The 144,179-nt window shown below is 39.1% G+C and overlaps 3 protein-coding genes across 3 annotated transcripts; 1 reads left to right on the forward strand and 2 right to left on the reverse strand.

Moving 5' to 3' along the window:
- Positions 1 to 25,732: 25,732 nt before the first annotated feature.
- Positions 25,733 to 81,429, reverse strand: ALDH16A1 (aldehyde dehydrogenase 16 family member A1). The gene is made up of 17 exons (XM_075190381.1): positions 81,093 to 81,429; positions 73,985 to 74,087; positions 72,732 to 72,858; positions 71,366 to 71,544; positions 71,182 to 71,259; positions 68,355 to 68,539; positions 67,201 to 67,353; positions 62,919 to 63,116; positions 61,826 to 61,924; positions 60,362 to 60,498; positions 55,337 to 55,442; positions 53,064 to 53,233; positions 43,628 to 43,795; positions 41,310 to 41,514; positions 40,713 to 40,898; positions 29,954 to 30,079; positions 25,733 to 26,252 (listed from the first exon to the last, which is right to left on the reverse strand). Exons 1-17 carry the CDS (start codon positions 81,186 to 81,188, stop codon positions 26,079 to 26,081), a joined length of 2,490 nt encoding a protein of 829 aa, XP_075046482.1. The 5' UTR covers positions 81,189 to 81,429; the 3' UTR covers positions 25,733 to 26,078.
- Positions 81,430 to 81,494: 65 nt separating this feature from the next.
- PIH1D1 (PIH1 domain containing 1) lies at positions 81,495 to 92,544 on the forward strand. The gene is made up of 11 exons (XM_075190382.1): positions 81,495 to 81,581; positions 83,351 to 83,498; positions 84,656 to 84,722; positions 84,910 to 85,095; positions 86,090 to 86,151; positions 86,261 to 86,342; positions 87,154 to 87,250; positions 88,984 to 89,028; positions 89,130 to 89,220; positions 90,480 to 90,623; positions 92,252 to 92,544. Exons 2-11 carry the CDS (start codon positions 83,418 to 83,420, stop codon positions 92,285 to 92,287), a joined length of 891 nt encoding a protein of 296 aa, XP_075046483.1. The 5' UTR covers positions 81,495 to 81,581; positions 83,351 to 83,417; the 3' UTR covers positions 92,288 to 92,544.
- A 2,293-nt stretch (positions 92,545 to 94,837) lies between these two features.
- LOC142107512 (prolactin-like) lies at positions 94,838 to 100,620 on the reverse strand. Its single transcript, XM_075190976.1, has 5 exons — positions 100,437 to 100,620; positions 99,690 to 99,871; positions 96,923 to 97,030; positions 96,237 to 96,398; positions 94,838 to 95,023 (listed from the first exon to the last, which is right to left on the reverse strand). Exons 1-5 carry the CDS (start codon positions 100,618 to 100,620, stop codon positions 94,838 to 94,840), a joined length of 822 nt encoding a protein of 273 aa, XP_075047077.1.
- Between the last annotated feature and the right edge of the window lie 43,559 nt (positions 100,621 to 144,179).

The raw sequence follows: 144,179 nt of genomic DNA on the forward strand, positions 1-144,179 counted from the left end.
GTGTAACTGAGGAAAAGTTAACTGCCGATAAAAAAATAATAAAAAAAAATGCCAACATGTCATTCTACACACGAAGTGGCAAAGAAAGAATGAGGCCTTCGCCTTTCTCTATTAGTGGCAGATCAAAAAATGTTACTGAGCCTCCTTCTTGTAAGGTCACTCGTAACCAAGCAAGACCAAGTAATATGCCGTCTAAAAGTGGTGCACAACTACTGTTACGCGTGAAAGCCGAGCTGCAAGAAAACAGTAAGGCATTAGAGGATAATGTATGCTCAGAACCAGAAATGACACCAATCCCTGTGGAGAGTCCATCCAACAGTGGTATGTCTAATCGTGAGCATTCTGTTAGTGTACCCATAAAGAGGGGCCCTTTCAGCAGTTCTGCTGATGTGTGCCTGAACAGCCTGAGTGTAGCCACTGATACACCAATTGAGGATGCCACTTTGGAATTAGAAGAGGAAGAGGGGGAGATTTGTGTAGGCGACGAGGGCGCTAATGATGATGTTGATGAGGATGATGCAGACAGATACCAAATTGCCTTTCTCAATTTCTATTTATATTCTACAGTCTATAACGGCTGAATAGTTTTCTATTTTACTCCTAGTGGAGAGGGGGTTTGATGCAGACAGATACCAAACTGCTTTTGTCCATTTCGTTTTATATTGTTCAGTCTATGCAGGCTGCTTTATTTCTATTTAACTACAAGTGGAGGGGGGAAGGGTCATAGATATCCACCAAACTACCTTTGTCCATTTCGTTTTATATTGTACAGTCTATGCAGGCCGTCTTCTTTTCTATTTAAGTACAAGTGGAGGGGGGGGGGGGGTGGACTGATGCAGACTGACACCAAACTGCCTTTGTCCATTTCTATTTATATTCTACAGTCTATAACGGCTGAATAGTTTTCTATTTTACTACTAGTGGAGAGGGGGTCTGATGCAGACAGAAACCAAACTGCCTTTGTCCATTTCTATTTAACGTACAGTCAATGCAGGCTGATTTTTTTCTATTTAGTTACAAGTGGAGGGTGTAATATACACCCAAAGACGATGGCTACATTGCCAATAGTCAAAGATGGAGGGGGAAGACAACCAGGTTTGTCTGTATAATTTGCAAGCAAGTGTAAGAATTAAGGACGGCCTACCAGGGATTAAACTGTTTTTTTCATAATTTATTAGCTTTAGAATTACCTCACTTATCCAAGAAACTGGTGGAGCACTAAATTAGGTTATTTTAGACCAAAAAAATTGTATTTATTTCAAAAATAGCAAAACAAAACCAAACAAAACCAAAACCAAAACACGCAAGGGCGGTTTTGCCAAAACCAAAACACGAAGGTAATCTAGATCCAAAACCAAAACCAAAAACAAAACACAGGGGTCAGTGACAATCTCTAGTTTAATCATTTATATAAATATATATTTTTTTCAAATATAAAATACATATTTTTTAAATATTTTATATATTCATTACATAAATAGATTTAAATACATTCTGTATTGCGTTGTTATAGTATCTCTTAGTTGCATACAGTGGTTATGTGATAGCTACTGGCATGCATACATGCACTTTTTAATAAGACTATGCCATGTCAGTCATCACTATCAGTTGGCATTTACACCTGACCTGTAGTGGGTACGAAAGAAAAAAAAGTGTACTTACAACAAACACAGGACTCAACTTGGCCACATTTGTGTTAGTTCACCATTACTGTACATGGCCTATGGTAGCCCCCCCATCCCTCCCCCATTCCACCTCTGAAGTCGTAGACAGTCGTAGGTGTCAGTTTAGTGTGGATATGAATTGTCTGCAATTGCTTTCATTGGCGTAATCTCCTTCTATGGCCATGCACAATGCAGAATCACGCAAGATTCACTACGCAAACCAAATGTACATCCCAACATGAATCAGAACCTTTGGGGTATATTTACTAAACTGCAGGTTTGAAAAAATGGAGATGTTGCCTATAGCAACCAATCAGATTCTACTGATCATTTATTCAGTACATGCTTCAAAATAACAGCTAGAATCTGGTTGGTTGCTATAGGCAACATCTCCACTTTTTCAAACCCACAGTTTAGTAAATATATCCCCTTGTCTTCAAACAGGGACTGTTTCTATTTTAACCCCCTGTACGTGAGTGCAGCATTATTTTTCATGTGGGTGTACCTGTATTACTATACATGAGGGGACATTCACCTGTTCATACAATAACACTGTGGGGACCTCAGTCGTATTGGGGACACCAAATGAGGTCCCCATGAAAGTGACTATGCTAGTCAATGCAGGAGACTTTCCTAATATACACAGAATCAAAATATGGTATATCCTAATAAGTCAATTTTGGAGAAAAAGTGTGTGCTAATGCCGTGGAGGGGAATGTGTATGCGCTCCATCACTGTCCGTCAGTGGAACTGCAGGCTCATACACACGTTCAATGACGTGAATTCCTCATCACAGAATAACCAGGGTCCACAGTGCACCGGAAGAAAAGGAGACCTTAGCTTCCCCCCCTGATTACACATTACAGGAATCAGAAAAAGAGACTGTTAAAGCCTTCTTCTGCCGAAAGGAAGGCAGGGACAGTGGGGTATGATACAGCCCTGGGGGTAAATGTATGAAGCTCTGGGTTCTTCAACACCCGCGAGTTCGGCGTCTGCAGCGCTTAAATTTAAAGCGGCGCTGCCTTGTAAAGGGAAACTTCCCTTTACAAGGCAGCGTCGCTTTAAATTTAAGCGCTGAAGACGCCAAACTCGCGGGTGTTGAAGAACCCGGAGCTTCATACATTTACCCCCTGATGTCTAAATATCCTAAGTGGCGTTAATGGTCGCTCTAATTATAGCTTGGCAGGGGCATACGCAGGATTTGTAGAGGGGGTATTTAATATACGTGCAAAACAGAATACTAATTTGCACCCCTTGCATTGTAACATAGTTTTATCCAGGAGACTGAAATAAGAAGTTTCTCAAGTTAAGATCCTTAATGAATCAGGCCCTAGGTTCTCAAGTCAACAAGTTTTATATACAGTGGAGTTTTATATACAGAGCAGACAGTGCACCCCACTGACACTGCTTCCCCTGCAGCTCTCTTGTACAAATGTGTACCTCCCCCTGGAGTAGGCTTTTTACTTGGCCCTGACTGTACCTTCTGAGTATATCCCCTGGAATGTTCCCTTTCCTTTTCCACAGTTGAAGTCCATGCCATTTGTCATTTCTCTCTGTTCCACATCTGAGTCTCTGCCATGTATCACCACCCTAGGCTCAATCCCCCAACTTCACAACATGGTTGCCTTACTTCACATCCACTGACCTACACCCTTTCATTCTAGGGGCTCTCAACACCCCCATCGACAACTCTACTGACACTGCTGCTTCTTAAATCCTCACTTCCTTCTCTGGTGTCTCCCCGTGGATCTCATATCCCACCAGTTGTAATAGATACTCCATGGACCTCATCCTCTCCCATCTCTGCTTTTGTTTGGTTTGTTTTTTTAATTTGAATATTTTCATACATAAGCCGTAACTATTAATTATTTTTTGGACTAAACGTGTTCGGAAAATAAATAAAATCTCAGCTGTGTCATGTTGTTGAAAGAACGTTTTAAAGGAATCTGAATGGGTTCCTTTAAAATACTGAATGGGTTAACAAATGCAATCTCATTCTACAACACATCTCTTACAGCAGCTTCAGGAAAAAGATTCCTTCACTCTCGGGAAAATATCCTGGCTGCAGCTCATGTTACAGTAACCTGCACAAGATCATAGTCTGCATGTGGATGCTTTTGTGCAGAATGTAAACGTATAATTCCCATGCTGCCTCAGAACTCATCATCACTGTTGTCTCCCGATGAGTTCTGGCACAGCTGTACACATTATTTTAAAGCAGTGAAACGATTATAGATTAGAATAGAGTGCAGAATGACCGTGTGAAACAGTGAAGGAAAAGTGAAACTGGAACATTGTATGGCCAGAACTTCATACCTCTACATAACAACATGTTCCACAGCAAAACTTGATTCTCACAAAATATTTCAGCAATTTTATTCCTCTCTACTTTCCCAGAAGAGGTCTCTCTACCATCAGTCTCATGTCTGAGCCCAGGGGACAAACGCTAGATTTGAAGAGGGGGGTTTCTACGCCACGCTGCCAATGGGCGTGGCCAGCAAGTGTGGGGGTGTGGCTATAATTTTACAACATTCCATTGGTCCATCAAAATGCGTACGCATTGCTATGTCTAGTGCACAGCTAAATACATGACACTGAGTAAACATGCTTAACCTGTTGTTCACTGTTATTTTCGGTGTTTAAAACGGAAAGTGAAAATGCATTTTCCATAGCATTTGGAGGGATTACCTAATACGTTTACCCACTGTAACAGAACAATAAAACACAATGTGTTCCTGGAAATCAACATTAGCAGTAAAAGTGCTATGGGAATGGCGACACTAGAAACAATAGTTTCTAATGTCAGACCCATTACATGCCTTTTACTAGCATTAAAAATGCTAATACAATGCATACCAAAAAATTCCAGTGGGTCCAAGGCCTATGTGTATTCACTCTTACTTGTTTATCAAACAGAAAATACAAGTAATTATCTACAATACATTACAAAATAGTCAAGTCAAGTTTTGTGCGCTTTTCGCTCTAAAGTTTAGACGACTATGTTTTAGCATACTTAACGGAATGATTATGCTACAAGTATTGAAAATATTATGCATTATGCAAAGTATTGATTAATAAAAGGTGGTGGTACTTGTACGAGTGACTATACAACAAACAAAAGTTTGCATGAAAACGGTTTACGTTGTTACTATGCATGGATTTTCTTGAGTGAGCATGTGATCATTTTTCGAGTTTCAGATACATATTTATAAATGGATATACTTTGTTGATGTTCCTTTTGTTTCTGCATGCTGAATATTTAAAGCTGCACTAACATCTAAAGTGGTAAACATTTCGATCACAGCTTTAAAATGGCTGCAGTTGGGTGGGGAAGTCGGAGTGAGTGAGAGGACCAGAATCTATCGATCAAAAGCCGCAATGTTCACAATTGCAGATTATCGTTGGTTCTCCCCCTCTTACACACTTCATCGCGTCACACAGCCCAGTTTTCATTAAAAAAACAACTCATTAGCTCTGGGAAATATATTCTGCACTAACCAGTCCCCAGAACTGTGATGAAGGGGGGTGGTCCTACAATGGTCTTGGTGGAAGTGCAGCTTTAAAGCTACATAACTTAAAGATCTGGGGCTTCCTTGACACAAAATTTATTTCAGGCAACCGATGTACTACATAAAATCCATACCAAAGAGATTATTGCTGGCACAAGCGCCAGAAGTGTTAGATGAGACGGAAGAGGATTCAGAAGCCAATGTCAGTGATTTGGAGAGTTTCCCTCTCAACTACAGCCACACAGTCATTCCCAGGAAGAACCTAGGAGCTTTCCTGAGATCGAGTATATCATAGTAGAAGAGAGTCATGATTTGGACGTTATTGTAAAATCTACAAGTCTGTCATATGTGCTTTCTCCAACAAGCTCTATTGCAGAAAACATTGCATTTGTTGAGCAGCACCCTTATCAGCCAACTACCATGGATTGTGACAACGTTCCATTTAAAGAGGCAGATTTCTATTAACGGAAACAACAAGATGGAGAACATGTTAGGCGCTCTTGGCTAACATTTCGGGTACTAAATCGAAAAGTAGAAGCATTTTTCTGCAGCATATGCATCGCTTTTTCAGATGCCCTGTCACCGTTTGTTAGTGGCTGTACAAATTTCAGACACCGCCATCAAGCTGTAAATAAGCATGAATCTTCAAAAAGTCATTGTGATGCTGCTAATGCATACTTTATTGTAAGGAAGAGCATTGCATTGACACATTAATAAACAGGGATCAAGCTTCAAGATGAAAGAAAGAGATACTTCAAAACATTGAAGTCATGAAACGTATATTTGATGTGGTAAAACTTATTGGGAAACAAGGCTTGCCATTTTGTGCCCATGGAACTAATGATTCACTCTACAATCTTAATAACAGCCAGATTAATCATGGTCATTTTATAGAAATTATTTTGCTGTTATCCCATTATGATGTCCCATTAAAACATCACCTTGAAAAATGTATTCAAGAGAGTGAAAAAAGAAAAAGAAAACACATTTGCAGGAAAGAGGAAAAGCAGGAGCAGTTGGTCGTGGAAGTCTAGTGACATTTTTATCATACAAGACGGTAGTTAAAGTGATTATGGCAATTAATAATTGTATTAAGCAATTAATCTTTTCAGAAATTGGTGCAAAGAGATTTAGCATTCAAGTTGATTCCACACAAGATGCAGGAATTGTAGATCAAGCAACAGTCCATCAGGCCGAAGATTCAATTAACTATTGTTGGCTAATTTTGAAGTGCTTTGGACTTGACTACCATAAAATTTCTAAAGTAGGACCTGATTCCATTTACATTTGGTGCTATAGCCACATCCTCAATCTATGCATTTCTGAATGTTATGAATTCCTTGAAGCAAAAAATTTCCTTGGCCTGTTAAATTGCATGGCATCTTTTATTGGAGATTCCCACAAACGTATGAACATATGGGCCGAACAACTTCATAAAAGACAAGGACAAGAAAGCTTTTAAGATTGCAGAAAATTGAAGAGACAAGATGGTGGGCAAAGAAGGCCCTTAATTGGGTATTTGGAGAGAGGCAGTCCCTGTATTTGGATGCTATTGAAGTTTTATTTTCAATCTCACATTTGGGAAATTGTGATTCAAGGGCCACCTCTGAAGCTACAACTTTATATGAAAAACTGTGCGAGTTCAAGACCATTTTAACAGCAAATGTATTCCTTGACATTTTGATGTGATTGGACCAGTTTCAAAATGCTTACAAACCAGTGGTCTTGACTTTCTGGTGGCATGAAAAATGGTTGAGAATGCCAAGGACCAGCTAAAGAAAATTGATTTTGATAATATTACAGAAAAGGCTACACATTTTGCATCAAAAATGAATGACCTTATAGCCAATTGTGAAACCATCTCGTTCCTTGAGATTGAAACTGAGATCCCAGTGAGAAGGGATGGCAGAAAGAAACGAATGGCAGGTGAGATCTCAGTTGATGAACATCCAACCGATGAACTGAAACGTTTTCGTGTGTCAACACTTCTTGAAGAGGGCACTCTAAAAAGGATTTATGAATTGGCTAAAATTAATGAAGAGTCTCTTATTAGTGAACTTATAAGTTTTGTTAACCTCTTTCCTAAGCGGATAGGACACTTGGATGAAACAAGAAGACAAGATATAATTCCAGAAGAAGGTGGAGGGGATGAAGCTGAATGGGGTATATCTGCTGATATAGAGGATGACAAAACGAAGTGCAAATTGTGGAAAAATTGCTTCCTCTGCTATCACAGATTACTTCTAAAGTACAATCTTTATTCAGCTGCTTATGAGAATCTCTCTGTGGTATATGAGTACCTGCTGACTCTGTCTGTCACACAAGTGGCATGTGAAAGAGCATTCAGCAAACTGAAAATCATAAAAAGAGGACTGCGATTTACAATGGGACAGAACCTGCTTGAAGCATTTATGATCATGTCTGTAAAGCGGGACCTTTTGGAACTATTTCCCTTTCCCCTACGGAATCCTTTTCAAACTCCTTACCACCACGTACAAGGTTCTCTCTCAATCTACGGCCCCTTATATCTCTAACCTCCTCTCCATTCACACTCCTGCCCGCTCCCTACACTCAGCTAATGACCGCCGCCTCTCCTCCACTCTTATCACCACTTCCCACTCCAGAATCCAAGACTTCTCCCGTGCTGCCCCCCTTCACTGGAACGACCTCCCTCGCTCCATCCGTCTCTCTCCTAATCTGTGCTCCTTCAAACGAGCACTCAAAACTCACCTGTTCCTCAAAGCGTACTAACCTTCTACCTAACCCCGCATCTCCTCCGAACGTTCTATCCTCTCTCCTCCCAGTCCTTCTCCCCACACTTCAACTTCCTTCAATTGTGTCTGTTTAGTTTCACCTTAGGATGTAAGCTCAAATGAGCAGGGCCTTCTTCCCTCTTGTCTCCACACCTGTTCTTCTACTCCGCCTCTACTGCATTAACCTGCCTGAAGTTTCTGAAGCATTGGTATTTTTGTTTATTGTTCTGTACTGTCTCACCCTGTATAGTCTACTGTTTGCTTTGTGTACGGCGCTGCGGAAATCTTGTGGCGCCTAACAAATAAATGATAATAATTTCAATTTCAAGATGTGCAGGAAATTGTCTGTTAAAGTTCACCACTGATGAGATCTTTGTTAACTGTGTGAGCAATCTTCATTGTTTTAAGACATTTAATTTGGCAGCAGTTTTTTTCTCTTTTCTAGTGCGAATATGTTTAATTTCTGGTCAATCTGACTCAAGTTTGCATATGTCGTATGTGTACATAACATTTTTCATTATGTACATTTTTGTAAAGGTTATTTATGCATATATATGTTCTTGGTTACATTATTTATTTTCATAATTTATAATAATAAAGTACCGCTGGTTAAGTAACACTAAAATAGCCTCTTTTTATCTTATGAAATATATATTGTACCGAAAAACACCCTTTAAGACTGCGCCCCCCCCCCCCCCGGCTAAAGTCTGTCAGTTCTCCCCTGGGAATAAACATATCCACTTAGCAGACACATTCCCATGTCCTCTGAGTGCATGTATTTCCCTGGAGAATAGGATATGTTGCTTTGAAATGCCCCAGGTTACTACGATGTAGACACAAAGCAGGTTCCCTTCACAAAATCTCTCAGCCTCAGTTGATCTTACCGATTGACGTAGAAGGGTAATTAATGTTGTTTTCACTCTCACTATTTGTTATGCTCATCCTAGATTACCTTGTTAATTCTGACACCCTTTTCCTTGCTATGTATAGTATGTACTATACTGTAAACACCTATACTTGTTAGAGAAAACCTACAATTACAGTGGAAATATAGATGACAAAATGAACATAGAAAGCCTTACATGCAGCAAACATAATAAAATACAGTTCAACTGTGAAGATACTATATAATACTAATACAGACGAGAGGTTCTAGATCACCAAGTTCATTGAACATGTGTCTACATGTGCACCTGGGTCCCTTTGAACTATATCATGGGGCATAGACTCCCACACAATAAGGGTGTTTGTCTAGTGGGGGAAAGGGAGCGGTCACGGTATTTTAAGGGATTCTTTGTGATGCACTGACCGAGAAACATGGAAAAGAGTCTAAAAGGCTGAAGCCAACAAAAACATTCCTTGTCCATTATTTTTCAGTTCATCAATTCATCCTTTAATGTCTAATTCAACCCTATCTTTCTGATGCAAAGATAAAAAACAAAAAAAAAAAAATGAGTAAGAAACTTTTGCTTCTTTACCCAGTTTTTTGGAAATTAATGTTAATGTAGCCAAAAAAAATCCTCAAAGCAAAGAGGACACCTGACATAGCCAAATTCAGTGCTTTTCCTGAGAGCAGGAAGACTATAGAACTAATTTTGCCTGGCGTCGTGTACACTGGAAAATAATTCACCAGAAAGTTGTTGTGTGGCAGGTATTCTAGGTTTATACCTTGCTGTGAGAGAGACTTGGGGCTAGATTTACTAAGCTGCGGGTTTGAAAAAGTGGGGATGTTGCCTATGGCAACCAATCAGATTCTAGCTTTCATTTATTTAGTACCTTCTACAAAATGACAGCTAGAATCCTTGTGGTGATACTACTCCCTTCTCCCAATAGGAGACTGTACATTTGTTTCAACCCCCTTCTAAATAAGCCAACACTTAAAATATAGATATCATACAATTGTCCCTCTATTCCAATTTCTATTGATGGGCACTTAATAATCTACCTTGGAGGCTACTCCTGAAACCCTCTCTGTAGTGACCAGCACTGGGTCTAGTATAATGTAATGCAGATCCTACCTGTACAGCAGTAGTACTGAAGTCTGGCACAGTGACCTGACCCAGATGAGGGCCCGGGTCTTTGGAAGGATGATTCAGATGCAATGGAACGGTGCTTGAAATGGTATCAGAAAATCCATGGCTGCAAACTGAGTATAAATCCACAGGTACAAACTGAGCAGCAACATTCAGATGAAAGCTGAGCAGGAACAATAAAAGCAGTGATCGTATAGTAAAATATGCTGAAAGGACTGCAGCTCACAATTAGTTTATGTAAATCAGTTGCAAACCTTTAAGGAGATTGTGCCAAGAAACTGCAGTTATGTAGTACTGAGAGACTTCCATACTGGAAAGGTGTGCAAAGATGCAATGCTGGAATGAGTTTGTGATTAAAAAAAAAAAACAAAACAACAAAAAACAAAACAAAAAAAAACCCTTCCTTATTTGAAACTTTTAACATAGGAATTGTTCTTGAAGAAATTTGTGCAGTGAGGAATTTGCACAGGGAACCGAGCAAGTAAGGTAGAAGTCCAGGCATTGGAAGGATACTACATATTTGAGATCAAACTATCCAAAAGTTATACCACACAGGGTAAGCTGAGACTCTGAAACTGCACCCTATAATAGAGTAAGTGAAGAAGGTGTGCCACAGACACATAGAGAATCTAAAGCATGCGGAAACCTGATACATACAAGCAATTTATCATGACATTCACTATATCTCCTCTAAACACATGACTATGCGAAAGATCATCCTGACTACTACCAATGAATGTGCTGAAAAAAATGAATGCCGTCCTTCTACATAACTTAGACTGGCCATAAACCTCATGTCATTCAATAGAACAATTAGGAATGAGAAGTTAATAGAATATTCTGTAGAATTCCTTAACTTTCAGAACCCGCAACCTAAAATTTGAAGCACCTGTTATGCATTTATGAAAAACCTCAAACCTCAAGCTTTGTACACTACTGCTACAAATGCCACATCTGTAACCTAACATCATACATGCAGACCTAAAGCTCATCTGCATAGAGAGGCTTGTGAAAGTGAGTACAGTGAAGGGAAGTGCTGTGAAGCGAGGCAAAGACAAAGAGGGTAACACCATTATAAAGAGACTATAAGCAATAAGAAGGACTGCCATTCCCTTAGAGAGAGATGCATGTCTTATAGAGAAAGCTGCATGTTTGACAGGAAGAGCTGCCAATCTTATAGAAAAAGAGCTGCCACTTTACTATACATAGCTGCTAGGCTCACAAAGGAAATTGTCAATTCCAGAAGGGAGTCTGCCATTGCCAGAGAGTAAACTGCCAGAGATCCAGAGGGAGTCCAAGTTCAGTGTAAAGGACCATACGGAGTCCAGGTCCTGTCTGGAGGTCCAGAGAGAGTGCAGATCCATTCCAAAGGTTCAAAGAGAGTCTGGAATCATTCCAGTAGACCTTGCCAAGATCTGCAACCCAAAAGTGAGAACATTGCTGTGCACTGCATTTGAGAAAGTGAGAAAGTAGTGCAAATACCCTAACCATGACATTTACCACCCCTCCAGATATGTTTGGATACCTGGCAGCTCAGGGGCTACACATCAATTCTAGGAGGCCACGAACATGCAGAAACCATCTTCACACCACTCATATGACTTATACATCAAATTCTCATAACTACAATGTCCAATAAAATTATTCCTGAGTATGACAATAAACAAATGACAAGGCCAAACTATTACAGCAGCTGGTACTGACCTTCAAAGCCCCTTTTTCTCACATGGGCAGTTCTCTCTATTATGTAATGATAACTACACCAAATATTGTCTACACTGACAAAAACTTTATATATATATATATATATATATATATATATATATATATATATATATATATAGTACAATGGGTAAAGAAGGACGGCGCCTTCAGGTGTATACAGAATATAAATGACAAATAGGTGTACAATGCACAATAAGCACAGAACAGTCCAGACAATATATCCAAAAAATGTCTATATAGAACACCGCAAAGGTCTTCATATACCAATAGGCCGAAAATCGGTACTTAATCAGCGTGTACCAACTGAAACATCATGCAGTAAGTATTAAGATGGTGTGCGTACCAGATAGAAATATAAAAACCGCTTATCTGTATCCTGGCTCCTAGGTCATCCCGACATATGATGCTCCATCATGTCTCCCTCAGCCGCAGTAATATGGAAATATATATAGTATGTTCTAATAATAAACACAGCCGCAACACCAATCTCATCCGCTCGTCATTAGGAGAGAATATATGAAAAAGCCATATGGTGTAGTATTTTATAGAAAATTTAATAAACAGATAAATTTATAAAATGCAAACTCACAATGCAGATAAAATATAAATGCTTATCTGTAATATATAGGCAGGATTGCTGGTAAATTGTCACATCTCCTGGTGGTACTTATAGACGTCCCTCCATAGGCTCCATACAAAAGCTCAGTGTAGGATAGAATCTATAGCTCCCAGAGTGTGGCGGTGTACACCAGGATAGTGTAGCAATAAAGGCCTCAACGCGTTTCGTTCAAACAGAGAACTTCATTAGGAGTATATATATAAAACGAAGATATCATTTCAGAATCATATCTCACATATGTTTAGGGCCTTGTTTTATTAGGTACACCTCCACGGGGTAAACAAGGTACCTATATTTGCCATAAGTTTGCCTTATAATTACACCTCACTCTCCCCATTTTTTTTAACCTTTATTCAATACGGATATTTTTGCTACTTCTTCCTTAATTATGACCATTTCTGCTGTCCAGCACAATCCATTCAGTTTACTAAACATTTGAACATATAATTTGTTGGCAATTTTATAAAACATTTAGACAGCTAGCATTGTTTACGGACTTTTTTATTTTATCAAAGAACTGAGAGAAGAAGCAACATCAAGTTATAGCAAAAAGGGGGTTAGGGGAGTTTAAAAAAGAGGGTTCACAACCATGCCCAAACTCATTGATGTAACACTTATGTGTATTATTGCGGAGTTAGAAGGGCTCTGACAACTTACGATACTTTTGCTCACATCAAGACAAAATCAATCTAGAATATATTTTTTCACCACTATGATGTTCGATACACTCAGACCCAAGCGCAACGGCTGTTGGGGCAACATAAGAGGCCTTACTTTAATGTGCTCTCTTTCCAAGTGTCTGTTGCAACAGGGATTTAAATGAAATATGTGTTTCTATCTCTGGAAACAGATGTTGGTGATTGTGAGTAATGTTTTAACATTAAAAAAATATTGTGACAGGTTGTCATATTTATGTTTGCATTTGTAGATATTCTGTATTACTGCTAAAATAGTGGAACATTATGTATTCACCAGCTGTGTTAAATGAATTTAATATTGAAGCATATTGTAAGCAGTTTTAAAAAGATGCTTCAAATTAGACTTTGAAATTGTTCTAGGGACTGCCAGATGTTTGTTTCCAAGATTTGGCCTGATCAGTTACATTTCTAATGCATCAGTAATATATCGTTTATACAAATACATGATACAAAAAATAACATATAAGAAGCAGAAGACAATGGCTCCACACAAATGAGCTTACAATCTGAAGGGGGCACAATCGATACATAATAATTAATAGCTGGTTGGGGAGGGGGGGGGGGTGTGCATGGCTACTATAAAGCAGAAGTACTCTGAAAGCAGCAATGTTTGGGGGATCCATTAGCACAGGATAAGACAGAACAGGCAAGTTCAACAATTCAATTCTTGGGTATAGAAGTTGATTCCATTCTGAAGGAATGTAGATTTCATCAGAATAAGCAGTTGGCTTTGAGTACATTGGTACACAGTGTACATACAGTGCAGAAGATCACATTGAGCCAGATACAATGTCTTCTGGCAATGCTACATTTTCGCAGCAAAAATCATCCTTATATAACAGATATTTAACTTCAGGTTGGCAAAGAGGACAGTCGGGGTTTAGCCCACAATGACTTTATTAGGGTAATAGAGGAAATGAGGGACAATATGACTTAATGGGAGGTTAGTCTAACAAGCTGAGATGGAGGCTAATAGCAAACTGCCAATGTCCTAGGATCGGTAGCCCCATGACACGCTAGAAGGGGTTATGAGTGTTTACGTCCTTTAAAAGAGGCTCCCACTGCTTAAGCAGGTCAATGGGTTTTTTTTCTGCCTTGGTTGCAAAAAAGTGTTGACCAGAGAAGGATCAAAATTAATCGTCTGATGCCAAAGTTTGTTTCTTGCAATGGACATATACAATTGAAAGAAGGACATGCATGCCTTTTTAGGAGCTACATGGTGAACCTTACAGATTGGTCTGGAGGCATGGTTTATGGGCATTCAGGAGGGCATCGAATAAATAGATAGAATTAGGCAGGGTGCACTGTTGTGAAGAGTCAAACTTCTTTGCTTGCTATGTTGGGATCCCAGAGGGTATTGATTTATGTGGGTTACTACTTTGGCGGTAACGGAACTCAGTGTTATGGTAAACGTATCTCCAAGGTCATAGTCCCAAAGGGATGGTGGTGTTTGGTGTGGCTAACCTCTTTAGCAGGTATCTAGCAGCTGAGGAGAAGCAGATCTTGATTGTTAGGGGCCTAACATACTTGGAGCAGTAAGATCATGATGGAGTAAATTATTTGGAATTATGACATCAGGTAATATGGGGAGTTCTATAATAAATAAATATTTATATAATATATATATTTATAGAATCAATAAATGTGTCATGTGTTGGCGATAGTTTTTGATGGGTTACAGCTATGTTCAGTGTGAAAGATGGGAAGTGAGCGTAGTTGATGTTGCACACTCATGACATACTGAACATGCTTGATATGCAAAATAAAGACAAATTATAATCACTTTCTTTATGTAATCACAAACACACTAAAAAGAAACAAAACAATGAATAAAAAACATAGATCACAATATAAATGGCCAATATATACCACAACAAAGTCCCAATATATTATCACAAAGTACTTAATTTTCATGAAACAATCTTTAATACAACTGTAAGAATCTCACTTTTATGATGTGATCAGCTCCCATTCAGATATAAACATACACAGAAAGAAAAAAGAAAAATAAAGTAAAAAAAAAAACAAAACCTTTTTAAACATAAATACAACTTTAAACAAACAAGTGAATAAAGTGCTGATTGTGTCTCACATCAACACACCACTCCCTGTTGTGAATGCACTCACATTACGGTTACATAAACATAGCATGTAAAGAGCTTTTGATGATTGTGTCTCTGGAACACAGCACGCAACATGAATCTTGAATAGCTCAAATGATTCCTCCTCAGTAAATCAATTCACCTCACATGTACCAAGGAAAATAAAGAAACAATCTAATGTAACATGCTTTTTTTGTTAGAAAAACATCAAAAAAGGAATTGTTTCCCATGCACTCACATTGATAAACCATATATCATACATTAAATAAACATTTAGGTATCCTTTTCTTTACAAGAGAGCCTCCTGGTTGGTTGGGGATTTCAGAGCTCTGTCCTATACAATGACATGGTCAAGCTTCTTTTACTACAGTTCACACTATCTCGGGTTTCATCGTAGCTGCGGTGGACATTATGGGGTATATTTACTAAACTGTGGGTTTGAAAAAGTGGAGGTTGCCTAAAGCAACCAATCAGATTCTAGCTATCATTTATATAGTACATTCTACAAAATGACAGCTAGAATCTGATTGGTTGCTATAGGCAACATCTCCACTTTTTCAACCACGCAGTTTAGTAAATATACAAGCTGCCCTTAAGATACCACACAAAGTGCTCCGTAGCTTTTAATAAGGAACGAAATCCACACAGGTACAGATCAGTCTTACTTATTACTAGCACAGCTGGTAATCCAATTGGTAGAAGTCCAAAAAAATATTACGGAATCCAGTAATTAATTGTCAGGATGCATCCGTTTTTTTTTTTAAATCAAAAGTAAATATCTTTATTCTCCATTGACTCTGGCAGCTGTTAGTCACACCAAGACAGAGCAATACTTGTCCGCTCATCCTTGCTAAATTGGTCAAGCTGGGTCGTTAGTTGAGGAGCAGAGATGGACAGCACATGCCACAGATTTTTAAGGGGAACATAAATTTTCTTTATTTAAATTACATTCAGCATGCTATGGATCATTGTCTTGTAGAAATAAACTTTCTCCTCCAGTGTGAGGGTTGTTGGCAAATGGTGGCAGTTTTTCTCCAGGATTTGTCTGTAATGTGCACCATTTATCTTCCATCAATCCTGCCAATATTGCCACTGAATAGCATGCCCATGACATGATGCAATGCCATACCTCTCGCTGGGGATGGTGCTACTTGGCTGGTGTGCAGTGTTTGACTAGCGCCAGATCTTTGCAGTATATTTTAGCTGGGGGTATGTATACTCTTTGCGCGCAGTCATGTGTTTTCTTTTCAATCAGGGTTTAGCAACCCTCTCATAAAGACCCCTTTTGTATACTATCTTGGAGATTGTTACATTAACTTCCATCACATCCAGGGGTAAATGTATCAATGGCCGGATGCTTCAACTCCGGCAAGATCGGCGTCTTCAGCGCTTAAATTTAAAGCGCCGCTGCCTTGTAAAGGGAAGTTTCCCTTTACAAGGTAGCGCCGCTTTAAATTTAAGCGCTGAAGACGCCGATCTCGCCGGAGTTGAAGCATCCGGCCATTGATACATTTACCCCCCACTCTCTTCTGTAGCTGGTTACAGTAGATTCTCTCATGAGTGCCCTTCCTGTCCAACAATAAGGTTCGGGGAGGGATGGATATAGGCAGTTTGGCTGTTTTATGCTTCTCTCACTTTTGTAAAGCTGACTGCCCTGAGCGCCCAGGGATGCATTTGCAATGGTTTTGTATAATGCTCCTGATCTAATATAGCTCTCTATAATTACTTCTCACTTTGGAATACTCTTTCGTCTTCTTTTTATGTGTTTATTTAAAGTCTCTACTCTGCTGCAGGATCTGACATAGAGAGAAACACATATATGTATGAAGTAATTGCCTAGAGGCAATCCCTTTTTTTTTCACTCACACATTTTAGATGTCCTAGGGCCCGATTCATTAATGATCTTAACTTGAGAAACTTGATATTTGTATGCTACATGAAAAAACAGTCAGTATTTAACTTATGTGCAAAACAGAATACTAATTAGCACCCCTTGCATTGTAACATGGTTTTGTCCAGGAGACTGAAATAAGAAGTTTCTCAAGTTAAGATTCTTAATGAATCAGGCCCCTAATGTTCAGGAACAAAAATTTACATGTAGCAGTGGCTAAAAGTGGCAGTATAGAAAATGTAAATGATTGGAATGTGATTGTTTTACAATAAAGGTAGTAGAAGTGGCAGTATGGAATACCGCAACAACCACACAATACCAGACAACTTTGACCACTGATTATATATATATATATATATATATATATATATATATATATATATATATATATGCTGTAATACAAGAACAGGCAGGGTGCCTCTAAGTGGAATATTAGATATATAAGGTGGAAATGTGTAATAGTATGCGTATCGTAAGGTAAGCAGCAATGGGTCTCCAGGAAAAAAATGGAGCAGTCTCTGCTGTACTTGTAGTCCTCCAAATCTCCACCAATCAGTCACACAATATGGAAAGAGCAAACATAGTGTAACACTGAAATGTAATTAGTAAGGGCCAGTCACCAAATACCCCACAATCCTATGGAGTGTCTGAGATTTTAGTCTCCGATTATCATGTACAGGACACCCAGATGAGTGCAGCAAATATGTAATAAAAATCTGCGTACCAAAAATCATGTAGATCTCACGTCTAGGTACTTAAGACATATGCAACATCAATAGCTTCATAATTCCAGCCTGATACACGTGGCGAAAATGCACAAGATTGGAAAAAAAGGATCATTCAATATGTATACAGAACTTTTTAATAAAAAGTAATAAAAGCACTCACATGAGGTAGTGGAAATAACGCTGGATATCGCTCAACGCGTTTCGTCTTGTAACACCCAAGACTCTGTTACATAGGTGAACAGCAATCTTGGTCCACAGGCAGAAGTATCCAGCCTACCAACCTGTCCAGGAAGGATAATGTAAATCTGAGACAGTGAAGCTGTGTTTAGTAGCACAGAGCCCCAGTATTACTCAGTGGGGTTTTTCTTCGCCAGGGAAGAAATTCTTCTGTCATCCACCACAGTTGTTTTCCGTGGTCTTCCGGTTCTTTTGGTGTTGCTGAGCTCTCCGGTGCGTTCTTTCTTTTTAAGAGTGTTCCAAACAGTTGATTTGGCCACACTAATGTTTTTGCTATCTCTCTGATGGGTTCGTTTTGATTTTACAGCCTAATGAGTGCTTGCTTCACTGATAGTGACAGCTCTTTGGATCTCATATTGAGAGTCGACAGCAACAGATTCCAAATGCAAATGTCACACCTAGAATCAACTCCAGACCTTTTACCTGCTTAATTGATGATGAAATAACGGAGGGAATAGCCCACACATGTCCATGAAATAGGTTTTGAGACGATTGTCCCATTACTTTTGGTCCCTTAAAAAGTGGGAGGCACATATAGAAACCGTTGTAATTCCTACATCGTTCACCTGATTTGGATGCAAATTCACTCAAATTTAAGCTGAAAGTCTGCAGTTAAAGCACATCTTGTTTATTTCATTTCAAATCCATTGTGGTAGTGTAGAGAGGCCAAAATATGAGAATTGTGTTGATGTCCCAATATTTATGGACTTGACTGTATATTATCATTAAGGGAGTATGTGTTACTACAGAGGTGATGGGGAGGATGCGTTACTGCAGAGGTGATGGGGGAGGCTGCGTTACTGCAGAGGTGATGGGGGAGGCTGCGTTACTGCAGAGGTGATGGGGGAGGCTGCGTTACTGCAGAGGTGATGGGGGAGGCTGCGTTACTGCAGAGGTGATGGGGAGGCTGCGTTACTGCAGAGGTGATGGGGAGGCTGCGTTACTGCAGAGGTGATGGGGAGGCTGCGTTACTGCAGAGGTGATGGGGAGGCTGCGTTACTGCAGAGGTGATGGGGGAGGCTGCGTTACTGCAGAGGTGATGGGGGAGGCTGCGTTACTGCAGAGGTGATGAGGAGGCTGCGTTACTGCAGAGGTGATGGGGAGGCTGCGTTACTGCAGAGGTGATGGGGAGGCTGCGTTACTGCAGAGGTGATGGGGAGGCTGCGTTACTGCAGAGGTGATGGGGAGGCTGCGTTACTGCAGAGGTGATGGGGAGGCTGCGTTACTGCAGAGGTGATGGGGAGGCTGCGTTACTGCAGAGGTGATGGGGAGGCTGCGTTACTGCAGAGGTGATGGGGGAGGCTGCGTTACTGCAGAGGTGATGGGGGAGGCTGCGTTACTGCAGAGGTGATGGGGGAGGCTGCGTTACTGCAGAGGTGATGGGGAGGCTGCGTTACTGCAGAGGTGATGGGGAGGCTGCGTTACTGCAGAGGTGATGGGGAGGCTGCGTTACTGCAGAGGTGATGGGGAGGCTGCGTTACTGCAGAGGTGATGGGGAGGCTGCGTTACTGCAGAGGTGATGGGGAGGCTGCGTTACTGCAGAGGTGATGGGGGAGGCTGCGTTACTGCAGAGGTGATGAGGAGGCTGCGTTACTGCAGAGGTGATGGGGAGGCTGCGTTACTGCAGAGGTGATGGGGAGGCTGCGTTACTACATCTATACACTGAGCTGAACAAATCCTTGATCTATGAAAACACATTAAAATCATTAACTTCAATAAGTTGATGACTGGCGTCTAAATACTGCATTATATTCTTAAAGTTTAACAAAAGCTTTATGTGTCTTCCTCCAACATAAGTATTTTAAGTAGTATGTTGAGTTGCAAGTAACTGAATATACGTGTATTTCAGCATATCCCTGTATGAGTTTTATAGATACATTTTACTAATGTGTTTTTGACATAAAACATTGTTCCAACTCTACCTTAGGCCCTGTATGGGGGTATAAAGGGAATACCCTCAACTGATTCTTAGTCCTATGGATGAGTTTAATAAATTGTAATCCCTCCATAGCTATTTTAAGCTTTCAATGCACTATTTTGATATTATGCATATTGTAAAGTCATCCCATTCAGTTTAATCTATTTTTGCATATACGTTCACCTTTGTATTGTTTTAAAAATAAGCACTGTGAGCGTGGAGGTTGTTTCCTGTGTTAGAGGTTTTACTAAGAACAGTTGATAGAATGTTCTATATGTAAAGGAAAATTTGTTGAACTTTCAGTGAATCTTTGATTCTAAGAGCTTGAAACCTGCAGAGTGCAAGTTACTATTTGTAGAACTTTTTATACTGTGGTGGAAGCTGGGTTTTTACTTTCCTGTTCAGAATGTTAAAGAGTTTGTAATTACTTATAATATAGTATTTTTAGAACTGACCATAAAGCGTTGTATTGGCAAACAATGACCTTTACACACTTAAGCCCACTCTGATATGAGATGTTACCAGTAAATTGTTTATTTTGTTGCTTGATTGCTATAGATAGAAGTCTGAAATGCCTTTTTAAAGGAAACATTTACAAACATTGCCCAAAAATAATTACAATCTCCAGGTCTATCAAATCGACCATTAATAAATTATTTTTGTTGATTCAGAGGAAGGCAAAATAAACCCCCCAGTATACCAGTTTACAATTCTAATCCAAAAACAACAAATAAACTTACCTTCATCAATCACCCCAAAATGTTATTTAATTGATTATAGCTACCGATACCAATTTTTGTAAAGGCGTTCAATCCATATTTCAATTTTGTTAGTGAATTTGCCATCACCCCTGACTCCCATATGGTAGGGAAGCCTGCAGCTTAAGCACCCTTATAAAAAATAATCAATCATGATGAAACAGTCTTCTTCCATTAGCAACAGATGATCCTTTGTTCTCTGTATGGTTGTGGTATGAGGTTGGTTAGCCCAGTCCTTTTTGTTTTTCGATTTATACCTCATGTATATTTATACTTATTTATTAGGTCACCTCTAAGGCATCCCCCCCCCCCCCCCCAAAAAAAAACAACAACCCCAAAACAAGTTGAGCCTTCTATTCCCTAAATTAATGAGGTTGCAAGCCTCTGAACCCTCTCTACTTCAACTATCTACTTCTTACAGCGAGGTATCCAAAACTGTACCCCATTCAAAAGGTTGTCTAACTAGTGACTTATACATAGTCCTATGTTTGCATCATGTTCATTTATGCCCATTTAATGCATCCCGGGATTTTATTTTCCTTTGTAGCCAGTGCCTGGCACTTTCTGCTACTATTCAGCTTTCTGTCAATTAGTATTACTAAGTCCCTACTTTATGTGAATTTTCTCCAATGGTATTTCATGTGCAAGGAGAATGGTTATTGCTTTGCATCAATATCTTTTATTGAGCTAAAAGATAAGGGATACAGGAAGAAAAACAGGAAGGTGGAATGGTGTATAGGTAGAATGTCTACACATCTATCTAGTGAGAAAAAGCCTATCCAGCAGGGTCAAACTAAAAAAAAAAATCCCTCTACTAAGCGATTGACTCTTTTTAAGTGGCGATGGAGGAGGATGTAAGCAGGAGGACCGATCATAAGTCAACAACTCTTTTGATTGGTCTTTCCACTCAACTCCTACATCCCTACAGCATCACATAGCTCCAGTAAAAGGGGCTCAACAAAGAGTCTAATTGGTGAGAAAAATGGTATTGTTATTACCATTTATTTATATAGCTCCACTAATTCCGCAGCGCTGTACAGAGAACTCACTCACATCAGTCCCTGCACCATTGGGGCTTACAGTCTAAATTCCCTAACATACACACACAGACAGACAGACAGACAGACAGAGAGAGACTAGGGTCAATTTGTTAGCAGCCAATTAACCTACTAGTGTGTTTTTGGAGTGTGGGAGGAAACCAGAGTACCTGGAGGAAACCCACGTAAACACGGGGAGAACATACAAACTCCTCACAGATAAGGCCATGGTCGGGAATTGAACTCATGACCCCAGTGCTGTAAGGCAGAAGTGCTAACCACTGAGCCACCATGCTGGTAAAATTGACAAGCATGTTTCCCACTAAGCAGTCCAGACTAGAGATGGGTGAATCGAAGCATATGGTTATATAATTTGGCCAAATGCCATTGCCAATTTTTTGGCAACCCAGTAACGCTAGTGTAAAGAAGGCAATCAGCAAGCATCATCAAATGTCACGTGTGTATACCCTTGTAAAAAGTGCTTACAGATCCTCAGACACCAATTCTCCTTGAACTGAATCGGAGGAGAACATCTGTGGATGTTCTCTGTGATTGTCACTAGTAGTAGCCCAGAGAACTGTTCACTCATGTACAGGCTGCATTTGCTATATAGCAGCAGTTCCTACAAGTTTTAATTTTTCTCCTTACATATTTTACAACCCCTCTATAAAAACATTGACCGCTGCAAAATACAATTGTTTTCTCTCTATTTTGATGGGATTGATGCAGAAGTTTTTTTTTGTAAAAGCCTCTTTGGTGGTGGCATCATGTGCCTTGATGTGCCCATGCATTAGCTGGCAGGGCAAAATGGCAGCATTTGCAGCAGCTGGTGGGCAGAGTTGTGGGCTTCTTCCTAGGTGCAGGCTGGGCCCACATGCAAGGACAAAAAAAAAAAAGAAATTTCGGGATGTGGTGAGAGATTACAAAACGTGATAAAAAGATGGATAGTGTACATCTTTTGAGGTGTGCTCTTTGCTTTGCACAAGGATGTACAGCCATTCCTACTACAAAATAAAATTTAATTTTGAGGACTGGTCGATGCGAACAGCGATTCAGAATCAGATAAATGCTGGTAAAACCCACAATTTATGAAATTCGGCACAATTTTCAAATTTTGTGTTTGAATTCGATAATATTGACACAAATTAAATATCAAGGGTTTCATATATCTCTCCTCCTAATGTATTGGCTTATTCCCATGCATGTGTGGTCCAAGTTGTGTCCTGTGTTCCTAATATACTGGACTGTGCAGTGCATACAGACATGAACAAAAAGAGTATGCTGTACAGAACAATTATTACCATGACTTCTCCATTTCTCGGTTTAAATGGTTTTCATTGCTGATTCATCAAGTCAGTGGAAAACCCCTATAGATAAGGGAGAGGTTGATTTTAGCAGTTTACATAACTGAATGGAGAAATTAAAGTGTTCTGTCAAAGGGTGTCAATTTATGAAGCAGGAGAATGAGGCTTTTAGTGCAAATGTTTATATGGGAAGCGTATTCAATAGCACGTCAAGACGGTATTGTCTGTGGGCTGCAGGTGTTTGCTTCTTCTAATGGTATTGCAGTCACCTTAAAAAATCTGGTTTTGTGATGCAGATCAAGAAATTTAAGAGATTCCAGGGGTGAAATGCTTTGCAAACCATTATTTCTACAACTGTGCTTCACACTGAACAATGATAGGGTTATTTTGTTTTGTAAAATAAATATTGATTTCTACCAAGTATTACCCAAGATTACATAATTATGGGAATTCTCAAAAGAATTACTCAGTTCATTTTTAACATTTATATTGGATTTTTCATTTTTCAGAAAAATTACTGACAAATAATAAAGTGTTGCAGAGCTGCCTCAGGCTTAACGAAAAAGTCAATTGGCCTCAAGCATCAGGTGCACATCTGTTTTCAGTTGTACCAGCTACAGGTCAGGTATAAGTACCGAGTGGTACGGATGACGGTCCCGTATGCCTGCTAGAACATGTGTTTGCAATCAAGAGCAACTGTAATGTACAAGAGACATTAATAACATCTTGATAAATGTATTTAATAGAAAAAAAAAAAAAACTTTTTTTTTCCTTAATGATTATATTATTAACAGGTGATAATATGTTTAATGAATGAATCTTTTTTTCCTGTGTGTTCTGCTGTGGCTTTATATTCTACATATGTATTGTATTATGTATTAGTTACCTTCACAAAGGAATTGACAGGAAGTGTAAGCCGACATCATTGGAGGAAACATGACAGCACTCGTTATTGGATCTTTCACATACAGAGTGGGACATACGTTTGATAATGAATATATTGTTAGTACATCAGGAGATGACTACTATATCAGGAGTAATAGATGACAGGAAGAGTAATTTTGACTTTGGCTATATTTAACTTGAGTTGGCAGCAGGATAAACAACAATACGTTAAATATCAAAAAAATAGATAGCAGACAGGTGAAGAGGTGGAAGAATGGGGAATTGAGACAGTGATTTGTTTATCATTGTCATATCACTGCCACACATTGGGGCATATTCAATTGTCCGTGTTATTTGCAAAAGTAACACAACGTTAAGAATATTACCGGTATTACGGTAATTCTAAGTCGGATTTTAGCTCGCAGCTCCCTGAAAGCCGGCGTTAAAGGTGCCATAATAACGGTAATTATGCGCACTATTACCGTAATAACGGTAATAGTGCACAAGCCGCGTTACTTTTGCACGTAACGCAGACAATTGAATATGCCCCATATTTTTCAAACTGGATAGTACATAATAGATAAACATGAACATGGAGATTGGCCATGGATATATTTCGGAAGGTTATATAACAAAACACTACAACTGATCAACAGTAATGAAAAGAGTTTTGCTAGTTCTAGGTCATCACTTACCTGGGTTGTTATTCTCAGAACAATGCTGCTGTATAGGACTTGGTTAACGCAGTCAACTGTTGTTCTTACGGGTGGGGTACGAAATTTTTGAGCTGGTGTCACTGACAGGGACTACCACAAGGGGAAAAAAACGAAAATGACTTCCCCGACTTAGAAGAAATGATGACTGACCTTAACAATGACAGAAGTAGTTCCCGGCAGTGTGAGAACCAATCACGATCCCTAGTAAGAACAGCATGTTGTTTTCTATGTCCTTTTCAATTGTGACCTTTGTATCACTATTTTTAAAGGACATAGAAAACAACATGCTGTTCTTACTAGGGATCGTGATTGGTTCTCACACTGCCGGGAACTACTTCTGTCATTGTTAAGGTCAGTCATCATTTCTTCTAAGTCGGGGAAGTCATTTTCGGTTTTTTTTTTTCCCTTTGTGGTAGTCCCCGTCGGTGTTATCAGCACCGTTAAAGTGACTACCACCGGTTCTTACATTGGTATTCACAAATAAAAAATACTAAGAGAGGAACTAAGCTATAGGTTTTAGGTGTTAATAGGATGCATTTATGGAACCTCCAATGGTAGCCATAGTCCCTTAGGGGCTGCCAATTTTGGTACCAGATCAACAATTGCTGAGTTGTTATGACCCCAAATAAATGATGCTTAGATGATGGCAGACCCTTGTTTCTTATGGTAGAATGGTGTAACCTGAGATACCTGCTCTTTTAGGGAGTTTGTATCTATAATATTGAGACCACAGGTCTATTTAAGATTGCTTGATCATTCTTGTCACAGGATAAGAACACAGAAGGGCAGTACATGATACTCATGAAGGCTATATGCATAGCCACCCATGACATTTGTTGTCTACCACTTCTTTAGCTTCCACACAATGAACAGTAATTTAAAGGGAGGGTGTGGACCAAAAAGGAACCCTCAAAAGTTAGAAGAAAACTTTTGCTTGCTTTAGGTCCCAATTTCTCCCTCTTGCCGTAAAGTTGTTGTCAGATTGCACCCTCCATTCCTTCCTAATGTCATAATCTGTGCAACTCCTCCTCTGTACACACTGATAGACATAGAAGTTACTTTATTCACTACATTCTTAAATTCAAAATAGATTTATATGTTGTTTAGGCAACAAGTTTATATTAGAGCAGTATATAAAAATATGACACACAAACCTTTGCTGAAATGTATTGGTTTATTGAAAATGCAATACACTCTCTTAAAATCCTTCAAAATTTGCTAAATCCTCATTGTTACCCCACTTCAACAAGAGTAATCGCTTAGCTGACCAGGCTGGAATGTTGTTCTACTTTAAGGGGGAAGCTGGGATCATAACCGTTATATTGCTGGACGATAGTTATCCAGTGTCTGCATGCTGAATATTATATGATTAGTATGGGGGGGGGGGGGGGGAAGAGGGGGGTTACTGGACCTTTAACAATGAACTCCCTGAGGTATAAACCGAACGATGCATAAAAGTGTACCCTAATTAGAATAAAAAATATTACACGGCCGTAAATGGTTAGTTGGCAAAAATTTCCCCCATTGGTATCCAGACGTTTTTACACTGTGTAGCTTGATACAGGAACTCTTCCCCTGCTCCTTGTTGGGGTTCCTCCCAGTCTCTGGTAAGCCCATAGTTCACCCATGTCCGCTTACAGTTCTCAGCAGACGACCACTCCACAAACTTAGATCCCTGTTGGAAGGTAAGAGATGGGTTACAAAATTTAGGTGGGGTATGTTTGAAAGTGTCCCTGTCTCCTACACACTGTGGAGAAAACCATTTTGCAGGATGATCCAAAATTCAACTCACTAGGAACCACGGAGGCACTTTATGTCCAAAAGACACCAAGCACTGTTTCCTAGTAAGGCTGCAGTCACATGGGTATTTGTTCAGCTAACAAAATGACGTCAGGTGCACGTCAAACACAGGCAGTTCAGTAACCATCACAATGTTTTTCACCTTACATGCCCCTGTCCTGCTCATCAACTATAACCTATTCAATACTTATTTAGAAGAGTTCGTGCACACAGGAATTATTGTTCCCTATAACCTGTGCAGTTTCATCTGCAGGAACACTGGTTATTGTACATTGAAGGTCTGTGTCTCTTTTGTACAAGTATTACAGAAAAGAGTGGTTAGTGTGGAGAACAGGGGGGTAAATGTATCAAGTTGAGAGTTTTCCGGCGGGTTTGAAATACCAATCAGATTCTAGCTATCTTTTATTTAGTACATTCTACAAATTGATAGCTAGAATCTGATTGGTTCATATAGTTAACATCTACACTTTTCAAACCCGCCGGAAAACTCTCGGCTTGATACATTTACCCCCAGGAGTGGAGTCAACGGCAGCTTTGTTAGTCCCAACGTAGGAACTGTAAACACAATACAGAAACAAGAATGAGGAAGTGAGGAGGGTAAAGGATGGGGGTGAAGGAGCGATACAATAGCAGTATTTACACTAGCAGAGTGAGACAACAGATTACACTCCTTCCTCTTACTAAGCTCCTCCATCCATACTGGGCCTGCTGAGCCTTACACAGGGCATAGGCCCGCACAGTGGTTTCAACTGTATTATTTGCACCAGCTACATGGAAAGTGTAAGAGCCGACTGATAGCGATGACCGACACATCATAGTCTTTGTTTTAAAAACGACATGTATGCATTGCAACAACTAGCACAGAACATCTGTATGCAGGTAAGATAGACTTGATTTATGTATTGAATACAAAAACAATAAAAAAAAAAAAAAGTGTGTGAAAATCCATATTAAACTATTAATGATTATACTGTTAATAGTTGTTCATTTATTTTATAATATAATATTTTTTGTAGGTTTTCTAATGTGACCTTATATTGCACATATGTTTGTGCGTATACGCAGTCTGTTCTGTCCGTCTACAAAAGGCGAGTACTGTTTAGGCAGAGCGTACTTACTCCCAGATTCAAATCTTAACGCAAGTTGAGACCCGCTTGGATTTGAATACAGTGGAAACTACGCTCAAACGAAGTGCTCTTTATAAAAACGCAACTTGCGTGCGCGCGAACATAAAACAGGCCCAGTGTGAGGAAGGAGAGGAGCTCTTGTGAAACTTATGATGCAGTATAGACTAGATTAAATGCACACATCTCTTTACCACGCTTTACTAATGTAGCGCAATGGTTGGAAAATGCACTCACAGTAACAGAGAGCAAATCAAGTATTCTTAGTGAAATCTGGTACCTTTCAAATACAGCAATTGAATGCAAACATTTTAGTACATGACAGTCCTATTTATTTATTTTTATGACCACATGGGCAAATATTAAACTTGTTCCATATCCATACTCTCAAAGAAAAGGAGTTAAACACTATAGTGCAACTATAATGAATGATTAAACAGAATCACAAACATGAGAAGTGCAGGAACATACAGAGATGCTGCACAGAACACGTCTCATCAACTTCTATTAATGAATTTTCACCTGGACAATCTATATGCTCCATTTGTCCCAGTCTGTGAGTATAGTTTAAATGCTGCAGCGTGCACTGTAGGGTTTCTCTCCTTTTCTTTGGGCGCTAATGAAGCGGCATATAGTTCTGATCTGTCATAGGCGTCTTGAATTACAGATGGCTGTACAGAGACACTAGCAGATTACTCTGTGTATTTGTGACAAAAGACCTTTCTACAGTGAGTCTTTACATTTTTTTTTCTTTGTTGTTTGTTTCTATTTATCTATTAATAAAAACTTTACAGATTTCAGTGCTTTACAGGAGATGGTCTGATTCATCAATAGGCAAGTATCTCGCAATTTTGAGCCTATTGTATGCAAAATCACTCTGCGCATAACCAGTAAACACAGCAATGTCCGCTCCGTCTTCCTATGCAAAGGACACTTACTATAGTCTATGATTTCGGGGAGTGAACTGGGCGGAGAAGGTGCGTTTGGCCGGAGTCAATTTACAGGAAGGTCATGCCAAATCTAAAGTTTACACAGTCACATCCAAATCAAACTCTGGGCATCTCAAAATTACTTGTTTTTCTGCCATATCTCTTGCTCCAGCTACCAGGTTAGTCTAAGGCTGGGTGTACACTACAGAAGATTTCTCCCAATGCGATGCTGTTAAAGATTTTACCAATGACAAAAAAAAAGTCCCAATCAGCAGCTGATTCATGTGTACACACTGAACACATTTTACACAATTTACCTTCAGATCTGTGTTCTTCATGTATCATAACCAACGGCTGAAAAGATTGCGACTCTGCACACTCCATAGAGGTCTACGGACGCTGCCGGTCGTTAGTGCATCCACACTGCAGGATTGGCACTACATCGTTCCGAGATTTTTAGCTCAGTTTAAAAATCAAATGGAACATTACCATGTGCTTGGGAACGATGATAGTTCATCATTGGAGCGTACACACTAATGCGATATCAGGCCGAATGGTCGTTTATTGTGTGACTGGCCCAATAATCGGCTGAAAACCCTGTAGTGTGTACCCAGCCTAAGTCCTGATCACCAGTGATGATCCTCTGCATGCTATGACATGTGTTTGCAATCAGGAGCAGCTGTAAAAGTGTACTTAATGTTCCGCAGACATTAAGAACATCCTAATAAATGTATTTACGGGGGGGAAAAAAATTGCTTGTCTTCAGCCGTTTTGTCATTAATGCTCATATTATTTATGGGTAACATTAATTCAACAGTTTTTTTTTTTTTCCTATTCTTTTCCGAATGTATATTTCACATAGGCATTGGACGTATCCTGCAGTGTCTTGTGTAGCAGAGCAGACCTGCACCCTAATTAATCAGCGCACGTATCTTCACATCTGTTCCTTGTTGAATTTGGGAGTGCGCAGAGCCGATTTACGCGCGGTTTTAAACAAACGCACGTTGCGTTCAGAATGCGCGCCTTGATTGAGCAGGCCCAGTGTGTTTTGTCCCACACCGAGGGTACCAATCAGACTTTTTTTTCTAGTACAGCTGAATTTTACCTTTTTGTTAGACTCTTGTAATAGCATATACATAATATATTATTCCTTGCATAAAACAGGTTTGCTGCTATAAAAAAAAAAAATACTTTACTATGAAGCACATGCAACATGACTGATGATGCAAATATTTGTATGCTCCCAGCCATATCAGCTGCTGGGAATTCCAAATTGACATATGCATGTCTGTCCTAGTACACAAAGTATGTGGTTACATGAAGCCAATGACGTTTAGGATACCGTAACTGAGATGCATAGTGTCAACTCATTTTATAATTTTAGATGATATATTCTTGTGACTCATCCAGCCCACTGTTGTGACAAACAAATGTGCCCTAACACACTGTTTGGGAATCGCCGCTGTAAACTGTTCACATATTTATATAGGGAAAGGTTTGAGGGAAGTGGAAAACTACTTTACCTGTTCGGATCCAAAGTACCACATGGCTTGTACATCTTGGTGTTCCACTAGATATTTGGCTAAGTGGTCTCGCCCCCCAGTAAGGATGTTCACGACTCCTCCTGGGAGGTCAGATGTGTCAAATACCTTTACAAAATATAAAAAGGGGAGTCGATTTCAGAAAACAGAATACACCTTTATACAGTAGTTTCACAGAAGTAGTTGTAGATAGGAGACGATCAGGTGTCAGATTTCAGACCGTCAGTGGAGAATAATATTAGAATGATTAAAGTTGGGAGAAAAGATGTACATGCAAGTGTCCTGATAAGTAGTGTGCCATCATGCCTCTGATATTGTTACACTTACTCACCTTCATTATATTCTGATTGTGCTATTGTTTTATTAGCTATTCATCGGATTATATTTATAAAAATAAAAAAAAAGTTTTAAACAGCATTATCAACAGCATTTCACACAATTATACCAGCACTGCATCCACACCATATCAGCAGTGTGCAAACATACCAGCAGTGACCCATATTATACCAACATTGTACTTATTTTACATCAGCATTGCTTCTCCCCCATATTATAGAAGCATTGCACTCATTTCACTCCAGCATTGCCTCTCCGCTATATTATACCACCATAAGTCACTAAAAGTTTCTGCGTGTGATCTAAGAGGAAGTAGCGCAAACCAATGATTCTATAGAGCGGTTTCCAATGCAGGTGACACTACACATGTGTGGAACAGCCTGTGACATCTCCACAACTACATCTTCCACTGCACAGCCAGCCCAGTCTTCTGTAAAACAGTAGGAGAATAGGCAATCTTGCTGCATGAAACCTACACCTGAGGTCACAACAGCTTTTGCACTGTCATGTCAGTGAATGGAGCAAATAATCAGATATTACAAATCAGTAGAGGAGTTTTTTTCTTATTTTTTTAAAGTATTTTCCATTTATTTGAATACTCCATATTTAGAAATATAAAAGGTCACTATTTAAGAGCTAAATAATTAATATGTAGTAAAGAGTGTTTATTCAACTGTTCATTTCTAGGGAAAGCTGGGAGCTGCCATCAGCAATTTGCAGACAGTTTCTGATGTGTTAATGGGTTACTAGCTTGTACACGGCTGCTTGTAAAGTGGACTCTGACAGGCTTATTGGAGTCCGAGGTAGAGGCAGGTTCCATCAGCCAATTAAGATTCCGGGAACTGTACACTGTTTGCCAATGACAGCTCCCAGCACTTTTTCTACAAATGAACAGGCTGGTGGTAGTAAATGCTAATGGAGTCTGCTGCACAGAGAGGATGTCTAGTTGCTGTGGAACTATCAGCCCCAGCATCCCTAGTCTTTGTTTGACAAGGCATGCTGGGACTTATAGTTCCACAGATTTGTAGATTTGTATACTGGCCACAAAAGTTGTGGTCTGCATTGTATACTTGCCACCACAATGCAGTCTGCGAAGTGCTCTTGCCACCAGAATGGGATCTGCTTTGTATATTCGTCAACAGAATGGTCCTAATTCTCCCATATTGACAACAGGACACAATACCACTTATTTTGTTTTGCATTTTGGGTTTATTTCTGGATACCCGTTTATACGGACATGATGTTTCTTATATACAGTGCTGTCAATAGGGGGTCAATCTTGCCCTGACCACCCCTGTACTTATTACACCATTTATTCATTTTATTTACTTGAATGTTACAGTATCTTTGAGAAAGCCAGTCCCACTTAAAAGTCCCGAAGAGTCATTACTTCCTGATCCTTGGACCTACCGCCTTAAATGGCCTGTCTGTGAGCGTGTGTTTATATTAGGGAATTTAGACTGTAAGCTCCAATAGAGCAGGGACTGATGTGAGTGAGTTCTCTGTACAGCGCTTCGGAATTAGTGGCGCTATATAAATAAATGATGATGATGATAACTGGTAATAAAATAAATGAAATAATATAGCAGGCAGAAGTGATCAGGACAGAAGAGATTTAATACAGTAAACGGGAAGTGTGGGAGAAGAGATGAAGATGAAACAAACAGGGAACTAAAGCAGAGTACAGAGGCTACTAATAAGGGGCCCTAAAGAGGGGGAGCAAGTGAAAAAGGATAAGTGTACCACACCATTTAATTAAGAAATTACAAAGAGTACAGTGAGGAGTGAAAGATAATAGTTAAACAGAGAAAAGGATAATACAGAATAAAGAAAAAGTACAGGGGAGAGGGAGATATAGAACAATTAGATAGTTGTCTGTCAGTAGTTGAAATACAGTTTGTAATATTAGCCAGTAAATAAGTGAAAAGTTGTCAGTAAGACTGGGTACACACTACAGGTTATTCACCTAATTATTTTGCCAATCACAAGATAAATGACCATTAGGTGCGATATTGCATTAGTGTGAATGCTCCCGCGCTCAAGTTTTATCGTACCAAAGCAAATCGCATCATTACATTTGATTTTATAACCGGGCTAAAAATCTCTATAAACGATGTAACGATGTCGGGCAAATTCTGCAGTGTGTACGCACTCACGACCAGCAGTGTAGGCAGATCTCCATAGAGTATACAGAGCCACGGTCTTTTCAGCAGATAGTAAATGACGAATGAAGAGCACAGATCTGAAGGCTTAGCGTGTACGAATGAATCGGCATGCTGATTGGTAAAATCATAAACCATACCGCATCAGGAGAGATTTTCTGTAGTGTGTACCCAGCTTTAGTGAAAAGTTGTCTGTCTTGTAGTTAGTAAATTAGTAGTTAATCTATGAACTGTCAGTAAGTGATGTATTGTGTGCCATTGTATCCAGTAAATTAGTAGATAAGCATTAGTTTATAATAGTGTAAAGTATTGTTAGTCAATTAGGTAGTAAATCAATAGACGTCACTGGTCAAGTCCAAGATCAATAAAAATGGTCAGCAAGTCTATAAATTCGTCAAACAGAGTGTCAGTGATGTGCTGTAGTTACATACCAGATATTCATTTATTGGGCAAGTCACAATAGATAGGAAGGAGGACCAATAGAATTTAGAGCAAGGAAGGACAGGACAGGCCAGGATAGGGAGGAGAAATAAACCACGATCTCAGTCGCACCCAAGTAAAAGAACCCCAGGTGGCTTTTGACAAGTGCTGATGCAGAACCACTTGGTCTGAGCAGCTGGCAACAAGACCTGGCCAAATAAAAAAAACAAAAACGTGTGTGTGTGTGTGTGTGTGTATGTTGGGGAATTTAGACTAAGCTCCAATGGGACTGATGCGAGCGAGTTCTCTGTACAGCGCTGCGGAATTAGTGGCGCTATATAATATAACGGCGATGATGATGTAATTGCCGTAGACTTACTACATGGAAAGCAAATAATTTCTCTAGACTTGACTAGGCATAATTGACGAAGTTGTTCACTGGAATAAAGTCTCATATCTCTGTGTGTTTTGTTTGCATTCCTTTTGTTGTACATGGGAATTCGTAGGATCTGTTTCCAGATCGTGGATAAACCCATGCTGGTAAGTCATGCATAATGGTTGTTTATGAATTCTTTTTATGTTTTGCTTTTCTCTTGCATAGTTTAAAAGTACTTCGATGTAAAAAGACAAAAAAAGAAAAAAAAAAAAGTCTCAACACCCCCTTGTTTTCATTTGTATCACTTGAACAGCTTATGTCGCACATCAGCGCTGCCAGAGAGACTCTTTTCTTGTACTTCAAAAAGAGAATGTGAATTCATTCCCTCTGCAGCTTCCTGCACAGACAGGCAGCACATTTCAATAATCTTCATCATGGATCTGAAGTGCTCTATTGGAGAGTGTATCTGTAGATTTGTTATGTCTGTAACTGTGTGTAATTATTTCCATGATAAACATCATTTTTATTATGCAGCTCTGTACAGAAGATATGTAGTCGTTCACATCAGTTCCTGCCCCATTGGAGCTTGCAATCTAAATTCCCCACCACATACACCACATTTTTTTTTGATTGGGGGAGGAAACCTGAGCACCCGGAGGAAAGCCATATAAACACAGACAAAAGATACAAACTCCACACATTCAAGGCCCTGGTGGACTCAAACCTAATGACCACAGTGCCACAGAGCTGTCCATTGCTAATTAGAGAAGGCTGTACATTAGATGAGCTCTCTTCCCACATAATCACCTTCTCAAAAACATATAACAGCAGCAATCTGTTAAGGCAGCGAGAAATTACAAGTTAGTCAGAATTATCAGCACACCTAGGACAGGGTTGTTTGGCAGCCCTACTAGAATACCACCTCAATTCAGCTGTTCAGCCCGGAAACTCCAAATGTCATTGCTATAGCCACCTCTGTTCATCTTCTGGAGGTCTATGCAGCCTCCTTGTCGACAACAGCCGTTGCTACAACTTGTTACTGTGAGCTGGCGTATGAGTACAGGAGTGCCCATGCTTCTTGCTTTTAATTACTGTATTTTATTTATTTAATCGGCTGTTTTAAGATTGGATATTAATTAAGAAATATTTTTAAGCTAAATGGGACGTGTGGTAAGTTACATTTTGGCGAGTTGAGCTGCACTTCCTTTTTTGGTATTCATTTATGGTTAATTAGTACACAATAATTTACAGTTGAAGCGGCAGCTTCCCTTCCTAAACATTTATATAGATATATAATTAATATCAATAGAAGGTTAATTAACATACTTGTTGTAAGGTGATATTGTCTACGGAAGTATTGTACCAATCATTTTTAGAGGTTGACGCAGCAGTTGGAAATAAGGTCTTAAGTCAGCGCCCTATCAATATCCCTTTTTTGGGGATATTACTTTATGGACATGTCAGCTGCTAGCATTCATAATTAGTGTCTGGTTTTTATTATTATCATCATCATCATTTATTTATATAGCGCCACTAATTGCGCAGCGCTGTACAGAGAACTCATTCACATCAGTCCCTGCCTCATTGGAGCTTACAGTCTAAATTCCCTAACACACACACACAGATAATTTGTTAGCAGCTAATTAACCTACCAGTATGTTTTTGAGTGTGGGAGGAAACCAGAGCACCCAGAGGAAACCCACGCAAAAACGGGGAGAACATACAAACTCCACACAGATAAGGCCACGGTCGAGAATTGAACTCATGACCCCAGTGCTGTAAGGCAGAAGTGCTAACCACTGAGCCACCGTGCCGCCCCATCAGCGCTGTGGAATTAGTGGCGCTGCTGCTATCTCCACCTTCCGCAGTCTCTCCTCATTCTAGCTGTACCACACCACCAGTATCGGCACGGAAATGCCAGTCACCAGTAGGTGTTTTAATACTGGTTGGTTATAATGCTTCTGCTTTACAGTAACCAAAACACCCCCTCTCTCCCAGCCATCTACTATTGTTAGTCCATTACATTATGTATCAATTGTTCCACATACCCCTTAGATTGTAAGCTCATTTGGGCAGGGCCAACTGTATCTTCTGTTTTCAGGTCATTGTAGGTTATTTATTTTTACCCTAATCCACTCAATGTACAGTGCTGCGCAATATGTTATTGCTTTATAAAAAGATAACAATCATAATTCAAGTTAGTCCTTAACTCCTATCAAAATCCAAATATTTTTTCTCTGCACCTATTAACAGTGAATGCAAACTTTAAATTGAAATCATTCTTATGGAAGTTGGACAAACGTGACAATTTACTGCATGCAGTAAAGTTAAAAGCAATGCACCTCAGGATTAAACCTTGACGGGCACTGTAGCAAGTTCAATTACATTACATTGTACATAGGTTCATCCGCATATATAACCATGTATCTTCTAGAGAACTTTAATCATACATACATATTTATTCATTTCCATTATACAAAATCTAGTTATATATACACACACCAATACAACCAAACAGTTGTGCGGCAACTTTATAAATAGAAATAACAGCAACACAATATCAATATATATGTTTATAAAATTCAATGAAATAAGTAGCAATGCTGAAAGGTGTTTAGTGAACTGTTAATCTGGAAAAAAGTGTCACAGAAGGATTACAGGTAATACTGATAAATGTATCTTCATATAAATTAAACATATATTGTAGTCATTCTCTAGCACTAAATGGAGCTGTGAATAGGATTTATCATAGTGTTGTTCTCGATTTGTACAAAATATTAACAAAGTATATATATTTTTTCAAAATAGCAATGAACATTGCATGTGGAGCAGTTTCCTCTGGCACGATCCTCAGGTCTCTTTGGGGGAACAGTAACTCTCTGCTTGGGCTAGAGTGTGCGTACGGTCATTTAACCAGGTACAGCAGTACAGCATTCAGCTTCTGGATGTGTCCCGTCCCTAAATCTACTTCCCCTCTTCTCTTCAGCTTCCTTTACTTGTCGGACCTGGCAGAAGGCAACGTGAGTGCCTTCTTCGCTATGCACAGTAAAATGACACCTGCTCCAAGTAAGTTGGCTCTCCCAGCTGCATTCCACCTATGCCTTTTCCTGTCTCCATTTTTCCCTGCCTGTGTGTGCCCAAGCTGTGCGTCTGCTTTCACTAAACATTTAGTCTGGGGGGAGACGTATGTGGGGGGGCAGATATGTGTTTTCTACACTAAGGGATATATTTACTAAACTGTGGGTTAGAAGAAGTGGAGATGTTGCCCATAGCAACCAGATTCTAGCTTTCATTTATTTATTGCACTCTACAAAATGACAGCTAGAATCTGATTGGTTGCTATAGGCAACATCTCTACTTTTTCAAACCCACAGTTTAGTAAATATACCCCTAAGTGTTTTGATCACAAAGTGTTTAGAAAATACAGTTGAACAAACATTGAACAATTGAAGACATCTAGAAATAATCTACATCCACTGCAGCTTCCTTAAACCCTAATTTCAGTGTATAATTCTCAACAAATGGTAAAAAATTTTTTTGTTTTTTAATGGTTACATGATGCATTTTTTTAAATGTAGGCTTTACTCTACTACTACTGATTGCACAGGACATTACAACTAGATAATTTAATCCCTGCATTTGTTGCCATTTTCCTTCTAAATCCCAATGTTGCCAAAATATTTTTCTTGCTCTTCTTTCATGGCACTATCTTTTGGGACTATATCACCCTTCCTGCAACACACACACCTCTGTCCACATTACTTCGCTCACCTCTAGTTAACACTCATGAACTGTTGTCCAATTTAAATTCAATAGTTATAACAGGCTTACCCGTTTGCCAGAAACAAAAAGGACACACTTCTTACAATTTCTTTCCTATCTTTCTTCCTCTCTGCTTCTATTAGCTGGTGATATATCACCTAATCCAGTTCCCCCACACACATATCTGAACGCTACCGAAATCCAGCAAACCTCAAACGAATCACCTGTCTCCCCTCTCTTCCAAAGTCTTTTAAATGTGCCCTTTGGAATGCACGCTCTGTTTGTAACAAACTTGCCTCCATACAACCTCAACCTTCTTGCAATAACAGAAACATAGCTCACGCAATCAGACACTGGCTCACCTGCAGCCCTTTCACATGGCGGTCTCCATTTCCCCCACACTCCCAAACCTGGAGGCAGACAAGGAGGTGGGGTTGGACTACTTCACATCTTTTGAAGTACATGCTGTTAGGATTTTTAACCCATTCTCTATGCGTATTGCTGTGATATATAACCGACTGGGAACACATCAACAATTTCTTGAACATTTCTCTACATGGCTCCCTCACTTCTTATCTTCTGACATCCCCACCATCATCATGGGCGACTTCAACATCCCTATTGCTAAACCACGTTCCAATGCCGCTTCAAAACTGCTCTCTAACCTCCTCATTTGACCTCTCCCAGTGGACCGAATACGCTACTCATAAAGGGATGACCACTGTCTTGATCTTGTTTTTTCTAGACTATGCTCACTTTCAAATTTCCTTAACACTGCTATCTACCATTCCTATCAAAATGCTCTGGACACTGCTAAACAAACATACTTCCAATCTCTATGCTCAGGCTTTTAACCCCAAACGCCTTTTTAACACATTTAAATCTCTTCTCAATCATCCCCACCCCAGACCCTCCGACTACCATCAGTGCCCAGGATCTTGCTTCCTATTTCAAGAACAAGATTGATAAGATCCAACTTGAAATGGTATCATCTCCCTTAACTAGCAATCAGCTCAATTCCTTCCCAGCATCCTCTGACATACTCTCTTCATTTGATCCCACAAATGAAGAGGAACTTTCTACTCTCTTCTCACCTTCCAACTCTACCTCCTGTCCTCTTGATCCCATACCCTCACAAATTAGATGTGGAATGAGCTCACGAGACATGGACCTACTAACTAAAATCTGTGATCTCTCTCTACTGGTATCTTTCAATCACTATTCAAGCACGCAGTGATTACTCCTATTCTGAAAAAAACAAAATTCTGACCCAAACTCTCTCTGAAATTACAGCCTCATCTGTCAGCTCCCATGCCCCTCCAAACACATTCGCCTCTCATGTTTCCTTTCTGCAAACAACCTCTTGGATCCTCTTCAATCAGGCTTTCACTTTCAACACTCCACAGAGACTGCGCTGACCAAGGTTGTCAATGATCTGATCCCAGCCAAAACTAAAGGTGATTACTCTCCTCTAATTTTCATGGATCTCTCTGCTGTATTTGACACTGTTGACCACTCTCTACTCATACAGACGCTACAATCCTGAGGTCTTCAAGACACTGTCCTATCCTGGTTCTCATCCTACCTATCCAATCGCTCTGTCAGTGTTAATTTCTCTGGAACAACCTCCACTTTGCTTCCTTTATCAGTTTGAGTACCACAAGGCTCAGTCCTAGGTATTCTGCTATTCTCTATCTACACCACTTCTCTTGGAAAACTAAACTGTATGTATTACCCAACTCTTCAGGCAAGCTTATGATATTCCTCAACCAGCATCTTAATCTCCCTAGGTTACCCTATTTACACCCTCTACACAGCCAACACAAGACAACAACCCTCAGACCAACATAGTTGAGTGACCGAGCATACAGCCGACTAAATACTTTTTATCTTTGCATTCTAGCTGAAAAATATGCAATATGATGTAGCACTTACCATTGTGTATCAAACTCCCGTTGTCCCATATATTGTAAGATTGTGAGCAGGGCCCTCTAACTTCTATGTCTGTATGTATTGCCCAGTATTGTTTTATTACTGTTTGTTCCCAATTGTAAAGCGCTACGAAATCTGCTGACGCTATATAAATAAATGTTGATTATAAATGATGATGTGTCTCTGCCTCCATATTATGGGTACCTGTCCCTTTCTCTCTCCCCCTTTGGGTGCATGTCTCCCTTGCCCACATCCCATCTGTTCCCCCCCCTCCTTTGTCTCCCATCTGCCTCCACAACCCACTGTCGTATTGTACCACACTTTCTCTCCCATTGTCTTCCACTTCTCGTTCTTTCACATCTTTCCTTCCTCCACTTCGATCAAAAAAGATATCCAATCTACGGTACGTTCTTAGAACAGAAATACTGATAGAATGATATGTAATCATAGATGTTACCCTTGATGCAGTTAGGCTCACATCATGTAATGTACATGCACCCAACCTTTACAATAAAGCTTTTTTTTTTTTTTTTTGTAAAAAAAACTATTATATATAAACGCTACCCATTTTTTAGACTCTAATATGATTGTAGGTGGGGACTTCAATATAGTCACCTCCACCAAGATGGACAGAGGGTGAGCGTCCAACATAGCAATCAAATACGTCTCGACACATCAGGCAGGTTGCTGAATTATTTAGGTTACTTACCACTGAGGTCTCCACTGTCCTACGGGATTCGAGACTGCCATGGAGGATTAGAATATTCTACTAACTTTTTGCTGAAAACGATCACTATATTGGATTGGTTCCGTACCTTTGAACTCTTTTTTACTCCCATCTGTTTACCTAATAGCTACACATCAAGCGGTGTTCAACGGACGCTATAAGACGGGAGTACCATTATTGGAGAAGAAAACATCAGAGTGGAAACAATTCCGAGAGTCTCGATATCGAGAGGAGGTTGTTCGTTACTCTACGCGCCTATATGATCAGGATTTCTGGTAGGAACCCATTGTTTCACTATTCTCCACGGAAGGTGATGGGAAGATGGTAACGATTTGGAAAGATAATATCTACATCACGGACACAGCTACTCCCCTTTTATGAAATGAAATTGTGAACTATCCATAATATCATTTATATACTGTTTGCATTCTATGAGAATCTATATGCGCTGATTGTCCTATATTCTATTGTTATTCTGTTTTTATCAGACATATACCCTGTTAATAGGATTTTGGCTGCATTTAGGACTGTAGAGCGCCTTATTGGTGGTTATTTATTAGCATCATGAATATACCTGCTTATCAGCTGCACATGGCACATTGTCGGCATCAATTACCTTTTGGAATCTTCCTTGTTGTTACATAAGCTCTGAGACACAGCAATAGACACCATAGTATTGTCCCACCACGGTTTGATTTCAATAGACATTAATAGTCCACGAAAATGGGGATCTCGCAAACAATGACGTTTCCAAGCTTCTTATGTAATTCTTTAAACTTCATGAACACGTTCATTGCAGCCTGGTAGGATATTTTGTACAATAACAAGGGCCATCTAGACGACCCTGTCTTAGCAAAACCTGCATTCTAAGGCTAGCGCTAAACTGTATTTAGACATCTGAATGAGGTCATACAAACCAAGGTACAAGTCACATTTGTGTGACTGATGGGAATTCACAACTTAACCAATATGCACACTATCTTTGCGCCTCATATTGTTCACTTCAACAAAAACATTGCATCTTACCTGGTAAAAGTCCAGGGCTGGCAGAGGGAACTTTTCACTTGGAATCATTACCACAACGTTTCCACGCACAATTGCTGGAGCAAAAAGGCTGACGAAGCTTAAGAGAGGGTTTTCATCTGGACAAGCGATTCCCACTACACCAACTGGTTCTCGAATTAGCACAGTGGCTCCATAAAGCAAAGTTTCCTTTAAAGACACAAACAATAAAACCAGTTATTTACAATATAAGCTGCTGGTGAAAATTCCAGTGGAAAACTAAGTTCCAGAGCAATATCTGGGGCCTTGTTTCAGCAATGGATCTATAACAAGGGTCAATGTTCTAGAAATGCGATCTTCTATGATGCCAACTACGTTGCAGCTGGTTCATGAACATTATCTTACATGCTCACAGCTTCTAAACTCTCTAGGCAACGTCCAGGTGGATATTGCATATTTGAACCCCTTTCTGCTCCAGATATGCTCTTTAGACGCTTTAAAAAAAAAAAAAAAAAAAAAAAAACTAAAAACTTCTCTTCATTTTATTCTAAAAAACTCACAAAAATAAAATAAAAGCGCAGACAGTTAAATATGTAGCGCATGGCAGAACAAACAGCTTACCTGTACATTGCCGCCAAATTTGTCACAGTACGCTCCCCAATAGAAGAGGCGTTGTATGCTGAGGTCCACTTCTTGCAGGCACTTCTCTTTGGACTGCCCAGTCATAGTGTTCAACCTTTGGGCCACTTCATCTCTCCTCAGCTCGAGGTTCTCTGCCATGTAGTACACAATTTGTGCTCTATTATGTGCTGCCCTCTTGCCCCATCTGCCAATATTAAAGACACAAAATCAATACATGTAAAATACGGTTTTCAAAAAAAAACAAAAAAAACATACTCATATACAGACTGACGCGCGTTTCACCAAAGGCTTTTATAAAAGGCAAAAAACGTTGCGAATTTGCACAATATATTAGAAGATCACGGATAGATTTGATTTTCATTGAGCATATACATGGCTGTATTTCAGGGTCTGATATTTAAAAGCGATTGGCTACTAAATTTAAATGAGGGAACAAGCAGGTAAAGCTGATATCAGTGCGAATTACACAGATTCTGCACTGCGATTAATTCATTGTAAACTAGACAGAGCATAAACTGTTGCTCATTATATCAACAGAATTATTTTTTACAGACAATTGCCATAACGTTATACAACATACTAGAGTCGAAAAGTAACTATATATGGGACGGATTCTATTCGACCATGTTATTCACGGAATAACGTGGCGTTTATAGTATTACTGTATTAACGGTAATTGTAGCAAAGATTTTTGCTTGTGGCCCTGAGGGCGGCTAGTAAAAATCTGCGTTATAATTACCGCCCCAAAAGCAACACCGCGGACTACTGCCGCCCCACACAGGCCACGATATTACTAGAATAACGTAGCCAAATTGAATTGGCTCCTGTCACCGGTTAAAATGCTTCCAGCAAAAGGGAGGTGGGTACAACTAGTCAGCATTTCCTGAATATTTATAGCCTTTTAAGATTTTGCAACTTATTCAGATTGCAGTAATATACAGGCAGTACATGAATCTGAAGTCTATAATAAGAAATCTCTCTCTGAAGGGACAATACTGTTAATAAGTGTCAATAGACTAATGGACAGGTGACTGATAAATAAATGCAAGTGAAGGAGTAATCATATAAATCTGGCCCCAGTGTAAACTACATCAGGACTCTGTACTGAGGTCAATTCACTACAAACCAGACTGAGTAGAATTTGTTGCTTAATATATAGATATAATCATCTTTCAACACAATTGTCATAACATAATGCAATATACTCAAGCCTTTAAATAAGCAACTACTTTGCAGACTACATTCCCTTAGCATAACCGCAAAAGAATTAGACATTTTTTTTTAACTCAATTTACCATAAAAATGTAAATTCCATGATGGTATTAGCCTACTAATCTAAAATAATTTTTTATATTAACATTAATTGAAAGTCTGCGCATATAATTATACTTATTGGTAAATCTGATAGACAATCTTAAAAGAACTAGTCATTTAAATGATAAAAATAGGAGGTGTAGATAATAATAGAAATCAATTACTAATAATAATATACAATAACAGGTTATATATTACAGTTATATGTATTGTACGCACTTTCTTTCACTCTATACACTTTTTCTACTTTTTTTAAATATCCAATATTCTCACAATTAATTGCTTTTAGTGGATACCAATAAACATTATTACGATTTGATGTAATTCCCTAGTGCATCGCATTAGAATAACCACCACTCTTTTACTCTTCACTAGGGGTGCAAAGGGAGTTATCGCTTTTTTCTTTTGGCCTGAACCAATAAGAAATCAGCTCATCAATTTTCTAGGAACATGTGCCTCAGGATAATGGCTCATGCCTCAGTCTCGTCATTAGTTTTTAGCGTTAGGGACTTTAAGGGGGCAGGGACTGAAATGAGTGACAAATATTCTCTGTACAGCGCTGCAGAATTGGTGGCGCTATATAAAAAGATGAAGATGATGATCTGTTTACATACAGGCCATAGATACATTTGATATCTGTATTCATAATATAATTGGCAGTCACATTATTGCTTGTTCCACTGTATATGGAACATTACCACATACTGGTTAAAGGTTTAAAGACATTTCCAGTAACGGTTAACTCTATAATTGTCTTAAGGGCAAGGGAAATTACATTTCTACATGTGTATGACGTTTAAATGAGCAGAGGAGATGGTCAGTTCAGAGGTGCAGTAACTCTGCTAGCTACAATACAGTAAACACTAGTGCTACATCCAAGTGACAGCATTTTTGGAATGAAACAAAATACCAGATTTAAATCACCCTTTTGCTTCTCTGCATGATTAACAGTTGCGGAAACATAAACCACACACAATGCTTACCCAGGAGCCGCCTTGTGAGCGGCTTCTACTGCATTGCGCACATCCTTTCTGTTGCTGTCCGCGACATATGCTACGACGGTTCCATCAGATCCACAGACAGGGCGAGAGTACATGCCATCTGGACGTTTTTGGGCCCCTGCATAATACAGTTTGTAGGTCCTGTCAACACTGAAAAGAACCATGAAGACAAATATTAATAAATATTTATAGAACCATAGTTTCCTGCAAGACATAGTTTAGCTTATTTCATTGACCACTAGATGAACAGGAATAGTTTGTTGAGAAAGTGTGGACATGGCAATAACATTGCTAGTTTGCTCATTTAAAAGAATACAGTTAGGAAACACAAAGATGGAAAATAACTTAAGAATACTAACAAAAAAATAAGCCGAGTAGCAACAAACAAGTCAGCATCTGCACAGGTGACTTGTCACACCAAATCTGGAGTATGCGGTACAAGTTTATTCACCTCACTGTAAGAAGGACATAGGAGAACTCAAGAGGGTTCCGATACAGGCAACCCTCATTATTATGATGGCTGGCTTACATTATGAAGAGAGTATAGAGAAACTACTGTTTACCATAGAAAAAAAAGCTACCTTGGCATTAATGATGCATACGTATAAAAAAAATGTATCCAATATATAAATGTCTAGTGGCGTGTGTTAGTCTGTCTGTCTGTGGAAAAAATAAAACCGAGCTGCAGCGCCACCTGCTGGGCAGAGTTATACACTGACCTACTAAATTCTTAGTGTGTGTGTAAAAAAAAATTCAGAAAGCGCTGAAATTTGGTATACGAAGATGTTTTTAATTTGTTAATTTAATTTGTTAATTGTTAAAAGTGTTTATAAAGATTTTAAAAAAATATATATATATATTTCTTGAAGGAGAAGTCAACAGTTGGGAGTGGTTGGTGGTTGCCGGGGGTGACAGTGGGGAGTGGTTGGTGGTTGAGGCCTGGGCTATGGCCCAAATGCATGACAAGAACCTTTTTAACGCCTTAAGTAGCTTGATTTGACTAGAATGCATGAGTATCATGCACGGGTTAACTTGTTAAAATATATATATTTTAATGGCCAATATAAAATGTTGGTTCAATTAACCTTTTAGAAACGAAAAATGGAAGAATAAGGTATTTACTGTTATTTATTGTCAATTTCTACGAGACATTAAAAGGAGGGGCGACGGGTTACTTTTCACCCCTCGGAGGCACATCACACAATTATTCTTCAATATACCCTCCCTGCTCCCCCAGTTTATAACTAGCCCAACAAGAAGACAAGATAAAGAGCAGGGTAGAAGAGAGACAAGGCAATCTTTAGTGCCGCAGAGATGGCGATATGTTTAAATTCTATGTTTATCTACATTTTCTTCAACTATATAGCAGCAAAAAAAAACAAAAACAAAACACAATTTAAAAATTATCTTATTAACAATATGGGATAAGAGTCAAAAATGAGTAGACAACTTGTTAAATGAAGCTCTCTTTCTGCAAATAACTTTGTCCAAGAACCTCATTCCCTCTTGAGTGCGTTTGCCGGCTATGTGCGTCAGTCTATGTGAATGCATAACCTCTGCTCGAGAGACTTGTGATTGGATGATCATGTGCACGTCCAGCATTGGCAAAAACACCTTATCTCGATAATGCAGGCATGTGATCTATTATCCAAAATGCTTGGTACTTAGGGTTTACAGGATAAGGGAATTTTCCATAATTTGGAGCACAATGACCCAGGCATTCCCCTTCTCGTTAAACTGTGTTTAGCAGAGCTACTCATATAAACTGCAAGGACAATGTTGGAATCATGTCTGTGCATATAAGAAAATCAGCAATGATTTGTTTTTCTTTCGGTTTTGTGAAGCCATCTGTTAACCTCTCGCTGCTCGATCTGGATTACAGATGCCAAACCTGTGAAATAACTCATGTGGACTGTGAAATACTATTAGATCAGTATGTGCAAACACTGATTTATTATTGTTATAGTTAGCTAAATAGTAAGTTGAAAAATATAGGACCATCCAGTTCTACCTTTCATAACTTCTATTTGCACTAAGCTGACTTTTACCTTGCATCTATAGCTATAGTACTGGTTAAATATAAAAAAATTGCACCATGAAAAGGAAAGCAATATGGAACTTTTTGCCACTTTCTAGTTGGACATCTGCATTTCCATATGCCACAAACATTAATATAGTGCTTGTGTTGTTGTCCTTTCAATGTACGTCTACAGATTTATAAAAAAAAATCAACCCACTACTTGATAGGTTTGACAACTAAAAAAACATTTCCGAAATATCGAATACCTCCTTAGTACCGACATAAGGAAAAGTAAGAGGGATGGGCACAGTGTTTTAGAATATAAAAAAAGTTTACTTTCTTTCTAATTAATTTGTATTAAATTAAATATGTCAAAGCCATTCCACAAGTGATTGAATTTTTAAGCTCTAATGATTGTTCCCCTTTAAAAACAAACTGACACAGGAGTGAGTGTTGGATGGACTGCAGAGGTTGAAGGTAAACTATAGTTATTTGTCATATACTAAATATAATCTACCAATGTAGGTAGTCATTTGTCAAAAATAACTCATAGTGAAAGGTAAAACGGACAGATCTGTATGAAAGGTTGGCTGAATGAAAGATTAACCATTTTCCACTCTGACACACTAAGCCCACAAACCAGGGACTGTGTGGGCACATTAAACAAGACAGCCGTCTGTATTAATATGTACATTAAAACAATTACCATTTTGTTATTTTAAGAATATATATATGATATGATAAAAGGTTATAACTTTCTCATTTACAGTCAGTCGTACATTGAGACAACTTTCTGAGAAGGAAAAAATGTATCACTTTTATGATGAATCAAACTATGGCAGAAAAAAGTGTGGTTCAAATTATTGTTGATGGAACATCCTGCTTCTTTAGTCAGTCACCCCATTTAGCTCTTTGATACCTAAACCTAGCTGTGCCGTTACTTTTGCCAGCATGAAGAGATTGGTCACTACTTGCAGAAATGAGCAGTCTATAGAGTCTGCTAAGTTGGGAGGTAGAAGTGACTGCAAAGCCTGATTGGACAGGAGCTACAGCCATCCAACCAGGTACTACATTAACCACACACCTTCAGCCCCAGCAGAATGAATATTTTGGGCAACACGGTGGCTTAATGGTTAGCACTTCTGCCTCACAGCACTGGGGTCATGAGTTCGATTCCAGACCATGGCTTTATCTGTGTGGAGTTTGTATGTTCCACCCGTATTTGCGTGGGGTTTCCTCCCACAATCCAAAAACATAATAGTAGGTTGATTACTATCAAAATTTACCCTAGTCTGCATGTGTGTTAGGGAATTTAGACTGTAAGCTCCAATGGGGCAGGGACTGATGTGAATGAGTTCTCTGTACAGGGCTGCAGCATTAGTGATGTTCCATAAATAAATAAATGATGATGATGATCTTCTACCAGTCGTCTATGCCACTCTGACATGTACTCGTTTCTATGTAATGTTGAATCAATGTGGGTACACATTTGCACAATTATCGCGCAGATAACATGATAAACGACTGTTTGGTCAGATATTTCAAGAGTGTACGCTCCCACGATCGGGTTTTATCGTATCAAATTCCATTGTAGTTTAAATTTGTTTTTTTAAATTTCCTAAAAATTGCTATTAACAATGGAACGATGTCGAGCAAATGTGGAAGGCAGGCATCTATAGTGTACAGAGTCACAATCTTTTCATCAGCTGGTTATGAGAGATGAAAACCACAGATCTGAAGGTAAACTGTGTAGTTGGGTAGACATGAATCGGCAAAGCTCATCAGAACTTTCAATCTTTGGTGAAATTGTATCTGAAGATTACATAGGTGTTTACCCAGCTTTAAATTTACTGCCCACTCATCTGAGGTTAGCGAAGGTCACAGCGGAAAGAGGAGAAGATCTTTGTGGAGTATTCGGATTCAAAATTTTCAAAAGTAGATAAACCCCTTTAAATGGTATTGACCACACAAGTTCACAGAACAGGATCAACGAGTGCTGAAGCAAGCAACACATTAAAAACAGTCTGTTCTCAGTCATGACGCTCAGTACAGAGTTCCAAACTGCATCTGGAAACAGCGTCAGCACAAGAACTCTTTGTCGGGAGCTTCATAGATTGCATTTTCATGGTAGAGCAGCCGCACACAAGTCTCAGATAAGCATGAGCATTGCCAACAGCCGACTGGAGTGTTGAAAAGCACACGCCATTGCACCATTTCAGTGGAAATGCAATCTCTGGATAGACTAATCATGCTTCCTCTTCAGGCAGTCTGATTGACGAATCTGGGTTGGTGGATGCCAAGAGAATGCTTCCTTCCTGAATGCATACGGTCAACTGTAAAGTCTGGTGGAGTAGGAATAATGGTCTTATTCTGTTTTCACAGTTTGGCTTAATTCTTAATGCTACAGAATACAATGACATTCTAGGGAATTGTGCGTTTCCAAGATTGTGTCAACAGTTTGGGGAAGGCCCTTTCCTGTTTCAGCATGACAATGCCCCCCTGTGAAAAAAGGGAGTTCCATCAAAAATTGGTTCAAAAGTTGATATACAGTCATGGGCAAAAGTTTTGAGAATGACACAAAAAATTACTTTTCACAAAGTCTGCTGCCTCAGTTTTTATGATGGCAATTTGCCTATACTCCAGAATGTCATGAAGAGTGATCAGAAGAATTGCAATTAATTTCAAAAGTCCCTCTTTGCCATGACAATTAACTTTATACCAAAAACATTTCCACTGCATTTCAGCCCTGCCTCAAAATGACCAGCTGACATCAGGTCAGTGATTCTCTCGTTAACACAGGTGAGAGTGTTGACGAGGACAAGGCTGGAGATTTGACTGCTGAGGACTGGGGTAAAGTCATTTTCTCTGATGAATCCCCTTTCAGATTGTTTGGGGCACCTGTAAAAACACTTGTCCGGAGAAGGAAAGGCGAGCGCTACCAACAGTCCTGTGTCATGTCAACAGTAAAGCATCCTGAGACCATTCATCTGTGTTATTTCTCAGCCAAGTTAGTGGGCTCACTCACAATTTTGCCTAAGAACACAGCCATGAATAAAGAATGGTACCAAAAGATCCTTCAAGAGCAATTTCTCCCAACCATCCAAGAACAGATTGGTGACAAACATTGCCTTTTCCAGCATGATGGATAGTGATAACTAAGTGGCTCTGGGATCAAAACATCGAAAATTTTGGGTCCTTGGCAGGAAACTCCCCAGACCTTAATTCCATTGAGAACTTGTGGTCAATCTCCAAGAGGCGGGTGTACAAACAAAAACCCACAAATTCTAACAAACTCCAAGCACTGATTAAGCAAGAATGGGCGGCCATCAGTCAGTATGTAGTCCGGAAGTTGACAGCATGCCAGGGCGAATTGCAGAGGTCTTCAAAAAGAAGGGTCAACACTGCAAATATTGACTCTTTGCATAAACTTAATGTAATTGTCAATAAAAACCTCTGACACTTATGAAATGCTTGTAATTTTACTTCAGTATACCATAGCAACATCTGACAAAAAGGGTCTAAAAACACTGAAGCAGCAAACTTTGTGAAAACCAATACTTGTCATTCTCAAAACTTTTGGCCATGACTGTAGAGAGCCCCATCAAACACCTTAGGGATGAATTAGAATGCAGACTGCGAGCCAGGCCTAATCACTCAACATCAATGTCCGAGCTCACTACTGCTCTTGTGGCTGAATGGATGCAAATCCTTTAAGTCACATTCCAAAATCTAGTGGAAAGCATTCCCAGAATAGTTGAAGCTATAGTAGCAGCGAAGCAGGTTACTAACCCCATATTAATGTCCATGGCTTTGGAATAAGATCTTCAACAAGCACACATGGATGTGTCCACATACTTTCGGCCGTGTAGTATATCAGACCACATTATGGGGTTTTAGGTGGAAGACATGAATGCAGGGAGAAAGCTTTAAACTTTATGGACACTAACCAAATCCTTAATTTAATCAATCAGTGGCATTATAGGGATATTGCTGATTTACAGTATACAACTGATTTCTTTGATTTAGACACAGAACATTTTATTATTCACTTGCTGATCATCACTGAGCACTGGACACTTTAATTATCTTGTTTACAATCATTTGCTGGAAAATCTAAAACTAATATTTCATGGACATGTAGGTGTATATATTATTGACTAACCCACAATTACATATAGACAGATATTGGACCGTCATTATAAATGTTTTCAATCACTTTTTTTTCAGTCTTTTGGGTGAACTGAAAGACATCACTTTACGTTACACGAACTAAGTTATTCTTAAGAGGAGGTATTACAAGATGTGTAGAAACTCAATGGGTGCAATTACTGTTGGGCAGATTATTTCCATATTACTGTGCATATTAGAGAGATTGGGCATGTTATTACCGTTAGCCATTATCCTGGTTTCTGAGGCTGTTAAATATAGTATGTTGGACAGTTAAGATTGCATTACATGCTAGACAACTGGAACTTCTTGGACAATTGGGAGATATTTTATGCATAGCAGTCGAGAGTTTGAAGACCCATTGGGAAATACAAATGGTAGAAATAGTATAAAATATCACTTCAAAAGTCCATGTCACTGTAACTTTAAGATGCCCCCCTAAATTAACCTCAACCTTTACATGTTTCTTCTAAAATGGTGTCTCATTTAGTTCTCAAAGTATTTACAAGTTAACAGACATCATGACTTTCTGATAGCATGAATCACTGACTGTGTATGTTGTCCTTACTTCTTCAGCAGTGGCGAGCATGACTCATTGCACACCTGTCTTGTTAATGTAAGGTGTGTTTCTCTCCTTACATGATAAGACCTCTGTAGTTTAAACCCTACTGCTGTTCTATGCAATCTTTGTCAGTGATAGAATTTACTTTGGACTCCTGAACAGTCTTATCTCAAAAATTCTTCAGATACCAGTTTCCATTTAAACTCAACTCTGGCTCTGTAACTTGGCAAAACAGCAACATCACTCCTAGTCTGCTTTTTGGCATCTCGCTTGCTTTAAAATCTTCTGAGGAGTACTGCAGCTTGAGCATAGAACTGACAAAATCAAACAATTGTCTGCTTGGAAAAATAAATAAATCTTTATACATTACTCTGGCTGATGATACTGCACAGAGGGGCTCTGGGCTCGTCTCATTTGAGCTTGAACTTTTGCCGCATTCAGGAGATCAGGAACATTGGATAATCTTCATTACCAGGATTGCATCTGTGAGTACTATTGTCTATTATCAGAACTGTTATTACACTGTTTAAGTACTACAGACTGCAAGTGTCTCTGACCATCTTTAATTACTACAGCTGTTTGAGACTACCATTACTAGAGACTTTGTTATGTGCTCATTAATCAGTTGCAAGCTGTTTTTCCTCTGTATTTAATCATCGACTACTTTGAATTTATTTCGAATATGTTGAAAATATCCAGTTATTTGAACTTCTCTCCTGACACTTTCTTGCCATGAATTACCTAACAATATCACACATTTTTTTTTACCATGGTGGCACAGTAGCTTGTACTGCTGCCTCACAACTCTGGGGTCATAGGTTTGATTCAAACCAAGGACTTATCTGTGTACTTTATATGTTCTCCCCGTGTTAGCATGAGTTTCCTCTGGGGTCCCCAGTTTCCTCCCACACTCCAAAGATATACTGATAGGTTATTTGATTCCAAATTAACCTTAGTGCATGTGTCAAAATTAACCTTGGTGCATGTGTGTCTAGTAGGGAATATAGATTATAAGCTCCATTGGGTCAGTGACAGATCAGAATGCTTACATTTTTTCTGTACAAGCGTTTTAATATATAAACCGATAATAATTAAGACAGACGGTATAGGAAACAAAATATATATTTATTAGTGTGTGTGTGTGTGTGTGTGTGTATATATATATATAATATATATATATTCCTATTTGTTTCCAATACCGTTCCCTTAGTTATATGATCTCCCCTTCGTTACTGTCACAAAATTAATGGAAACCTACAAATTTAATCAGATCGTTGTTCATAAAACAGGGATACCAAACATGACTAATACACTCAAATCTGATACAGTTAAAGGAACTTACATTTTAGTTTTAACAATTTTAACTTAATGGTACACTACCACCACATATGGAATTAAGAGTTTTCCACATAAATAGTTCATATATTTTTGTGCAAGTGTAAAACTCCTGAACAAATCAGTGTCACTCAAATAGGTGAAAATCTTGTTGGCTTGAGGTTGGGGAAAGACGTGTACCATTTTCATACATCTGAATTAACACTATGGGCCTGACTCATTAAGGAGAGCAAACAAAACAAAACAAAAAAAAAAAAGGAGTAAATTTGATCCTGAATAAACCATGTTACAGTGACAGAGGTACAAATTAGTTTATTATTTTGCACTGGCTTTTTTTCATGCAGCACACAAATACTTGATAGCTTTATTTTTACACTGAAATTTAAAGTTGATCTAGGACATGCCCTACCTAAACTATAAATCTGTCCCCACATTTAAAATTTACCTCCCACTTCAATGCAACATGGTTTTGCCAAAGTGCAAAGTTACTCTTTTTTTATCTTTTGCTTTGCTCTCCTTAGTGACTCAGGCCCTATACGTGTAAAAATGTACACAAGACTGGGGTTTTAATGGCAACGGCAGGCAGGAAACCCTAATGATCACATCACTGTGCTTCCTGCATGTCACTAGGATGGCCTTGAAGGAAAAGGCAATCTTGCAAAGCTGGCACCAACAGCCTCAGCATTACCCACTCACAACAAGGGAAATATAACCATAGACTTATTTGCTTTAAATTATAACAATACTTCTGTATTTACGTTTAGGGTATAGATGTGCAAGATGAATTGTCTGTTTTGCAAACATTTACTTTTCCTAGGGTTAATAATTTGCTAAAAATACATGTTTGATCAGAGTGTATCTAGTATTTACCTTTCCAGATTCTTCATATTCAGTAGTCCAGGGGGTAAATGTATGAACCTCCGGATTCTTCAACTCCGGCGAGTTCAGCGTCTTCAGCGCTTAAATTTAAAGCGGCGCTGCCTTGTAAAGGGAAGTTTCCCTTTACAAGGCAGCGCCGCTTTAAATTTAAGCGCTGAAGACGCTGAACTCGCCGGAGTTGAAGAACCCGGAGGTTCATACATTTACCCCCAGGTGTATGCAGCCCCAACACAGTGTCATCTGGCCAATGTCAAGTTTGAACAGAGTAGCGTGAAAACATATTTGCACTACTCTACTCAAGCCAGATGAGGTTGGGTTTGTGACGTGCTAATCGGTCTGTAGACAGAGGGCTCAGTATGTCTGGCACACAGAAGATGTGAGTTGAATAATTTCATCTTTGCATGTCAAGATCCACTTGAAATACAAGATGACTAATGGAGAATATAAAATGTTACCTGGGAATTTCAGTATCCTGAATTTGAATGACAGATGGATTGACGTTTTTCTGTCCAGGAATAGGTGGTAGGTCGGCTCCATAAGTAACAGCAAACGTTTTGTAGTTCACATCTCCTGGGTTAGGCTGTGGTCTGTTCTCCCAGGAGGGTCTTATGTATTCATAAAGCCCCTGTAGAAGGAAACAATTGATGTATGTAGGTCACTATGTATTATCTTACCTCTACATGCCTGAATCCTACATGTTTATGGACATTAAAGAAAACATGACCTAGTTTATCCAACTATTATTTTGGTCTAGAATTACTGTTATGGTTTATTAACATTGCATACTACATATCAAATTGAATTCTATTACATGTCTATAATGGAGTAATGTCTCCCTCTAAAGGATATACACATTATTGCAGTTAGTGACTAAACAATGTTACTGATAATTTAAGATGTACAAGCACAAAGCAGAAGATGGTTCTCTGTGTTTGTACATACGATGGTATTAGATTTGCAAATGCATATACATTTTCAGCCAGACAATGGGGTAACTGGTAAGCACAGTAGGAAAGCACTTAGCCTAGGCTGTACAAAAAAGTTTGTTAAATATCAGAGTGACTGAACTCCCTAATCGCACATAAGACAACAGGATTGTGTACACAAGCAGACAGGGACAGGAAAATAGGAATTCCCTGAGAGTTAAACAGTAACTTGTATAATAAATAAACTACCTGTGTATTTCTCTTATAAAGATTGCGGCTATATCTTAACGTAAATATTAGTGGGTTGTGTATTATATATTTACACAATTGCAATCTATTAACCGTCAATTTGATCAATGTTGCCTGTCTATACTGTCAATTATACATAATAAAAATGTAATACACAGACCTGTGTAACTCAAACATGTTTATATTTATTTATCACCCCCACCCCCTAAATAATCTGCTGGGAGTTGTTCCAAGAACCTAAACTTTCACAAACATATTGCACTTTTACACTAATTTACAAGTATTTCCCCTCCTGATCTTCATTGAAATGCTTGCTGAAATATTGTATAAATATTCCAGTCATGTTTCCCATTTCTTTTACTTCCTCCAACCTGTACATATCAACTTTCACAGTGTTTTCAGGTTGTTATTTTATCAATTATCTTTAGGTGAGGCATACTCATACTCTAAATAAGGCCTAACTAAGTTCTGTACAGTGGATTCACGATTGACTTTCTTCTACTGGAAAGAACTACCTACAATGTTCACTCGTTTTAAAATGATCTGAAATAGGCCACATCAAAGTCCTCTAAAGAATGCAGGTGTTGACCCAAATATTTCTAATCCTGAAAGATATCTAAATTGGCATCATTTAGACATCAAGGAGAATGGCTGACAAATCTGGCTGAACTACTGAATTCTTCCCGTATCCATACACATCATATGTGCTTTGTGTAATATGGGAATTAGACCAGAGTTCCGAATGTTCGGATCAGCTAGTGTATGGTGGCCTTTATTAACTAACTATTCTCAGGACAGACCTTCACTTGACCCAATCACATTTGAATCCATTTGGTGTTTTTTTTTACCAAACGCATATCGAATAAAAGCCTCTTCCAAGAGCCATCTACTTTTAGTAGAAGAACTTTATCTCTGTGCTGCACGGTGGCGAGTAAAGTTTCCCCCCAGTGAATGGGAAATTCACAGAGGAAGGGAATTGACCCCAGCTTGGCTCATTTTCAAACCGATTGGGAAGAATGGAGAGCAGTGCTGGAAATGTGACCCCAGTGGATGCAGTGAGCGAAGCACAGCAGGAAAGTAAACGTTTGCGTTTAAACTCTTGCGATCCACCCAAAAATAATTGTCACTTTCCATTACGTTATCATTAAAGCCTGGTGCTCCAATTGAAAAAAGGTACTTATCAAATGAGTCTAGAAAGATTTGACTGCATCGTCCAAAGAAAGAAGTGTCAATGTTTCTCCGACAATTGAAGTTTCCTATTTATTCTTTGCCAGATGAATTTAATATATTCTCTGTGCAGAATAATTATGCAAACGATATATATATATATATATATATATATATATATATATATATGCTTTACAATCTTTTCCTTTTTTTATTATGTAGTCATATTATAACTTAACCTGTGAAATATAAGGGTTTACAGAGTAGGTGTCATTTAATATAGATAGAATCTTATTTTTGTTTTACCATTAGAGCCCTTTGAACCAATGTCAGCAGACTAACGAGAGCCTGTATACACTAGTGTAAATATCACATCCTCCTCTCACCTCTTTCCCACCATCACGACCGAATCCGCTCTCTTTATATCCCCCAAAGCCAGCGGCTGCGTCGAACATGTTGTGTCCATTTATCCATACGGTGCCAGCTTTAATACTGAAAGCACAAATAATGTGAGTCGGTAAATTAAAGGAAGAACAGTTATGCTTGGCCATGCATGTGTGAAACAATTACAATGGGTTTGCTATCTTGCCAGATCGGTCAGGATGACTGGTACGTACAGCTGACAAATATCAGCTTGCTTGTGCATTTACCATAAACAGAGAGCTTCCTAAGCAGCCATTATTATCAGAATACCTTAGGCAAGCAGCGAGTTGGGGGTGCACTCACCACCCCCAGAAACCAGACATTATATATATATATATATATATATATATATATATATATATATATATATATATATATATATATATATATATGATATAAAACAGAATGTGTGCACACCAAAGTACTTCCTTCTAAATGAAAAAACAACAATATATATTTGAAAGCGTTTTCTATACATAAAGGGACTGTAAAAAACAAGATGTGGATGTGAAAAGTGTCAGATTAAATGAAATGTGTTGAAAAAAATTCTATTAATACTATAAATAATCAATAGTGATAAATCAATTAACAGAGTGATTAAAATACAGGAAGCAATAAAATAATAGAATTCAGCAGTAAAAACATGAAATACATTAATACTATGAAATGCAATATATTATCAATAACAAACAGCTATATTGTCAGAGGTATATATGTGTAGAAAGTGTATTTAGTATACACAGTAAAAAAAATATAATACAAGTGGAGGCTTACAATTATGTACAAGAATACCAGCTTAAATAAATAACCAAGACCTGAAATGTGATGTCAGCATTCAATGATGCGCTAATAAGATCCACTGGGATGCTGGAGTCTTACTACAGATGTACAGGTACTAGAGCTCACTTCTGCAAGGTGCTAGGAGGCTGGAGTCTTACTACAGATGTACAGGTACTAGAGCTCACTTCTGCAAGGTGCTAGGAGGCTGGAGTCTTGCTACAGATGTACAGGTACTAGAGCTCACTTCTGCAAGGTGCTAGGAGGCTGGAGTCTTACTACAGATGTACAGGAACTGGAGCGCACTTATGCAAGGTGCTAGGAGGCTGGAGTCTTACTACAGATGTACAGGTACTAGAGCTCACTTCTGCAAGATGATGGGAGGCTGGAGTCTTACTACAGATGTACAGGTACTAGAGCTCACTTCTGCTAGGAGGCTGGAGTCTTACTACAGATGTACAGGTACTAGAGCTCACTTCTGCTAGGAGGCTGGAGTCTTACTACAGATGTACAGGTACTAGAGCTCACTTCTGCAAGGTGCTAGGAGGCTGGAGTCTTACTACAGATGTACAGGAACTGGAGCGCACTTCTGCAAGGTGCTAGGAGGCTGGAGTCTTACTACAGATGTACAGGTACTAGAGCTCACTTCTGCTAGGAGGCTGGAGGCTTACTACAGATGTACAGGTACTAGAGCTCACTTCTGCAAGGTGCTAGGAGGCTGGAGTCTTACTACAGATGTACAGGTACTAGAGCTCACTTCTGCAAGGTGCTAGGAGGCTGGAGTCTTACTACAGATGTACAGGTACTAGAGCTCACTTCTGCAAGGTGCTAGGAGGCTGGAGTCTTACTAGAGATGTACAGGTATTAGAGCTCACTTCTGCAAGGTGCTAGGAGGCTGGAGTCTTACTAAAGTTGTCCAGGAATTGGAGCCCACTTCTGCAAGGTGCCGGGAGGCTGGAACCAAATAAGAAGTCTGTATCCTCGTGGAAACCTCGAAAGGGGGGGGGGGGGGGGCAACTCGTAATGGACAGTTCAGTTCAAACAGCAAGAAATGTTTCAGACCACTTCAGCTCTTTCAGGGATAGTCACAACGTACAAGAGCAATCATTAAATACCTTGCCAGTCCAATTAATCAAATTAGAGTAAAATAAATTAATTGCAGATAACTATAAAGTTACATAATCAACTGATAATGTTAAACATGTATAATGGCACGTCTAAAGAATAAAAATATGTATAAATCAAACAGATGGTATCAGTATAGTCAATTAAAAGGAAAATAAACTATTTTAGGCTATTTTCCAATTTTATCACAAAGCAATATCTTAAAACATATTCTCAAAGAGAACATTGTATTTAATATAGTCGTCTGGTTCCTGTGCTCTCGCAAGAGCATTAGAAAGCAAAATACTCTGATATTCTGCTTGGTACATTTGAGGACAGAGCTTATCTGATTGGATGTGAAAATCCAAAATAGAGGTAGAATTCTTTTTTTTATTCTCCCTAATTGGCCAAGATGTATATTCTTGCACCGAGCTAAACTATATCATTTTATTGCAAATTAATATATTACATTGTTTTGTTAAGAATATTTGTCTAGACCCTAAAATGTTTTCTTTAAACTAAAAAACAAACAATTTTTGCACCTAAAAATTGGCAACATTTACATCTACTATTAATGATTAAATATATCGGATCAAACACCATAGAAAATTGCAATACACAATTTGTTATCTATGTACTGAATTGCAGCCTCCAGTGGTCGCACTACTAGATGCCATAAGTAACATTTTTGGAACACTGTAGGAACCTCCTTACGGGATATGAGTTACATACTGTGTCTAGACACTGTAGCATTAAACACTCCAAAGATCCTAGTTCTCTTGCTATTCCTTTAGAATACTGATGCTCACTTCCTATTGTAGACTATGTCCCTTGAGGGTTTAAATTCAATGGCACATCTGATGTTTTTTTTATCGTCTTCATGCCTCTATTCCCCTTCTCTCTTTTGTCAATCCATTGCCAATTATTATTTGAGTTATGTTTTTATTATGTATATTTTTCTTACAGATTTTTATGATCACCCACTTAACAATTGTTTAATTACTATACCATACGGATATAACCTCTGATTGTGTTTAGACATGCTGTCATACAACGTTAAATTATTACTTCATTTAATCCATTTGGAAAAATTATCTTTATCTCTGCAATCGTGTTATTTTGCTTCTAATTAATATGTTCACAGGCTAATTTATGATGGCAGATAGGACACTGTCTAATGAAAGAGCTGAAGTCCTCGGAAACGCATTGCATGGTGTGAATCTGATTGTCCATTATGAGTTGCCATCCTTTTCTGAAGTTTCCACAAGGATGCTGTTGCTTGGTTCAAGCCTTCCGGTTGACTCCGTTTGAGGGATCCGAATGTAAGCCTGCTGACATCCCATTCATCTCTTACTTACCAGCGAGTCATTTATGCTGGTAATCTTTTACATAACTGTAAGCAACCACGTGTATTACTTTTTAGCCGACATTAAACATAAGGAATATTGTACTAGGCTGTGTTAATGATTCTTCCCGGTTTAAAATAAGAGCATCAGAAACCTGTATGACTCTGTTAAGTTTCTAGAGCAAGCACTTATGAAAGGACAGAACCCACATGCCCCTGAACAATGATAAATATATAGGGCAAAATCAATTATTAAAAATAAAAAAAAAATGCATCAGAAATCCTTATGATTATTTGCATGTTGCCAAGGATAAGTGCAGATGGTTAATGGGTATCTTGATAATTACATAACCCATTACTGCAGCGTAATAAACCCCTAAATTAATGATTTCTATATTCATTTTATAAAGAGCAGCCGGCCTGTTTTCATTATTCTACCAGTAACAGTTCTCTGTGCAGGGTCTCCTAAGAAACTAGTCTGTTAAGACTACACCTATAATGCACTGCAGGCTCTTGTACGGTCATGCATGGAGCAATGGGTCTGGGCAAATTATGTCATGTATAGAGGGGTTGCTAAGATTGCCTAAAACAGCAATCAATCAATCGTGTTGCGAGAACAGGACAGAATAAGGAGGTAGGGGTGTACATTTTAAGTAAACTGTACTCTCAAACTTTCCATTGGCAATAATCAGGTGTTTTATTTATATACCCTGTGACGAACTGTAGTATATCTAATGACCGATTGTTATTTTCTGTTGAATCTATGTATAACACTGTGAATATTTTATGTAACTTTTCAAAGTGTACTTTGTTAACTGACCTGAGTCAGACCTAGGCAAGTGTCAATTGGCTTTTGAACGTAGCCAGGCCTAGAGACAGATCTCTGAGTAGTTTGTGTATGCAGAGGAGCTAGGCTTAGCCAGGTAGGAAGATCAGAGGCGAGAGACTCTCTGAGGTGCCCAAACATATACCTTAGTGATAGATAATTTACCTTGGGGGGGGGCGGAAGAGTCTTTCATTTTAGGAATCAATCTGAATTAAGTGAATGTGTACATTCCTATAGTGGGGGTTGAAGAGCCAACAAGAAATGGTTTAAAATCCCTTGCATCAATAGTACAGTGTCCATTTCTTTGAGGAGAGTCTACTACGACTGAAATGTGCCATTCTTCTCAGCATGTATTTCTCACATGCCAATTCCTGAACTTGTAAGTAGGGATTCTGGTTTCATTTCCTATTTTACTTTTTGAAACATATATGCAACCTATCGTATGTCTGTTTATTATCTTTTTGTTAATAAGCCTTGGAAATATGTTTCAGATTAAACATATTCAATCCAGCGTATTTCTCCGTGATTCTTTGTGACTATACGAAGCCCTGGGAGGCACATGCTACATGTGTATGTGATTTAAGTGTGAAACATTAATAAGTGGTTCTGGTGAACATAAGGACACCATAATAAATCCTTTGTGGCGGCAGAAAAGGTGTATTCATTGTTAATTAACCAAGGTGACGCCAGTCACGGCCAGATTGCTGTATCTGGGACAGGCTGGGCGTTCGTGACATACCCTTAAAATGCCAGCTTGCTCTATAGACAGAAGCTTGCAAGTGAGTGAACAGGTAATACTAACACCAATAATATATAACTTTAATGCTGGCAAAGCTTCTTCTCAAAAGACATTTAAATCTACTGTATAACTCTCTTGACTCACAGCCCCCCACCACCGCCCATGCTAATCCATTGTGCAAAACACCCTAAATGTACCTCATTGCTACCTCCAGAGCTAAAGGTAGATTTTCTGTCCAGACACTTGCCGCCAAGCCATATGGTGTGTTGTTCCCCAGAGCGATGGCTTCTTTAGCAGTGCGGAAAGTCATTGCAACCAAGACAGGTCCAAAAATCTGGTAACACAGAACCAACAAATAAGGTTTCCATATAGATCAGCAAATCATAATTCACAAAGACAAGAGGAATTGGAATTTATGTACAGAATTTTGAAAACATTCTTATAAGCTCATAGGAAAAACCATACACCCATCAGTCCAATCTTCACAGGACTGGTGAGGGATCATGACTTAGCGAGATGGGGTGGTGGATCTAAAGATTGGAAATGTGGTCTATAGTCTCAGTTTTTGAACTGGGTGTGTTGGGAGATACAGAAATGTTTTTTAAGGGTCATCCTAATCCAAATCATCATCATTTATTTATATAGCGCCACTAATTCAAGCAGCGCTGTACAGAGAACTCACTCACATCAGTCCCTGCCCCATTGGAGCTTACAGTCTAAATTCCCTAACACACACACACACACACGTCAGTTTGATAGCAGCCAATTAACCTACTAGTATGTTTTTGGTGAGGGGGAGAAAACTTGAGTGCCCGGAGGAAAACCCAAGCAGACACTGTGAGAACATACAAACTCCACACAGATAAGGCCATAAGTCCAGAATCAAACTCATGACCCCAGTGCTGTGAGGCACAAGTGCTAACCACTGAGCCACCTTGCTGCCCAACTCTTGTACTTATAACCTAAAAATATCAATTCACCTAGGTTCCCATTTTACAGGTACAGAATTAAGGGTTTTCTAATACTAGAATGAATTTAGACACTGGCCGTTCACATTGAGATGTGGACATCACATCATCATCTCTGGGACCTGAAGTTCAGCTCTCCCGTAGACTAGAGAGAACACATATTACACCGGTCAGGAAGCAGGAAACTACACGTGCCCTGCTGAAGCATCGCCAACCACATCAGTGTGCATTATCCTCTATAGTATAACATGAGTGCACCGGGGCAACACGCTCCTGTAAAACAAGTGAGCACCTGAATCCATCAGCTAATCATTGGATATTATAATTACAGGACTAAAGACACTGGTGTCAAATCATGGACTAGCTACGAGCATTGGGAATGCACCATACTGGCCCCTTGCTATCAGAATCACAATGTTAAAGGGTAAAGGAAGCAAATGACTCCTGTCAAAAGGTCACACATAAAGCACATGACGTCCACTGTTCCCAACAGCCCTTCAGTACTAACTGTGCAGCTTGATCCCTTGAAAGAAACCAGCGATAAAGTAACCACCAAATTTAAACTCAAGTTTTACATTAAAATGAGAAACAGAAAGACCCAAATATAAAAACACCACGTAGACAGATATGTCTGAACATCAGCAGATATACAGCATGTTATTCAGCAGCAGACACTAGCATTAATATTCCTACCTCCTCTCTCACACAGCGAGATGTGGTGTCCACACCAGTAATCAGGGTTGGTGGGTAGAATAATCCTTTTTTAGGAAGTGGACCAGGAGCTTGGAAAACCTAATGAAAACATAAAAGACAATAGATCATTGGATGAAACTTGGTAGAAAAACCATGCTTAAATTGAAAAGTTATATGTTATAAGAAATCTCCCTGTACATATTTCTATAAAATAATGTCACACCAGATTAAAAACCTGTGTACTGGGATCAGTCACACGGCTATACACAGCAGGAATAGATAGATGAAATGGTGAAGAAGTACAGACCTTGTATGGAATGAGCAAACTGGGCCACAGATATTAAAATACATTTCAGCCATTGACCTTCAATTCCAAATGATCAATTTGCTAACTGTTTAATCACACATTTAGGGATTTTGTGTATCGTTGTCTTGAGTCCCCTTACGCCTGGAGAGGTGTAGGTGTCTGGGCAGCACGGTGGCTTAGTAGTTAGCACTTCTGCCTCACAGTACTGGGGTCATGAGTTCAATACCCAACCATGGCCTTATTTGTGTGGAGTTTGAATGTTATAATATGTTTAAATATGTGTGTTTATGTGTATAACTAGCACCTGTTAATACTGTATTAATAGGAAATAAGTTTTCGTGAAACTGGTGGGTCTTAAACGAGGACAATGGAAATTGCAAATAAGGCTTTAGCAAGCTACTTAGGATCAGAACACTTGTGTGACACACTCAGAAGTGTCAGTAGAATGGCATATGGTTACCGACAGGTAACTATTCGTAAATGTATTGATAGGTGTCAATAATGTACAAGTATAATTTTTCAAGTTTAATCAGCACTTTAAGGAATAAAACAACACAAATGGATCAGAGTCCATTTTGTGGGTTGAACCAATACTTAAAATAATGCAACCTATCATTTCCCTAGAAATCAGTGACATCACTGATGCACTAGATCCTAGTGAACCGATTGGCTGCATTCTCCAAGTTTTCAAATTCCTATCAAAAGTCATCCTAGGGTTTCTAAAAATAAATGTGGCGTACTGGCAACAATTGTAAAAAGACCTGCTCTTTCCAATCTGACGCTTACCTCTGCACCCTCTGAACGCGCGTCCTCCACAAACTCAGAGATCGTTTTCTTTTGACTTTCATCCACCAGGGCTCCCATGTCAATGGTTTTGTCCAGGCTGTCTCCAACCCTCAGATGGGTCATCCTCTGCTTGAGTCTGAAGATCAAATCTTCAGCGATGTTCTCCTGCATGAGGAGCCGGGATCCTGCACTGCAAACCTGCATTTAAAATGAGCAGATTATTATACAGCAGTGGGAGTGGTCTTAAAAATACAATGCTCACTAACAAAACCTGTATAACGTAGCAATACAGCAATGCTGCCTGTATTGGATATTAGTGCATTCATAAGAATAATCTGACAACTCATGTCTGACAAAATCATTCTTGCACCTTTTCCAATGTATTTCTGATGTTCAACACCTCTATACAGAACACATTAATAATAATTTATGCCTGCTCAGTACCAGTGCTTTCCTTCTCCATGTCACTCTTGTGACTTGTGAATGTTCAGTGTGACTTTTGCAGGATACTAGTAGGTCAAATGATTTTGAAGGTTCTTGGTTTGGTAACAAGACATTTAATGAACAAGCCTTTTATTAGAATGTTAATGAATTAGCCTGGTATGATGGCTCTTATCTGTCTACCAATAGCTGCATGACACAAGAGTGAGAGGGGGTTATTTACCAACCTAGGTGTGAACCTGCATGGAGGAGTCAAGAGCAAGTTTAACTTATGAAAGCAAATATATGAAAGGTTGGATCCGGTTACTGCAATGTGCTTGTTTGCATATATGTTAGCAGATAACTAGTAGTTGTAGTAAGAGTAGTAAAGTGTAAATCTTCTCTTATGAATGATCAAAGGGAAAGCATTTTTTTTTTTTTAAAAAAAAAATTAGGTAAAAAACTGCACCTAATCATAGATCTGTACTTTCTTATCTTCAAAAAAAACAAACCACAACAATAGTGTGTGTGTATATATCTCTATCTTCTATATCTATCTATATCTATATATCTACACACACAGCCCACAATAAAGATTAGGAACCATATAAAAAGGGGAAAAAAAAAAAACACCATGACTTGGTCGGCCATCAATCTCTTACGATCCACTGGTAACGTATGACCTATAATCTACGATTGGTCCCACCACTGCCTGGGTTCTCAAAAGTGGGAACCCAAAGTCACGGTGAGCAAAGTGGGGCCCCTCTGCTACTGTCTGGATAACTGCGCTCACTAATGTAAAAGTAATTTGGCAGGGGGTGGAAAGACACATTTTCACAGTAGCTGGATACACTAAACTGGGTGAGAGGTCATTTTATCTCCTCCAAACTCTTCCAGTACAGGTTCCCCTTTCCACCCTGGGGACCCTTCTAGATTTCCAGGTATCCTCCATGCTTTCAGATTTACACATTATGGGTGAATTCACCCATTTCAATTGTGGATATACAGGAAAAATACCATTTCCCTCTGTCACTTCATTTTCAATATCTGCAAATCCATAGCTTTATCCAATCTCAAACAAGTTCCAAATTAATCTGAAAACTCTACACTTTTGAAAGAAATTGCATTTTCTTGGTTGGTCGTCGGGACGCTGTCTCCCTGATCTACCATCCCATACTTATCAAGGAAGCTCCTTTGTTGGGACCTCATGAGGCAGCTTGGGAGAGGGATCTTGAAATATCCTTATAGAGGGATGGTCCCCATCAGAGAACGCATGGCAAAGGCATCTATATACGCGAGTGTTAAAGAAAATTCTAATAAGATATACACACGCTGGTACATGGTTCCCGAAAAACTAGGCCGCATCTATCCACTTACCTCTAACAAGTGCTAGAGAGATTGGACGGATGCCGCCTCATACAGCAATTTTGGTATATTACTATAAACCTGATAGAACAGATCACAGAGACCTGGATACCTAGGGAACCCCTAGTGGTGTTGCTTAATGGGCCTCTCCAGTCTTTGAGCAAATCCACATATAAACTGATCCAACACATCTGCCAGACGTCCAATCTTCTGATTGCTAGACATTGGAAAAAGTCCCTTCCCACCACAAGAACAGCTTTGCTAAACAGAATTGGTCATATGACCACTAAATATAATAAGATTTGGGAGCTGTGGTTCAGTTTTTCTAACTCTAGCACGCCTGGAATGGAGTGAATTGTTGAAGAACGGACTGACCGTGTTATTTAGTGATTATAGTTTTTCTCTATCTTCCCCTCTTTTTCCAACTCCCTGGTTTTCTCTTAGACCCCGTACCATTCACGAAAATAAATAAATGACAAAACCAAAAACTGCAGCATGACCTCATGGTGCTTGATATTTTCCACTACACAGCACATTGTGTATTATCTTTGCTATTCTAAATTTTTATCTATGTATTGTGGAATTGCTATGTTGCACTATAATTGTATTACGTTGGTTTTTTTTTTACTTAATGCAGTTCAAAATAAACAGTTTAAAAAAAAACAATGATTGCTCCACTTTAGTGAGTATATCTTATATGTAATTTTTATTTATATCAGATTTTGATTACAAAAAAAACACAAAAGAAAAAACAAAAAAACAAAAAGGACACACATTCCCTTTAGAACTCAGTGTATTGCAAGTGGTTCCTTTAGTTGCTGCAGGAAAGTTTACCAACATCATATGCATATACTTACCCTACATCTAAATCTGCAATAATGTTGTACTTCTATTAATATATAGTTCTCCCTTTAGTCTCTCCTTATTTGTGGACAAATATGTTGCTGATGTAAATCCATCTATCAGCCCTTGACATCATGCAAACATGACAATTACCCTCACATACACATTGCAGCCTAAGCATGCAGACAGTCATGAGAGTCTCTGCTTGGAACGTGCATAATATGTAACTAGAATGAGGTTTGTCATCATAGATTATCACCAGAACTTAAAATGGCAACATACATATACACGTGCAAACTGGCACAAATGTGGAGGTTTCATAGCTGAATGAATTCGGAGCGCCGAAAGACAAGACCACCCAAAGATCAAATGCTGTTTACTCTTTATTAATATATACGGATGGATTAAAAGCATGTAGCATAACAAAATCAGCACTGTGAGTGATCTTATCTTTCTCCCAAGTCATTGCACATGCGAGACACTACAAAGGGATACTCAACAAAAAAAAACAAAAAAACAAAGCATTTCTAATATACAATGTTGTTGCAATTAATTAAAGAAACTACAGTTACAGTCATCCACAAAGCAGCCAGACAATAATAATAATATCCTGTAAGACACTGTCTCTTACTTCAGTCTGCTAAGTGCAGCATCTGGGCATTTAGTAGACTGAAACCACAGGGAAATTATCACTGGGAGGTTCCTATGTGTGAGACCATAGGGTAAATATATCAAGCTGAGAGTTTTTCGGTGGGTTTGAAAAACCAATCAGATTCTAGCTATCATTTATATAGTACATTCTACAAAATGATAGCTAGAATTTGATTGGTTGCTATAGGCAACATCTTCAATTTTCAAACCCACCGGAAAACTTTCAGCTTGACACATTGACCCCCATGTTTCCTGCAGGTGATTTTAAAACAATATATTTGCTGTCACAACGTAGGATAAAAAAAAATAAAGTTATTCTTCTTTAGAATGATGCAGCACAAAAACATTAAGCATCGTGTGGCAACCTGAGCTGTAAAATGTGCGCATACTTCTGCTAGAAAGGGTTAAATTGGGCGACCATAAATCACCTATTTCTGCAGCAGGATTTCTGTGAACATACAAGATATTGTTATTTGCTTTGATACTATATTGGAATAGATGAGGCAACAGATGCTTTTCAGGAACACTTGTGATGCAGGATGATTCAGAGAAGGCCTGATGGCAGACACCTCCAACCAGCTGCATAGCTACCAGCCCCGTCTTACTCATCATAATAGCTGGTCGCCAGGTCTCCAAAAACAGGGCAGATGGTGCTCGACACCCAGAGTGTGTTAGCCTGACAAATAGGGCTGTTTGTCTAAGCATATTGCTGGATATTGTGCTCTGCTACATGACATAACTACCCCCCCTCCACTTTTAAACAAGTGACTATAACCACCCCCACCTCCACATAGCAAGTGGGAAGAACTCTGTTATCTGAAGCCGTCCAGAGAATTGGACACAGTGTTATGTTATGACTCGCGTCATCACCGCAATGTTAATGAGAAGTGTAAAACGCAGTCCAGCTCCTGGCTACAGGCAACGTGGGGAGGGGAAGGAGATGTCTAAGTTGACAAGCCTTTTAAAAAGCAGACCGCTTTCTTCCCGCAGTATATTTACGTACCTGACCTTGATTAAACCAAATGGCATCCACCAGTCCTTCTACCGCACTGTCTAGGTCAGATGTATCGAACACAATGAATGGAGATTTGCCACCCAGCTCCAGGGATAACTTCTTGCCGGTGCCGGCTGTGGCTTTACGAAGAATGCGTCCAACCTGCCGTAAGAGTAGCGCAACAATACAGCAGTGACTCACTGAAGAATACAATCGGAGAAGAACCCTGAAGATTTGTAATCAATGTTAAACAAGATAAACACTCACAGTCTATTGATCACTGCAAATTGACACTTCTTTTCTGTAACTAAAGTTTTTCATATTCATAAGTGTCAGGTTAAGATTGTGGTCACACCGCCATCACTAAAATATAGTTGTAAGTAATAACCTGAGAATACGGTATTGGAGCATTCTGGGTAACTCATCCATAGAGTGATTCTATGGCAGAAGAATCACTCTATGGTAGGGCTCAGGAATTGCCCTACCTGGACCAGGCCTCTACACACTCCAGCAGCAAAATATCTGGTATATGTGAGATCTAGCAGTCGTTGTAATGTCAGCTACTATTAGATCCAGTTTACAATGAAGGCATTAATACTTATGCTACATACTTTTAACCATAGTTGCCAACTCCGGAAACTTGTTTCCGGGAGAGGGGGCGAGACTGGAGGGCGGGACGATGCCAATCGCGTCATTTTGCCCCCCCCCCCCCGCGAAAACGTAATTTGCGTTGCGGGGGGGGCAAAATGATGCGATTGGCCTCGTCCCGCCCCCTCCCGCCCTCCAAAATGGCGTGATTCACCGAGAATCGCGTCAAATGACGCGATTCTCGGTGAAATCTGGGATGCGGGAGAAATGCCATCTCCCCCGGGAGCCCGGGAGACTGACCCGAATTTCGGGAGTCTCCCGGACTTTCCGGGAGAGTTGGCAAGTATGCTTTTAACTGGAGTTGAACAGTTGAAATAACCAACTGCTCTTATATTAATATGACTTCAAAGTAGTACTGGATCGGTCAGTCAATAAAGGGCAAGAGATAACAGTCATTGACAACAGGATCTGATCACATAATCCTATAGACACATCCAGGACGGTTTGGGCATTACATTGGCACAGAACTTGCTTCATCTACATGCAAGAGCAATGTATCCAGCCTTGGCCATTACCTCGGTAGAGCCAGTAAACGCTACTTTATCCACATCAGGATGGACAGCCAGTTTCTCACCAAAGGCTCCATTACCAGTAACCACATTGAAGACACCTGGAGGAAGGCCAGCTTCAGCACAGATCTCTGCCAGGAGCAGCGCTGTCAACCGTGTATATGTGGCAGGTTTCAACACTACAGTATTTCCTGGAACAGAGTAAAGAACAGATGGAATTAGTTCAGAACGCACGTCTATATTAATCACATCATCTACACAAGTTATACGCCTAAAACCACACAATAGGCTTATTTAATGAAACAGTGTTACGTGCAGAAATGAACTGTAACCCGAAGCAAACAAATTCTAATTGTGATTTTTTAAAGGCAGTTTTAAAAAATAATTATAAATGGAATATGAGGTTTAACATAGATGAATGTAAGGGATCAAAAACAAGCACACGATCTATAAATTAAATGGAATTAATTTAGAGGACTCTATAAAGGATTTGGGAGTGCTCGTAGACAGTAGACTTAGCAATAGTGCTCAATGTCAAGCAGCAGCTGCAAGGGCAAATAAAGTATTGGCATGCATAAAAAGGGGCATAGATGCAAAAGGAAGACGGTGTAATTTTTCCACTGTATAAATCGTTGGTAAGACCTCATCCTGAATAAGCAGTACAGTTCTGTGCACCACTCTATAAAAAAATAATAATATATATATATATATATATATATATATAAAAAAAACCTGATATTTTGGAACTAGAAAGGGTTCAGGGAAGAATGACAAAATTGATAAAGGGTATGGAGTCATTAAGTTATGAGGAAAGGTTAGCCAGTTTAGGCATGTTTACTTTAGAAAAGAGGTGTTTAAATGGGGAAATGATTACTATATACAAATACATTAGGGGTGAATACAGAGAACTTTCTTGGTAACTTTTTACCCCAAGGACTATACACAGGACACGCGGTCACCCCCTAAGGTTAGAGGAGAGGAAATTTTGCAACCAGCAAAGGAAGGGGCTCTTTACAGTAAGGGCAGGCAAGATATGGAATTCACTGTCAGGGAAGGTTGTGATGGCTGGTTCAATAGATATGTTTAAGAATAGGTTAGACAAGTGTTTAGCGGAAAATTGTATCCAGGGATACGACCGTTAATTAAAATGAAGGATAGTAGTGGATATAGGGTAAAAATAGGACTTCAATATTGGGTCTGGAGGAATTTTTCCCGATTGAAACAGATTGGCAGTAAATCTCTGGTCGGTTGCTAGGAGTTACTGTGCTGAAGACCATTTTATAGAAGAAATCACATAATGTAGAAAGGGGAAATCCTTTTAAGAGGAAACCAAACAAATAAGGACTAAATAACTCACTTACCACTACAAATTGTATGTCAGCAATAGCTTATACTGGTGGATAACAATCAGCGTCCCATCTTTCACAGCACCTCCCTCTAGCCCAGGCCTGTCCAACCTGCGGCCCTTCAGATGTTGTGAAACTACAAGCCCCAGCATGCCCTTCCAGCTATTAACAGGTTGTCTACTGGCAAAGCATGCTTGGGCTTGTAGTTTCAAAACAACACCTGGAGGGCTGCAGGTTGGACAGGCCTGCTCTAGCCCTTTGCTCTGCCACTTACTGCAACTACAGCAAAGCAATCACATACTATAAGGAAAACCGGTTTCAAGATGGTTTATTAAAAACTCATTTGGTTACATGCAGCCTCCCCACCAGTGTGTTCCCTCTACCTTAACTGTGGCAATTCCTCACTTGGCACCTGCATCCTCTGTGCTGTAGGGGTCCCTAAAGACATCAGGGGGTAAATGTATGATGCTTCGATTTTTTTCAACTCGCTGGAAATCGGCGACTTTGCATTGAAAAATTTTTATTTATTTTTTTTAAAAGCAAGTTTGCCTTTACAAGCCATCGCCGCTTTAAATTTTCAATGCAAAGTCACCGATTTCCGGCAAGTTGAAAAAAATCGGAGCATCCTACATTTACCCCCAGGTCCCCAAAAAGTAGCGCTTATTTACAGTAGGCCACAAGCAGACCCGTTTCAGCCAACATGTCGTAGCGCCAATTATCAATAAGCTGGGACCAATGCATCAATGACCCAAAACAAAGCAATTATGGGAGAAGAAGGTTGGGCCAACTCCTACAATGCAGATGGAGGTTTCAAAGAAGCGACCCCCCTCAAACAACGTGAGGGGGAACAAGAGGATGTGGGGGTTACTTTTCATAATCTTCCATCCAAAAGGTGGAATAATCTTTTGATTGAGGCCTTGAGAACAGACCATAGGTTTATCTAATCTACATAAAAGCCCCCTCCCTCCCTACCTGTTAAGAACTGCTGTGCCACACTGTTTCCAAGCATGGAGAGCAGATCTTTCAGCACTGGAGGTCTGGAGCCATCCAGGGTACTGAACCGTTTGTGGACAGTAAGCATGCAGTGAAGGCAGTATCTGGTTTTGATGGCCACAATCCCCTTCCAATCAAGGGACACCTTCACTTCTTCATTTACTTCTGCAGACCATTTGAATATACTGTTCCCTCTTGATCTTCGACTCTTCATGCTGAGAAACAATAGATTTCAGCAGCTCTCTTCAGATGAGCAGAGGAGGTTCAAACCGAGGGACCCCCTCCAAAGTGTTATGAGGAAGTTATAGAAGCAGTCACTGAACAGGGCGTAAACTCCTTAAATGTGAGATAAATTGAAAATGCAGCAAAATAAAAAACCTACAGATCTGTGTGTGGAACCTAGATTACAAGCCTTAAAAGTGTATACACTAAATCTAACCCAAATGCACACTACTTGATATAAAGAAACAAATACAGACGTTAATACATCATACCCATGGCGAGCGCAGGACATATTTTCCAGGTGAGTAACATCAGTGGAAAATTCCAGGGAACAATGGCAGCAACAACACCTACAGCAAAGATTGGGGTGAAAATATAAATATGCATTTCCACATAAAAAGAGGAATCAAATGTAAATAGGTCACAAGCCAATGTAAAGTTAAAGCTCTTACTCACCAAGAGGCTTCCATCCATTCATTTCTGTGTCCCGGAGCTGGGCCCAACCAGCATGATGGTAAAAATGGCGAACCACGAGAGGGACGTCACAGTCACGAGACTCGCGGATGGGCTTCCCGTTGTCCATGCTTTCCAGCACGCTCAGCAACCGCTGGTGTTTCTGTACAGTGCGGGCAATGCTTTGGGACCAATCACAGATAACATTTAGTCAAGTCACATTTAACATAAATTCTGCTTTAAATAAACATCCTCAATACTCATATTACTGTACTCATAGGACCTTTACATAAAATGTAGCAAATAGTTATTGGTCGATTGTGGAGTTGCAACATAGTGCAATCAGTACATAGTGAAGAAAGCCATTCTGGGCTCCGAGTTAATATTCTGTCAAAGTCGTATAATTGGATGAACGAAAGTATATTGGTCAATATTGCTTTATCGGGCGATTGCACTCAGTATGCCAGGCGGTAACATACGCACACACACGCACTACAACATTTAGTTATTTATATATTTCATATTCAAATTGATTCCAATCTACAGCGATTTATGAGCAGATAGTATTTAGCTTATTATTAGCTCATATATTATGATTATATGTACACTTTAGTGTTATTTAAGGTTCAGGTTATAGGAAATGTGTCATGTCTGGTATCATTTTAAACCCTTATTCATCAGCAGTTGTCCGGTTCTTTCGCCGAAGAGATCGCACATTGCATACTCTAGTTAGTGATGTTTGGGAATTAATACTTAAAGTTATACTGACTGTAATGTGTAAATAGACTAGCTTAAACTGGTTTCTGGGCGGGAGTATCATCTGGAATGTTGACCCTCAGCCTTAGAGGGGGTTGTTTGAACTAGCCTATGACCTGATAACACTGGACCCACTTGAAGTCTGGACCTATAGAAGCAAGCCACGTCATCTGCATTGTTCTCTCTGTAACACTGAGTGTATATAATATAGCTGTACTCCCACTGGCTTCAGTCTTGTCTGACCACAGTATTCTGGAGTGAAATACTGTCCTCTGGTACCAGTGGAAGCGCAGCTTGCGCAAGCGAGCGCAGCAGTATGTATTTATCTTTTGGTATTGGCTGTACTGTATTATAATCATGTATTGAACTGTTAAATTTTACATCTGCTAAAATAAATTACTTTGTGCTTTGGAAACACAATACAATCGCTTGGGCAATGCTTATTTGAAAACGATAAAATTACTTTAATAATTCATAATAATGGAGATGGAAATAAATGGAATATTACCCCCTTTACTGCACAATTGCTTTAAAGTCTTTGGCAAGTTTATTTCTGTATTTTAGACTAGCTGAGATTCACACCCTCGGACAATAGCTGAAAAACACCTCTGACCTGTACAGGTGTCGGGCTCGAACATGACAAGGCAGCTTGCTCCAACTATCAAAGGCTTTCCGTGCAGTAGTGACTGCCATTTCCACATCTTCCTCATTTCCCTGGATGGTGGTGGCCAAAGTCTCACCTGAAGATTAATTGGGAAAGCGGCTCAGAGATGGAAGATACTGGTGTTTCAGACATAGTAACATTAATAATAGAGTTTTACTGACTCTAGAGATTAGTTCATGGTATAACCTGGATATCACAGTCTAGCTCTGTCACCATACATATTAGTGCAGTTACTACTATCTAATAAAAAAAAGGTATATCTGATGAAAACCCATTCAGCCTACAGACAAAATTGCATATCACATATGACAGGATCTATGGTCACACACAGTGCACCAACCTGCAGATCACTGGCTAGAGGAGTTGACCAATGCCCTCACACATGCCAATGTGATCATCAGATGATCAGATTAATGCACATGTCCATACTTTATCTGGTTGTTGTTTTTTTTTGCAGATAATCTGATCAAAACCCGATTTTATGAAAATTGTTAGACAGAAAAATAAAAAAAGGCGTACTCTGCGTATACTCTCTCAACAACATACCCTCCATTAATAGTGAATGAAATTTCTGTTGAGACGGACAAGGTGTGATTCAATATAAGATTATCCTGCGAACAAAATATATCTGCAGTTGATCAATCCACAGTCATAACGGATCAGTCACTGCAAAAAGCCTATATCCAGACAGCTTCCCTTTAAACTGCAGTGATGTGTGCTATGGAATAAACCGACAGTAGATACGCTTCATACAGTACAGTCATTGGATACAGGATGTAAAATATTAAAATCTCACTTTACCCCAAAATATTTGGAACATGTCATGGTCATACAAGTAAAAGTAGCCATTACTAGGTATGACCTGTATACAGTTTACCTAGATAGTGTAGTGTTTCCTCTGCAGAGACCTGTCTATGAAGTCTGCTCATTATCTGTTGAGTTGCAATCATCAGGAAGCAATAGCACCAGGTGCAGTTCTAATAGAAAACTGCCATAAGGTAATGGCTAAAAGAGCCAGCGGCTAAATTATTCTATAGTCACCTCCAGGCAACCAACTGTAGTTGAAGCTAGCAGCTAGTAACCACTTTGGGTATGAACACGTCATGATCATCAATGCCACAGATCATAATATAGTGATATAGCAATATATGTAGGTAATGAGCCTGAAAGCTTTTGACAGGAAAACACTGAAAACTACTCACCGGTTGCTGGGTTCTTAGTAGCATATGTCTGTCTACATTCCGGCTTTATCCACTTGCCGCCTACAAAATGTCCAAAGCTGCGTTCGTGAGAGTCAAGCCAAGCCTACAAGAAAGAAAAAAGAAAAGAAAAAAAAAAAAGGTATTGCATGATGTATTTATTGTTTTTAAATTACAGTAGCCAGTTTGTATCAAATTGGTAATAAGCAGAAATGACAGCGTGCCTGTCTCCTACACACAATGGATGCCACCATTTGTCAGGATGAACCAATTCATGAGAATGCAGCTTTCTCACTCACTATCATCATCACCACCATTTATTTATATAGCGCCACTAATTCCGCAGCGCTGTACAGAGAACTCACTCACATCGGTCCATTGGGGCTTACAGTCTACATTCCCTAACACCCACACATACTCACTTACATACGCAGAGAGACAGACACACAGACTAGGGTCAATTTTGTTATCAGCCAATTAACCTACCAGTATGTTTTTGGAGTGTGGGAGGAAACCGGAGCATCCGGAGGAAACCCACGCAAACACGGGGAGAACATACAAACGCCACACAGATAAGGCCATGTTCGGGAATTTAAATCATTTCCCCAGTGCTGTAAGGCAGAAGTGCTAACCACCTTGCCACCGTGCTGCCCAGTGCTTTGTATCTGAGGAATGTGCCTAGTGATTTGTTAGACTGCATTCTCATACATTGGTTCAGCTCACAAAATTGCAACCTCCACTGTATGCAGGCAACATAAGGATATGCTTAAAGATAGTACATTCGTTCCCCTGGCACCATCAGGTCATCTCCTGATGGTCAAACACACTGAATATATCAGGGATACATTGGTTTGTTACTATATATGGGACATGATTAGGTCAATGTACAGATACTTTTTTTTTTTTTTTTAAACAAATTAAGCTTCAAGTCCTATCTTACTGGCTGCGCTGGAGGGCAATGAACTATTGGTTTGTACCAATATCAAAAAGGAACTGGACACAAAAAGTTAAACCACAAATTTAAAGTAAAGCTAAATAAAGTGAAGTGAGATTTACACTGTCACCAGTTCTAACAATGTTGATGTATGTTCTTTATCTCAAGGTAGCTAACGTTTATCAGAAACTTATTTACCATATTAGGAAACTGTAAATTAGTGTATAGATGATTACATCGTGTTAGATGCTGTTAAAGGGGCATATTCAATTAGCTTTTGGATTCGCGGTAACGCGCCGGAACAGCCGCAAAACGTAATACACGGTACCGCAATAACGTGGATTTTCGTTCGCAGCCCATAGGGTTGCGAACGAAAATCCGCGTTAATGCGGTACCGTAATACCCGCAAGAACACGCACTTTTCGCGACAACGCGCGTTACCGCGAATCCAAAAGCTAATTGAATATGCCCCAAAATGTCTAAAAACTTGTATTTGTCAGCACAAGGACACAATTCTCTCTGATTGAGAGGTGCCCACATCTGATGTGAAAGGAATAGAGACTTCATATTTACTACAGGAGACTTTGAAAATACTTTTTACCTTATTATATAATAGCAGCTTCCATTAAGCAAGTGCTGAGATTGTAAAACTGTTGGTATATATACACACTAAACTGCGGGTTTGAAAAAGTGGAGATGTTATCTATAGTAACCAGATTCTAGCTGTCATTTTATAGAATGCACTAAATAATAATTAGAATCTGATTGGTTGCTATAGGCAACATCTCCACTTTTTCAAACCCGCGGTTTGATAAATCTAGCCCCAAGACTGATGTCCTTGTCTACCTTGAATGTATCGTCTATGGGCTAGATTTACTAAACTGCGAGTTTGAAAAAGTGGAGCTGTTGCCTATAGCAACCAATCAGAATCTAGCTATCATTTATTTAGTACATTCTACAAAATGATAGCTTAAATCTGATTGGTTGCTATAGGCAACATCTCCACTTTTTCAAACCCGCAGTTTAGTAAATATACCCCTATGTCTTTATTTTCTATATGTGCAAATGTTAGGTGTCTCCATTTATCTTATACTTGTTTATTTGCATTTATACTTCTCTCACATATTTTGTGTTTATTTGTTAACTTGTTTATTCCTATCCACATGATTTGTATGTCACCTGATTCTGACCTTGCTGTTGTAATAATGGTCGACCAATCAAACATAAACTTGCAGAAAGTTCGTCCTGAGAGCACACACTGAAAACTATCTTAGGCCACAAAGGATGGGTTTGTTCAGGTCTTTTAAAGGCAGCAGTGACTTCAGCCAGGACAATGGTTTGGTCTGTAATATATGTATTTGATAGAAACGCATATTGTGCAGTAAATACATCTTAAAATGACTTTAATTTTTGTTTACTACATACCTGCACCTTTTACTCAATACATCCTTCATAACTCTGGATTTCTTTTGTGCTACTAAGCCATGTCTTTATATTCTATGAACTGTAAGCAGGACCATGTTAGTGTATTTATTAAAACCCAGTTGTGTTTTATTACAGTGTTTTTTCCCACTTGTACAGTGCTGTGTAGTGTGGCACTGTATAAATTATTAATAACAAAATAATTAAACAGATTGCGAACATCCTGCGATAACACAGCTTTGCAGTGCTCTCTGCATTGCATACAATTGTTCCTAGGACATTGTGAGTAATTAACGCTGTCTGATGATATTAAAAAGACAAAGTAATAAAAAAAAAGCTAGAGGATAACTATAATGTTAAGATTACAGGGTGGTAATACAGTTAACACACCCAAAAGGTAGAAAAGCACTATCCCTAGTTTCTTGCAAATCTTCCAATTGTGGTCTAAAATTGATTTTATTAAGGGTAAATATACACATCTCACTGCAGATTTGTGTACAGTATTTGCACTGTTAATACAGCCTTAACATTACATGTGAATGAAGGCAAAAGGTTCCAATCAGTTACTAAATACTTGAGGAGGGATCCTGTTAAAATGTACCATGCATTGGTAAACAAGAAATAAACCTTTGTACAGTCAATACAGTGTAACCAAATGTTACTGTACTGATCATAAATTCTCCCTACACCTCTCCGCTTATACAGTTATAAATTTAAAACATATATGTCTAAAACAAAGAGAATGAAACAAAACAGTATATTTACAAGCCATTTGAAAGTATATGTCATTGAAGGGTGGAAAAATAACTTCTGAGAAAGTATATAGGAACTTAAATTTGAGAAACTAGCTAAGCATTGTTTAAGCAGGTAGCCAGGAATGACGCACACAATTCAAGTTCAGGGTCACATGACAGTGTTGTGTGTGACTTCAGAGCAATTTTAGTTACCATTGGGATTCATACAGCTGCACAGCATTAAAAGGTGGCAGCCTGTTTAGCAGTTACATTGAACTTTCTAAAATCAGGAATACCGATGATGAGAATTCAACACCGGCCTCCAATATCAACCAAAAAGGTTCCATGTCTGGAGTGCAACAAATCAGATTTGCAGCGGGACCTTTAAGCCAGTGGTTACTTGTATGACGTTACACCTCCAATACCCCATTCATACTGCACCAAAATACCGGGTTTTTGCCGGGGCGAGCTCAAACGACCCGGGTCTTGGTGCAGTATGAATGGTACAAGTCAAAAATCCCGGGTCTAAAAACCCGGGTCTTCAACCCGGGATTTATCGAAGGGTAATTCCCGGGTCGGACCCGGGTTGCCTGCACTATGAATGGTGCAACCCGGGTTTTTCAACCCAGGTTGCACAGAAAACAAGCTGATTGGCTGTCTGCCTCTCTCTGGAGGATGATGTCATCTGTGGGAGCCCGTGGAAGAAAAAAAAAAAACAGTCACCTTTCAATGACATCACCATTTTTCAGCCAATGAAAACTGCTTTGGTGATGACTACCACAAATTGCCAGGGCACAGACTTGTGCAGTATGAATGGGGTCAACCCGGGAAATTCCCGGGTCCGAGGTGCAGTATGAATGGTGTTTCTGAGCTGGGACGCTCCGAGCCCCGGCAAAAAAACCCGGCTTGAAAAACCCGGGATATTGCCGGGGCGGCAGTATGAAAGCGGTATTACTCTTGTATCGCTCATTTTTTTAAATCATACAATGCAATGTAAAATTACATATTACAAAAGAATTCCTGCAGTCCCTGTTTGTTGGAAAATTGCCTTTTGTTTCAGTACTTTGGCTACTCTTCCCATTTTGAACCATTTTTATTGTTTTGCAGAACAGTTCAGCTTACTCAGAATATCATTCACAATCTGCTCACTGCATGCTGCCATATTTTTGATAAAGTCAATCCCATATCCTAAGTTACTGGCCTGTCAATAGATAAACTACCCTATTCAAGTAATAATACAGAAATGAAATTGCTCACTCAATTTATAGGTTCACAGCAGGTGCTTGAAAGGGTGGGGTTGTCCAGAAAGTAACATCACTACATCATATACAATTGTAAAAGGTATGTACATAAGCCACTATATATTAAACATTGATCAAGTTCACATTCACATGAACAGATGTCTCACAAATCATTTTAAAAGTATTATTTTTCAGCACTGTTCCACTTTGAGATTTTGCTGCAGTCCAAATGCTGAACTTTCTACAACCGTCAGAATAAAGTTTTTCAAGTACAGACATAGAACCCTGTCACATGCTGGCTATGCTTCTCATACGGCTTTCAGGAAGACAGAAAGACGCAATAGTAACGGTCACAAGAAGATATAACTGAATAAAGAATCACATGCACCATTTAAAACTCAATTGCAACATCCACTAAACAAATTAGCACAGTGGCCTGAAGGTGGAAGTGATTCATTGATTTGCAGTAACATTTATTGAAGCTAATTAGCAAAGTGCACTTGAGGATTATTTCTGAAGGCACATGCGCAACAAAAGTGTTTACGTATTCGTCTACATCCTTGCACATCAATGACTTGAAACCCTTAAACCTGGAGAGGCATAAAGGAGCGGCAAGCAGAGTACAGTAAAGGCAAGTTCACACAAGTGCAACATAATTAGATGTTGACACATGCCCAGATACACCATCTAGTCACATTACATACAGACTACTGCAGGAAAGAAAACTCACATTTGATATTTAAAAGGGTAGACAACAGATATGGCAGTGTTTGAAAATACGAAAAGTGTAATCTTTATATTTATTAATAACAGTAAACATTATCTTGTGTATATGACACCACTACATTATTACAAATAGGGTAATGAGACTTTAGCATTTACTAGTAACACTGCCAAGCTGCATCTCTGCACCATCGTTAGGCGTAAGTATGCAAACATGGACAGCAAGGTGGCTCAGTGGTTGGCACTTCTGCCTCACAGCACTGGGGTCATGATTTTGATTCCTGACCATGGCCTTTTCTGTGTGGCGTTTGTATGTTCTCCCCGTGTTTGCGTGGGTTTCCGCCGGGTGCTTCAGTTTCCTCCCACACTCCAAAAACCTACTAGTAGGTTAATTGGCTGCTATTAAATTGACCCTAGTCTATATGTGTGCGTGTTAGGGAATTTAGACTGTAAGCTCCAATGGGACAGGGACTGATGTGAGTTTGTTCTCTGTACAGCGCTGCGGAACTAGGGACGCTGTATAAATAGCTGATGATGATGTAATCTTGGCCCAAATACTACAGTTTTTGAGCTGGGTGCTTCTTGAGAAACACGCGACTAAACAGATCAATGTACGCTTTTTTTGCATAGCCCTTTTCTCTGTACGTTCGGAGAATATGTGTCCAAATCTAAATGCGCCCTTTGACTGCACCACCTTTGTTTTGAACGGATGTACCTGGTTTGTCTACCAGGGGCTGGGGTCAAGGGGGCATAGTTGGTCTCATAGTTGGATACCTTGGGCTGGGTCACTGGGCTACCTGCAAATTTTTTCTTGCAAAACGTTCTTAATAGGTTGCTGAGCAAAGTCTCAGCCCCCCGGGCTAAAATTTGCCTGCCAGTCCCTGTTGTCTGACCAGCGCATATAAATAAGCATGCCTACTCCTCAATAAACGGGTGACGCTTCTGCATCCTAGAAGTAAGCCTAGGCGGTAGATTTATCAAACTTTCTAAAAAAAAAGAAAAGTGTTTCCAATAGTATCCAATCAGATTCTAGCTATCATTTTCGAGAATTATCTCTTTAATCGTATTGCTTGCTTAGGGCAAAACCTCCACTTTTCCTTTTTAAATGGTTTAATAAATCTACTCCTGGGTGTGCGGACAGGAGGGACAGTCTACAGATGCACACTGTGCAAAAGTGTACACATCACATCAAAGGCGCAAAACAGCTTTCACTCAAAATAATCGTTTCCGCTTTTCTCCTAAAATAATGCTTGTTATAGCCTTATTTGACTTAAATTGCACATGACAGTAAAGGGACACTGGAAATGTAATTATTACATGTGACTTCTGTGTGCAAAGCTTTTTACTACATTATTCGGAGTACATCTAGTAATGGGTCCAATTGAAAGCATGGATTGAGACCTGTTGACACCAGCCATGAGATGCTTCAAAATGCACCTTCTCCACTCATTTACCTCATATGAATAACTGGCTTGGGAAAGGAAACCATCATCATAAATCACCATTTATTTATATAGCACCACTATTTCCACAGTGCTGTACAGAGAACTCACATCAGTCCCTGCCCCATTGGGGGTTACAGTCTACTCCATCCAATTTCTCCCCTCAGCATATGCAGACATCTGCTCCTCCGAAAACCCAATGAACTCTAGACACGCTTGTGCAAATTGAGGGGCATGGTGAATTCATGGCTGGTTTCACACTGCACAGATTATTATATACAATATATTCTAACATATAGTGATCTCTAATATGGTACTTTTACTAAAGTTAAGACAGGTATGTTCATTTAGTAATCAACAGTTATTCACTGTCATACATATGTTGATGTTTTATCAACATTTACAGTAATAAACTTCTAAAAGACTAGAAAATAATAAGATATGTATAAGGCAACAAACTGCATTCCTGCCAGCAAAGACTCCACGTTACAAAACACTGACACTTCAGTTACATTTGCAAAAGTAGAACAAATAAAAAAGGTTAGCCAGAACTTCCTATACTGATATCACACTAATTTCAGCAGACAGTCAGGGAAACCTGTTATTCCCAGTCACCTGTGCAATGTTAGCAGCCTCAGGAGCAGGTCCATACTGCATGGAGGTGAATATGTCTTTCACTGTAGGTTTGTCATCTCCAGTAGTTGCAGCCATGACTTTCAGCTCTGCAAGGGATTAGTGCCAATTAACCAATTCACTGCCTGCCACCAGGAGGAGTGTCAGTGCCTCTGCTGGAAACATCACTTCCGCCGGAAAAGGGTCACAGAAATGAATACAGCCCAGTCAAGACCTGGCATTTCACCCTTGTGGTTCATCTAAATAGCTCAGTTAGCTGCAGCACTGTGTACTACGTCCGTGAGCTGCTCCGCTGTACAGTGAAGAGGAAGGAGCTCACAGCCAGGGAAGAAAAAATAACGGACCGGAAGAAGGTCAACCGAAAGTGTGTGTGTGTACACCCGGAAGTGCATGTACACCCGGAAGTTTCCTCCATGTGCTGTAGTTCAGGCATTTACTGTTGCTTGGCTGGGATGATGCTAATGCTTCGTGGTGAGTGAACGCAGAGCAGTTAGTCTATATGATTTCATATGAGTCACAGCTATTTAACACATGGCTTCCCAGTTGTTGTGGAACTACAAGTACCGGTATGTCATGGTGGGTCTTGCGGTCCCCAGCTCTGCAGAGATTGCAGCTTGTCTAAGCCTTTTGTTTGTTGTGCTGACAACATTGTGTCATGCATTGCCATATAGGATCTAAAAATGTTCAGTAGCAATAGTTCAAACGCATCTTGCATTTGTATCAGGAAAACCACTTGGTTTTATTAACTTTTTGTACAATTATGTCTAATGTAGGTTTACTTTATGAGTCTCTCAGCCAAAGGTTTGCTTTGAAAGATGGTAAAGATTGAGAAACAATAACACATACTTAAAGATGTCTGTATGCAGTTTAAATCTGGTTATGTAGTATGCTAACGGTTTTACAATGGCTGAAGTCCACTTTAGCCCTGCAAACCTTAACTTTAATGACATCTATTGAACAGGTAACATTGTAGAAAATGTAGAGTAACTCATAGGAACCAATTGGATCTGTCATTTTTGTAGCACAGTTTAGAATATAAAAGCCTACATCTGTGTTGCTGTAGGATACAGAAGCTTTTCTCGAGTTCCCTGTGCATCGGTTTTCATAAATGTCCCTGATTGGAAGTGGTTTAATATTTTTTTGGGCATTGACATGGGTAATGCTCAGATGATCTAAAACAGGAGTTACCAAAATGTTTCATTATAAGACTTCAAAAATTGTATATAGATTTCCAACATCTACAGAACTAAAAGCTGCTAGCTATGCTTTTAAATACACATATCTAACACGTAGTTTTATATACAAACTTGCAAACATTCTACTCCCCCTCAAGAAGGAGATTTAAACACTCTCCGCTTACTCTCCATTCTTTAGCCCACTGATGTATTGTCCAGATCCCTCTGCTCTTCCATGCACTCTCCTGTTCCATGATCCTCCATCCACATCCTAGATCCCCTTTTTTGCCCCCAATACATTCAATTACCTATACTGCCTGTGTTACATTAAAGCTCCAAGGCTGTTTGGAAGACGTTTGTCGAATTAAGACTTAACTTACTTTTGAATGCTGTTTGCCGGGGAATAATGTTCACCTGTAGGTGGGCAGCCCATCCTGCAGCCACTGATCCAGAATTGATAACTGCTCTTCAAGTATTAAATACAACAAATGTTATAACTGTGTTCACAGAATGAATATTACAGTAGAGTTCATTGATGTTACATTACACCATAAAATCAATTTACATAAGAGCCATATTCAATTAAAATCCTAGCTACAGATCCCCATTACAAATATGGTTACTTCTTTTAAAACATTTACAATATCTAAACTCTTGATATATTCAGTCTGGTATCAGGACACAACTGTGTGTCGCAATAACACTGGAGCCAGTGATATAGGAGATTGCTACCTGTCCTCGTTTATTGGTGTTACCAAGGTATAATTAACCCTTTCACATCCGGGGTTGTTTGCGTCTCCAGGGCCGAAGCAAATGTAACACTTACATTTGGGTTACACACATGTTTTCTTACTTAGCTTACATGCATTTTAAGTTTGATATTGGTTTTGTGTTTGTTTTTTTTGTTAGTTACATAGGGCTTTCTTATGGTAACAGATTGTAATATATATCCCCTATTTGCTTTTTTTGTGTTGTAGTATTGCTTAAGAAAGATGGCAAATATTAAAAGTGTGTAACTTTGTCTGTGTTTGACTTCTAACATGGATATTGTTCCCCTTTTTTCAGACTCTTGCTGCTAAACCTTGAGGAATAAGTTTAGATTCCGCAGGATCCAAATCGTTCACCTTTAAAGATGGAATCTGACAAATCTCTGCTCTCTGCAGAGCTGAATATGGAAATGGAAGAAGCTCTGTATGAGAAGATGTTGTTGAAGGTATGTTTCATTATATTATGTTATAATGTCCTCTGGTGATTTATTTAACATGTATTGTAATTTATTCTAGACCTAATTTTAATGTTGCTACCTTATGTCTTATTTTTCACCTCCGTTCTTAACGTGGGAATTCTTCATCACCAAGTAGTGTGACTGTGCAGAGAACATGGGCAGCACGGTGGCTTAGTGGTTAGCACTTCTGCCTCACAGCACTGGGGTCATGAGTTCAGTTCCTGACCATGGCCTTATCTGTGTGGAGTTTGTATGTTCTCCCCGTGTTTGCGGGGGTTTTCTCTGGGTGCTCCGGTGTCCTCCCACACTTCAAAAACATACTAGTAGGTTACTGGGCTGCTATTAAATTGACCTTAGTCTGTGTGTGTGTGTGTGTGTGTGTGTGTGTATGTTAAGGAATTTAGACTGTAAGCTCCAATGGGGCAGGGACTGATGTGAGTGAGTTCTCGGTACAGAGCTGCAGAATTAGTGGCACTATCTAAATAGCTGCTGATGAGCAGTACATGGTACAACCTTCATTGTCTGCTTTCTACAGTTATGTGGTCCCTTTCATTTGTCAATGGACGAATAGAGCTGATAACTGTCTTGATTGTACTCTTCTCTGCCAGTGAGAATATTAGAAGAACCCATCTTTATTTATATATTTCCAATCATATTATGCAGCGATGTACAGCGACTATGTAATCATTCATATCAGTCCCTGCGCATTAGAGCTTACAATCTAAACTCTCTAACACACACACAAACATTCTTTTCAGAAGCCAGTTAACCTATCAGTATGTTTTTTTCAGTGTGTGAAGAAACTGAAGCTCTTGAAAGTAACCCACGCAAACACGGGGAGAACATACAAACTCCTCATAGATAAGGTCATGGTCGAGAATCAAACTCATGACCCCAGTGCTGTAAGGCAGAAGTGCTAACCACTAAGCCACAGTGCTGCATATATATTTAAACTATAGAAGGGATCATTACCAGCACTGGCTAGGTAGAGAAACTCAATTACACCTGGGGTCCCAGATATGGGATCCTCATGTATCTGCCACTAGAAAGGAGGGGGAAATAAAATTTTTTTATACTTTTGTAATGTTTTGCACTAAATAAAATGTGTATTTGACTGCTGTTTCACTCTACTATATGTTTTGCAGGCCAAGCAAGATATACAAAGCAGACTTCCAAATCTACAAGAGTCAAAACAAATCCGACCCCAGCCAGGTAAATAGGTTCTTACTCTGATTCCTGTATCGCAGAATGTCGCCTTTGTTCTAGTTAATTCATATAGTTACAATGTTTCCACTTTTAAGTTGGTAGACATTGTATATCCATATTACATTGTTGTGTAGATTTAAATGCCATGCTCTGTATATTGGTTTCTTTATTGCTACTTTTTGTTGTAAATCAGGTTTCTGCATTAAAACTCGCTCATCGAAAAATGCAAAGATCTTCATAAACATCTGCAAGTCAAGTCAGATCCCAGCACCCCCAGATCTCAGCGAGCAGGAGCTGGTCACCATCTTGGAATCGGATGATCCCTCTGGGTATCGTGTCCCCATGAGCATTGGCGAGCCGCACCTCGAAGTAGATAATAGTAAGATTTTTCTTTTGTGGTGTTTTTATTTTGTTTGGAATCGACATCTGGTGATTACATCTCTAGGGAAAAAGTGAGAAAATGCAACCGTAATGGAGCAGCCAGCGTTGGCACAAGATTCTACCTTTAATAATATCTTACCAGGCATTTACCCCCCCGTCCCCTCTCGCTCCCTCCTCTCCCCTCTGGGGGTTTCCCTGTCATCCGTGACCTCCCTCTTGGGCTCCGTCGTATGCGGACCTTCCCCTCTCCCCTCCCCCCCACCCTAGCTGTGCTTTGAGCTCACTGAGTTACTGTGCTTATTGTTTACTGTACTGTGCTGTCTCACCCCGTATTGTAAGTTTGTTTGTCCCTGTACGGCGCTACGGACACCTAGTGGCGCCCTATAAATGAAAATTAATAATAATAATAATAATTATTCAAATACAATGTTATTAAAGTGAATTGTTCAGAGAATCACATTTCATCTGTTCCTCTCTATGCTGAAGACTTCTCTGTTATAAAGCTAAACCATTTATTGACAAGTACAATGGTTTGCTTGCCTTCCTAATTACTGTATTGAGAATGTTAACTGCAATGCAATAAGGAAGGGAGCCATGCTGACAACACCATGATGATGGCCGTTATATAGAGAATACTGTTGTGCAGATGGACTTGGTTGATGGATCACCAACTTTAACAAACTTCTCTAACCTTAACTACTTACATCCTAACTGAAACATCTGTCTCGCTTTCCCTGGTTGCCGGAAGAAGGATAAATAATTTAGAGGAGATTGTTAAGGATAGATAACTTTGCTAATTTGGATGGTTTGATGGGTGGTTAACATTTTAATCTATATCTCTACAGAAATAATTTCACATCATATTTAATTATTTTGCTGAATATTCCTATAATACTAACCTTTCCCTTTTTTCTGCGTTTGTATCCCCTTCATAAGCAGACAAAATCCTTTGTATCAAAGCCATCTGATTTGTTGTTTGTTCCTTTATGTAGGCGGCAGCAGTTGCACAGCCTACGACCTTGTGATAAACAGTTCTTTCTTTGACAAAATGAAGGTATGTATCAATAATAAATACAAACAACTACTCTCAGATTCCATGTGACGGAACAATCCTGACTTTATTCCTGCTGTGTTTTTATCCGCTGCTGTTTCCTGTTTGTCAGAGTAATGAGCTGTTCAAAGAATTCTTTATCACTGTGGCAATGGAAGGACTAGAGAACAAGTATGAGCTGGAGCTGTCTAGAGGTAACTTTCACATGTCTTCTGTTATCCCAGTATCTTCAGCTCCATTTATACCAATACAGAGTTATAGGAAAATATGTGTTGATATGTCCATATTTAATTGGTTAATTGGTGAGATCCAGCACCCCCCAAACTGCCAATTTTGAAATAAATATCCTAATTGTTTTTGCAATCCAGGAGTGCGACATGCTATCTTCTATTTCATATTTGTTGTTTAATATATATATATATATATATATATATATATATATATATATATATATATATCTTGATTTATAGTCTGTGGTACTTTGCCTACAAGTTCAAATTCTCTTTCTTAACAAGATTTCATCACTTTGGGACACGCTCTCACCCCTCCCTCCCTTTCAATGGTGGGCTCCTGCTATTCGCACAATACAGGTGTTCATTGGAACTTCTTTGTAATCGGAGAGAAAATTTTCTGAAAGAAAATTCTCTAAAATGCTTGGCTCTGATATAGCGGTAGCGTACAGGGTGGGGGGGGGGGGGGGTATTGTGTAAAATTTCCCCAAAAAGGTGTTTAGATATGGCTTCAACAACGGTGTTTATGTGCATTGGGCCCAAAGTTTGAGAGACCAATCTTTATTTATAACTAACAAAATATGTATCGCTATTGTTTGTGATGTTTGTCTGGGGAACCTCAATGTAGAACCAAGTACTTGAAGAGTGTTGGGATTGGGAGTATAGTCTATATTTTGGGTAGTGGTCTAAACATTCCACCAATTCTCTCATTAGGTTTTATAGAACACATGTAAAGTGTCACTTAAAGTCAATCATCCTATTCTGTTCTGTGCAGAATGGCGAATGCTGAAGAATCGAAAGTTCATGGGATCCATCTCTGAACAAAATATCAGAACAAAATCAAAACCTATGATCCAGGAGGTGGACCCAAAGTAAGTCTGTTCAAAACGCAAATGAGCACTTTATATATTTGTTTCATTGGGAAATAAAAATGTCTTTTGTAGCGCATATTGTAATAGGAAATCATCTCCAAGTTTCAGAATGGCAGGCTTCAGTTCATTCAGGAGATCTCGTCCTACATGCCTCTCCTGCTACAGATGGCAGGAGAATAGTGGAATACAGTGATTCTGACAGAGATGGACTTGTCATGTGTCAAGAGCACTGACTAGTTTGTTCTTCTGTCACGGGACAAGCTTGTCAGGAATAGAGTACAAACACTAATCTGGACATATGACAAGCAGCTAACTTTCAACATTATCCTGCCTTAAGCAGTAGAAGAATCAACCATTAAATAGCATAAATGGGGTATAAATATCTTCTGAACAAGTGATATCATTCAGGGGATACTCTCGGGAATCATACCTCTGCCATTGGGATATGTGGATGAAGGGGGGGGCGAGGGGTGACTGTTATATATGTTTAGGTGGACATCTCCTTTAATTTTGAAAAAATAAGCATATTTCACTGCAGGAGGACTGCTAGACTATTGTTAGAGTTCACTGTGTTCTGGTGTTTCTATTCTCTGCAAAACATTTAACCCATAGTGCTGCAGACAGCACATGCTTTTAAACTTAAGAAGGCAGAAATGTGAATTAAAAATGTTTGCACATCTCATTACGTATCTGGACATATTAATAAAAATTTTTAATTTTGCTAAAGAATAGGCAAAAACTTTGTACTCGCTTTAACAGAGCGTTAGCAGCGTGTTCATTAATACATCTCCTAGTTTCCCTGCAACATAATGAACAAAGTATTTAATGAGTGTTCCCATAGAACTCCATTGTATTCTACCAAGCATTAACACTTCAGAATGCTGCTAGCAACATAAAAATTGACATGATGGAAATGCTTGTTTGTATGCTTGCTAATTTATGTCTGCGCAAAGGCGGTTTTAGCCAGCTTTAAGAATACGTACATTAATCACTTCAAATATTGACGCTCGTGTGTACAAGGCCTTAAAGCACTGAACCATCTTATATAGTATACTGTGTTTCAATTAGATTATTACAATAAATAACTGGAGGACTAATGGTGTTAAGGTTATGCAATTAGAGTAAGTATATATTTATAGCGCTTGCTGTTTCTCCTCATTATGGTGAAGATCCTTTAATTCCATGACAGTAACTCTGCTGTTGCCACATCACATCCAACCGTTAAATATGGGCTCATTTGCAGTTTGCTGAAGCGTATTAGATGCGTTCTGGCAGAAGGGGTGTCTTCAGTTTAGTTACACTTTACTATTCTGATTTCATTGTAGTGGATACAGGTCAACTGTAACCATTGCCATATATAATAAAATACATTAGAAAAAAGCCCCAAATTCAGCATGCTTTTGGGGCTGGTACCCAATATAATATCATTTGGCTTACACATTAGCAATTCTGCACCTGTGTTTTTTCGCTGTACATAGTATGCTTTAATTTATGCCATATGGCAAAAGTGTAGGGTAATTGTTTGTTTGTGATATTCTAATACATTTTTACCAAAATTCCAATTTCAGTGAATTTAAAACCTGTTTCTCAACCGGGACAAGTGTCTTTGTGATAACAACCTGTTGCAATTACACTAAATTAGAGATTTATTCTTAACACCAGTCTTGGGTTTGCCTTTTATTTAACGTTTATTACAAAAAAATCTCACTCTGATTTGTTTCTGACCTTTTTAGGCCCTCACTTCCTCCAGGCAAGTGTCTCATATCAGAAATTCAGAGGTATGTTTCTGCTCTTGTGTCTTTTCTTATGTAAGGTTAAAATAGACTGGATCACTTTTGTATGTAATGTACCTGTTTCTATCTATGGTGCCTTTTCCCAGCTCACCTGTGGTTCCTGAATATTCCATTGTGGCAGAACCGTCTGAAGGACACCCAGACTTCCTGGTGGCTGAAATCTCCTTGCCTAAAGTGGTAAGAACTAACTGATATTTGGCTGTAGTGAAACATACACTGTATGTATTGGTTATTGAAGTGTTAGTACAATATTTAGTAAACCTACTAAACAGGGCGTGTGATGTCACAGGTAGAAGAAGTAAAGAGAGAGATGTTAGTAATGTAAGTAATAGTGCTCGTATGACTGAGCTGTTTTAATAAATGAGTTGCAGATATCCAACGAGCCTCCAGATCACTGCACTCTACACATGAACAGCGGGGGAATGCTCTTTGTCGTCCCCTAAACGCTCACAGGAGAGTGTATTGGGAGCTCATGATCATGTGATATATGCAGAGAATTATGGTCATAATTGTTTCATGTGCAGAAGGGGCTGCTTATAACATACACATAGCTGATACCAAATTACCACACCCATATATTTACATGGTGTGGACAGAATGGGGTGACACTTTGATATCATGTTTTGTGGCGGCGTAGCTAAGTCTTAATAAAAAGAAGACCTTTATAAACAAACACTTGATAAAAAATTGGACTTAAGTAATGCATAGAGATCTTCCATTAAAAAGTTGCATTAAATTTACAGCAGCATTTGCATGGGTTCAAAAAGCCTATTTGTAATAAACAAAGTACATGCCGTTCTTCAGAAATCCAGTTATAAATCTGTGCTCCAACCTCTCTATCAAGATACTAAGTATTAAGATGTCTTGGGCATTATCTAAATTAGTTTTTGGCATGGCCTGAAGTTCCTGTGATACTAGGCTGATGTAATCATTCAGAGCCAATGAGCTGAAAGCTGGTAAACCACTTGTAGTTTGACACAGAAACCTCAAGACGAGGATCCTGCTCCAGTACATTAGATGTTCTCACACTCTGTTCATATGGTAACTGTGCCTATTATCGCATAACATGCATTATTATACTCTACCTACTGTCCTATCTCATTTTGCAGTATGTCCGTTCTGTTACTCATCTGTTTTACCATGTACCTGTATTACACTGATTGCTGTCCATGTCTCACTGCTCCATTATTCTCATCCCTGCTATCCGATCCTACCTCTCCTGCCCCCCTTTTTCTTCACCCTCTTGCAACTTTAACTGCTTAGCTTCTATCTCCTCTGTTACTCGCCTAGACCGCTAAGCTTAATGTCTCCTTTGCTCCTTTTTGTTTCTCACTACCCCCTCCCTCTAGATATCTGTCTATCATGCAGTTGTGTGTAGGTGACCTTAATTTGTTTAATTGCATGAACAGAATTCTTAGATCATTTTCTCTTTTCAGTCTTCTGTCAGATCTCTCATACTTGACCTGGGGGAAGACCGAATTGTATTATTGGGGCGCCCCGACCTGTACCATTTAGACATCTTCATTCCTTACAACATTGTCCAAGAGAAGAGTGGTGCTCAGTTCAACAAGGACACCAAGGTGAGCACACATTACAGAACTAGTCACAGATTTAGTTCATACAATAGAGGATTGTTCTTGAGGTTTCTCAGTGTGACTGGGTATTTTATACCATATGTGACCTGACCACTTATCACAGTCTTCTATTTGTTTCATCTGTCTGGTAAACAGAGTTTTTAATAACGTTGTATACCATTGTAAATGTCACATTGTGTTTTTTTGTTTTGCGATGGGTAGGGCTTTCTTTAGGTAACATAGTGAGATATGTTTTTATTTTAAGTGGGGGAAAACGGGCAAATCATAATGAAAGAAAACACTTTGGCCATTCTTCCTATTGTTTTATTGACCCAGTTAGTGCAGCCCCAACACCACCCTTGTTCTACCTATAAAAGTATTTCATACACACTGTCTAGTAGAGAGTATATAGCACATGTCCTGAGGCTCCTGTCACCTTAGGTGAGCTGACCATAGTGAGTCCTCTGTCTACAACCAGCCCCCTATGCCGCTACTCTTGCTATGTTATAAGATTTGAATAAAGTAGCATGAAAATCTTTTAGCGCTTCTCAATTCAAACCTAATGTCTGGCTTGTGACACGGCGGAGGGGGCTGGCTATATACTGAGAACTCGGTGTGACTGGGCCCCAAACATGGCAGGAGCTTCAGAACATGCATGTAATATACATTCTACCAGAGAGCCTATGTAGACTACTGTAATATGTGGGAAAAGCGATTTTTAATTACAAAAATAACTCCACAAAGTTGGAGCTAGCCATTTAATCCACCTTCATGCTTAGGCCAGTTTTCACATTTTTGGCTCTTGTTTCTTCGACTACCCATTTTTTTGTTTTATTATTTATTTAGTTTTAGGAACGGTAAAACTTTCTTTTGGTAGCACTTTGGAATAAATATATTTTTTTTTCCATAAGGATTTATATAAAATAAAAACAGGCCATATATAAAAATAATAAAAAAGTTTATAGTTCCTTTTATGCATTCAGTTGAACCCCAGCAATTCACTAGTTAGGCCCAGCAACAAACTGAAAAGTATATTTCTTCCCCACATACAGTATACAGCAAACGTATTTGGCATTGGAGTAAAGGGCTGTGTTCAAATGGCAGAAAGAGAGATAAGGCTGCTTACAAAAATGTGGACTGTGAACGCTTGCGGTGTCATGCAAATTGGGGAGAGGATTTGCACCTTTTGTTCCCCCACAGAGGGGATCATATTAGGAATGGTTTCCTCATCCAGGTTTCTTCTGCTCCTGAACAAGTCGCCTAGCATTAGCTCACCATTACCAATAATTTAACGAAGGCACAGAAGGGACGTGTATCACCCTCCTCTGCATCGATGTGGAATCCTCTGCCAGAAAGCCTGGTCACTGGGTATCTCTTGCTAGCACAGTGTGGAATATCTGTCTTGGGGTTTGGTGTGTTTTAATGAAAGCTGGATTATGTTGGAGGGTACTAGAATTCGAGCTTGTCACTAACAGGCTAGTACCGCTGCTTACAGAGCATAAGTGGCCACCGGGCCAGCTGGTATCCTGATACTGCTGTCTGAATAGATTTATGTCTTTGTTTCTTAAGGTTGGATAATAAATTGATGATTAACATTTTTTTTTTAAATAGCAAATTATAATTGTATATTTCAGGTGCTGACTATCACAATGCCAGTCCAGTCCTCATAGCAGTGGGCTCTGGGAGATCCAGTCCTCATAGCAGTGGCCTCTGGGAAATCCATCTTTGAGAGTCAGTCTTCTATATTGATCAAGTGGATCCAGCTTATAAATATGTTTGCTTTATATTTATTTAAAGTGTTGTGTAACGCAAAATATATTTGTACCGGAAGTTGGAGGAGAACTGAATGGAACTGTGTTTTCAATACCTGTGCTAACTTCTGGCATGTTCCCCTGAGCTGTTAGTTTGTGTTACAATTTATACTCTTGTTTCGAAGCGTGTGCCCTCATTGGTTTTTAACAGCTTATCAATTATATACTTGGCCTTAATGCTAATTAATGTAGACGTTGAATTTAAATTTAAACTAGAGGTTTTGAAGAAATTATGAATTGTTTCAAGACCACTCCACACCTAAATTGAAATGGAACCCACGAAGGTAAAATACATTGTTCAGTATTGACCTGACATTCTACCTCAGCCTGTTAATGAACAAAGTACTAATTCCTTCAATCATTTGAGACAGTGGAAGCTCCCCTCGTGTCTTTGAGACTGAATGTTGATGGCATCTACTACTGGTTGAAAAGTGGAGATGTTGATTTATGACCAGTGACCTCACTGAACCTGTCCCTGTGCCTAAATAATTCAATCCCCAACCTGCATTTCTGAAAAGCAAGTCTGTCAAGCTGTCAGTCCCTGTGCCTACTCACTTGGAGAAGCACCTCCCTCCTACCATGGAAACTTGCTCCAGAGGAATGAAAATAACTAAATATGTCCATGTTCATCGTACTCTAAGTTTAAACACTTCAGTTGTTTCATGTATCTCATCCAGCTCTGTACTATACTGCTTTTGATTTATATATTAACTTTTCACGCTCTATAAAGTCCACCCGTCACTTTCACACAGCAGAGTTAGCTATTTTGTGAGCTGAGTTAATAATTACAAGAGTGCAAAAAATTTTAAATTTGCTAAGAACTAGTCACATCGCTGAAGCAGAAAGGATGAATAATAACCAATATTAGTTAATCAGACCACAAGGTTGCCTCCACTGCCAGTAAGCTACAGGAGGACTTTAGGAAAAATGTTGTGACTCATTCTATACACTTTGCAGCATCCGTCTAAAAAGAAAAAAAATCATTCAACCAATCAAACTTTAGATTGAAACCACTAGTTGATCCACTATGAAAAATAATCACAAATATGAATGTAGAAGATGACAATACATTGGCAGTGAGGAATCCAGGGGTGCACCTGTAATTAGACACAGTGAGCACCTTGGAATACCACCACGCCACACCTCCTGTCCTGACATCAAATACTTAAATGATATGAAGTATGATTTTCATAATAATTTTGTACCTATTAGTAAACAGTATTGTGTTTTTTGAATAATTGAGGCGGAAGTGCCAAAAGTGTTCACCTACTTTCTGTAAATGTGTTCCTAATGTAACATCTAGGCAGCATTCGCTGAGACCGCTTATTCAGATAGGTATTAACTTTATATATTTGTGTAATTTTCTAAGGAAACAGATGTTCTGACATTCTAGAATAGACTTGGGGGTAAATGTATCAAGCTGAAAGTGTTTTGAATTCTAGCTATCATTTATTTAGTGCATTCTACAAAATGACAGCTAGAATCTGATTGGTTGCTATAGGCAACACCTCCACTTTTCAAACCCGCTGGGAAACTCTTAGCTTGATACATTTACCCCTTGATGTTAGAGACGAGTTCCCTTTGTCACAAAAGACATTTTTGTTTTGGTATCTTTTAAACCACATTGGTTAAAACAATTTGCTGAGCATTTAATATGCTTCATGGACCTCTATTTCAGATTAAGCAGTGCCCACAATAGAGCTCACTCATTGAGCTTCCTGATCCCAAATGAGGCTTCAATGTGAATTGCTTCCTTCACCCCCCCCCCCACCCCCTTCCACACACCATTTTTGGGACGGGGCCAATGATGTGATTTTTTTTTCGTCACGCTCCCCCTTCCTGCTCTTTCCAGTTGACTTCTATAGAACTTTGAACAACCTATCATCCTAAATTGATGATGCTTTATTTTTATCAATATTTAATTGCACCAATGCTCATCACAACGTAGTCCCGATTTTCTGTGGTCAAACAGGGCATGACCTTCTGGATTGGGGCACTATTGGGTTGATCATGGGTGTGACTTTGACAGTTCAAATTTGTGAACTATTTTGTCCCAGTTTGTCTTAATTTTGACTGTTTGAAGTATGCTAATATGTCTGAAATAAAACCAAAACATATGTTTTACCATTAAACCATAAATGAGAGACTTAAATGTGATTCTTCTCTCTCGAGTAATATTTTTGCTTGGTTACAAAACCACAATAAAATCACTTTCAGTTTAACTCCAATGGCGACAGCCACTTTTAATGAGTACAGTCACTACCTTGCAAAGAATGGTCTATACATGAGGTGGATTATGTTGAAATCAGAAGAATATATATGTAACAGTCTGAAATGTACACTATCGGGTAGCATACAAATAAAAGATGAAATGCACTTGAGGGTTTTAGATTAGAATCCATTCCTCCCCTAGCAGTTGTTGGCGTGTATCATACGGCATCGGAGGATCTTTAAGTAGTTGTCAATCTTGTGAGAGTCTCTACGGAAACAGTGCAGCAAGTGGTAGGTAGAGAAGAGTTGAGACTCTCCCTGCGGCACCGTAACGTCAACAGCATCAAGCATTTGCGGATAAAAGTCGTCTAAATTGATCAGCATCTGAAATAAAAAAAAATTAGTTTTTCTGATAGTTGCTGGTTTGCAGTATGAACGGAGATATGTATAATCAGCAAATTTATTTTATTTTAATGCATGGGACTCCTATCTGTCCCTGGTTTTCTGTCTGAAAATCTGAAACATTGAAGTTTTATTTTCCTAGAATTGTGACTCCAGCTACCCCAAAAGTAATAGAATTACTGTGGATTTCTTCCTATAGTTGCTTTATAAGAGAATCGCAAAATGCTACACTGAGCAGCTTGTATAGACAAAACAAAGGGTATACAGATTGGTTTGCTTGTTTCATAATTGTAGGACCCTTCCATATACAGTACATTACAATTATACCTAATCTTAACACTAACCATCTACAGAGATAAGTTAGCTTTTGGAATTTAAAGTCAGGGTATGTGCACTAATTTTGAACTCATTGAAAATATTTTGTATTAGGGTTGAAAAAACAACAGCAGCAGCACTATAATACCCCATTCACACTACTCCAAAAACCTGGGTTACTGCAGGGATGAGCTACGGCGACCCGGGTTGAGGCTGAGTGTGAATGGGGTCCCCTGCATCTACCCGGGTCTGATGAACCAAGGACTTTTGCAAGGTCATTCCCTGGTCTGACCCAGGTTTTTCCCAAGTCTTGATGTACAATATTGAAAAGTCAAAAAAAAACATCACAAGAGGATAAAATCAAAGCTCCTCTTGTGATGTTGCCAGGAAGACTCGGGCAGACCTGGGTTCAGTGTGAACCCGGTCGACCTGGGAATTTGTTGGGGTGGGAGGGTCTGTCAACCGGCAATATCCCAAGTTCATATACGTGGGATATTCCCAGGGCAGCAGTGTGAACACAGTATAAGTTAACTGATGTTGTAATATTGTTTCAACAAAGTAAAAAAAAATAGAAAGCTAAATGTCTCGGGGGGGGGGGGGGGGAAGCAACGCCTGCAATTCCCCCTCATTGCCAGGTATAATAGATGTTGTACATCCTGAGATTGTTGTAGTTCTGCTCCTGCATGCACAGATTTCCATTAGAGCAGCTTGTCCTTTAGCTGTAATTTCCCTTTAATAACCCAAATTTATGCAGATTTAAATTTAGATTATGTATTGACATTTACATAGTTAATACCAATGTCCGGTGCTTCCATTTGTAATGTCAGTCCTGTAATTAATTCTTGGATGTTCTCCATCTAGAGGCTAGTGAGATATTTACCCTTCCAGAAATTCTGTCTACTCCTCCTTGAAGCGTCCTTGTTTGTTCCTCCGCTTCTTTTAACTTCCGTACCAGATTGTCTGGAGCGCCCATGGACAAGTGATGCAGGGGTTGGGACCATGAGCGAAGTAACTTGTTTACAAGGCTCAGCAGGTCATCGTGCTGTGGAACCAAAGATAGACAGTTGATATAAATGTTATGTTTGCATAATATCAGAGAATATCACTAACTAGGTGGGGATAGTATATTGTGAAATAGGAACGTCTTCTCAAAGCAGTTCTGAGTCCTCAGAAAAGAACTGGTTGCCAAATAACTGACTTGGCCAATTTAAGTAATTTCTTGGTAGTTACGTGAGTAGGTCCACAAAACATTCACTGGTGTTAAATACAAGGTCACACTAAATGCAAATGATCAAACATGTTGTAGGTAAAAGTTTTAGAAATATTTGAATGCGTGGGCACATAAGGAAGATATTAGCGTCAACTCTACATCGTAGAGGAAAAATAAAGCATCTTATATGTACAAGCAGTCAGTATTTACCCTGCAAGCAAAAGATAAAATTGCATTTGCACCCCTTGCATTGTAGTATGGTTTCTCCAGGTGCAAATTAGCATCCTTTATCTCTTAACTGTGGCCCTATATGTCTAACTGCAATGTTGTAGTGGATATAACTGTGCACCACTCACCTGCAGCTGCAGTGTCTGATCCTTGTCCTCTGGAGTACTTAGAGTAGAAGTATGGCAATTGTTCATAGCTTTCGCTATAAACTGGTGCCCCTGAGAATGCTGTTGATCCTATGAGAAAAAGAAAATGCTTAACTGATAAATATTTAACATGCAAACTCCAAACAGTAACAAGTTATTATTTTTTTTTTTAGTCTCAAGTGAGCCAAAATGCATAATCATTATGATACATTGGCCAGAGCAGCAATTTTGAAGGCTAGTACCACCTGTGGCTCTCAGCTCCTTAATGCTTTATTGTCAGATTTGCTATTGTATAGATCACGTTTAAAATGCCTGCTGATACATTATTACAAATAGATGTATCTGTGTTACTACTGAGACTATGGGGTATATTTACTAAACTGCGGGTTTGAAAAAGTGGAGATGTTGCCTATAGCAACCAATCAGATTCTAGCTGTCATCTTGTAGAATGCACTAAATAAATGAAAGCTAGAATCTGATTGGTTGCTATAGGCAACATCTCCACTTTTCCAAACCCGCAGTTTAGTAAATCTAGCCCTAAGTGTACTGTGCGGCCCTTTTGAAGGTATGCCTGTCACTAGTCTAGGTGGACCATCATGGTACAATCCCCATTATGACATTTTTTACTGCACTTGGTTAAATATGTGGTTATTTTGCACTTTAAATACTTCACTTCAATTAGAATTAATGTACAAAGTCCAGAGAATAAGAATACATAATTAGAATTTGTTATACATACCTGTCAACATTCCAATTGAACCCAGGTCCATATAAGGACTTGGCATTTCCCTGCTGAGAAAGAGCAGCTTCCTGCGACCCAAGTGAGCATCGGCTTGGGATCATTAGAGGAAGGGGCACACAGCATGTGGCACCTTGACCGCAGAGACCCACTATTAAGTGGCGCCCAAGGGTAGCAAGAGCCCAGCTGTAGAGAGACTACCAGCAGAAAGAGGGTCAGCAGAGACCACAAGGGAGACAAAGCCTTAGCAGCATTAAGAAGACAGGTGGACTGAGGGGAACAGCCTAAATGCCCCATGCTGAAAGGGGCAGTGGAATTTTAAAGCCAAATAGAGTTGAAAGAGAGGACCCTACACAGACCATGAGAGAGACAGAGGGGAATAAAAGCTGAGACTTTACCACCTGTAGAAAGACGGGTGAGACTGAGAACCAAAGCCAGCATGAAACAGGCTTAGGGGTATATTTACTAAACTGCGGGTTTCAAAAAGTGGAGATGTTGCCTATAGCAACCAATCAGATTCTAGCTGTCATTGTGTAGAATGTACTAAGTAAATGATAACTAGAATTTGATTGGCTGCTATAGGCAACATCTCCACTTTTTCAAACCCGCAGTTTAGTAAATAAACTCCTTAGCGAGAACCTGATGCAGAGTGTATGGAGAAGTCCTGGCTGCAGAGAGTGTGTGGAACTACTGATTCCAGCCAGGAGAGCTGTGCGGCATGTAGGAGATGCAATGAGTTATTCCTGTCTAAAGTGAGAACTGTTTTGAACTGTATTTGCAACTATATAGAACTGTGCAGGATGATTAGGTTAATAGTGTATTCATTCATCAAACCTGTTTACTGTGCAGGAGTGAAGATAACATTACAACTTAAGTCAATTTTGTGTGTGTATAATGCTGCATTAATTATACATTTAGGAGATGGTCTGATAGCCAATCTCAGTAACTTTGTGTTTGCACTGCACTATCACACCTGTGTCCATATGCCCACACCACAAGGGTAAAAAAAAGAAGAGGACACAAGGGAGGTGGTGCATTAATGCCAGCATATGCTCCCCATACTTCACAAGGTGATAAGGGCTACGAGCATAATAACTGTAATAAACACTAAATCTAAAAAAATGAGAACTTTTATTGTACATTTCACCTAATAATAATCACAAATGAATGTGTACAAAAATCCATTGACCCCAAAGTCGTTAACTACATATTTTGAATTTCTGTTGTATTAATTAATGACAGCTGTTTGCTAATCCATATGGTCTGCATACATACCTTAGAAGTACTGTAAACAGTGTAATCACAACATACTGGTTTCATCATCATCATCATTGTCGTCGTCATTTATCTATAAGGCGTTACAGATTCCGTAACACAGAGGTAGATGGAGGCTAAGGACTTTTAACACACACAAATTAGAGAAGGTAAGAAAAGACAATGGGCCTCATTCATTAAGGAACTTAAGCAAGAATTTGAGTAAGTTTTCTTACACAAAACAATGTTGTAATGCAAGGGGTACAAATTAGTTTATTATTATTTTGCACATAACTTAAATACTGGCTGTTTTTTCATGTAGCACACAAATATCAACTTAAAATTTCAACGCTACCAAGTATTTGTGTGCTTCATGAAAAGACAGCCAGTATTTAACTTATGCGCAAAATAATAAACTAATTTGCACCCCTTGCATTACAACATGGTTTTGTCCAGAAAACTTAAGTAAGAAAACTTACTCAATTTCTTGCCTAAGTTCCTTAATAAATCAGGCCCAATGAGAATAATGGTGGGGCTTCAAGCGGTTGGTTGAACTTTTTTTTTTGTCTTTTCCCTACTCCTCTTACTGTGTTTGCTCCTGCGCTGAGCAGCTGGTAACTGGAGCGATGAGGGTACATGTGCCACCTCATTTTGTTTTTGTTTTTTTAAACATGTATAGCGTTTCCGACATATACAACTGATTTTAAAGGCATTATAAGAAAATATTTACAAGTTAAGTTACTTTACTGTACTTACAAAGTCTTCAAACATTTCTGTGGAGAGAGAATGAATATAATGGGAAAGTTTGATTGCCCTGTCAAATAGATCACTGAGCAGGACTTGACACTGGATACTCCCCGGAGTGCAGATTGGGCTGGAGAACACCACCGATCTCATCAGGAACATATTGGATATTAGAAGTGCAAACAACAGCTTTCCTGCATAAAACATACAACAGATCATATCTACCATTAATAACTGGATCAAAAACGGGATAATATTTACTAATGATTCCACGGAATATTCTGCTTTCCAGTCCTTTTCCTTCTTATCTTTTATTTATATAGTGTCAACATATTACAAATATTATAAATAGGGGTAGTGGGTATAGTGACACAAGAAACAATGTTTATAGTGTTATATCTGGTTACTTGTGTCTTACTAGAGTTAAAAATGCTAGTAACGTGCATGTAATTAACGCCATATGTTAAGAATGTTAAATAAACGTATAAAAATGGAAATGTTCTGACATGTAAAAGGTTGTGAATTACGAACAATAAACTTGGTCTATTTACCTCTGTAAGTAGCTATAATTTGGGAGTCAAATGAGAAGTTAAACAATAGTACATTAAGGGGAGAATTAATTAACTGCAATGCTCCTCAGAACTGTGTATGTTTACCGTTACTACGGTAAAATCTCCTATCATTTTTTGAGGTGCGAGGAAAAAATCTGTGGAGATTTCTGTAAAAATCCTGCGACCGAGATGTTCTAAGGAAAATTACGGCTAATGGAATTCTCCTCTAAGATTGATGGTTTAATGAGCTGGTCCATATAATTTCCGATAGGTAGTGCACAGCGCGGTATCATGCTCAGATTACAACAACGTGAGGCGCTCAACTCTTGTATTGTGCCATCCTTTGAGTAAATCCAGCTAGAAGGTGCAATTTTGCACCTTGGCGAAACCATGTTGCACCGCAAGGAGGGTAAATCTAAACATACAGACTTAGTTGGGAGGGCTCAACTCTAAGCCGCAGTGTAAAAAAAGATCTGCCCAGTAATTATGTGAATTCCCTAATATACCATCCTAACAAATATAGTCGCACAGAGGTGCTCAAGCGCAGTCCACAAAACCAACCAACAAGTCGTGTTTTTAGGACTTCTGTCTGTAGGAAAAGGTGGGATAATTACTTTCCCATGAAAATATATGAACTCATCTGTGCATGATTTAAGAAATCCTGAAAACATGAACTGTTGGTAGCTCTTAAGGAATGACTTTGCCCACCTCTGTGCTACCAGGTCCTTTCATTGTACATTTGTAGCTGTTGTCTACGTTCTGTTTTCTGGTGCCTTACAAATAAGCAATGATAGCGCTAATTGGTAATTGTGGTCTGCTGCGTGCTGCAGCGCCATTATTTCATCATTGGTTCTGAAAGCCTCACTGATATTTCGTATGTTGCCCGAATTGGTGTGGAGCTCATAGGGCTCCAACTTGGGTGAGGACTTTGTTTCAGGTGGCAGCATTCTAGGAGTGGAAGAGATGAGGTTCTTGTCTTGTCTTACTCCTTCCAGCGTTCACTGTAGTACTGTGGCTGACACTGTGGGAGAGGAAGGGCAGAAGAGGAAGAGGACATTTTCTTCCTGTCCTGTCCCTCTTTCTCTCACTGTATTAGCCACCTGATCTACTTCTGCATCTAGTGCACAGTAACTGTAGTGGTGGAGAGCGGGGTACAAATGTTCATATCCCCAGATACTCTTCTTTGGAGGTATATCTTTTGCGTATACTGCGGGCTTGGCGTAAAGATACGCGATGATGATGATAACATCTGCAGCACTATCTACCGCTTCTGATTGTCCGCTTGTGTATTGACCGCTCTAGTATTTACTACTATCACTGTCATACCTGTCATATCTATTTAAAAGTTAGGTCTAAGTATACACATTTGTACGCCTGAAACTGACTTAGAGAAGACGTATATAGCGATACACGAGACTCAACATATACACATAAGTACACTTTTTTTTTTTACAACTGAATCACTATGTCGTTGTATAAAAAGGGGACAAGATCACAACCAGGGAATTATAGACCTGTAAGCCAGACATTATTAGTAGGGAAACTACTGGAAGGTATATTAAGGGATAGTATTCAGGATTACTTGGTGCGCAATAAGATTATTAGTGGGAATCAACATGGATTTGTGAGAGATAGGTAATGTCAAACTAATCTAATTAGTTTCTACGAGGAAGTTAGTGGGAACTTAGACCAGGGCAGGACAGTAGATGTGGTCTACTTAGATTTTGCAAAGGCCTTTGATACAGTGCCACACAAGAGGTTGGTTTACAAAATAAGGGAACTGGGTCTAGGAAGCAACATTTGTACTTGGATCGAAAACTGGTTGGAGAATAGGGAACAGAGAGTTGTGATAAATGGAACATTTTCCAATTGGTGTTGCAACTCAAGGCTCCGTGCTGGGGCCACCCCTTTTTAATATATTTATTAATGACCTTGGTGATGGTTTAGAGAGTAAAGTTTCCATTTTTGCAGATGACACTAAACTCTGTAAGGTAATAAAATCAGAGCAAGATGTAGCTTCTCTACAGAGAGACTTACTCTGGAGGATTGGGCAACCAAATGGAAGATGAATTTTAACATAGATAAATGTAAGGTTATGGATTTAGGGATCAAAACCAAGCACACAATCTATAAATTAAATGGGATTAAATTAGGGGAATCTATAATGGAAAAGGATTTGGGAGTGCTCGTAGACAGTAGACTTAGCAATAGTGCTCAATGTCACGCAGCAGCTGCAAGGGTAAATAAAGTATTGGCATAAAAAGGGGCATAGATGCAAAGGAAGACAGTGTAATTTTGCCACTGTATAAATCGTTGGTAAGACCTCATCTTGAATATGGAGTACAGTTCTGGGCACCACTCTATAAAAAGATATTTTGAAACTAGAAAGGGTTCAGAAAAGGGTGACAAAATTGATAAAGGGTATGGAGTCATTAAGTTATGAGGAAAGGTTAGTCAGTTTAGGCATGTTTACTTTAGAAAAGAGGCGTTTAAGAGGAGTTATGATTACTATGTACAAATATATTAAGGGTCAATACAGAGATCTTTCATGGGAACTTTTTACAAGGACTATACACAGGACACACGGTCACCCCCTAAGGTTAGAGGAGAGCCAGCAATGGAAGGGATTCTTTACAGTAAGGGCAGTCAAGATATAGAATTCACTGCCTGGGAAGGTTGTGATGGCAGATTCAATAGATATGTTTAAGAAAGGGTTAGACAAATTTTTAGCGGAAAAGTGTATCCAGGGATACGACCGTTAATTAAAATGAAGGATAGTAGTAGATATAGGGAAAAAATAGGACTGCAATATTGCGTCTGGAAGGATTTTTCCTGATTGAAACAGATTGGTAGTTGCTTTATCTGGATCAATTTCAAATATAAAAAAGGGATCGCTGGTGATCCAAAATAGGTTGAACTTGATTAACTGGTGTCTTTTTTCAACCTCATCAACTATGTTACTATGTATGTTACTATACATATGTTTAGTGCCCAAAATTCGTTAAACTAAAATGAAATTCCTGGTGTCAATCTGGATGTCAATTTTCACTATTCTCTGTAAGCTGATACTGCGTTGAATATTGCCTGTCTCAGTTATTCATAGTAGTAATCTAGCGTTCGCAAACTGGTGTTTTGCAAGTAAGCGTCCTTAATTTTGAAATAGAAAGCCAATGGGCATGTGGCCTGATATTTGCTCATTTAATATAAATCTACCAATCTTGTATTTTGGGTGCCAGATACCATAAAACAGTTAAATTTCTACTCCCACATTCCTGATTATACAGATGCAACAGGAGTCTGTAGATCAGAATAATGAACATTCTATGTTAAAAATTTTGGGTTTCATTTAGATGCATTTACACTTCAAAGGGGAAAAACATTCTTATAAAAAAGTGTATTTATGTGCATATTTCAGTTTTCTTTCCTGCAGTAGTCTAAATGGCAATGTCCATTAATTAATGTAAATAAACAGTTGCGACTTCGTGTAATATAGCTGCCACACTAATGATTTGAGTACTATCAGCTGAAGGGGTCAATACGCAAGCAGCCAAACAGAAGAGGCTAAACATTGCTGCTGGCAGTCACAATCATCATTGTGTACTGCTGCTCCGACCTGCAGCACCCACAAGAAATGCTCCTCTTAAAAGGTGGACCGGCAGATGCGTTATCATCTATTTATGTCACAATTACATGAAAACACATTTAGGGCTAGATTTACTAAACTGCGGGTTTGAAAAAGTGCAGATGTTGTCTATAGCAACCAATCAGACTCTAGCTGTCATTTTGTAGAATGTGCTAAATAATTGACAGCTAGAATCTGATTGGTTGCTATAGGCAGCATCTCCACTTTTTCAAACCCGCCGTTTAGTAAATATACCCATTAGTCTACTCAGCCCATGCTTGCCGGTACCTGCCAGCCCAAGCTCCGACTCTCCAAGCACAAAGATCAATGATATGCAAGAAAATTATATATGGACACATTGTGGCCTCAGATGGCCTTTTGAGGCCCTCAAACACTTCTCTGACTAACTCAAATGTGTCCCCGATCGTTGGTTGTAGTGGAATTTTAGAAGCGGCGGGATAGAAAATGTAAGTGAGTGGAAGTGATAGTTTTACAATGAAAGCAGTAGGATAATTGGCGGGATGGCTACCACCGTATTCCAGTCCACTTCCACCACTGCCCCCTACGTTTTAAACCTGTCCTCTATCATCTATTTTGGGAGATCTTATCGGAGTCTATAATAATTTAGGGGATCTTATCAGAGTCTATAATAATTTTACTTTGGTTATAAGTAATAATTTTACTTTGTTCCAGCACCTAAATTAGAAGTCTAGTCATTGAAATATAGTCTAAAACAATGGCTGTAAAAAAAAGTTTGTTGACCCCTTTAATAATGTAGCTTTTCTCCCCGCAATGTGTTCAGCTCCCCTTACAGACTTTTCTGTGTTTAGCCACCAAAAGTCACTACTCTTTGTCATTTGAGCATGATATACAGGTAGTAGACAACTCCGGTGATTACTGGTAATATTTCTTAAATAATCCTTTAAAATTGTTCGTACCTGTGAATGAGGGTCCTCTTGTTGTAGTCATGGTCAGGATAAATGTTTCTCTACAGTTTGGATTACCTGTTTGTTTTCGGCAGTCTGAGAGCGCCGATTTTATACCCTCCACTTAAAGGCCTCTTGGTCTCTCTTATGTCCCCCTGATGACATCACAGCATTAATCAGAAACATGATGGAACCTTCGGTTTCCCAACATTCATATTTAGGACAGGAGCCAAGCCGGGGTTAGTGGTATCATCTTTACCTATTGTGGTTTAATTAATTTGTTCCTAAGCCCTGGGGATTTGCACAATTGTATTACTTTAATGACATTGCTCTTCCCCAATTTACATAGCATATAGGATGTGAGTTTTATTCTACAGGCACATGGGTCAGACTAAGAAAAAATTCATAATATATTGTCGACAATAAGACAGAGATCTAGATACATTTTATCTATTTTTTTTATAGTTGTATATAGAAAAACAGATTATTTTAGAAAGATGTTTATTTTCATTTTTCTGAAAGCTAACAGAAGTGGATCCAATGGATTACTTGACAAGCATGGAAAGATACCAAAATATTGAGAGATCAGTCATTTTGAAATATCAATCTTGTCTGGCGGATTAAGAGATAATGAAGCCCAAATGTTTACATTAGCTCCCACTGCAGATAGTAAGAAGGTTTATAGAAATAAAGTTTGAAATATCAGGAATAGAGAACTTAGAAGTGATCCAGCCATAGGAAAACTGAGGGGGTGTTTCCTAGTGCCTGGAAACCCCCCTCCAAGCCTGGGGCACTGTATAATTGAGGTGGCTGGACCCTGCCCCCGCTTCACACGGCTCTGCTTGAAAAGGGAGAGCTGCGTGCACCTAACAGTAGTGCATGCAGCATTGCCCATGTATATTATAGGGATAGGAAGAGTTAAAGAGCAGCCAAGCACTGTCCAATATTATAGCTACGCCCCCGTGCATGCTGGTCACGCCCACTGGTGGGGTGGTGTGGAAACCCCCTCTACAAATCCTGCATTTGCCCCTGCCAGAATTGGTCTTGATGGTGTTTTTGGAGGAGGAAGACATGAAAGTGGGTCTAAAAGTGATTAACATAAAAGCCTCAACACTCCCTATATTATTTTTAAACCAAGTGTCCAGAAAACCATCAGGAGCTGCACTAACTTTCTCTTGGAGACTCACTTTGCACAGTTACTACACCTGACATTATCAAGATCATCAGCACACTTTTCATTAGCAGTTAGCCTGTGTTTCATGTTAATACTTTGATTAAGTAAATAGTTTTGATAGTCCTTTAAGGCCTCTCCTGCCTCCCTCATTTTATAATATATTTTCTGTAAGCTATTCTGTAACATAATAAAATTCTACTTTAAATTAATCTACTTTTCATCTACTGCAAAGACTGCCAAGACATATAATTTGTAGAAACTTGGGTGGACTTTACTCTCCAGGATACAGCAGCTGGGGGCGACAGGCAGGTTAAGAAGGAGGAGTATGAATAGAGTGCAGACGGTGAAGCTATCCAGCTCCTAAATAGTGTCATCTGCCCTTGTAGAAGAACCTGCCATTTTGTCTGGTATACATTGGGACAAAGAGGTAGGAGAGCAACTGCATGAGAAAGTATCTGCACCAACCATCTCTAAACCATCTGAGAAGTGTCAGGACCTAACTTCTACTTCCTATCACATTTCCCTCCCATCTAACAGCTACAAGTATCTGGAAGTTCAGCACTTCCAAGGGGCACCTGAGAATTACACGTTTGTTGATATATTATATATTATATAATTTATTTACAGAGATGTATTGAGTTGCAATCTCTCCATGCATGTTGCACCTCAGAAAAATAGAATTTTTATTATTATTATTAATATTTATTTATAAGGCGCTACAAGGCATCCGCAGCGCCGTACAGAGACAAACAAAATCACAATACAATGGGAGACAGCACAGTACAGTAAACACAGCAACTCAGTACGCTCAATGCACAGCTAGAGAGGGCGGGGAAGGGGGAGGGAGGATCCGAAAACGACGGGGCCCAAGAAGGGGGGCGCGGAAGACAGGGAGACCCCCAGGGGGGAGGAGGGAGCGAAAGTGGATGTGGGGTGGAGGACCTTTGAGGAGGAGGGCTAAGTAGCTGGAGAGCAGAGTTAGAAGTGGTGGAAACAGGAGGAGAGATGGCCCTGCTCAGAGGAGCGTACAATCTAAGGGAATTACAATTAATTACAATTACAATCTAATTTGACAACATAATAGCACCAATTAGTGCAACTAGTCTGCCTATTTCAATGCCTATTTTTCTTCTTATATCACTCTTTTTTTAGTGTAATTTAAGGGTGGGGTGAACTGTATTATCCTATTATTTCATTGAGTGTCATAAAACATTTTGTGGTTATGCCTGTTTGTACCTAAAGAATGCACGCAAAGTTTTTTAATTTTTTTTTAATATGTTACCCTATATGACCCTAAAAACAATATAACATTTGCTTTGGTAGATTAAGACGTTTAGAGGCCGGTTCAATTCAGCTCGATAAGGAAAATGTTTCTCATGGGTGAAAATACGGTACCTCTTCATCTTCATACACATTTTTTGCTGATGGTGTTTTACCCAATTCAATGGAATTTCCACCTCACTGGACCTCATGTGTAAATCAAAGGGTTTTGGTGAGCAGGAAAGTTGGATGCAAAACTGTGAGCAGTGCTGATTGCCCAGGTATTGTGCCTCAAGTATTGTGCAATTTCTGCCAGCTATTTTGGTACTACATGTTCCAGCATGCACTGACTAAGAAGGACGTGTTGGTGCTTGTTGAATTACCTTACAGTCAATGGTAACAGTGCATGCTGGGACATGTAGGTCCACAAATAGCAAGTAAATAAAGTTTAACTTAATCAAATATTCCTGAAACTACTTTTTTTATAAACTAAAATCTTCTTTGTATTCTTCATTGTAATATAATTGAAATATCTTCTGTCTTTGCAGTCAAATGTTTTTTGTAACCCACTGAAGAAAAAGAAACAAAGCCGACTGCTGGTATACTTTTTATTTATGTCGTAATGACAAGTTGTACAATTGTTATACACCAACAAAACAAAATGTTCAACAATATAATAGCAATACAAAGATACATAATCAGAAATGGTACAAAAAGGCAGAACATTACTAAGAATGTCATTTTGAGATTTTAAAGTGTATAAAGTGGGAGGGATAGTGGAGGAAGTCTTGAACCAAGGTTTCTAGATAGGATCATATTTATCCACTTTTCCCTGAAGTTGATAAGTGATTCGTTCCTTGGAAGCAATGAATCAGATCCTATGTTTAACATGCTGGAGTAGGGCATGGATCCTTCCAAAATTTGGATATGGAGGATTTGGCTGCATTTAGTATATGCAAAATAAGTTTATTGGATTGTGTTACTAGGCCAAGGACAGGTAGGCACAACAAAGCACTCCAAGGAGAGAGTCAAAATTTGGTGCCCAATATCTGCTCAATCATGATATGAGAGTTTTCCTTGATGATGGTAGAGGTGGAGGCCATAGAGACCCTGTCCCTAATCTATGACCACATATCCTCATCAGTTGGTTCCCAAGATCCCTTTCCCATTCAAGTTAGCAAGTTATATTTTAGGATTATTTTAGTTTACAATTTGTAAAAACAAGTCCTTCCTCCTCTCATACACCACCATCCCTTGTGATGTCCAACCCAAGCAACGTGTGAGACTCTGGGGTTCTATTTTACCCTCCATTCTGGGGTCTGCTTGTTTAGCCCTGCAAATTATTTGGATGCAATGTACATGGATTTAAATTTTTCCCACTATTTTCAATTTTTATAAATATTAGAGGAAGACATATTGATAAACATTCCCTTCCCCAAAATCATGTGATCCAACCTTTCATTTTAATGTAATGGTCAGAGAATTTTATGACACCCTTAAACAGAGACACTTGGGGATTGGGTCCCAATTAATTATCCTATCACTGGTAATATGGTAATAATACAGAAACTCTTTTCAATTCTGAATTTGGTTGTATTTAGTAGAGGGGGTGCTACACTCTACCTCCTCTACTAAAATAAACCACACAAGCACAGGATCTGGTTACCATGATCGTAAGGACCTTGCACCTTCCAGTTTATATGACTTGATGTTGCTAGTTCCGGACTTGTTTATAGAAATTAACAAAAGACTGGACTAATTGTTGGTGCGCTATGGAGTTAATTGTTTATAGAAATTATAAAGACGTTTTTAATTATTACAAAGGTTGACAATAGTTTCATGAGAATTAAGCAGCACTGTTTTTTCTAAATATTTTAGTTTAAGGAATTATTATGTGTAACAAACCTCTAAATGATATTAAGTTTTATTATGTTGTCCGTCATCACCGATTAGAATATGTCCATCTCAAACACACACTTTCTTTGTCCAGTCAAAGGCAGGCCATCATCTTTGGTATACTATATCTATTTTGCAGGTTTCAAAATATATTTTATATTATTACTCATATATTATTCATGAGATGTTAGTTTCTGAAAATAACGCACACAGCATATAATTTGTATTAGATGCCATGAACCAATGAACTGAAAATTGTAGAGCTTAAGATGACCTTCATGGAGTCTTCTGTACACAACATGGAACTGAGATCAATAAGAATCATTAATTCTGAAATACCAAGTGTAGTTGTACATGAATGGATGTCAATGCCCACTTTCAAATAATAAAATGCTAACTATATAACCTTACATAAATAAATATATCTTATCTATCCGATCACCATATTAAGTTCATGGAAGTAATCAATTTCCTGTGTAACTACTTATGAATGTACAACTATTACTTTTATGCTGTTATGTTTTGATGTTTATGGGCCTGATTCATTAAGGAACTTAGGCAAAAATTTGAGTAAGTTTTCTTGCTTAATATTTCTGGACAAAACCATGTTGCAGTGCAAGGGGTGCAAATTCATCTGTAAAATAAGGCATATAGAGCACTCAGATGGGAACAACTCCTATGTGTAATGAAGCTAGGATTGTCAATGTAGCTTGAATTCCTTTTAGGATAAAGTTAGCTACCACTGTCCTATCATTTCTTATGACCAAAGATGGACACATGTTGTTATAATGTTCTTCTCGCTTTACACAAACAATGTGAAGAATAAAATATACAGAGTGAATGCTAAAATAAATTCATTAGCAAACCAGACTCTTCTTGGACCAATTGAAAGAATTTGCCCAAACTCATCTATACCTCGATCCCAAAATATGGACAGAGATATGTGTGTATAGAGGGACTTTCCTTTCAAAAAGAGGAATAAATATGTATAATATGTTTATTTATAAATATATACAGTATAAATACACTGAGAAAGAAAAATTGATATGATACAGGCAGCTATAATATTCCTTCTCACGTACGAATGAAAGTAGCAAACACATTTTTTTAAAAATATGCCCACAAAAATCTATACTATATGCAAGATCAATGCAGAAAGCACTTAACAGCTTCAAACCTCAATCCGGCAATTAGAAGCAGTCGACCATCACCATTATCATGCATATTTGCATCTGCCCTCGAGCATGGCCAAAAGATATGGCTCCATGTGGGTGTGCCTCAGTCGGATTTACTGTAGTCGGCAGTCGTTAGATCACCACTCCCCTCGCCGTCCTGTTCAGTAGCAATGATGCGCAAATGTCAAATGCATGAAACTCTGAATGCACACATATACGTGTAATCTCTTTGTGGGCATGGCCTGCACAGTGCAAACTTTTGGAATTTACACTACGAAAATTGACGTAAGTTCAACTCAGCATCAGGCCCTATGACTTTTTTGTGCTCTGCATGACCAATGGCGTGATCATAGTCACTCGTGTGCCTAATGGACAACATTAAAAATAAAGTTGGGTGGTCTGTGTTGAGCTCCATTGAGAACGTAACACATCTCTAGTTTTTCACTGATCGAGCAAGCTTTCCAGAACTGACCATGCATGGGCAATGTTACGATAAAATGTTGTGTGGAGTACCTTTGCCATACAGCAGTATAGTATGGGTAAAAATGTAGTTAGGATGGCACCTGATGGGTAGGATATATATGGGGTAGTATAGCATGGATGGTAGCATGGTGACAAGTATTACAGTGGTATGACTATGTGGGGTGATCAGGCCCGGTGCTCTCATTAGGCAAGGTTAGGCAGTTGCCTAGGGCGCCGGGCTCTGGTGGGCGCCACAGAATTAAAATTACTTTAAAACTGTGCGACGACCGCTGACCATACCTTCCACGGCCGCCGCACAGCTTCAGATAGATCCACGGGGAGGGGGGAGGGACTATGGATCACCACCGCCGCCCACCCCTCCAACATGCTGATGGGGCACTCCGTCTCCTCCCCTCCACTCACTGACTGTCGGGCGTGACATCATCATCACGGCCCGACAGTGTCAGTGAGGGACGGGACCCGGCAGAGAGGAGCAGCTTTATGGAGCCAAGTTAAGGTAAGGAAAGACGTGGGGAGGGGCGAATTTTGAAAGTGTGCCTAGGGCGCCAAGGACCCTAGCACCGGCCCTGGGGGTGATAAGGAGACACTATGTTTTGTGGGATATTTGTAATGATTGTAAAGTGGGGGGTTGAATTGTGGCAGGATAGTCTGGGATCTGTTAAGTAGGTAGCATGTTGTATGCGGTATTTTAGTGGCAATATATTGTGGGTGATTGTGGGGTAAGGGATGTTAGATTGGTAGCATCATGTGGGTGACAGAATTGTCAAGGGTTTTAGAGTGGTGGCGTGGATGGCAATTAAGAGAGGGGTAGTAGTGTATAGTGTGGATGGCAGTGTTACCTAATTTGTAGGGAGCAACAGTGCTTATATGTGGGTACCAGGTATTGAGGCCTCCTAGTATAGTGTTGGTGGCAGTTAAGTGAGGGGTATTAGGATTTAGTATAATGTGGATGGAGGGTTGTTAGTACAATATTGATGACAATGTCAAGTGTGGTGTTAAACTGGCAGAATATTGTGCAGAGTTGTTAGGGTGGTAGTGTTGTTTTGCACATGTCCAATATTGAAAGTACAGGTTTCTTACCTCTGTCATCCATCAATAGTTATTCATCATGCAGACTCCTTGACTCCTCTGAACTCACTGAACACAGAAGCCAAGTCCTTATAGCCAGTTTTTCGGAACTGTATAGCAGGGGTAGTCCTCTGTTACTAATGTATCCCACATGTTGCTCTACAATTAAGAAAAGGTTGAGATGGCCACTCCTTTCACACTGTCCATTCTAGTAAAAATGACAGTAATCAAAACACTAAAGTCTCCCCAAAGCTGGAAACTTCTTCAGATGATCACTGTAAATAAACTGTGGATACATCTGTTAGTAAGGCGCCTCAGTGATCAGTATTGGGTCCTATCCTTTCTTATTCTTATTCTTATTTGTATATTTTATCAATGACCTTGTAGATCGCTTAGAAAGTAAGGTGTTTATGTTTGTAGATGAACTACATTATTTAGTTTATTAACACAACAGGATAGCAACAATTATTCAGTGGAGATGAAATTATATTTACTATTAATTGGTATACATTTGGGGAAATCCAAAATAAAAATTACCTAGGAATACTAGTAGAATGCTAGTAGATGGAAAGCTGAGTAAGAGCACTCAGTGTCAGGTGGCAGCTACAAAAGCAAATAATATGCTTGCATTCAGAAAAATGAGGGAAGCAAATTTAACTTTTCCACAGTATATGTCACTAGTCTGACAACAACTTGAATGTCCTGTGCAGTTTGGGACAATTGTCTATAAGAAGGACAAAGAAGAACTTGAGAAGAGTCAGAGGCGGGCAACAACATTAATTAAAAGAATGGAATGGTTACATTATAAAGGACTATTATACACATTAGACTTGTTTACATTGTTAACCCAACTTAGAGGTCACCTAGTTTGTATGTGTAAATACTCTATCTCAAAGGCCAACACAACAATTTGGATAATGAACTATTCATACCCAGGACTGTTTAGATGACAATGGGTCATCAACTGGACGAAACTATTTTTAACCATCATTATAGAAATAAGTTCTTCACTGTAAGAGTAGTCAGGTTATTTTTTTCCTTTTAATGTGATGCCAGATTTGTAAACCTGACTTACAAAATTGATTGGATGCCTCTCTTACATGAAATAGTATATTTAGCTATAATTAGTACATAACATTATTTGGATTGATTAATCAAGGCAAATGATACGATTATCATTCATGGATTCAGAAAGTATTACTTTATCCCCATGTTATTTTAAATCGGCAACTGCTTCACTGGGGGGTTTCATTGATCTTTGTATTTATCCACAATGCTAAATCAAATCACAAATCTTGTATTCACCACTGGGAAAGAATGAAAGAACTCCTTGTAGATATCAGATCAGTGGTTCCATGTTGGAACTTCTCAGAGCAGGCCTCAGACCAGGAAGTACAGCCTTCTATTCGAGCCTCTGTCACAAAACTGAAGAGCAAAAGGCAGACTTTAAGATAAAATTGACACATGAATCAGGTATTGTCAGGACTTGAACTTATGTTCTCTTTTGACTGCAAACTTGGTCAGTGCATCAACATACTCCCACCACAGGGGGGCACTGTCTGTGTTTCCTGCGGTCTCAGCAGTGCATTAGTTAAATCACTCTGCTTCATTGCTTAGCTTTAACAATGTGGGCCTATAGCTGACTAGCAGTGCTGCTATTGCATTGCCAATTTATTCAGATAACTTACAGTTCCTTGCAGAGTGGTTATTTCCTGATTTCCAGACCCTGACCCTAACCCAAACCCTAATACCCCTGACCCTAACCCAAACCCTGACCCTAACCCTAACCCTGACCCAACCCCTGACCCAACCCCTGACCCTAACCCTAACCCTGACCCAAACCCTAACCCTGATCCTAACACTGACCCAAACTCTAACCCTGACCCTGACCATGACCCATACCCTAACCCTGACCCTGATCCTGACAGAAACCCTAACCCTAACTCTGACCCGAACCCTAACCCTGACCCTAACACTTCCTGCAGTGGCTAAGTACTTTGTTTCTTTGAATTTAAGTTACCATTTGTACTTTTGGATGCTCACCCATTCATCATTGCTAAATGTGCTAATCATCTGCTTATCGATATGGACTGTTACTTTTAAATATTCACTGCATCATTTCTAAATGTGCTAATCACTGGCTGACTGATAGAGACTGTTTGAAGGGAGGGAAGGGGGCGGATGAATATAGGCATTGTACAGTAAGGTCGTGCTGAGGGCGTACCAATGTAGATGTGGCCGATTCAAGTTCTGGATTTCTTTTAAGTACGTATTTCTTAGCCGTATCACTGCACCAGCTATGGGGCAGGTGTAGGTCCAAACTTATAGGGATGACTGTCATGGCATCGTCTTTATATTAAAAACAACACATATGTGGGCAGCACGGTGGCTCAGTGGTTAGCACTTCTGCCTCACAGCGCTGGGGTCATGAGTTCAATTCCCAACCATGTTCTTATCTGTGTGGAGTTTATATGTTCTCCCTGTGTTTGCGTGGGTTTCCTCCGGGTGCTCCGGTTTCCTCCCACACTCCAAAAACATACTGGCAGGTTAATTGGCTGCTATCAAAAATTGACCCTAGTCTACCTCTCTCTCTTTCTCTGTGTGTGTGTATGTTAGGGAATTTAGACTCTAAGCTCCAATGGGGCAGGGACTGATGTGAATGAGTTCTCTGTACAGCGCTGCGGAATCAGTGGCGCTATATAAATAAATGGTGATGATGATGATGATATGTGGGCCACTAGATAGCACAGGACTTACTTTGCAAGTAACAGAAACTATAAAAACGTATAGTATGCACAGAACGCATTAAGACCATCCTGATTTTTGTATTTAAATATCTTTTTATTAATGAATATAGTAGCATGAGGTTTTCATTTCTTTTATATATTTTTTTGTTATAATTTTATATCGCACATATGCATGTGTGTATCCTGCACTGAGTTCTGTCTGTTAACATACATCAAGTGACGTTTAGGCGGAGCATACTTACACCCAGATTCAAAGGGAAACATATTTTGATATCTGCTTGGATGTGAATATGGAAAACATACGCTCAAGTACTGTGCTTGTTTTAAAAATGCAACTCGCAAAATGCAACTCGCGTGCAGGTTGTGTTTGAAGATAAATCAGACCCTGATTGTGTAGTAATATTTGACTTAAACTGTACTTCCTATACTAGTCTCTTCTGTACCTCTTTGTTAATTGCTTTAATATAATGACATACGTTGTCTGAAAATTTACCAAAAGTAAAGGATTAGTTTTGAAAAAAAACAGAACAGAATTAAAGATCAAGTATTTACGTACTGCATTTTCCTGTTTTTTTGATTAGTCTGGTACATTTATAGTTTTGATCCCAGAACCAGTTGGACTATGTAATAAGAGAAAGCAAATTTAAAAATATAAAGTTAAATATGTACATGTATAATGTAAGAAATTGTATTACTCGTGTGACATTTCTATTTTCTAGGAAATACAGATTTATGGCTAGAATTATTGTCCTTGTGACCCCCTTATCTCATATGGCTCTAAAGAACATTTGCTTACAATCTTTTAAATACTAATGAGTGGCAGATTTCCAGTTTCCCTTTTTTTTTAAAAAAAAATAATAATAGAAAAGATGTTACCTCTCTTCAAACAATAAATAGAAAGGTAGATTTAATGGTGATACTCGTTCTGTGGAAGAGAACTAATGATGGGGATTTAGTTCACAATACTGATGTTTAAGCAAATATCTCATTATTAATACAAATCCAATTACCGGCTGGTTAAGGAGACAGAGCGTTGTGTGAGAGCCCCATAATGCATATGTGAATATTTGTATCCGACCTCTAGGGTCTGGACAGCTCATATTAACTACATACAGTACATGCCAAGTGTTAGATTAACTAAGAATATTTCATGAATTACATAATGATTAAGTCATGAATATGGAAATTTCAGACAAGTGACATCTGCTGTTCTTTACTTTATTAATGTTATATATGAACTTATGAACTTCAGTTCTTGTGTAAATAAAGAGCCACAAAACATAAAAAATAAAAATTGATCGAATAATAACAGACATATTGTAACATTTACCAATTTATAAGTAACATTCCCTATGCCATGGAGGTCACATGATTCAGTATATCACCTTATGGGGGGTAGTTTCGAAAAGGACGCAGGTGCATTTTCATGTCACTAATAATTAGTCTCAATGAGCGTACGCGCAACTTATGGGAGTATGCCAGGGTCGCACGCAGGATTGTCAGGGGAGGGTTTCCCCCCCTGACCCAAAACCCCCCCCAAAAACATATTATGCGAGAGAGTGCTGCTGCGCATGCGCCCGTTTCGGCAGCGCTGTCCTATACAGCAACCGCGGCGCTGTCAAAGAAGCGTCCGCGGCGGTGCTGTATACAATACAGCACCGCCGCGGACGCTTCTTTGACAGCGCCGCGGCTGCTGTTTAGGACAGTGCCGCTATGGTGGGCACATGGTTAGCGCAGGGGGGGGTTTCTGGAGACTCAGAAACCCCCCCTGCGTGCGCCACTGTATGCTTGTACTTTGAGAGGCAGATCAGGGACGTTCATGTGCAAGTATAATACAGAAAGGGTGTGCAGATAGAAATTAAGCTCATCATTCTGAGATGTGACTTATTTTGGGTCACGCGAATCTTTGAAATACATTCCTTACCAAGCATACATTCTGCGCCCAAACAAGACAGGTGTAGTTTTTTAGTGTATGATGATGACTAGCGATAATCAGATTGTTGCATGTATGGAGAGCTATAGAAAGATGATGGGCACATAGAAACAATGGGTTAGTGTCAGTTCCAGTGCTAGTGCAGTCCCTGACTTACCCTATAGCTACTGCTATACCAGTGTCATATCCCCTGAAAGTCTCATTGGAAGCATGCAGGGGGTCACCATTTAAAATCACGACTCTTATCTTGCAAGGTGAATAAATTTAGAATGTATGGACAGATTTAGGGAGTTGGGAGGGAGACACATACTAGCCCAACTCTAAATAGCAATGTAAAAATAGGATTTCCAGTATTTGTGTGCTATATGTAAAAAGCAGACAGTATTTTCCCTGCATGCAAAAAACCTGCTTTTCACCACTTGCATCACTTGATCCAAATTCTATATGAGTGCCCACTTGCATATCCATTCCCCATGTCTCTGCATTTGGTTGCAGCTATGAGTGCAATCCCTAAAAGTATCTGCTAGGTCAGGCTGTGACTTGCCCCCTCCCCCTGCTGTTGTGCCACCCTTTGTTTAAACTTACAGGGGAACAAACCCAACTTTCGCTTCACTGGTTACAAACACCTGAGCACTAAATGGCTAAAGCATCCCAATTGTGAACATCAGCGAACAATATATAATAATGATATTATAATTCTTAATATAATCAGGGTTCTTTTTATGCAAATTCTCATGTCATGTCTGTAATATGAGGGGACTTCTCATTTCCAAGAACTTAGACTGTTGCCTCTGAAGCTGAAAAAAAAGACTAAATATAACTATGTTCCTCATATCGCACCTATAACGCATGTAATAATTTATATGTACATGTATGTTTATTGAATTTAAAAATGGATGATAACACTTCAAATATAATTGTCAATTGTGCAATTCCGAACTTTTTCAATAAAATCGTTATAAAAGAAAATACAATAAAAAAATGGAATCAAACTTCAATACTGCAAAGCAAATTAAATAATTTTATAATCATATGGAATACAAAGTACTGGGCTCTAGTTGAAGCAACAGTATGGCAAATATTAATATGTCTTGCAATATCTATGGTCCTCTGGTCTGGAGAGCTGCTGTCTTTCCTGTCTGATGCATTGAGGGAAATGTTCAGTTCCAGTCTGATGCATTGACATCCATATACAGTGTGGAACAACGCCTTGAGGTCTACATCAAGTCCAGTCCAAAGTAATGAGGCTCACATAGTCTGGAATAATGTATTTATATGTCCACAAATAGTGCAGTAAATTTACACATGGGGAGAGAATTCATTCCTGAGTGAAGTCCCATTGGAGCCTCGCCTGATATGCATCTGCACGCAATTACAGACATAACAGTTTCTAAAACATCACTAGTTTTGCTCACAACTCACTGTGGTGTGAGCAAAAATCAGTATTGTTAACATCAGTCTGAGTCTCATCATGTGAGACTCTGATCATCAGCATCATAAACATTTATATAGCGCCAACAAATTTCGTAGCGCTGGCTCTGATGTGACTTTGCGCTGAATTGATTTCTCCCCATAGGGCCTGCTTCATCAAGGCAGGTGTCTGCCCATTCTGTGCGTATCGTGCGCAAAATCATTTTCAAAGCAGGGCCATACTCCAGTAAAAGCAGCCTTAAAATCCTTAACTATACAGATTTCAAACTAGCTTTGCATTTCTATGATACAGTGAGATTACGTGACCTATCCAATGAATGATGGTACAGGGTTGGGATTTGTATGGGGTCTCCAGTCTGTCACTATAATGGCTTTAAAATCAAAGACTGTGCCAACTCATTCTCTTGGCGCCAGCGCACAATATTACATAAGGTGATGATCCTTAAATTCAAGACTTGCTGACTCATGGGCAACAAACAATTAGCCTAGACAAAATGAATAACTAAAGAGCAATAAAAAAAATGAAAAAAATAAATAAAAATGCAATAAAACACAAAGAAAGAAATTAAAAATGTAAATATGTATGCTATATGCAATTATAAATTAAAGCAATAATACTACTAATAAATTAATAGTTTATTGCTTGAAAAAAACATTTTATCACATAAAAGTACATCTCATAAAAGTACAGATATGAAATCAGACACATATGACAGTCACGCTGTAGAGCAGGAGTGAACCACAGTACTGGGTTAGGTTGGCATTCGTTCAAATTCTAAGGTCTTGTTTCATCCCGGAAGATTCCTATGATTCAGCTTTCAAATCTTGTTTCACCTGTCACTGGAATTGGTATTGGTCTGAATCCTAAAATATGGATTTAATGCACCTTTCACCTGTTATGGGACTACAAGTCCCAGCATGGAGGCTGACAGGCCATGCTAGGACCCCCCCCGCAACAGCAAGGGATATATCTCTGGTTTAGATTTTTGTTGAGTCAGTAAAATAAACTTTCATTTACATAATTAGAAAGGTTATCATCTGATTAACATTCATTAAATCTTTTTCACGAGCCAGTGTTCATATCACTTGTCTAATGCATGGATTTCCATCTAATTTCAGAACATTATTTCCTGCAGGTTAGATTCCATGCACTGATTTATTTATTTTAAACATTAGTTTCCTCTTTGGTCTCCTCGCTGTGTCATATAGACTGTATCCAGGTAAGTTAAACCCAATTTCCCCTTTTAATTCTTATAAAGTGATATTTAGTCACTTTAATCACTATGATTTAATGAGTAGGACAATTGCCTGGGTCCAGTAATCCCGAAATGGAAAAGTATGCGCCACAGCCTGCACTTTGTATCCTGACCACCAATGTTACTATTGCATGGACTTTCCTTCATGCATTTTCCCTTTTGCAACATGGTGAAGCAATCTGTTCTCTGTCTTCACCCTTAAAATAAATATTTTGGGACAACCATCTTTGCTAGCCTGTTTTGTTTCTTTAAATTCATGTTGTCTAACCAATCGGTTCAAATCTGCAAAAAAGTAATTAACTTGAAAATGGTGAAAGGGGCATAAATGAACTATTGATCTTTAGGAGCCTGTTGCAAATGTGGTAAAGTAGTGGCCAAAGTAACTGCATCAGTGATAGTTTGAGTGGTTGATTACAGAGATAATATACTGTGTTGTTCTTTTGAAATAGTAAAGATAGATTTATCTTGATTAGAATAAGCATGATGGGATGTTATGGGAAAAACACAGATGTAATGCTTTAAATGAATTGTAAGCGTAGGTCATTGGTATGTGGGTTTTGGTTGTGGGCTGGTATTTGCATTGATCTTTTCAACTGGGGTATAGATGATTTTGATTTGATGTGGGTATTCACTGACTGATTGGATTTCTGATTATAGGTGCCTATTTGATTGAATGTTATATGCAATATTGTTATTGTCATTATTTTGTTTATTTAATAATTTTATTGTTAAGAATTCAGAGGAATACAAGGTGATGTTGTAGTAGGAACAATATGCAGAATTTTTGCAGTTCACCGGATATAAATATGGTCTGAGCACGTACGCACTGGATATTGCAGTAATCAATAGAAGAGAGGTAAAAACATATGATCTGAGGTAGTGCAGGGATGAGTCACAACCAAAAGACAATGTAGGAATACAAGACAATTTTTTGTGGCAATGCAGGAATACAACACATTATTCGTGACAATGCAGAAATATACACAGTCTGTGACAATGCAGGAATATAACAGTCTTTGTGGCAATGCAGTAGTATACACAGTTTTTGTGGCAATGCAGGAATACAACACAATATTCGTGACAATGCAGAAATATTCAAAGTCTGTGACAATGCAGAAGTATAACAGTCTTTGTGGCAATGCAGAAATATAACAGTCTTTGTGGCATTGCAGTAGTATACAGTCTTTGAGGCAATGCAAGAATATAACACAATATTCGTGACAATGTAGAAATATACACAGTCTTTGTGGCAGAAATATAACAGTCTTTTGTGGCAATGCAGAAGTATACACAGTCTTTGTGGAAATGCAGGAATATAACAGTCTTTACTGCGAATGCCCTGCAGAGTGATCAATGATAATTACTGCAGTCCATGCTTGAGGATACTGTGTAGAGCTATTTCAATAGCGTGCAGATGCAAAGCCAGATGTCAGGAACTAGCAGACTATACGCTGAAAAATCAGGAATTAGGAACAAGGAGACAATAAGTTACAAAGCCAGCTATCAGGAACCAATAAATCAGGGCCAAGAACTGCATGATGCAAGGTCATAAGTACACACTACACAGATACAGGAACCAGAAAGCTATCATGTAATGTTATCACTGGCAAAGAATGCAGGACAGGTGAGAGCTTATAAAGTGCTGTCTTCCAATCAGCACTCAGAGGGAGACACACCTGAACTGCGTAGCAGATCTGAGTAACAAGCAAAATGCAAAGCAGATGAAAACCCAAGAATTATGTTGCCACTTTATATTATTTTGTCCAATCTTTTATCCAGTTTCCTTGTTCTTTTCTTTTATTTATTTTTCCAATTTAAAATGTTCTTGTTTAGCTCTTCATCCAACTGATTGAAGAGTTTTAAATGTTCAAGTTGTTCTTGTATAAGACCAGTGATCCAATCTACCTTTAATTTTTTATATTCAGAATGTCAATAGTTTTTAAAGAGCATTCATCAAGTGTACAGAATGATTTCTCTCTGGTCATTCCTTTCTACTTTATATTTTCTAGGGCTATTAAGTCAGAAGCTAATGTCTAGTTTCTGTGCTGATAAGTCTCCGACTTTAAGGCTTTTGTCTTTTAAATTTTGTTGTTTGCATCATGTTGTTTTTGATTAATATTACTAGATAGTAAAACATAGTTTTGTATTGATTTCATTCTTTCAAGTCAGGCTAAATGATTGTACCATCTTACATCTGCAGTCTATCATATGAAAACCCTGGCGCACGTTAGTAAAACATTATATGTAGCAATTACTAGCAGTGCTGACTCATGGGCAACAAGCAACAAGCAATTAGCCTAGACAAAATGAAAGAGCAATAAAAATGTAAAAAAATGCAATAGAACACAAAGAAAGAAATTAAAAATGTAAATATATATGCAATTATAAATTAGAGCAATAATACTACTAATAAATGAATAGTTTATTGTTTGGAAAAAAATAGAATGAAGTAACTTTTGCTAAGTATGTATAGCCTAAGCCTATTGTAATGAAAATTTGTAATGCATATGGTTGGTATACACATCAATAAATTTTGAAAAGGAAATGTTCAACTAATTAAATAAATAATTGAGAAATAATTAGATCAGTGAATAACTACACAAATAGCAGAAGAGCTAAAACATGTAAACGATACTGTATAATACTATATAGACATTTATGTTTATTTGCTCTTTAATTATTCATTTTGTCTTGGTTGTTTTCTTGCTAATAGCGTCTTGTTTGTTAATGAATTGCTTATTAATTGCATGTTGCCTTCTAGCTGATAGGGCCAGTGGAAAAAAGACTGGAAAGAAGACACAGACACACAAACGCATACTAACTGTTTCAGATCCTTGTTTTGTTTTAATGTGTACTGAATACTCCTACAGACTGTACACTTATTTTGAGGAAGGTTATATAAAAGGCCCACATTCGACTGGCGAAGACACTTGTAAAATACTCTTTGTGCAGTCCCTATTTTGTTTGTTTCTTATCATCATCATCATTTATTAATATAGCGCCAACATATTCTGCAGCGCTTTACAATTGGGGACAAACACAGTAAACTAATAAGCAAACTGGGTAAAACAGACAAAGAGGTGAGAAGGCCCTGCTCGCAAGCTTACAATCTATGGGACAATGGGAGTTTGATACATGAGGTTAAGTCTACATTTTGCATTTCGATCTAGCCAGACTGCTAAGGTAAAAGTGACTCATAAGCTAAATGATCCTGTCACACAACAATGTTGGTCAGGGGGTAGTTGTCTTGTGTGAAATTGTGTAACAGATGCTAATAGGGTAATGTAGTTGAGGTTAAGAGAGAAGTTGAGGAATATTATAAGCTTGTCTGAAGAGGTGGGTTTTCAGAGAACGCTTGAAAGTTTGTAGACCAGAGGAGAGTCTTATTGTGTGAGGGAGAGAATTCCATAGAGTGGGTGCAGCCCGAAAAAAAAGTCCTGTAACCGGGAATAGGAAGATGTAATGAGGGTCGATGAGAGACGCAGATCTTGTGCAGAATGGAGTTGCCGAGTTGGGAGATATTTTGAGACAAGAGAGGAGATGTATGTCGGTGCTGCTTTGTTGATGGCCTTGTAGGTTAGTAAAAGTATTTTATATTGGATTCTGTAGAAAACAGGCAACCAGTGTAGATTACCTTCTCTTTCTAATTTAGGGGCATATTCAATTTAGCTGGGCACATTGCGGCTGTGCATATAAAGTGTCAATATGATATCACAACATCTCTGATTTCCCTTTGCAATCTTATGATGGGTGAAACCTGCGATCTTGCGGTAATGCAAACAGCCTTTGTTTCCGTTCCGGAGGCACTTTGCGCTTAATTAAATATACCCCATAATGTCTTGCCTTGCCTATCCACCAATACCTCTACTCCTTCTTGTACCACTTACAATTCCTTACCGCTGAGAATATAGATCAGAAGTAAACTGCTTGACTACTGCACTTCACACACTTCACTTGCCATATTAATGTATATGCTGTGGTCGAAGTGGAAATTTAGAAGTGGCGGTATGGAAAATGTAAGTGTAATGGCATTTGATGGTTGTACAATGAAGGCAGTAGGAGAAGTGGCGGTATGGCATACTGCTGTATACCAGCCCACTCCCACAACTGTGTATATGAATATACGGCCGAACAGCTCAATCACATTATATAGCACGTTGTACTTTATTCATTCACAAAGACATTCAGGATTATTGATAGATGCTTTAGGACACAAGACAAACAACCTGTAAAACAGTACAAATAAGAATCATTTAAGCGGGTACCACATTTGCACCTGGTATCTACAGTGCAGTACAATTAACCCCGACATTTTTTATTTTATAAATGTCTTTAATATTGAGCCACCAACAAACGAGCTCTCACAAGAAGGGCTATATTTGTCTCTTAAATGCACCTTCTCCATCAACAACGTAACCATTTATTCTGTTTTTAGGTACGATCTGGATTTTTTTTCTATGATTTGAGGCAGAGTTTTTTATATACTTACAAATAAATATATATTTACCCCATGAAGCATACATCTAAAAAACATATACAGAATAGGCACATATCTTGCACAAGACACTTCAAAAACTTTAATTCCTGCACTCACCATCTCCCGCATCGATTATTGCAATTACCTCCTTACTGGTTTTCCCAAAATCAGACTTGAACTCCTACAATCTATTTTGAATGCAACTGCTAGATTGATTTTTCTTGCAAATTGTTCTTCCTCAGCTGAGCCACTCTGTCAGTCTCTACATTGGTTGCCTGTATTTCAACGAATCCAATATAAAATTCTTCTGCTAACATACATAGCCATCAACAAAATTCCATTGACATACACCTGCTCATTTGTCTCAAAATAACTCACCTCCTTTCTGCACAAGATCTACGTCTCTCTTCCACTCTCACCACTTCCATTCTCGATTACAGCACTTTTTTCTGGCTGCACCCACTTTGTGGAATCCCCTCCCTTGCACAATAAGACTTTCCTCTAGTCTTCAAATCTTCAAGCGTTCTCTGAAAACCCAACTCTTCAGACAAGCTTATAGTATTCCTCTACCACCCTCTTAATCTCCCTAGGTTACCGTTTTACCAACCTCTACAAGTTAACACAATACAACAACCCTCTGACCAACATTGCTGTGTGACTGAGCATATAGTCACACAGCATACTCAATACATTTTAACCTTTGCATTCTAGCTGGCCAAATATGCAATATGATGTAGCACTCACCCTTGTGTATCAAACTTCCATTGTCTCACAGATTATAAGATTGCCTTTCTGTCTATATGTATTACCCAGTATTCTTTTATTACTGTTTGTTCCCAATTGTAAAGCACTACGGAATCTGCTGGCGCTATATAAACAAATGTTTGTGATGATGATAAAATTGTACTGCTGCGCTTATCAAAATGTTTTCCATGAAATTTTCATTTTAGCCACCAGAGGACAGTCTAGTAGAAGAAAACAATGCAGCCTTTTTCATATACCATTAGCTTCTGAGTTACTGCCTTGACAAACAGTGTGGACTATTATTACATAAAATGCAAAATAATAATGCAATTAGCATGTAATGGTTGTATTAAATGGAATCTTAGCATAATGTTATATGAAAAAAGCTGAAAACTTTATCATTATTGAATTCACAGTTTAGCTTTATGCTACAGCAGAATTTTTATTATCGTGCATTAATTTTTATAGCTTCAGTTATTGCTACATTTTAACTACCACGGGTGTGACCTGTTCACATTTACTATCTTTGCACTAACCCTACTGTTTGTGGACGGCACCCCAGTTCCCACCCCTTTCCGGACTGAAGCACTGACAGCCAGTTATGAACATTAGGTGTGAGATTTAAATTCCTGCTCAGTATGGAAATAATAAATGTAGCTCATGATTGAACAGAAGCCAAGGCCAATCCAATTAGGATCCATGTTTACAAAATCCTCACCAACCGCAATCCTAGCCGTTTGATCTGCTAGAAAGGGTAGGGGCTGCCAGCAATAATAGCTTTTCCTTTTCTAGCTCAGTGTTGGCCTGCATAGTCATATTCTAGTAACCATAAGGGTCTGGTGGTGGCAGTGGTGGGAATGGGGGCTGAAAGCCGAGTTTATCCTAAGATAGATACCCTAAGGGCTCTTTTATACTTGCAAAAGACCCTCAAATTTAACCTAAATCTGTATTTTATAAATATGCATCAAATATGTGTGAATTGGTTGACGATCATATTTTAATTTATATCCCTATTTTTTATATCCAGGATAGAAAGTGATCAAAGTCCAATGGGGCAGGGACTGTTCTGAATGATTAAACATTCTCTGTGCTACATAATAGATGAATGCTAATTAAATAACGGACAATAAAATAACATATAGGATACTTCGGCTTATACAAGAACTCTACTGTTTAGATCAGGTTATCATTACAGGAATATATTAAAGCCCCAAAAAGCTATACATTAATATTCCTTGTGCCAGATACACATATCCTTCTCTCAGGAACATATGTGAGATATGTCTCACCTCCCACACCGTGTAACGAACATATGTAATAAATAACAGCTTAGCCCTGTAGCAATCGAGAGATTCTTTTTTTTTTTTTTTTACCTCTCCTGTAAATAATACATACACTGATTCCCTGTCCCTTCTCTATGGGAAAAAAATGCAAAACGTGATTTGCTTAGAATTTAGGATATAGTTTATTGCAGGAGCCCCCACTCCAACCTATCAATCTGTGTTGAGATTCCCAATTCCCCAAATGTTTCCTGGCCTCTTCTGCTCACAATATAGGAAGCATTTTGACTAATTGCTTCATTTGATGTATATTTGGAACTAAAGGTTTCTAGAGTCCTTTGGGAAATACAAGAGTCGAATCTAAACAAATGCATCAGTGGCATACCTCGATCTGCCTATATATACTGTACATTACATCAAGCCTGATACATATGTCCTTTATTGATAGGCAACATGCTACAGTAACATTGAGGCCAAGACTGTCAACTACCAATGTTAAATAAATCTTGAAAGTGCCTGGAATGATTCAACATCTTAATTCAAATCCTATAGTTGAGCTTTTGTACTCACTGGGGAAACTTACAGAGACATCTGTGAATCTCGGATAATCATTATTCCTGAGCTACGATAAGATAAAAGTCGAAGACTCTTCTTATCCTTTTTCATCTGTTCTCTTGTACATACACAGCTAAAGCCAACACAAAAACATTGAGGAAAGAAGGAAACATGATTATAGGACTGTAGGAAAAGAATAAAGCACAGAAAGGACAAGGTTGAAAGATTTCTGTAGTAGGCAAATAATATAGTATACAAAAGGGAGTCAGTGGATCTTGAGGTGTTTAGAAAATAAAACATTTGAGTCAAATTTTCCTATTCTTGTTGCTGTTTTGATTGCTTTTGCCAGAAGCCCAGTTTTGTGCAAAGGCCTCTGGGAAATGAGGTGAACAGATGCAATACTTCCGCTGAGGTTCATTGTGCTGCACGCTGATTGGAGGCTTAATTTGCTCAACAGTGAGCAAGAGGACCCCCGAGAGGGATGCTGGCAAGGATTAGTGTCCCATTTTCCAACTGTTTATAAATCTGCTGACAGTTGGCGGCCCCTGAGACCAGGACATGAAATGTGGCCTTTGCTTGTTATGTTATTTATATAGATCACCCTTATATTTCAAACATTTTATGAAGCACAGCAGTAAACATTTACTTTTCGACCTGTTATCCAACCTCAATGTGTCTCAAAGTGCCTGGTTAACTCTTCAATATTATTCTAAAGTAGTACTGCCTCCTTTTTACTGGGCTTATTGCTTACAGTATATGATTAAATACATCCTTGCAGGCATAATCAGGATTAATAAGGACCATGTGTCATACAACAGAGGTTCCGAAAACCCTTTTTACTGGGGGTTTGAGGGCCACAAATAAAGCTTGGCAAAATACCAACAGGATAGTTGTAATCTACACTACGACTAGTGGAACATTTAGCATTTCAGATGTATCAATTGCAAACATATCTTGTCAATTCCCATATGGCACTAACAATAAACCTGCCAGAGATGGCATTTTTTTTACTGCCTATTGTAAAATAAATTATATACGCACTAGCATCTTTTTAAAATATTAAACTGCTAGAAACTAACAAAAATAGTAGCCACATTTAGATGAGACAAAGTAACAGGGATTGTAAATTAGAGGTTCACAATGATACTTGTGTCGATATTTTTTTTTTTTTTTTAAACTTTATTTTTGACAACAATACAAGTATAGCAACAAAAATGGGGAACAGGAAAGAAAGGAGGAGCAAACAGTTCCAAAGGTATACAATACGGTACAATATTTTGATGGAAAAATGCCTTACAAAACCAAAGCCAAGATAAACTTACAAACCAAATTCTCAGACTTTTACAGCCATCAATATTTCAGACTTTCTTTTCTAAAAAAGGAAATCTCTCTAATCTTACTGATTTTAAGGCAATCTCGTCTGCCTGCAACCAATGAGATTATTTTTGGACATTTCCATGGTAATTTTGCAAATGACCCTTTGATAGATTCCCCTTGACCTACACTGCACAATGCTGATATCAAAGATTTCTCTTATTGGCAATTTTCTGAGGTTTTAAAAAGTTGAGGTTTACATGATTGACGTCACTTGAAATGGAGACAATGGGCAATACCAGAACCCACTTTTAAAGGGCAATGCCAGAACCCGCCACCTGTATAATCTAATAAAAGGGTTAGGTTTAGGTTTAGATTTAGGATTGGGGTTAGGTGGTGGGTCCTGTCATTGCCCCTTTAAAATCTTGGAAATCTCACTGTCGCCATTTTAAGGGACGTCAATCTCCACTGCCGGCATTTTCTGTAGTCGGAATTTATCAGCCATGTCGGAAATCTTCTCTGTGTGTTTTATAGTAAGTCTGTGTTTATTTCCTGACACCCTTAAATTAATCGGAGACAAGAGATATGGGGGCATACTAGGAGGGGGCAGACAAGAGATATGGAGGTATACAAGGAGGAAGCAGACAAGATGTAGGAGGATAAAAAGAGGAGGCAAATAAGAGATATGGGACCATACAAGGAGGGGGCCAGACAAGAGATATGGGGGCATACAAGGAGGGTGCAGAGAAGATATATGGGGCATACAAGGAGGGTCAGACAAGACATGTGGAGGCATAGATAAGAGATATGGGCGTATACAAGGAGGGGTAGACAAGAGATTTGGGGGTATACAAGGAGGAGGCAGACAAGAGACATGGGGCATACAAGGAGGAGGCAGACAACAGGTATGGGGGCATACAAGGAGGGAGCAGACAACAGGTATGGGGGCATACAAGGAGGGGGCAGAGAAGATATATGGGGGCATACAAGGAGGAGACAGACAAGAGATATGGGGGCATACAAGGAGGAGACAGACAAGAGATATGGGGGTATACAAGGAGGAGGCAGACAAAAGACATGGGGCATACAAGGAGGAGGCAGACAACAGGTATGGGGGCATACAAGGAGGGGGCAGAGAAGATATATGGGGCATACAAGGAGGAGACAGACAAGAGATATGGGGGCATACAAGGAGGAGACAGACAAGAGATATGGGGGCATACAAGGAGGAGACAGACAAGAGATATGGGGCATACAAGGAGGAGACAGACAAGAGATATGGGGGCATACAAGGAGGAGACAGACAAGAGATATGGGGGTATACAAGGAGGAGGCAGACAAAAGACATGGGGCATACAAGGAGGAGGCAGACAACAGGTATGGGGGCATACAAGGAGGAGACAGACAATAGGTATGGGGGCATACAAGGACGAGCAGACAAGAGATATGGGGGTATACAAGGAGGAGGCAGACAAGAGACATGGGGCATACAAGGAGGAGGCAGACAATAGGTATGGGGGCATACAAGGAGGAGACAGACAAGAGATATGGGGGCATACAAGGAGGAGCAGACAAGAGATATGGGGGTATACAAGGAGGAGGCAGACAAGAGACATGGGGCATACAAGGAGGAGGCAGACAATAGGTATGGGGGCATACAAGGAGGGGGCAGAGAAGATATATGGGGCATACAAGGTGGGGATAGACAAGAGATATGGGGCATACAAGGAGGAGCAGACAAGAGATACAAAGAGGGGAGAGAGAAGATATGGAGGCATACAAGGAGGGGGCATCTAAGATATATTTGGACCATACAAGGAGGAGGCATTCAAGAGATATGGGGGCATACAAGGAGGAGCAGACAAGAGATATGGGGGTATACAAGGAGGAGGCAGACAAGAGACATGGGGCATACAAGGAGGAGGCAGACAATAGGTATGGGGGCATACAAGGAGGGGGCAGACAACAGGTATGGGGGCATACAAGGAGGGGGCAGAGAAGATATATTTGGACCATACAAGGAGGAGACAGACAAGAGATATGGGGGCATACAAGGAGGAGCAGACAAGAGATATGGGGGTATACAAGGAGGAGGCAGACAAGAGACATGGGGCATACAAGGAGGAGGCAGACAATAGGTATGGGGGCATACAAGGAGGGGGCAGAGAAGATATATGGGGCATACAAGGTGGGGATAGACAAGAGATATGGGGCATACAAGGAGGAGCAGACAAGAGATACAAAGAGGGGAGAGAGAAGATATGGAGGCATACAAGGAGGGGGCATCTAAGATATATTTGGACCATACAAGAAGGGGGCATTCAAGAGATATGGAGGCATACAAGGAGAAGGCAGACAAGAAATATGGGGGCATACAAGAGTAATGGGAGACTTATAAAGAAAAGCCAAGTAATGGACAGATGAGGGTGGACAAACAATATGCAATGTATATAGCAGAATAACAAAGACAAGGGGAGAAAGAAAAGGGTACACACTTCAGATAGCGTAGACATAACTCAAACAGAGCCTCCACCATATTTGAAAAACAATGTGGGAGAAACAGGTTAGGGTGAGTTAGGTGGTTGATGTCACATTTTTTACATAGGGATCCTTTTGCATTAGTTTACCTTATTGCATTAGTCCCCAAACTGGCCCGTACTACCATATACAATCCAACCACATCATGTGTTGATCTGCTCTGTAATTCTTTCTTGTGTGTCTTTAACACAAAGCAGCAGAACATGGTTTTTACAACGTAGCCTCTGTTTTGCTTTTGTGTCTTCTGAGTCCGTCTCAAGACATTTCGACCCTGCTGGAAATAGAAAATTTGATTTAAATATAGAGGCCTATGTTTAGCACAAGGCATAGTAACGTCTACGCAGAACGCTTCTCAGATTGCAGCACGTTACAAGGTTAGTGGGGAGAAATGCAGCATCTTCCAGAAACTCTGTATCTGCTGATTAGTGTAAAATGATCCATTAGAGCCTCACTGAGGAGCGGGTCTTGAGTGCAATATAATGAAACCGGATACCTAGGATGAGATATCCTCTGCGGCTATGACAGTAGTGCCTGGGGGATAAGGAGCATTTCAGACAGCCTACAAAGATAAAAATAGTCCATATTCACCGTAGTTATATTTGTTTTATTTTTGCTTTTATTAAAATGTATTTAACTCTTTCCTCTCTATTACCATTTAATAAAACAAGCGTTACAAGTTTTTTTCACAGAACAGGTTTCCTTAAAATACATTTTTATCATGTTAAGAATAAATATAATTAGCAGTATAACATGATCAACTGTGGACATAGAAAACTAAAACACTCCCAAAATTTTACCTAAATGTGTTTTGTGAGCCTAAAAGTGGCTGTGATGTAAGTGTTTGTTTTCTAAATGCATCTTATTGTTCGTTTAGATAATGAACTGAAATTCTCTATTCTGCAACTACATGTACTTGCCACTAGGCAGCTGCTGATGGAAGAAGCAATGGAAATTTAGGCACAAACGTAGTCGCAGATGAGCCAGAGGTCACGGCAGCACAGTTTCAGTGACAGAGTCGACATTCTTCAATGTCACAAGCAAGGTCAGAGGTCAGAAAACATCCTAGTTTCAGAAACAAGAGAAAAGAATCAATCTTGACCAAGACACAGTATAAAATACCACAGTTTTGTTAGGCACAGAGCTGTGCACTGTGGGAACTAGGCCCTTTAGACAGTAGAACTTGAGCAATGATACAGGTAGGGCATCCTTCTGTGCTGTACTATCTGCCTTGTTTGGTTGTTACCTGATCACACCCAACCATAATAACAGTCAAATAACAAATTTCATCACAATTATTTAAGTAGAGTAAATAGTTATTATCATGACCAACCTGCAGGGGAACCAGGAGGACACAGTCTCCCCTTCAAAATTAATAACTTTGCATTTTCAACTATATGTTACTGGAAGCAGGAGTGGTGTTGCTGGACCTCATGGCCCTTTAGTTGTCCTTGTCTCCAGGTCTAAAAATGTCCCTGTCCTCATTGTTAGTTGGCTAATCTTGAATTGCCAGTGTTGAACAATAACAGTTAACTTGAGAAACACGTTGCTCAAAATGTGTAACACTATTTACACACGCTGTGAATATCGCTGAGTGTGTCACCAATAAACATTTGCTATGTCTTAGAATGATTCCAGTGCATTCAATTTGAACATGTTAGCACAGGCTCGGTCAGCAGATAACCACATGCATGGCAAAATTGGAAACACCTGAAGGACTCCTCTGATGGAATTCTACAGTATAGTGGAAGAGCCCTGCAGTATAGTGGTCACAATCTATCCAGCTGAAAACAGGACACCTGTTGCTTTTGAAATATTACTCCAGTAGGTTTTCTCATTGAAGCTCTGCACCACATAAGGAGCAGGGTTATCTTTATGGTGACTAGGGAGGAAAACATATATTTTTCAAAGTTTTACGGGTCCTTTAGTTAGTAGTCACAGGTGAATTAATGTAAATAATCGAGACAACAATTATTCAATTTGTTCTTATTTATGACAATCCTCCACCACCATCATCTATGATCTGTTGATCATATTGAGGTTACCGTCTTCTGAGGTAGATAACTGCACTTTGGACAGTCCAGCCACGGATATCACACCAGTCAATTGTTTTGGTTTAACTAGCCACAGCTAGTTTTATTCACCATATTCAAACAAACAAAACATAAATAAAGGCCTAGCCTGTTAGGCTTCTAACTAAACACACAGGGACACCCTCTCTCAAGTAAGGGACCTTGTGTCCCACACACATACAAAATACAGAACTTACTGATTACCATTTGCAGTTTTTCTCAGGAGGTATCTAACCTCCTCCCCAGGTCTGAGAGAGTGAGGAAACTGTCTAGCAGCTTTTATTCAGCACCTTGCAGGTGTAACTCCTGATTACCAGCACTTTCTAGCGGGTTGGAAAACCAGAAATGGGCCTCATAAATGACCACCCTTCTCTCTCCAATTATACCCCATTGACCCTTACCAGCTTTTCCTAAAGCTGAACACACTCTCTGGGAAATTTTTCCCAAACATCAACATTCTTCCTGGGGTTTTAAAGCAGAAAAGACAGAAAGCCTGGAACATACAGTATATATCTGCCATTTGCCACTTTCCCAGTGCTTCTGTCACAGTGTATATTTATACACTGATCAGACACAACATTAAAACTTCCTGCCTAATATTGTTTACGTCCCTTTCAGCCATCAAAACAGCTCTGACCCGTAGAGATATGGACTCCACAAGACCTCTGAAGGTGTCCTGTGGTATCTGGCACAAAGACATTCGGAGCAGATACTTTAAGTCCTGGAATTTGCGAAGTGGAGCCTCCATGGCTCCGACTTGTTTTTTAAGCACATCCCACAGATGTTCGGTTGAATTGAGATCTGTGGAATTTGAAGGTAATGTTAACACCTTAATTTCTTTGTTGTGTTCCTCAATCCATTCCTAAACAATTTTTGCAGTGTGGCAGGGCACATTATCCTGCTGAAAGAGGCCACTGCCATCAGGGAATACCTTTGCCATGAAGGGGTATACTTGGCCATCAGCAATGTTAAGTTAGGCGTTATGTGTCAAAGTAACATCCACATGAATGCCAGGACCCAAATTTTTGTAGCACAACATTGCCCAAAGAATCACACTTCCTCCGCCGGCTTGCTTTCTTCCCATAGTGCATCCTGGTACCATTTCTTCCCCAGGAAAATGATGCCCATGCACCTGGGCATCCACATAAATGTAGAAGAAAACATGGTTCATCAGACCATCGCTCTTCTTCGATTGGTTCATGGTCCAGTTCTGACATTCATGAGTCCATTGTAGGCGCTTTCGGCAGTGGACAGACGTCAGTATTGGCATGGCGATACACTGTGTGCTCTGACACCTTTATATCACAGCCAGCATTAACTTTTTCAGCAATTTGTGCTACACTAGCTCTTGTCTGGGATTGGAACAGACGAAATAGCCTTCGCTCCCCAAGTGCATCAATGAGCCTTGGACGCCCATGACTCTTGCTCATTCATCGGTTGTCCTTCCTTGTACCAATTTTGGTAGTGCTAGGCCACTGTAAATTAAACATGTTATATATAGGATGGCTACGCAAAGCACTATTAGCGCTTTTTCAGCTAGCAAAGAGCTTATAGAGGATCAATAAAGCCCAGAAATCTCCCAGACACAGGAAAATATTTTTTTTTCTAAATATAATGTAGTAATGCTATCAGACATTTTATTCACACTGGTTAAAGAATCGTACATGGATGCAACAAAACCACAGCTTATATGACATGCTGAATACAGAGTCACTCCTCCTAGGTCCTATAACTGATCGTCTCCACTTTTCCACAGTCAAACAAAAAGTTATTTATCTTGATCTCACAATTTTTGCTTTCAGCAAGTCCCTTATTCACTTATAGTCTATTACCGGCACCCTTCAAGGGTAGATCCAACGATTCACACACCAAGCAAAGAAACAGGCTGGATCCATGCCTCAAGTTTGAAATTGAGTAGCCTGTACATGCACCAAATATAGACCACTCCCAATGTGTTTTATTACAAGCTGGGCTTCATCAGGGTAATATATGACTGGTTTTTTTTTATGTTGACATATGTTTTATCTTTTCTATTTGCCTGAATTAAATAATATTGCTCTATCCTGACTCTCTTTATTCTTTTTTGGGGTTTTTTCTATTTTTTTTTCTTTTTTCTACCACATTCCAAAGTTGCTCTATTGTATTGAGACCTGGTGACTGAGGAGGCCATTGGAGTATACTAAACTCATTGTCACGTTCGTGGAACCAGATTCAGAGGATGTCAGCTTAGTGATATGGCATGTTATCCTGCTGGAAGTAGCCATTACAAAATGAGTAGACTCTAAGCATAAGGGGATGTACATGGTCAACAACAATACTCAGGTAGGCTGTGGCATTTAAACAATGCTCAGTTAGTATTAAGGGGTTTAATGTGTGCCAAGAAAACATTCCTACACCATTACAACACCACCACCAACCTGGAGCATTAATACAAAGCTGGATGAATCCATGAGGGGAAATTCAATTGACCGCGTTACTCACGAGAATAACAGAGCCCGCGCACTATTACCATTACTACGGTAATAGCGCACATTATTATCGTTAGTACGGTAATTTCAATGTTGATTTTTACTCGCAGCTCTGAGAGACACGAGCAGAAATCCGCAATAATATTACTGTACGAACGGTAATAGTGCGCAGGCCACGTTACTCTCACAAGTAGCGCAGTCAATTGTTTACGCCAATTTCTGACCCTGCCATCTCTGTGTAATGCTTTGGATGTCCTGCAATTTGCTAAAACTTAAACAAAAAGTAGCAAGCCAGCTCTACAATGCAGGTAATGGGGAGTGGGTTATACTTTTCATCCATGGAGGCAGGATTGATTAAGTATAATCATTTAATATCATCTTGTTTTATCTAAATAAACTCATGTGCCAAATATTGCAACTCTCACCGTATTTATTTGCCAACATCTTACATAAAAATAAAAATAAATATACATTGATACATTTGTTTCATAGCTACCACTCACACCAATAGACATTGGGTTATTTGTCTATTGTGTCTTTAGGCTCAACACACTTAGGGGCGTATTCAATTGTTAAAAAGTCCCGCGGTGTTAAAACTATTACAGTTAATACGGTAAAATCTAGCTGGATTTCAGCTCGCGCCTCAAGGAGCTGCGAGCTGAAATCCAGCGAGTAAATTACTGTATTAACTGTTTTTCCACGCGCGATTACCGTAATAATGTTAATCGTGCGCGGACCGCGGGATTTTCGGCGTTTCCGCCGACAATTGAATATGCCCCTTAGAATCTTTTTTTACTAAATATAAAGTTAACTCACTATTAAGGTTTTCAAAAATGAATACCTATCTTTTCACCACGTACACTACAAAATTCGTTAGCCAATAGCCATCTGTGTTACCTCCACAAGATTCTCCCTATTGAGTACAATATTATACTAATTACTAAGCTTGTTTTAATGTTATTGTTTTCTACAAATCCCCAAATGTCTATTCCTTATATATTTTTAGCAATAAAAATTTGTAATTTGTTGACAGCAGGGAAGACATTAAAATGAATTACATACTTAATTAAACACTGAACCATGGGTCGTAAAGCTGACTCATAATACAGATCCCGAATGGAAAAGGTTAGGAACCTCTGGAGTAGAGGATTTTCTGTTTCCCAGAAAGAGATTGGCTAAGGGACATCTTTAAATCTCAATATATAAATAAAAAGCACTTTGCTTTCTGGTCATGTAATGTCATCTGATCAGGCGCCAGGGGACGTAGTTTATCAGATGCTTTCAGCATCAGAGATGGATCAAGCTAGCAGCCTCAGATGGGTGAAACACAAGTGCTGAATTTTAATGGCCTTTTAAAAAGAAATAAAGGATCTTGCCTCATGTGCTTGCAGTCTTTGTGTGGGCAGACAGGTTTTTGAATTTCTAGTCTTTCATCAGTGGAGTATATGTGGAATATTAATATAGGCTACTTGCAATATATGCAAGAGGTTTTACAAACAAAATGACATGACCTAGATCAAGGAGAGAAAGCTTGAGGATAATGTTTATTTTTTTTTATCTTTGACACAACTCATTTCAATCTCACTGCTCAGATTTCCAATCCTGTAGAGAATGGAGCTAGCACAAACAGCCATCTGTTATCAAAAAAATAATAGTAGACTCTTCCTGTGCTCGTTTAGATGTCACATATTTTGCGGTTTCCTAGGCACAAACACGGCCAACATCTCTACCCTGCACCCCAAAGAGATATAAGACACAATGCCCAGCCACACCATGCTTTCATCCATACGTAGTGCAGACATAACATCTACTATATGCAGAACTACTATACTGAGCAGGGTCCTATCATATATGTAATACTAATATTTTAAAGAGCAAATATTGTATATTGACAGCAATAACAACCCTTCTCTGTGAGCCTAGACTATGATCTTTTTGGGTGTTTCTCAAATGTGATTATGATTGAGGGTCCAATTCTATCTATCTATCTATCTATCTATCTTTCTACCTTGAATCTATCTGTCTATCTATTTATCTATCTATCTATCTATCTTGTATCTATCTATCTATCTATTTTGTTTCTATCTATCTATCTACCTTGTATCTATCTATCTATCTATCTTGTATCTTTCTATCTATCTTGTATCTATCTATCTATCTATCTATCTATCTATCTATCCATGTATGGCCTATCTATCTATCTATCTATCTATCTACCTTGTATCTATCTATCTATCTACCTATCTATCTACCTATCTACCTTGTATCTATCTACCTTGTATCTATCTATCTATCTATCTATCTATCTATCTACCTTGTATCTCTCTATCTATCTTGTATCTATCTATCTATCTATCTATGGTCTATCTATCTATCTATCTATCTATCTACCTTATATCTATCTATCTATCTATCTCGTATCTATCTATCCATCTATCTATGGCCTGCCTATCTATCTATCTATCTATCTATCTTCTATCTATCTACCTACCTTGCATCTATCTATCTACCTTGTATCTATCTATCTATCTATCTATGGTCTATCTATCTATCTATCTACCTTATATCTATCTATCTCGTATCTATCTATCCATCTATCTATGGCCTGCCTATCTATCTATCTATCTATCTATCTATCTATCTACCTTGTATCTATCTATCTTGTATCTATCTATCTATCTATCTATGATCTATCTATCTATCTATCTATCTATCTACCTTATATCTATCTATCTATCTCGTATCTATCTATCCATCTATCTATGACCTGCTTATCTATTTATCTATCTATCTATCTATGACCTGCTTATCTATCTATCTATCTTTAACAGAAACCAATTGAAAGACAGATGGCACACACACACACACACACACATATACACACACAGCATAGTTTCTTTTATACAAATATGAGACCTCATTTTAGTTGCATTAAAGTGGAACCTGTACAGCTGGAAGTCCAGTTGGATTTGCTTCACATTAGTTTCACTGGTCACCCTGCAACCACATTTATTTAGATGAGATCAGATTGGCAGGTTTTGACCACGAACCAGGTTCTGGTCCTAGTGACGTAACGTTTCAAGCCCTTAAATATATAGGTTGAAAATAAATATTGACAGATTTCTTTCTACTGACATATTATTTTGTAGTTATAAACTGTATCAGAAAGTAAAATCGGTAGCACCCGGCAGACAAAGGGGAGTGTAATTGTAAATATGGAATTCGTTATCCTATTTAGATCCAAAAACATTGTATCTGTGAATGTTATTTATAATTTATCAGTATTTGAACGATGTATTGTCCTTGACATAATTTTTTCAAAAAATAATTTGACTAAGATTTTACTGACTATCTGTAGATTTACTGACGGTTGGTAAACGTGAACAGGACTGGAACACACAGGTGAACAGTCTTCTTCGGTGCAATAGTTTAACCTTGTTATTTGTAATGAATGCTACATCAGGTAGTGTTTAATGTCTTTGGTTGCTGCTTCTTATATATGTGCATAATAATACGATAATGGTAATTAACTTGGAAAAGATTTCTCACCTCACTCTCTGCTTGATAATTAAGACTTATCACGAAGATGTGATAGGTGTTGGGGTTGCTAATTAAAACAGTGCAAATTGAAGTAACGTTTGAGGTTTGTATATTTTAGTGGGTGTAAATATGTATGCAATGAAAATGTGTAAGAGGGCATTGGAGTTTTAAAACTCAGTTGATGGAATTCTGGTCAGTTTGTTGGATGCTAAAATCACTGATGGAAATAAAGCTGGCATGTGTGATGAACAGTATATATTTAAATATAACAATGCAGAGATGCCTACATTTTAAATCAAATTTCAGGGATGCCAACGCAAGAAACCTTTATCCCCCCACAGTGTATTGCATGTGATTGCGGAAGATAGCACATTGCCACCCCAAATATGCCCTTACAGCTGACACTGATAATAATATCAATTTGTTGTATTATAAATAGTCTAATCCTGATCCATAAATTCCAACTTATCCTGGTTATAGTGGGAATTGCAGTTGGGAAATGGAATAAGACAAGTGGTAACGTGTTCAATCTAAAAGAGAAAAATGCCAATGATTAAGATCTGTTTTGATTTGATGTGATACACATAAATTAAAATGTAAGGGCTTAGGTTACGCTGTACATTTATACTCCTTATTCTCTACATACTAAAATGTATTAAATAATATGTCTACATTTGTGAACTGTTTTTACTTAAATAGAGTCATAGGATCAATTTTGTAAATATATTTCACTGCCTTGCATTATTGTTGGTTAGATACACTCTCTAATAGTATGTATGTAGCATTTCCTGAATCTGAAGACTCTTCTTTTAACTGGGAGGGTTATTACATGCAGTCCCGTCAAGAGGGAGTGGCCAAAATGTGGAAGGGTAGTGCCTAACCAGTATGGAGATCTTTAGAAGCGTTAGTCCACACTAGAACCCCCATCCTCCTCCAGGCTTCACAGCAGTGCTGTACACATCATTGCATGATTGTAGCACTTCATTCATGTGGCTCTGCATGGCATACTAGACAAAGTCCACACTGTGCGTGACAGCAGGGCTTTCCCCCAAAAAGTGAGACAGCCACTAAAAACTGGACCAGCTTTAGGAAAATTGGAAGGTATCAAACTAAGGAAGATAAGGATAATAGAGAGAGAAATAAAAGTAATGATATCCAAATTGTGTGTAGGTAGCAGTTTCCAGTTACAAATGCATTTCACCGCTGGTCTGTGACTTCTTCAGTGGTTTTCTTTGCAAGAAGACATTCAAAGATAACCAGGTGTTTTTGTAGTGTACACACATAGTACTCCCATACAGAGTTAAGTGCATAGATACACCTAATTTTGTCTTTTTTAATGTTATTGTATTGTTTGATATTTCCTTGCAAACATGAAATAGTTTTTTGTGAATGATAAGGTTTTTTTTTGTAGAATAGTCGAGTGAATACATTTTTTAAATGTATAGCACATACACCAGCAGTCAGTTCTTCCACTTAGAGAACACCTGTCTCCAGTGTCCCCAATATACCCCTACATATGCTATTATCTAGTGCCCTCACATATACCAGTCTTCAGTTCCCCTACATATACCAGACTCCAGTACCCCCACTTATTCCAGTCTCCGATCTCTCAGATATACCAGACTCCAGTACTTCCACCTATACCAGTGTTCAGTTCCCCCACATATACCACACGCCATTACTTCCCCATATGCCAGTCTTCAGTTCCCCCACATATACCAGACTCCAGTACCCCCATCTATTCCAGTGTTCAGTTCTCCCACATATGGCACATGCCAGTACTTCCCCCTATGCCAGTCTTCAGTTCCCCCACATATACCAGACTCCAGTAACCCCAACTCTACCAGTCTTCAGTTCCCCCACATATACCAGACTTCAGTACTCCCACCTATTCCAGTGTTCAGTTCCCCCACATATACCAGACTCCAGAACCCCCAAATATACCAGTCTTCAGTTCCCCCACATATACCAGACTCCAGTACTCCCACCTATACAAGATTTCAGTTCTCCCACATATACCAGACTTCAGTACTCCCACCTATTCTAGTCTTCAGTTCTCCCACATATACCAGACTCCAGTACTCCCATCTTTTCCAGTCTTTAGTTCCCCCAGATATACCAGACTCCAATACTCACACCCATGCCAGTATTCAGTTCTTCCACATATACCAGACTCCAGTATTCCCACCTATACCAGTCTACAGTTGCCCTGCATACACCAGTCTCCTATTGCTCTACATATTCCAGACTCCAATCAGTATCTAGCTCCCCCACTGTTCCCAGTGGAAATTACAATGCGCTTGTGTTACAATGGATTAATAACACGTGACACTCAGGCTGTCTTACAAATGTATAGGTAATTTTGTGAAGAATATAGTAGAAAGAGTAAATATAATACAAAAAGAAATTGAAATAAGTAAAAAGAGTAAATGAAAGAGTTACTTATCTGCTGAAAATAGATTGCCCCAGTAAATATGTTTAATAATAGATTATCATAGGACCCCGTCTTTCACTGTACCTCGGACGGCATGTTATCTCGAAAGCTAGAATGAACAAACTGGTAACAAACAAGCAGAGTACTTGGCATCCCTACAGTGATTCAAGCGGAGGCAAGATTATGCTGCAGTTTCCTAGTTTTTATAGACCAGGACCCTGAAATCATTTGCATATGAGGTATAAACATGATTTTCAAACTTTCTATTGGTACTTTACTGATAAGAAGTTTGAGCATGTGCAGTAGGCCCAAAGACACCACCCTAACTGAGACATCTCTGGTAAGGGGAGACATTTCTAGAAAGGCCTTGATTATGTAAGCATTGCGAAATCATTGGTTATATAAATGAATTCAGGCTTTTAATTGGTACAATAGAGATAAGAAGAATACATTCTCTGCGCAGTTGCAGATAAGCCCTAAGACAACACCCTGGCAAGATATGTTGCCATTGCCTCAACTCTGCCTTTTTTACTAAAGCATTTAAAACGGTGTTAGTCAGCATATCGATGCTAACTACACAGTCAAGACCTACCCTGATATCTTCAGTCCGGATAGCTGCTTCCCGACAAAGATCCATGATGACTCTTCTGTGAAACGACTCGAAGCAATCCCGATGAAGGAAGACGCCGGTGCGACTTGATGACGTCGGTGATATAGGCGACGCTGTTAACGTTGCTCTTAAGGGGGTAATGTAAGTATGCGGCTAGGTACAATGTACAACCGTTTGTAAACTACATTGTACATAGATGCATACTTACATTACCCCCTTAAGAGCAGCGTTAACAGCGTCTCCTATGTCACTGACTGTTCAGGCTGTTCTTCAAGCATGCTGGAGGATGGGGATATTTGCATATAAATTGTGTTTGATGTAGAGGGTGAAGGCATTCATAGATATATACACTGGGAGAAGAACATAATTCAATTTCCCCCAGATGGATGCAAGTCAATTATATGCAAAATTCTAGATACGGTCAAATGAGGACACATTTTTAGTGCACATGGGCAGTTAGGAAATACGTATCTTATATTAAAAAATGGCATGCGTTGAACTCACCTTCTATTGGAAGGCTGATGAGACTCCTTTGGGGTCAAATATATTTGACCTAAACTATTTTTTTTAATTGAACTGGCCACTTAGAGTAAGAAACCAAAGAATGTACAAAATTGTCGGGAAGATCCCTCCTACCTCTCTGTCTGTCTGTCTGTCTTACCCGATATTGTTTTACTACTGTGTTGGTATCTAATTGTAAAGTGCTATGGAATTTGCTGGCACTATATAAATAAATTGTCACATTACGATAATGCAGTGGGACTGTCGGGATCGACTTGGCCTAGCACCACCTGCAGGGAGGCGCGGAGTCTAACGGAGCAGAAGGTGTTCACCAGTGCGGTGGTAGTCGGCTACAGTCGCCTTCTTGCTTCATCGTCATTGGCTGCTGTCGGGGTGAAGAGGAGTTGTCATCAGGCAGGGTTGGGAACCAGCTCCTTCGGAATAGTCATGTCGGGGTGAGTCTTGTCGCTTTTCTCTGCATCGATATGCCGTACCACACCCCACCAGTGACCCCCCGCAGGGAAGTATGGACTTTGCGGCTTCTGCCCCGCAGGTCACAGTTCTCCAAGCTGGTTCCAAGGCAGATCCAGTGGAGAGTGATAGAAAGAAAGGGGTGCAAAGGGGGTATAACAGTATGCAGGCATGAGTACACAGAGGTCCAGGTGAGCAAATAGCAGGATAACTGGAGCCGAAAATGTTCAACGGTCTGTGGACAGAAGTACACTGAGGTCCAGGTGAGCAGACAGCAGAATTATTGGAACAGAGAAGGTGCAACAATGAGAGACTCAAAGATCTGGCACCAAATGAATACAACAGATGCTTTAAATAATCTGGCCATTAGAGGGCACAAGTCAATGAGCAGGGACATGATTCTTTAAGTTCATGCAGACCCGAATCAAAGATGGCGACTGCCCGAGGCAGTCACGGTGTTCCCACACTGAAGAAGACCAGCAGGGGAGATTGTAGGTAAGTGAGCTGGGACCCGACTGAGTGATCAGCGGGCCTGGTGTGTGATATAAATGATGATGATGATGATGATGATGATGAATTAGCCATATATTTTGCAGGATTATGTATATTTCATAACTAATAACATTTAGAGTAACTTACAAGAAGGCTATCGAGAAAGACACTACACCAGATAACTATATCATACACCTTAAGGGTGTATGATGTACATACACCACTCTTTCTGCTCCCCCCCCCCAAACAAGGGGGGCAGAAAGAGGGCTACAGGATAAAGAGGGGGCAGAAAGAGAGCACTACTGAAAAATGAGGGGGTAGAAAGAGAGGGCTACAGAAAAATGAGGGGGCAGAAAGAGAGGTCTACAGAAAAATGAGTGGGGGAAGAAAGAAAGGGCTGCAGAAAAATGAGTGGGGGAAGAAAGAGAGGGCTAGAGAAAAATGATGGGACAGAAAGAGAGGGCTACAGAAAAATGAGGGGGCAGAAAGAGAGGGCTACAAAAAATGAGGGGGGCAGAAAGAAAGGGCTGCACAAAAATGAGGGGGCAGAAAGAGGTGCGCACCTTTTTTTCTTACAAAAAAACCCACTGTAAATATATATGTATGTATATATATATATATATATATATATATATATATATATATATATCAATTTGTATTAGTAGTAATAAATATCATGACTCTGTGTAGTCAACCAACGCCTTGATTTGTGTTTAATTTCTTTAAATAACCAAAATCAGTTACCTAAAGGCGAACGTCATACATAACGTCATACATAAATGTATTGAACGCACATCCTAACCATACTAGACATACAGGTGCCGCTCTGAAGTAGTATTGCATTTACACTGAACAAGAATACAATATTAGCTACCATATTTGTTTTTTTCTTCTAACTTATGTGAAAGTCCCTCAGCCTAATACACAGGAGCATGTCTGTAATAAAGGTAAACTAGACAGCTCTCTTGTGCAAAAGGTTTTAGTAGGCAACACACTGTAAGTCATTTTAATACGATAATTGTTATATGGATAGGCTAAATTAAGGGTTTCAACCTGTTTAATATATACAACAATAATTAAAGTGACAATATTTTGCTCACACCTCTGCCCTCCAGAGCATATATTATTGCAACACATGTGTTACCTGCTGCTATTGCTGTGTTATTTTTTTTTTCTTATAATTCACATTAATTAATTGTTCTTTCAATCCTTGCACCGCACTGTTCTATCCTCTGATTTAATATTCTGTTTGATGTTGCTGTATACCGCTCTGTGATACATACAATATATAAATGGAGCTTTACAAGTTGTGCATTGGGACCCAGAAACTCTTGATACATAGTAGCTCTGACAATACAGAATTTTAGATCACAGTACTCAAGCATTGCCAGGGCTGGGTTTAGAATTAGACACAGTGGGCCTGAGTCATTAAGGAGAGCAAAGCATAAAAAAAGGAGTAACATTTGCACCTGGGCAAAACCATGTTG

This window comes from Mixophyes fleayi, chromosome 11 (genome assembly GCF_038048845.1).
Source record: "Mixophyes fleayi isolate aMixFle1 chromosome 11, aMixFle1.hap1, whole genome shotgun sequence".
Classification (NCBI taxonomy): domain Eukaryota; kingdom Metazoa; phylum Chordata; class Amphibia; order Anura; family Limnodynastidae; genus Mixophyes; species Mixophyes fleayi.

Coding starts and splice junctions, on each gene's coding strand:
- ALDH16A1 (XM_075190381.1), bottom strand. CDS start 81,188: ATGGCTGCAACTACTGGAGATGACAAACCTACAGTGAAAGACATATTC. Junction 71,545..72,731: donor CGAGCCCGACACCTGTACAG/GTCAGAGGTGTT, acceptor TTGGTCCCAAAG/CATTGCCCGCACTGTACAGA. Junction 60,499..61,825: donor CTCGCTGTGTGAGAGAGGAG/GTAGGAATATTA, acceptor CTGTGTTACCAG/ATTTTTGGACCTGTCTTGGT.
- PIH1D1 (XM_075190382.1), top strand. CDS start 83,418: ATGGAATCTGACAAATCTCTGCTCTCTGCAGAGCTGAATATGGAAATG. Junction 86,152..86,260: donor CTTTCTTTGACAAAATGAAG/GTATGTATCAAT, acceptor CCTGTTTGTCAG/AGTAATGAGCTGTTCAAAGA. Junction 89,221..90,479: donor AAATCTCCTTGCCTAAAGTG/GTAAGAACTAAC, acceptor TTCTCTTTTCAG/TCTTCTGTCAGATCTCTCAT.
- LOC142107512 (XM_075190976.1), bottom strand. CDS start 100,620: ATGGTTTCGCCAAGGTGCAAAATTGCACCTTCTAGCTGGATTTACTCA. Junction 96,399..96,922: donor ATCAGACACTGCAGCTGCAG/GTGAGTGGTGCA, acceptor TTGGTTCCACAG/CACGATGACCTGCTGAGCCT. Junction 95,024..96,236: donor TAGACAGAATTTCTGGAAGG/GTAAATATCTCA, acceptor TTTTTATTTCAG/ATGCTGATCAATTTAGACGA.